General features: G+C 45.0%; 2 protein-coding genes across 3 annotated transcripts; one reads left to right on the forward strand and one right to left on the reverse strand.

Annotated features, from left to right (window-relative positions):
- Positions 1 to 580: 580 nt before the first annotated feature.
- On the reverse strand, positions 581 to 60,939 carry UHRF1BP1 (UHRF1 binding protein 1). The gene is made up of 21 exons (XM_033919225.1): positions 60,695 to 60,939; positions 41,371 to 41,533; positions 38,040 to 38,078; positions 35,270 to 35,361; positions 34,470 to 34,659; positions 33,452 to 33,592; positions 31,082 to 31,252; positions 28,388 to 28,565; positions 27,219 to 27,305; positions 26,011 to 26,178; positions 24,611 to 24,750; positions 23,587 to 23,728; positions 22,957 to 23,147; positions 21,173 to 22,629; positions 17,472 to 17,671; positions 13,546 to 13,718; positions 11,353 to 11,506; positions 10,911 to 11,173; positions 9,376 to 9,484; positions 7,771 to 7,892; positions 581 to 3,812 (listed from the first exon to the last, which is right to left on the reverse strand). Exons 1-21 carry the CDS (start codon positions 60,736 to 60,738, stop codon positions 3,684 to 3,686), a joined length of 4,353 nt encoding a protein of 1,450 aa, XP_033775116.1. The 5' UTR covers positions 60,739 to 60,939; the 3' UTR covers positions 581 to 3,683.
- Positions 60,940 to 61,230: 291 nt separating this feature from the next.
- On the forward strand, positions 61,231 to 97,631 carry RNPEP (arginyl aminopeptidase). 2 transcript variants are annotated; one of them, XM_033919227.1, is made up of 11 exons: positions 61,231 to 61,370; positions 67,205 to 67,345; positions 70,403 to 70,548; positions 76,907 to 77,023; positions 77,206 to 77,441; positions 82,217 to 82,330; positions 83,945 to 84,057; positions 85,998 to 86,106; positions 90,296 to 90,520; positions 92,442 to 92,584; positions 97,209 to 97,631. In XM_033919227.1, the coding sequence occupies exons 3-11, from the start codon at positions 70,427 to 70,429 to the stop codon at positions 97,371 to 97,373; spliced, it is 1,344 nt and encodes a 447-aa protein (XP_033775118.1). In that variant the 5' UTR covers positions 61,231 to 61,370; positions 67,205 to 67,345; positions 70,403 to 70,426; the 3' UTR covers positions 97,374 to 97,631. The 2 variants fall into 2 exon arrangements, with proteins under 2 accessions (XP_033775118.1, XP_033775117.1); XM_033919226.1 differs by lacking the exon at positions 61,231 to 61,370 and adding an exon at positions 61,951 to 62,360.
- The last annotated feature ends 29,055 nt before the right edge of the window (positions 97,632 to 126,686 follow it).

Consider the following 126,686-nt stretch of genomic DNA (forward strand, 5'->3'; position numbering starts at 1 on the left):
CATTTCCAAAACTATCGGTACTGAAAACAGGCCTAGATTCTGAAGGTACCAGTTAGACAGTTTATTATAAACAGAGCTGGAATATCAGTTTCAGCTTAAGTATCCCAGAATATCATGAGAACAGAAACTCTTACGAACATTTTCAAGAATTTTCATGGTTATAATTCCTGCTTCAGTTTCTCTTAAAACGCTCTGGAAAATCTACAGATAACATTTTTAATGAATTTTGGAGCCCTTTTACAAAAGCTATCTCCACATACTATTTTATACCCATGAACTATGTGAATTTACCACACACTAATGTCTGCTAGCACTTACTAAACCTTTAGTAAAAGTATCCCTTAGTGCAGGGGTCCCCAAGTCCCTTCTTGAGGGCCGAATCCAGTCGGGTTTTCAGGATTTCCCCAATGAATATGCATTGAAAGCAGTGCATGCACATAGATCTCATGCATATTCATTGGGGAAATCCTGAAAACCCAACTGGATTCAGCCCTCAAGGAGGGACTTTGGGGACCCCTGCCTTAGTGACTAGGGGGTCCTTCAACTAATGAGGTTAAGTACTTAAAAAAATAGGCAGACCAGAAGTTTGATGTCTTTTTATTAAAGATTCTTTACAAAAAAAAGAATGGTTCACAGAACCAAATGGTAACACGCTAGCAGAAATAATATAATTATATCATAATGTGAAAACAAATGCAATACTGCAGTGGAGTCTAATTGAATTCTAAGGTATAGTCCTCTAAAGCTCTTCTCTGACCCAAGATGCCATTTCATTCTGACATCATATTTCAGGTCTTCCAACTCCAGATTTTCACTGACATAGGTCATGGCATTGCCATTCTGTGCACTGCTGACTTTACTATGCTGAGGTTCGACCCCTTTATGCTCAATGACTTTGTCCCTGATGCTCAAGCACTGCAGCCTTATAAAGCCTGAGACTTCAAGCTCCAGAGACACAAGCCTAGGGCTTACGTTTTTACTGACACAAAATTATTTTTAGGAAAATATTTTGTTTTATTTTGTGACACCTGCTCCAAGAAAATGCAGTACTTTGCTGTAATTTGCAAGGAGGGTGTTGCTACATTACCAGTCCCCTGTAACTGTGATTCTGATTTGTTCCTGCATATTACATTGCTTGGGTGCATGGATTGTGCTCTTTTGAAGGGCATGTTCTAATGATCCTACAAACACCCCCAGGCTATATTAATGCTATAACAACCCTAATTGGGATTTAGAAAGGAAAGCAAGCAAGTTACATCCTTAGGACCCAAACATAGCATAGTCTTATGTATTAGCTATTTCAACAACTCTGTCAGTTCTGGCTCCCAAGCCCACGCAGTGATCATATTGGCAATGCCTTTGATTGCATCTATCAGTCAGTGCCTGAGTTAGTCTAATACTGAAATTCTAATCTATGTCAAAAGTCAAACCTGCATCTTATATTCTATGAGATGATTTATTACAACTTCTCACCCACTCTGCCATCTAATTCAAGTATCCCCACTTGTAAAAAGATTGTGTGATGTAACAGAACTTCCCAGACCTAGATTTTGACCCAGTCTGGCGTTAGTACTGTGCTAAGAAAAAGAACTTAACACTTGATATGCAAACAGCAATTGCTCCAGCCACTTCTGGGTGGACTTGTAGTTCATGTACAGGAATCAGTTACCTGTCCTGGCTTGCAAGCACCTCCCACCACAAGAAGTGGAGGATCCTGTCAGACTGTGTCTTTAATTAGCCTTTGGATTAGCATTAAATACATACATTTCTAATAAATATCATTCAGACAGGACTAGCAGTTCAAAATGTAAAATTAGTTCATCCTGTGGAGTTATGCCATGAGACACTAGGCCATAAAGAAAAAATACCACATTTACAGAATGAAATTATCTTTCTACAGGAAGCTACAGACACACTACTAAAAGTCATGACCCTCTGTGCGACCCTCTTAATGAAATAAGACAGTTGGAAGTCAGAGTAATCTAAGTGGCTGGTGCATTAAGAGTAATTTATAATAAAAATCTTGCTTTCCTCCTCTCCCTTCCAGTTAGAAGAACTTGCCAGTACTGTCTTTGGGTAAAGGAGAGCAGTCTCTTCACCTTACAGTTATACAAAAAGAGGAACACAACTACTGTCTGCTGCTCCAAAGGTAAGGAAGGGCCACGGGTCAAGATTGCTGCTCAGTAACCCACCTGTCTAATCCAGATATTATTTCTGGAAATAAGACAGCTTGTTATTTGTAAATCTTTTTAGTAGAGTAGTTTGAATCGTTTATGGAGTCAATATTTGGGGTATTGTTAAATACAGGAGCCATCAAAATAGCAATTTTCAGATTGCGATGCCGGAGTCGGGGTTGAAGTGAAGCTGGTTTAAATCTGGCTCCATGTCACTTATTTGAGCTTATAGCATGGGATGTGTTCGACAGCTGCGCTGTCCTTTGGCAGCATTAGCAATGAGCTGAGCCCAAGACATACACATGAAGAGGTATTGCTGCTTTGTCGTAGAGTTCTTCCTTATGTGCATCACTCTCTACTTTGAGGCGACAGAAGTCAAAACCTCTGGCAGAAAATGCAATTTCCAAAGGAAGTACATGTTGCAGTGTGCCTACTACTTGTTGGATGGAGAAGGGCCCCTTGTACTGGTGATTCTTATAAATCTTAGCGATTCTCTTGAGTCTGGGCCTGCAGCTCAGACTACTTGCATCACTGTACGCTTTATTAATAGCTGTGAATGGATGAGTGAGCACACTGGTTTCAAACCCCCCATCCCCAACATCGCAGTCTTCCCCCATTGCAAGGTGCAACATCGTTCCATTAGAAATGTTATCATTTCTCCAAACTTATGACACACAGATTTACTCATTTTCTTCCACAACTGCAGGAGATGCCACAGCTGCCTCTATTCTACTAATCGAAGAGATGTGCACGGCAAACCTCCCCCCTCCCAGAACCTCCACCTAATTTCTTCTGTTGTACCATAGGACAAGTCTTCAGACCTTAAACATCGTTCATGCTGGTATGTGCTATTACTGCTAAAAGGCAAGTCTTTGTTCTTTTCGCCACTAACTGCACTTTCTAGCCCAGAGAAGTCTGCAAATCTTTACCACCTCACATATTATCTCATGCAGAGTGCTCCATCTACTCTTCATGACTCAAGAGCACTACAGACTTCACCAGTAAGACTTACAGCTCCTACAATACATTCTTCTATGTTCCTCTGCCTTCTGAAAACATACAACTGCCAAAATCACTTAGGCCTGATTGTACCCCATCAAGTTCATTCAAGGTGCTTAATATAGGAGGTGGGCATCTGTCTATAGATGCTCCCTTCTAACATGAGGCTAATATTATATCAGTGGTGAGATAAATCACAACCCAACTGCTAGAGGTACTGGTATGTCCATGCAGATCTTCATTAAAAGCGAATGCCTGTTTTTGTTCTGTGACAACAGTAAAACAGCATGTTATCTCAGTACCAAGATGTGCAACTTAACAAAAGACACCCCCCCTCTGCTAACTTTCCAAACTAGAGAAAACCTAATGAAAATTCTGCAGCCTGCACTTCTCCCTTTGTTCTCACTCTGCAGTGCCATTTTCTATGGCTACTGTCATGACCGCTGCTTGTCCTCCTTTGAGGATCTTTGCTGCCCTCTGGACAGCTTAGGTCTGGGCTACATTCCGCCATCAGAGCTGAAATAAAGGATTGTACTTCCAGATCTCCTCCAGCAGGCGCTTTTTGTCCAGGTTCATTCGTGCCAATTCCACCTTTACTGCATCAAGTTCCTGCTGTAATCTCGCATCACCTACTGCTGCCTAATACATAAGATACAAAATTTTTTTTAAAAAAAGATAACCATTAGTGTTTAATGCCTTTTACATATAAATTCTTAAGAGTTAGTTTTTTCACAGCAAAACACAAATCTTTTTTTAGGTTTAGTTTACAAGGTGCTCTTTAACTTGAATATAAAAAAGCTGGTACACTTCCTGCAGCTGTAAAAGGTATAGCAAAAGCAGCCGAGCTGGGCAGGCGTTGTTGCTACGACAGTGCGTCAGATGGAAGTTAGCTCCCTTAAGGTAGTGCAATGCTAAAGTTTTAGACCATTTTAAAAAAGTAAGAACCCTAACCATCTCAATGGCATTATGTGCACTAGAGAATGACACGGTGACAAAATTCATCACCGTTCACGTCCCCGCGGGAAACCATCTTCCTGTCATTCTTTAAGGAGAGAGGGAAGAATCAGAGTATGAATGGCCACAACCACTGACCCGCAAGCTTTGCTTTGAAGAATGCTGGTGTAGAAGGACTGAGGTTGAGAATGACAGTCTCTGGTATCCAGAGCAGATATTGTGATGTCATAATGCCTCATTCCACCAGTGCCTAAGAGCCAATCACATCAGTGATGTCACAATGGCTTCATTATCCTTGGCTCCCATAAGAATCGGTGTATGAATGGCCACAGCCACTGACCCGCAAGCTTTGCTTTGAAGAATGCTGGTGTAGAAGGACCGAGGTTGAAATAGACACTAGAAAATGACATGGGATTATTTCCCGCGGTTATCCGCGGGGACAGGAACGGTGATGAATTTTGTCACCGTGTCATTCTCTAGTGTGCACCACCATACAGAAGGAACTGTGTTTGACTCCAAGATCAGAGCTGAGCTAGTAAGAGCGAGACCCCATCATTGTACGATGGTGACAGTGTGTGGCTGGATGTAGGGCCCATGATTGCAGGGTTAGAGAGGAGCCCTGGTTCAGAGCTGTTGCTTGAAGGGGAAGGGGTTAAGAGAGAAAAAATATGGAAGAAAAATTAACCACGGTAAACATGAATGAAGGCTCATGGTACCAGATTCCAGCCCTTGCTGTACACTGTGGCAGAAAACTGACAAAATCAAAAACTACTACTACTACTATTAATAATTATTTCTATAGTGCTACCAGACGTGAGCAGTGCTGTACAGACTCACAAAGAAGACAGTCCCTGCTCAAAAGAGCTTACAATCTAAACAGACAAGTCAAACAAGATGTCATGGATACAGTTAAGGGGAATGGTTAATCTGCTGGCTGGGTTAGTAGGCAGTGGGGAGTAAGGTTATGGATTGAAGGCTATATCAAAAAAAGGTGGGTTTTCAGTCTGCTTTTAAGCAAGGGAAGGGGCATGGCAGACAAACTCAGGCAATTTATTCCAGGCACAGGGGGGGAGCTAGATGAAAGGAACGAAGTCTGGAATTGGCAGTGGAGGAAAAGGGTATAGCTAAGAGCGGCTTATCTGAAGAACGGAGTTCTCTGGGAGATGTATAAGGAGAGAGAAGAGAGGAGAGATATTGTAGGTCAATAATAGGAGTTTGAACTGTATGCAAAGGTGGATAGGAAGCCAGTGAAGTGATTTAAGGAGAGGGAAGACATGAGAAAAGGTTAGATGAGTTGCTGCTGAACCAGAACGTACGCAGGTAAGGCTAGACTCAAATAGGGCACTGGTCTTTGACCTAAGGGCCGCCGCGCAAGCGGACTGCTGGGCACGATGGACCACTGGTCTGACCCAGCAGCAGCAATTCTTATGTTCTTATGAGTGTAGCGAGGTTGGTAGAAGATGAGTCGTGCAGCACAGATTGCAAAGGGGAGAGGCAGCATTGCAGTTAGAAGGAAAGAGTGCAGTAATCTAAGCATGAGGTTATGAGAGTGTGGACAAGGGCTCTGAGAGACAGGGGGTAATTTTGGTGATGCTGTAGAGATGGAAGCGACCGGCCTTAGCAGTTTGTTGGATGGGTGAAAGTTAAAATCCCCAAGAATGAGGGAGGGAGAAGATGAATCAAGGAAGCCTGATGGTAGACGCAACACTGAAGGCATCGGTGCAATGCGCCACAGCCTCTAGGAAAGCAAACAGAATGCTGGGTATCATTAAGAAGGGTATTACGACCAGGACGAAGGAAGTTATCATGCCGCTGTATCGTGCAATGGTACGGCCGCATCTGGAGTACTGTGTCCAGTACTGGTCGCCGTACCTCAAGAAAGACATGGCGGTACTTGAGGGAGTACAAAGAAGAGCAACCAAACTGATAAAGGGAATGGAAAATCTCCCATATACCGACAGATTGAAGCAGTTGGGACTTTTCTCCCTGGAGAAGCGAAGACTTAGAGGAGACATGATAGAAACCTTCAAGATCCTGAAGGGCATAGAAAAAGTAGACAGGGACAGATTCTTCAAATTAAGGGGCACCACAAGCACAAGGGGGCATTGGGGGAAATTGAAAGGGGACAGGTTTAGAACAAACGCTAGGAAGTACTTTTTCACTCAGAGGGTGGTAGATACATGGAACGCGCTTCCAGAGGCTGTTGTAGACAAGAAAACACTAAATGGTTTCAAAGAAGGTTTGGATAGATTCCTAGAAGAAAAAGGGATTGGGGGGTATAGATAGGTATAGACCATTGCTCAGGCAGTGGGCCTGATGGGCCGCCGCGGGAGCGGACCGCTGAGCAGGATGGACCTATGGTCTGCCTCAGCGGAGGCAACTTCTTATGTTCTTAAGCCTGAAAGACAGGAGTTAAATTAAGTGAGAAAGGAGGAAGGGGACTTTGTTGAGGGGATGATAAATGACTGCTATTCGCAGAGGTAGAGAAGTGAATAGGCTGCCATGTGATCAAGTACCATAACATACCACTCCGTTTGTATACCACAAACACCTTGCAGTTCTATGCGGTTAACAAAAAGAGAACTGTGCATTACAGAGAATTACAAAATAACAATGGAAATATGCATTATATCCACATTATTCCTCCCCCCCCACACAAAAAAAAATTGCCTATAATAACCATAAAATACAGATGCAGGGCCTAGTTTTCTCTCCCAACTAGCAGCCTGAAAGCCAACATATTTTCCATATATTTCAATTTAAAGCAGTCCCTTACAGCAGGAAACATAAAAAGCAAACAAACAGAAAAACATGAAGGGCGCCTCAATATATTGAAAGCAAATTTATCAATCAGATAACATAGCAATAGACATAAAGCACCTTATAACAAAAACAGCCAAATTTTAAAACTACCCTGGCCTCTATTGGAAGCCAGTCTAGTTTACGAAAATAAGGAGTAATGTGATCCATTTTTTTCCAAATTAAAAATCAATTGTACTGCAAAGTTCTGAATGAATTGATTCATTGCCAGTAATCAGCTCAAAGAAAGATGTTTATTTCAAATCTGACTTTCCTGATCAATAATTTCTTCCCTTTGACAACCAATTTTCATCAAATTTCTTGAAATTCCAAAAGTGCTTATTTTTTCAAAATCAGCAATATTTAGCCGGTGCAATTAGCCACATCTGGACAGCAGCACTGAGTTTCAGAGCTGGCTAATCCATTTGGTTACGTGCAATATTCAGCACTTAACTGGCTATGGGTTACCATATAAAGATGAGATTGATGGTTTATGCAACTCAATTTATGTGGTTAACCTTGCAGGTTAAGGTCTGAATATCAGCTCCTAATCGGCCAAGTGCTGACTCCACACCAGAATATACCCTAAAATAGCCAGTTTTGAATTTGGCGCTAATTGGTTATTTTCAGCGGCAATTTAACTAACTAGGCACCATTTCTGGCCAGTTAAATTGTGATAAATATTGACCTCTAAGTGTTCAGTATAATGAGCTTTTAAACATTTATGTACAGCAGTCCACACCAACTATGCTCTTTGGAGCAAGAACCTCCCTTAATCTCCTGTACCTCTGTGATTTATGTTATTTCAACACATTTACATACTGAAGATCAAACAGAAAAATACCTTTTGTGAAAATGCAGCTTTTCTTGGCTTTCTTGCCACAGCAGTGATTTCTTGTGGGATCTTTTTGTCATGCACAGCTTGTTCAGACCTTTTGAATAATGCCTGATCTTCCGCTTGTACAGCTGAAAGAGAACAGGGATCCAACATGTTTCAAGTTTCAAGTTTATTGGGGTTTTAATATACCGACTATCAAGCTAATATCTAGCCGGTTTACATAAAATTTAAAAAAAAAAAAGAAATTTAAAGAGGTACAAGTAAAATAAAATATTAAATAAATTAGAGTGTGTAGTGAACATTCAAGACTTTAACATAACAGACTAGATAGTGGGGGCAAAAGGGGAAAGGGTAGGTAAAGTTACATTGTAGAGAGAAAAAGGAGATAGAGGGGTAGGGGTTATAACATATAGGGTGGGGAAAAAGGAATGTGATGTAGAGTAGTATATGAAATATGAAATTAAAGAGAAGTTTAGACTGAAGAAAATGCGTCATGAAATAGGAATGTTTTTAAGCTTTTCTTGAATTTATCGAGATTTTGTTCTTCTCGGAGTGGTTGTGGGAGAGAGTTCCACAGTGTCGGGGCAGATACCGCAAAATTTATTTTTCGTGTGTAATAAAATTCTTTTATAGAAGGAATTAGTAGGAAATTTTGATTTGTAGATCTAAGAGTTCGAGAGGAGTACTGAGGAATGAGAAGTTGGTGTAGAAATAATGGTCAAATCTGCAGAGGTCTACAGCTTTTTAAGGAGTCTTGTTAAAGAAGCTCATAGCCTACTACAATTGTTGTGTCATGGAAGTACATATAACTTGAACACTAACTGGGAGAGGAGAGAACACAATCTATAATAATAAAATGCTAGCCACGCATGCGCACTCTCGCCGCATGTTCCCTGAGATCGGATCTGTCATGCTAGGTGAGAGTGCGCATGCGCGGAGTACGTCACCAGCCGACGATCGCCTCTACAAGCCTGCTCCCAGCCAGCCGACGATCGCCTTCACAAGCCGGGACTGGGGCACAAAGAGCGCCTCCTGCCCCCCCCCCTCCCCCCTCCACTGGGACGAACTGCAAAAACGGAGCCCAGCAACTTTCCGACCCGGCTCTTGCGATGACCCCGCCGCCCGGACCCGAGTCCTTTCCTGCCGCCCCACCCTTCCCTTCCCTTCCCATGGACCCGACTATGAACCTGGCGATTCCAGCAGCGTGTGAAGACTGCTGCACACGCTGCTGGAATCGCCAGGTTCGTAGTCAGGACCACGGGAAGGGAAAGGGGGGTAGAGGAAACGCTAACACTAATGCTGCTGCACAGGGAAGTGGTGTGGGGGGAGGGAAATGGAGGGGGAGGGAATGCTGCTTTAGACAGACAGACAGACAGAGGGAGGAACGGAGACAGTAAAAAAGAAGACACAGGGGCAGGGAGATACACAGAAAGACAGACAGACAAAGGGGGCCAGGGACAAAGATAGACAGAAAGACAGCAGGAGGGAGAGAGAGACAGAAATAAAGACAGACAGACAGACATATATTCTAGCACCCGTTAATGTAACGGGCTAAAATACTAGTAGAGAAAATAAATGAGGTTTTATTTACTGGTAAGTTAAAATGCTTACCTGTGATATAAAAGACTCCATCATCCTTGCGCTGGACTAGAATGTGATCTATAGCTAGGGTTATTGGGATAGGGCCCAGAGAAGAGGGATATACCTGGGGACTGTCATCCTGAAGAGGAAAGAAGAGCAAGGTTGGATAGAAGAAGGTAACTTATTAAAAAAAATTTTTGCAATAGGACAAAATTTAAGAAGCAGAGGTTTTACTTTTGCAGTGCCTATGCAATAAAAATAATTACCAAAAGAAAAAAAAAATTGATCATGTGACTCCCCTCTTAAAGGAAAAGCACTGGTTACCTGTAAATCATAGAATTACATATAAAATAGCATTTCTAGAAAGGCTTCTAATCCCTTATATTCCTACAAAATCTTTAAGATCTGAAGAAAAATCTCTCCTCTTAGCCCCTTCACTAAGACTCATTTATTCAAGGAGGGACACGATCTTTTCTGTCACGGCCCCTCAAATCTGGAATTTGCTCCCAATCAATATAAGGGAAGAAAAATTACTTAGTAAGTTTAAAAGTCTTCTGAAAAGCTGGCTTTTTAAGGATGCATTTAACGGAGTTATTTGAATTCTATATAATGTAATGTAATGTAATGTAATTTATTTCTTATATACCGCTACATCCGTTAGGTTCTAAGCGGTTTACAGAAAATATACATTAAGATTAGAAATAAGAAAGGTACTTGAAAAATTCCCTTACTGTCCCGAAGGCTCACAATCTAACTAAAGTACCTGGAGGGTAATAGAGAAGTGAAAAGTAGAGTTAGAGGAAAAATAAAAATAAAATAAACATTTTAACAAGACAGCATTGATCTAAATACTTTGGAAGGTAGAAGAGAGGAGAGAAAGGAATAGAAGCAGAATGGGTCAGCGTCAGTGATGAAGTGGAGCAAGTAAGTTTAGGAGGAGCGATTGACGTTTCCAGAAAGGGCTTCTTCAGGGAAGAGACTTGGCCGACAGTCCCAGGATGCCTATGTCTCCTCCCCTGCGATGTTCTCCCATCCATGCATTCCCTCCAGACACACTGCCCGTGCCCCAGCCGCTCCAAGGAGGCTGCCCCAGATGAGGTCCACGGTGAATGCAGGATTCTCTCCTCTGCGGGAAAGCCGCCCGGAGCCGACAGTCGATCTTCTTAGCGGATTGCAGGGGGGGAAGAGTTCACACTCTTGGTAGGATCGGGTCTGTGTGCTCTCGGTGGTTGTGGCTGGTCTCATTGCTGCTTAGGTGTAAATAATCAGGATACTCTACAGCAGACTAATAGTGCTGTTAAGTGAAAATTGAGCGAGTAACCTTTTCCCATCCTATTGTTTTATATTTGTTTATGAATTGTATTTGATCCTTTTTTTTTTTTTCCTCTTGGTCTGTTTTGTCAAAAGTTGTATTAATTGTCTGGTTTAATCAATGTGTTTTTCTTTCTCTTACCCTGATTTTATTGTTATTTGCAAATCGCACTGGATTATGATTTTGCGATCAAATCAAATTTTTAAATAAACTTAAACTTGATAGGAATCACAAGACATGTCCATGCCCTTACCTTTAGCGTAATCTTAGTGTCTGCCACTTCTATCTTCATTGGTATCACCTCAGGGACCAGTTCATCTTCTAGGAAGGGTCCCAGATGGGTGAGGGATGACATCATCAGTTCCGTGCTATAATTGCTGATCAGGAGGTGAAGGAATCCATTCTGGACAGCTAATGGAGAAAATACTGCAGCACTAGGTCCAGCTTCAAAACGCAAACATACTTCAGGCTGGGTACGACTGGGCTCTCTTCCTAATTTTTCCACACCTACATCACCTTAGAGAGGAAAATATGTTAACAGATAGAGAAGGTGCATTCTTCTTTCAAGCAAATGGTATGCATTTCAGATCTATGTATGAAAATTGTTGTGTCCATCTAGTGATTAATAAGGTCAGGTCCTGACCCCTTGGCTTTAGCTGGATTATATTACAAGCCTCTGCCAAATCATGGCTTACCCATAACTGGATCACGGTGTAGGAATTGTCGCAGGCTGATATTCTTCAACTGCTCTAGAACCACCTCAGCAGCCTGCACAGCGACAGTCAGATCATCACCTCTAGTCTCTATTGCACAGTTGATGTTGCCCATCTTCAGGTTCAAGATGGACACCTGGAACAGGAAAATCCAAACACTAATTTATTGACACCCCTCTCTGATATGGAAGAGAACTAGCTCTATAGAGTGTCTGAGCGTACACTTCTACATGCTGGGTCTAATTAGTGCATTGCAGTGCGAGTGGGACCAAAGTGAGAGTTTGCAATGAAGCTTGATGTTTTTGAATGGTGTAAAATTTGGTGGAATGCTCGTACAGCATCCTTTTATTCAATGATGCAACAATTAGCATACATAATCCTGCACAAGGCAAATTGGATGTCATACAAACTCTCCTAGTTTAGTACAGCTATTAGCAATCACCATTGGTCATGTCAAAATCCAACTGGGCCATCTTGCTACCAATTCTTCTTAATAATAGCTTAAGGTATCTCAATACCAGAGTAGTCACAGAGTCCTATAAAGAATTGACCCATATAAAATGAGTTCTTAATGAGGTCCGAAAGGGGTATCAGACAGCCCAACAAACAGTTTAGTTTGAAGGGAATAAACTCTTCATTTGCCCCACGGTACCTCCTCCTCCGTGTTAATTCTTTTTCTTTCTCCCCCGGAAATGTCGTCATACAGGTGGGGTATTTAAGTCCAGAGTCTTTATGCCGCGGCTTGTCTTTTGATAAGTCTTGTGGCGGTATGCAGTGTATGTTCACCATAGTAGGTAAGCAACTAATGTTGAAGCAGTGGGAGGGTTAAGCTTTCCGCAGTAAAATATTTTTACTGCTGTTTATATTTGATAGTGCTAATCATGATGTTTCTTGGGTTTCAGCTTTCCCCATGTCGCCTTGACAAAGAACCCAAAACGCGTTGGCGTTCAGGGGAATGATTTCAAGGCTGAAAGCTAAGTATTCAGAATTGATATTCACGAGTAATCGTATGAAATAATAAGATATAAGCACTAGAAATGACTAAAAGTGATAGCAATAATTGAAAAAAAAAAAAAAGAATTAACACAGAGGAGGAGGAGGTACCGTGGGGCAAATGAAGAGTTTATTCCCTTCAAACTAAACTGTTTGTTGGGCTGTCTGATACCTCTTTCGGACCTCATTAAGAACTCATTTTATATGGGTCAATTCTTTATAGGACTCTGTGACTACTCTGGTATTGAGGAAATCCAACTGGAACATATGAACATGTTTTATGTTCTTGTCCTTAAATTCAGTCTATCTGGAGGTTTGTGTGAAATAAAATCATACAGCTATTGCCCTTCACTGGAGGATTTCGGTTATCATATTTTGATTTGGAAATTGGCGAGTCTGGAAAGTTTACTACTGAAGGATCAGGTTACGCTGCTGGACTTTTTCATGGCTGTTACCCTTCAGCTGGTTGTGATCAACTATCAAATGTCTGTGGAGGAAGACTGTATGTCTATATCATAGATATAAAAAGGAGGCAGAGGACAGGACTGTCATGAGTAGAAGTAAGAACCGTAAATGGGAACTGACAGATAACGTATTATTGTCCAGACATAAAACTGTTAAGATTGTATCACGGTGCTTGGTTGTTCTATGAGTATTATTGCTTAGCTGGTCTGTAATTTTCTTGAAAATCAATTAAAAAAATAGAAGTGAACTCAAAATCACTAAATTCTTCTACCTTCAACTTACAGTAAATATTAAACTGTAAACTCTGGGCTAGAGTTACAAACCTGCATTTCTGTGTTAATGTGCATTCATTTTACTGCAAACCCTATTCTGTATAATGGGGCCTATTTATTAAATACATGCATCAGTCTGGACTGATCTAGCAAGATGAACAAGAAAAAGCAAAATTATTGGCTTTCTGTTCAGTGCCCAAGTGGTCAAGAATCCACAGCAAGCATTATAGAAATATTTATTGGTACGATCAATGGTGCCAGATCAGGAGTGGGAGGATTGCATGAAGATCAATGGTGGGCCTAAATAATCAGGAAAACCCAGTTTGAAATAAGACGGAAAATAATCCTGTCACTTGTCATAAGAAGATATAACCTTTCTAAGTCGAAGCTGAGGCAACTAACTTCAAAGAATCTGTTAAAAACACCAAGAAAAGATACAACCAACCATAGGCAAGTCAACATCATCCACGCTCTGAGAGACTGAGCTATTCAGATCAGATGAAGCTCTCCTGTCATGCTCTGTGCCATATATTCCATCAGCAGGATCTGTTGGGCTATCTCTTGTGCCGGTGTGATTGGAGAGCAGCTGTTCAGATAATCCGGGCTCAATGCTGGACTCTGTAAGGAAAAAAAAACCCCAAATAACTCATTCCAACTTGAAGCACGAAGAAGTTCATTTTAAGATGACTCTTATCTTGGATTATAGGCGCATGCTGTAATGGAGCTGAAATCTCTTAAGATAAACAAGGATTTCTAGCAGGCCGTTGTTAAGGAGATCTCAAAATATCCGCAGCAGAAGCTTCCAGATATGGCGCTGAGATTTCTCATCACCCACTACAATGGAATGTACATGTACCGTATTTTCGCGGATATAACGCGCGCGCTATACGCGTTTTTACCTACCGCGCATACCCCTCGCGCGTTATATGCCTGAGCGCGGTATACAAAAGTTTTTAAACATAGTTCCCACCCCGCCCGACGCCCGATTCACCCCCCAGCAGGACCGCTCGCACGCGCTCCCACCCGCACCCGCATCCACGATCGGAGCAAGAGGGAGCCCAAGCCCTCTTGCCCGGCCGACTCCCCGACGTCCGATACATCCCCCCCCCCCGGCAGGACCACTCGCACCCCCACCCCGAAGGACCGCCGACTTCCCGACAATATCGGGCAAGAAGGGAGCCCAAACCCTCCTGGCCACGGCGACCCCCTAACCCCACCCCGCACTACATTACGGGCAGGAGGGATCCCAGGCCCTCCTGCCCTCGACGCAAACCCCCCCCCCCCCCCCAACGACCGCCCCCCCCCAAGAACCTCCGACCGCCCCCCCCAGCCGACCCACGACCCCCCTGGCCGACCCCCACGACCCCCCCCACCCCCCTTCCCCGTACCTTTGGTAGTTGGCCGGACAGACGGGAGCCAAACCCGCCTGTCCGGCAGGCAGCCAACGAAGGAATGAGGCCGGATTGGCCCATCCGTCCTAAAGCTCCGCCTACTGGTGGGGCCTAAGGCGCGTGGGCCAATCAGAATAGGCCCTGGAGCCTTAGGTCCCACCTGGGGGCGCGGCCTGAGGCACATGGGCCCAACCCGACCATGTGTCTCAGGCCGCGCCCCCAGGTGAGACCTAAGGCTCCAGGGCCTATTCTGATTGGCCCACGCGCCTTAGGCCCCACCAGTAGGCGGAGCTTTAAGAACATAAGAACATAAGAACTGCCATCTCCGGATCAGACCTTTGGTCCATCAAGTCCGGCGATCCGCGCACGCGGAGGCCCTGCCAGGTGTACCCTGACGTAATTTATAGTCCATCATATCTTTATATGCCTCTCTTAAGGAGATATGCATCTAGTTTGCTCTTGAAGCCTAGGACGGTCGATTCCGCAATAATCTCCTCTGGGAGGGCATTCCAGGCGTCAACCACTCTCTGAGTGAAGCAGAACTTCCTGACATTAGTCCTGAACCTGTCCCCCCTTAGCTTCATTTCATGTCCTCTAGTCCGTGTCAAATTGGACAATGTAAATAATCTTCTCTGCTCTATTTTGTCGATTCCTTTCAGTATTTTGAAGGTCTCGATCATATCCCCACGCAGTCTCCTTTTCTCTAGGGAGAACAATCCTAGTGTTATAAGTCTATCCTCGTATTCCAGTTTCTCCATACCCTTCACCAGTTTTGTTGCTCGTCTCTGCACCCTCTCCAGCAGTTTTATATCCTTCTTTAGGTAGGGAGACCAATGTTGGACGCAGTATTCCAAGTGTGGTCTGACCATTGCCCTATAAAGCGGCATTATAACTTTCTCCGATCTACTCGAGATTCCTTTCTTTATCATGCCCAACATTCTATTTGCCTTTAGGACGGATGGGCCAATCCGGCCTCATTCCTTCGTTGGCTGCCTGCCGGACAGGCGGGTTTGGCTCCCGTCTGTCCGGCCAACTACCAAAGGTACGGGGAAGGGGGGTCGTGGGGGTCGGCCAGGGGGGTCGCGGGTCGGCTGGGGGGGCGGTCGGAGGTTCTTGGGGGGGGCGGTCGTGGAGGGGAGGGGGGGTTTGCGTCGAGGGCCTGGGATCCCTCCTGCCCGTAATGTAGTGCGGGGTGGGGTTAGGGGGTCGCCGTGGCCAGGAGGGTTTGGGCTCCCTTCTGGCCCAACTACACAAAGGTACGGGGAAGGCGGGTGGGGGTGTCGTGGGGGTCGGCCAGGGGGGTCGCGGGTCGGCTGGGGGACGGGCGGAGGTTCTTGGGGGGGGCGGTTGTTGGGGGGAGGGGGTTTGCGTCGAGGGCAGGAGGGCCTGGGATCCCTCCTGCCCGTAATGTAGTGCGGGGTGGGGTTAGGGGGTCGCCGTGGCCAGGAGGGTTTGGGCTCCCTCCTGACCCGATATTGTTGGGGAGTCGGCGGTCCTTCGGGGTGAGGGGGCGAGTGGTCCTGCCGGGGGGGGGGGATGTATCGGACGTCGGGGGGAGCATCAGGCTTTCAGGATGGGGACAGACCTTCAAGGGGGGACAGGACTTCAAGGGAGGACAGTGCACGGAAAGTCAGGGGGGGTGAACGGAGAGTCGGGACAGCGCACGGAAAGTCAGGGCAGTGCACGGAAGTCAGGGGGGGTGAACTGAGAGTCGGGACAGCGCACGGAAAGTCAGGGCAGTGCACGGAAGTCAGGGGGGGTGAACGGAGAGTCGGGACAGCGCACGGAAAGTCAGGGCGGGCGAAAGGAGCGTCGGGCATCATGCGCGGTATACCCGTGAGCGCGGTATACAAAAGTTTTTGTACATGTCATCGTGATTTCTGCGCGCTATACCCGTGTGCGCGTTTTACACGGGTGCGCGTTATATCCGCGAAAATACGGTACTTCAAACATCTAAGGATCCACAACGGAGGCAAGCAGGTGTGATGCCGGGCTATATCAAGATTAGTACAAGGTATATGGGATCTAAACATTCAGATTAGAGAATGACACAGCAACAAATTTGTCCCCATCCCCACAGGAACTCAATTTCCCCACCCCGTCCCACAAGTTTTGTTGCTGTCCCTGCCCATTCCTGTAAGCTCTGCCTTAACCGTACAAGCCTCGAACACTTATGATTTTAAAGTGTTTGAGGCTTGTGCAGATGAGGACGGAGCTTAGGCATTGGTGGAATGAGGCATTATGACATCACAATCTGAGCTCTAGAATGTTGCTACTTAGGATTTTAAAGTGTTTGTGGCTTGTGCAGATGAGGACGGAGTTTAGGCATTGGTGGAATGAGGCATTATGACATCACAATCTGAGCTCTAGAATGTTGCTACTTAGGATTTTAAAGTGTTTGAGGCTTGTGCAGATGAGGACGGAGTTTAGGCATTAGTGGAATGAGGCATTATGACATCACAATCTGAGCTCTAGAATGTTGCTACTTATGATTTGAAAGTGTTTGAGGCTTGTGCAAATGAGGACAGAGCTGCAGGAATGGGGCAGGGACAGGAAAAGAACTCGCGGGAATGGGAAAAATTTGTCCCCGTGTCATTCGCTAATTCAGATTCCTTTCCACACATAATCAAATCCACCTATAAACCTCATCACCTATTGATATTAAAATTTCCTAAGGAAACTCTTTTAAGAGTTTGTTGCTTGAAAGCTGCTCAGCCATTCATAATCCAAACATAAGTACAGCAAAGCAAATATGAGGTACCGTCTCCAATTTAAGTAGAATTTAGATGAAAAATGTGGACATAAATAACTAGGGTTGAAAACTTGATGGCCATCACTGCTGTTCACAAGTTCCAAATTCCTACCAGCTGAATCCTTTTTGCTTCTTTTTGCTCACAGCTCATATCAAAGGAGGAGAGAAAATACATTTTTGTGATCACTGAAAGCTAAGTGAGAACGTAATGGTAGCCACGCCTACTACCTGAATCCATGAGCATCACAAAGCCTTCGCTGCCATCGCTGTCTATGGAGAATCTGTCCTCCAGCCCGCTGACATTCCCATCCAGAGAGGCGCTGTCGAAAGACTGTTGGGAAATGGTTCTTTTCATGTTGAAGAACCGCAGCCTGCTGCCGCTGCTAAGTGGCGTTACAACCCCATCTTCAGCTTTAGATGCCGTCTCTCTAAAAAGAAACATTCAAAAGAAAGAAGCAAAGGCAGAATAATCAAAGAATGGAAAAAAAATAATTACCCCCCCAAAAAAAATCTCAATAAATAGGATCTGATAAAGATTAGCAATAGGCAATTTCACCAAGGGAATACACGTCTAGGAGGACAAAATTCCCTGTTGAGTTTTACAACAGCTTAGAGCCATGCAGATTATTTTTTAAGTGCTCATTTCAACCAGGGTTTAACAGGAAGGATTAAATACCATGTTTCCCCGAAAATAAGACAGTCTTATTTAAATTTGGGGCCCAAAAAAGGCACTATGTCTTATTTTTTTTCATGTACAATGATTATCTCTCCCTTCCTCTCCTCCACCCCAATTCTTCCTATTTCCTTTCTCTCCCCCACATGTGCAGCACGGATCGGAGAAAGTTATAATGACGCTTTATAGGGCAATGGCTAGACCACATTTGGAATACTGTGTCCAACATTGGTCTCCCAACCTAAAGAGGGATATAAAACTGCTGGAGAGGGTGCAGAGATGAGCAACGAAGCTAATAAAAGGTATGGAGAACTTGGATTACGAGGAACGACTTAAGAGACTGGGATTGTTCTCCCTTGAGAAAAGGAGACTGCGAGGGGATATGATCGAGACTTTCAAAATACTGAAAGGAATGACAAAATAGAGCAGGAAAAAAAGTTATTTACAATGTCCAATATGGCAGGGACAAGAGGACATGGACTGAAGCTAAGGGGGGACAAGTCCAGGACAAATATCAGGAAGTTCTGCTTCACGCAACGAGTGGTGGACACCTGGAATGCTCTCCCAGAGGAGGTTATTGCGGAATCCACCGTTCTAGGATTTAAAAGCAAACTAGATGCACATCTCCTTACGAGAAGCATAGAGGGATATGGGTAACTAAAATTACGCCAAATGTACACCTGGCTGGGCCTCCGCGTGTGCGGATCGCCGGACTTGATGGACCGAAGGTCTGATCCGGAGATGGCGGTTTTTGTTATCTTTCCTCCCCTCTCACCCATCCCCTTGTGCAGTATCTCTCTCCCATCCCCCTGAGCAGCAGAACCCTTGCAACTTCTATCCTTCCCTTTCTCCCATACCCCTGTGTAGCATCTTTCTACCCCCCACCGCCGCGCACCCCCACCCCCGCCGACCCATCTCTCCCTCCCATCTGAACCACGAGACAGGAATACCTTATAACAGCGTTGGCAGCAATCTACACAGGCTGCTTCGCGGCCTTCTATCTCCCGGGCGTTACTCTGCCATGTTGCTAATGACATGTTTAGTGGTTCAGATGGGAGAGATGTGTCAGCAGGGGGGGTGCTGCGGGCAGGGGGGAATGCTGCTGCTGCTGCCGGTGACTAGGGCTTATTTTCAGGGGCAGGGCTTATATTCAGGGAAACACAGTAAATCATTCTTCTTAATTTCCCATGGTTTGTTCCTACCTCCAAACTGAAACCAAATTAAAATGTGACTTCACTATTTAATTGGAGGCTTTTACACATGTAATTTTGTACACATGTGGAAGCAGCACTACTTTCACATGGAAGCTACCAGCTGCCAGGTTTATGTCATTCATTTCAAAAATTTAAATTTTTATGTAATGTTTCTTCAAAAAGACAACACTACTTACAATAAAACATAATTCCATACAAATCCAATTTACCCTGCTCTATTCATCACTGACTCTCCCGATCTCCAACCCAAACCGAGTCCTTGCCAACTACCACAAACCAGTGTCCTGAAACATAGAAACATAGAAATAGACGGCAGATAAGGGCCAAGGCCCATCAAGTCTGCCCACCCCAGTGATCCTCACTATCCATCTTTGCGGATAGATCCCACATGTCTATCCCATCTGGCCTTAAAATCCGCCACACTGGTGGCCTCAATAACCCGAAGTGGAAGACTATTCCAGCGATCAACCACCCTTTCAGTGAAGAAGAACTTCCTAGTGTCACTGTGCAGTTTCCCGCCCCTGATTTTCCACGAATGCCCCCTTGTTGCCGCGGGACCCTTGAAGAAGAAGATGTCTTCTTCCACCTTGATGCGGCCCGTGAGATATTTGAATGTCTCGATCATGTCTCCCCTCTCTCGACGCTCCTCGAGTGAGTAGAGCTGCAAATTCCCCAACCGCTCCTCGTATGGGAGCTCCCTGAGTCCCGAGACCATCCTGGTGGCCATTCTCTGGACCGACTCCAGTCTCAGCACATCCTTGCGGTAATGCGGCCTCCAAACCTTTTAAAGCCTTGGCACACTAAACTCGAGGTCATGGCTGGAGGGCATCCGGATATGCAACGACCATGCATGAACAGAGGCCTTCCACACAGAGCCCTGAGCTTGCAATTATTACGCCGGTGAGGGGTGCTGGAGGAGGCGAGGCGCCGGTGCTGGCTGACTGCCTACAGGACGTCTCTCTCGCTGTGAGAGGCGTGTCCTGTAAGCAGTTCGCCGGCGCCTCTCCTCCTCGCCCTAGTGTGCCGCGACACACTGCCATAGACCGACTAAATTAACCAGGCCTACAAAATGGCTGCGCGCACACACATTTATGCAGGTATTTTAGAAAACACTGCTGGAATTGAGCATATGCAATCCTGAATGTCTCAATGTGATTTGGACTTATTCATTGCGATTTGCACATATATGATTATGGAAATTGCTGGAACACGCAGGGATTGAGTCATGAGTGGAGATTGATTCACATGGACTTTTAAGTATTGAATAAGAAAGAGACAATTTATTTATTGCCTTTGCATTTCACTACTATTTATTCTTATTTTGGCACTTTAGCATTTTGCACTTTACACTTTTTATTTGATATCTCATCCGAGGGGTGGGGCTTTTTGAGTCGCTATTTCCCTATATTTTTCCCTCTCAGGTTTTTTCACCATACACTTTAAATTATATAAGAGACTAATGATTTATGCGGCAAAGCTTATTTAGGTTTTTTCTAAAAAAAAAACTTAGTGCTGGTCTCCTATGAGCTTTTGTCCAGGGCCGGGAAAGGTTATCGATATTGTGATTGAACCCATACTGGAGTGTCTCCTATTTATTTAATGCTTTGTAATTTCAATTGATTTTGCGTATTTTTGGTTGCTGGTAAACACCCTTTGAGCGTTTTATAGAGGGTTCTGCCATTATTTAGTTTTGCCATATAGTGCCTTCTTTCAGCTCTCTACTTACGTCTAGTGCATTGTGCATGCATGTTTGTATTTCAGAAGGAACAGACTAAAGCTAAGTTTGGGACAGATCACAGAGTGTACAGAAATTTTCAGATCACTGGAAAAAAGAACATACTGTGACACCTAGAAAACCATGAACACCAATCAACACGATCACAGCCATTCAGATTCAAGTGTCTCTTGCCTTTTCCAGGCCAAAATCAAGCACTAAACTAAGAATGGGAGGCGCTGTTACAGAATAAGGAAAGAGCAGAACATTAGTGAAAACAGAAATAAAGAGGAGTGCTGAAGAGCAGACTTAAGACCTGGTCACTTACTTGACAGGGGGCAGAGCAAGCATTCTCTGCATGGTAGAGGCCATCTTGTCCTTGCTGTGGCTGAGGGCATCTTTGGTGAGGGACACCGCCTCTTTGGTGAGATCCATGGTCATGTGCAATGCACTAGTCAGCTCCTCCAGGCTCTTCAGGGGAAGCAGATCTCCTTGCTCACTGAATGAGGCATCTCCACTGTAGAGTGTCTGTTGAGTTAACGAGGGACTAGAAGGAAGACTGGAAGTGTTGCTTTGATCTTTGTTACCCAAGGTCTTTGCAGCTTCAGGCGCTTCATCTAATGGGCCTCTCTTGATCCTATCACCTCGAAGACTTGCAACCTCTGCCTCATCCAATGTCCTTTCACTCTGGGATTGTGGTAGAATATCTACACTGCCCTCCAGGTTCTTCAGTGGAGTGCTGGTTCCCTGATCTGAGTTGACATCTGACTTAAATTCCTTCTCTTCAATCACTAGAGCTTCCCTGCTACCTGAAGGCGAAAGCTCCGAATCCAGCAAGCTGGTGCTATCTGAGGCTATGGACTGGGGTTCCAAGTTGGGGTTAGGCACTGGGGGAAACAGCAGGGCTAATTCAGCACTGTTGAACAAAACACCAACGCAAGATGTCATGTATGGCACTGGGGAGCCGATCAGTTGCTGCGTATCTTCAGCCAGCTGCTCCTGCAACAACTGCAATGTTTCTTTCATCCTCAACAGCACCAGGTACTGATAGTGGCTCAATTGTATCTTTACAGGTGCTGTGGAATGAACTAGGATATGAATATCGGCTAGTGCTTCCTTCTCCTTACTGTCAGTTTTACCTGCTGCTGAATCACTGTCACTCCCACCAGGCTCAGGGGTCTTGGAAAACCCTCGATCATCCTGCTCTAATTTTGACTTCTGGCAGCACCGACATTTACCATCCATGCCAGGATGCCTGACATCTCTGCCAAAGCTAGTGGAAGGTTTAGTTTTTACTTCTGAGGGTGTAACTGGTGAACATGCTTTGGAATCCTGGACTTGCTTGAATCTCCTAGGGAGGCAGACCCATACAGAGAGTGGAAATGGTTCAATAAAGTGAACGGGTTTACCTTTAGAGCTTTCTGCCCCATCAAAATTCAGAGAAATAAGAGTAAAATAAATAGACCACAGGTCTTCAGATGAAGATGGCTTCAGGGTAGCAGGTGTTAAGCTTATTCCAAGCTCTGTCACAGGGTCCACCTTGTATGCGTGCTGAAGGAAAAGGTTGTGAAGGAGCCCAAAATTGTCCTTAGACTTTGGGAACTGAGTGTAGCTAGAATGAAAGAACTCGGAGGCTGCAAAACTTCGGAAAATATTCTGCAGGTCAAGGCACTGGCAGTGTGTGGCATGGCGTGTGTTGGTGGCTGTCATGGCAGTTGTGTGTATGGAGAGACTTTGAGGTCGGTCATGGTGTTCTGATACTTTCTTCTCTACGGGGATGTTCAGCTGCAAAAAATGAGAACACAAGATGAACAACTTCATAAGGTAAACTAATTTTAGTGATGCAACAGCCTGCAAGAGCCAAACCTCTTTCCCTTCCCTATTCCAGACCCCCAATTAGTATTATATCATTTACAAAGCAAACCTGACAGATCTGCACATAACACAATAGACAAGACAATTTATTTCTACATTATAAGGCAGTGGTCTCCAACCCTATCCTGGAGGACCATTACCTTGGGATTCTTTAATATTCATCTGATTCTGCTACTGAACTGAAATACAAAATTGATGTTCTAAAAAGCCTGGAATAGGGGCAAAGAGAGGCCATACCTTAAGCCCAAAGCTGTCCAGTCTCACATCAACATGTTCATCCCGCTTGGAGTCCTCCAATTTGTAGATGGCTTTGAATTGTTGCAGGCTACGATACAGATCCAGGCAAAAGAGATTGATCCAAAGCAAGCTAATGGGGTCCAGCGTGAGACTCAGATCATGTAGCTGCATGTAGAGGTTGGAGCTTGGAACTAGATGATACAAAACAGAAAAGAGAACGACAAGAGTGAAACAGAAGAATAGCCATATTTGGTCCTACTTTCAACAGTAGCCAACCCAGGTCACAGCTCACTGCAAATTTTCTAGCCTGGGCAATTTTGCAAAAGCTCAAATTTCACCCAAACCATAAATTAAGCATCTGGCAAAATTCTGTACAAAAGATATTTGAAAATGGCAAAAGATATATAGAATCTGGGTTTGATTTCTGGTTTGGGCGTTTGCTCAGACCATTATATCCCTGACCAAACAGACATCCTGTTCAGATTAAAGACAGCCATTCGATCTCTACTACTACTCGTATTTATTATTTCTAATGTGCTGAAAAGAGTACTCAGTGCTGTACACCCAGGTTCTACTGTAGACAATCTAAAAATCCACCTCTGCTCTTTTATATTCGATATAAGGCTTTACCTGGGAATTCAGGGCTGTCGGGGAAGTAATACTCTGTGAACTCAATATGAATAGCAGAGGGTCTCTCAGGAAGGCTGCAAGACTTTTTGATACAGGAAAGCAGGGTTGAGGGCTTCTTGCTGCTCTTACTAGCTGTAGAAACCTGAAGAAGAGGGAGTCAGGAGTCGATTTGCTCAGCAAAATACCTGTAGCTATATGTGCACATGCATTGTGAACACCTTCTATCCACATATATACACCAATGCCTCTTGTGTATATTAACTTCAGCTGCTTGCACAGAAATAAGCACTCTATATGCACTAGATTTTCAAAGTACAATAAAACCTTGGATTGCAAGTAACTTGGTTTGCAAGTGTTTTGCAAGACAAACAAAACATTTGATTAAATTTTAACTTGATATCCAAGCAACGTCTTGCAATACAAGTATACAACTGAGCCGATGGTTCTTCTCTCTCTGATACTGCAGGAGTGTAGTGACTGTTCTAAATGAGCGAGGTCTTACAATACAAGTACGTATAGTATTTTGTATTAAAGTTTTTGGGTTGTGGAACGAATCGTCTGAGTTTCCATTATTTCCTATGGGGAAATTTGTTTTGACATACAAGTACTTTGGATTACAAGCATGCTTCTGGAATGAATTATGCTCGCAAACCAAGGTTTGACTGTAGTTGGAATATCCACAAAGTCTTTATGATTTTTTTCCTGATTAAACATGAAGCCAATAATTTTTTTTCAGGCTTTTCCAGTCCACTTGTCTTCAAAAACAAAAATAATCATCATCAAAGATATGTTCCTCCATGGGAGAAGCTGGATAATTATCTATACATTACCCAATGAGAAGATTTCTGTTTATATATCTGTTATTGTAGCCCATTTAATGTAATAGGTTCTTGTTTTGTAATTTGTTAATGCTCAGTTAAAAAGATTTACACACAGAGAAGTGTACTTCAAACACTAAAGTGTACTTCAGAACACTAAAGCAGTTATGAGAAGATAAGTCTTGCCCCAACATCTCAGCTCTCACCTGATGAATGTCAAGATCATCAACTCTGACCACTACACAGCTGGACCGCAGTCTGTTCCATGCTGGATGCCACAGTTGCATAGAATGAAGGGGATCAGGGTTCCTGCCATGTTTGCCTTTCTCATGAGTGAAAAGTGTTTCTTAAGAGACAAAATAAAGCACAATATAGTTGTTTAAGGTTAGTCATCTAGAAGAACACAGCTATCCTCTGAGATAAAATAACATGAAAAGCACCTCAAGCAAAAGATCAAAGTTGAAAAATATGTGAGTTGCTGTGGGCTGAGAACAATGGAAAAACAGAATTTGAAATCTAGTTTTCATTGATGCTCCTTTTGACCTTGGCCAGGTCACCTCATTATCCACTGACTCAGGCTTTTCAAGACCTTAGGCTCTAACAGCCTTACTCACTGTGACCTTTTCTGGATATGTGTTGCACCTGCCTCAGCTCCAAAAGTAGCTGGATCTGGTAGAAGAAATCACTGTCTGAAATGGACCACTCCTTCAATGCTGAATCTTCGAGCTGCCAGTTGGATCAGAGTCTGACTGAGCCTCTAACCCCCGCAGACCTGCGAAAGGGAGGAGGCGAAACGCAGCTGGCACCCTGCGGAGGCCCCTGCGACCCACTAGGTGAGCAAAGCTTCTAAGGGATCGGACCCCGAGCTCCATGAAAGTTTTTACAGGCTGGCTAACAAGTACCACAGAGGGATTGGCCTGTCAGCTGCAGACCTCAGTCTACTTCTCCTCTAAGCAGGCAGAACTTGACCCTCAAAGTGGGAAGCTCTGAGCACCGAAAGCTGCCAAAACCACTAAAGAAGACCTAAAAATAAAAAATATATACAGAGTAGATCAGAAAGACTCCTTCTGGCTTGCGTGCAGAAGGAAAAACTGAAGGGGGCAACAGAGCCTTTTGAAACGGAGACACCGGAATCTCGAAATACAATGCAGTCTCCGTTTCAACAATTTCTTCAAGCCATTCAGACCTAAAAGCTGTTGTAGCTCTCTTGCGTTTTACACTTTCCACCATTCGCAGTTTAAACATTTTAAGAGTTATATCTGGTTGCAATTTAATAAACGAATACAGTTATACAACTGCAGTACCATGCTGCATACTACAATTCCACGAAATAAACAATATGGCGGAACTTCAGGAAATCAAAGAATTGGAAGTGTTTCATATCCTGTGGGCCATAGGCTATGGCCCTAGGGGGCACGTGACGTGTCAAGTTCAACAGTACGCCAAAGTCTCGCGCGCTTTTGTCCCATCACCCAATGAAAATGCTTAAAGTTTCTAGCAGATCTACTGTCCATCTTATCTCTTCCAAAGTTATGCGTTATATATAAAGGAAAATAAAAAAGGTGAGTGACTGAATGCCATTTCTCTCACAGCTTGTCTTCAATACCTGGCCTCTTTCGCAGTGGGGATTCTCTCGCTGGGATTCTGGAGGCAGATCCCATTGCTTCTAACAGCGCCTCCATTTTGTTCTGAAATTCATTCATCAACTCGGTGGCCCAATGTGCCCGGGTCTCCATGGCCTGGCTGTGCCGCACCCAGTGCTTACAGTTGTCTCCTGCAATACATGGGAGGAGACAGTAACTCACAGTCCTGCCAGCGATCCGGTACTATTTCCTGGTCATGCTAAATGGCTCTCCCCTACTAAATGTTCTGTTATGGCACTAGCAAAGAGACTAACAGCTCCAGTGACTTCCCAGCAAAAACACACATGCAATGTTCATCCAGCAATGCAGACTGGCATGCATATTCTAGGGATGATATTATAAAGCATATTTTACCTGTAGAAAATGGCAGTTATGAAATTGCAAAATTATACATGCATGTAAGTATGAATGCTGACAACAGCCTGTGCACCTTCACGCAATCTGCATATCAGCATCCAAGGGGCAGGGTCGAGGCTTAGTTGTAATGTATGAACATATTTGCATCTTCTTCAGAGAAGGTATTTGTGCATACTGGGGAGCTACTTGGGGTCACTGTAAGATCCTATTTTATAAAAGGCACATAAGTGCCCATAGTGACTTTAAAAAAATAAACACCTTTCTTTGATATGTCAGACGCCCTGCTAAGATACTGCTCTTAACAAGTACAGAGACAACCACTCATTGCAGAAAGAGATGTTTCCTCAGGGTAGGGTGATGGATGGGTGTAGGCTCTGTCGGGCATGAAATGTTTATTTTTATAGGAAAATCATGAATTTCATTCTACTACTCTGCGAAAGTTTCATCGTAGGCATACATAATTTTGGGGTATTGAGCCCATTAGCTGCTTTAGATGGACCAAGTTGATTCTGTTTAAATCTTTTACCGGTGTAATATTTCTTGTTTTGCGCACATTAAATACCTCGATAATACCTGAATAAATTAATGTAAACCGTTCTGAGCTCCCTTGGGAGAAGGGTACAGAAATCTGAATGAATATATAGAATAAATAAATTGCACTTGGAACATCTCTCACAGCACTGCTGTGCCGTCTCTGTTCAGGTTCCACCTGCTCTGGATCTTCCCTCCTTCCTTCTCTAATCGCCAAACCCCTTTCACCTCCAATGTTTCTCTCTTTCACATTCTTTTCCAAATAACTAAGAGACTCCCACACCTGCACAATGGAAAGGATAATAATCAAATGCCATCTTCCTAAAAGTCAACTGCATGGCTCCTCCAGTCACCCCATGTTGTGCACCACCTAAAACAAAGAAAGAAAGAAAAAAACAATCCTTGAAGAAAAAATAATCAGTAGAGGAAGGAATGTACCTATAACAGCATATCACAGGGTTTGTGGTTTTGGTTTGTTTGTTTTTTTTTTTTAAATATACACAAAGGAGCTACAGAGTGAGTCAATATACTGGTTAATCTATCCTCAACTCAGCGTCAACCAAAATCCTGAATCATGATCATGGAGTCTGAGCTTTGCAACAATTTTCTAACTGAGTTATCAATAAACGGGTTTACATCCAGAGATTGGCAACTTGATATAGTTTTTGACTGTATTTGTCACAGAAAACCCTTTTTCACACATTTAGATATATTCAAAGATTTTACTGAAGGAAGTATCTTCTGAAACTTGTACCATATAAAAGAAAGTGATCTCACTTATCTACAAGTTCTCTGATGTCAACAACCTCATGGGATGGCACACAGGGATCTCGTGATCTATGTCTTCTGCACTGGAGGAACACAGAGAACTTTCCAGAAAAAGCTTCTGAGAATGTACAAGATTAGGTTGGGTGGGGGGAGGTAATGATCTGTATGAATCTTGTAAAGATATAAGTGATATCTAAAGTTGTTCTATTCCTTTTTTCTTGACCTTCTCTGTACCTATTCTAAGTCCACTATATCTTATTTTGAGATATGGCGACCAGAATTGCACACAGTATTCGAGGTGCTGCCATACCATAGAGCGATCCAAAGGCATTATAACATTTTCATCTTTGTTTTCCATTCCTTTCCTGATAATTCCTAACATTCTATTTAGCCACCACAGCACACTGAGCTGAGAGTTTCAACATATCCTCAACGATGACACCTAGATCCTGTTCCTAGGCAGTAACTCCTAAAGTGGAACCCTGCATCACGTAGCTATAGTTTGGGTTCCTCGTTCCCATACGAATCACTTTGCACTTGCTCACATTAAACGTCATCTGTCATTTTGATGCCCAGTCTCCCACAATCACAAGGTCCTCTCGCGATTTAACAACTTTGTGTCAGCAGCAAATTTAATTATTTCACTAGTTATTTCCATCTTTAGAACATTGATATCCCATGTACCTGGCTCCCGGGTCTGGCTGTCATCACATATGTGCAAATCCAGCCGTGAGATGAGCAGGTGGTAGGATGGCTCTTTCATGTCATATTTCTCAAAGTACTGGCCAATGCTACTGGTGCTCTGGCTGCCTGAGAACGCCTGGGACCAGGACTGATGGCCACTGGACGCAGATGGGGTAATCTACAAGAGACAGACCAGATGAGAATTTCTGTAGATCTATCAGTGTAGAAAATAAAGGTAGAGAATCATTTGTGTGTCTTTTATACTGTAATTCTCAAACAGAAACTTAACCTTCTTAACAAGGTTCCCTATTGTCCCTTTCTTTCATTGTCTCTACTTTCTTATTCACTGTTTTACTGCTTGACCTTTGCCCAGGGATCCCCATTCTTCACTCTTGCTCATTTCTGCAGAGAATAGGAGTGTGTTCTGAACTGATCTGGAGGGATCCTTAAGATCTGCTCCACCTTCTACACAGATTGTTGTTTTCTTGATAACTACAGATACCTTTGGGAGCTGTAAAAACTCCCTCTCTGCCACCAGAAATTGGCACAGCCTTGGCATGGATCTTTTGATCCCCATATCTAGGCTGTCCCATTCTGCTGCTATAATTTCCTTGACTGCCCAGTGTAGCAAGGTCTTGACTGGCATTTTAATATCTTTTAAAAGCAGATTTTCATCCTTTGCATTTTCCACTATTTACTTCTCAGAAACTTTTAAGGGCAGTTAAGCAATTAAGTAAGGCATTCCCTTTTTTTCTATGGAAGGGGGCGCATTGATTATGTATTACTCCTACCGGGTTATATAATAGTTGGTCTTTTCTTTATATTCTCGTTCTGGATTGTACCTCCTATTCAGTCTGTGCTTGTTTGAATTGCAGATGTTAATTCTATTTTATGTATAAAATCAATAAACATTAGTGAACTTAAAAAAAGGCAACTCCCCTTACAAATAACTACTATTGTGGTATCCTCTCCTTCGGCAACTATCGGGATCCATGGAATCATCTGACCCCAGTGATCAAACCTTATCCCAGACATCTTCTGAACTGAGCCTTGATTTTATCACCCCAGAGGGCCCTGCCAAAGATTGCAGAGTACTTTCTTAGGTTCTGGCAGACCCTCCACCAAGCCATTCAGAACACAAACAGCACAAACTCCGGGCTAAAAACTTGGCCCACTAGTAGCTCCAAAAGTGCAGTCCCTGGGCCCAGACACCCTCTACAAACTCTATCCTGCTCATTACTAGAGGCACCTCCTTAACCAAGTCTTCTGCCATTGATCTCAACATGGCATTGTTTCCCATCAAAATTGGGTCTTCTGAGAAGTTTTACAGCCCAAAAAACATCAACCACCGACAGCCTCCTCCAGATGTGGGTCCATTTTGACAGAAGCACCGGTTCTGCTTACCGAGCTAATTACTCCGATGCAGTCATCCAAACAAGCGCAACAAGTTCCACCTGCGGTCAACCCCATTCGGTAGTATCTAAACACTGCACAGTTGCATTCTCCCTATGCAGCCATGATAAATTTGCTCTGACAGCCTGACTACTTGCTAGGAAGCCTGAAGATTAGAAGCCTTCCATCTCCTTCCCCTCACTCCTGCATTGAGAGTGAACTGCCCTGGCTGCTGCAATGGACAGACTGAAGGCAGAAACATTTATTTCAATGCTCTTTATTTTTTATTATTTTAAAACCAGCTAGCTGCCTCTAGTGTGCCACCCAAGGTTCCCCTCCCAGGAGTAGGAGAAAGGGCTGAGAATAGTTGGGTTTAGACACCTCAAGGATTTTCTACAGTGGCTCAGCCAACCCCAACCTCTAGCAACTGCAGCCCTACCTCTCGTGGCCTTCTCTTCTCTCTTTTAACCCCCTTAGGAGACCCCATCAAGACCTGGCCTAACAGACCAAACATTCAAGTTACACTGGATGCTCCTCACCATCTGCTGGAGACTGAGAATTACTGACTGTCTACTGGTTGCATAGGATACTTATATAGTGATGTTATTGAGCTACTCATTCTCCATTTGATGGCAGGAGAACATAAACCCAAGCATCTGGATTGGTCTAAAGGTACATTAAGGAAATGATTAGATTTTTTAACACGTGACTACACTTCTCCCTCTGAATTCGCGGTTTCAGCATTCACGATTTCGATTATTCAAGGTTTTTAGCTTGCTGGCTCCTCCCCCCAAATTACATCAGTTTGCATAGAGAAATTGCTGATTCCAAGTGTTTACAGAAAAAATCGCTAATTCTCAACACTTTCTTCACCGTGTTTTGCCTCTCCTTCAGGAACAGGCCAGGTGTTATTCGCGGTTTCACCATGGTTTTTAATAGAAAACAGCGAATAACATATGAAAAAGTTATTTGTGGTTTTTCTGTATTTGCGGTTCTGTTAATCCCCTATCACAGCGAATACGGAGGGAGAAGTGTATTCTGTTCTTCTACTTAACTGCTCACATACGTAATATGTGCAAAGAACATAAGCAACTTTCATACACATTTTATGGCTGTTAATTTTCAAATGTATTACAACATAGGCTTTTCCAAAATTGCTTATCCCAGCTCCTGACTATAATGAAGACAGACCATGGAATGTTTCGTTTTCAGCAAAATTTAGACACCAATGTGGCTTATTACATTAAATATGATTGATGAAATCATTAACTACAGCCAGAACTACTGTCACCTGCTATTTACCTGCAAAGGCTCAGGTGCCATGCTCTTCCTTTGCTGTGCTGATTTCTCCATGACTTCACTTAAAGACTTAGCATATTTCATCATGGCTTTGAGCTGCGAGTCAGTCAGGACCCATAACAGGTCATCAAGAAGAAACATCAGCTTTGATGCCACCACATTGCAGTCCTTTGTCTAAAATAATAAAACAAAAATAACCCCCTCCAAAATAGTGCAAACTGCCATGAGAATTTTTTCATTCCATCTCAGGATAAAGCCTAGTTACTTACCGTTAACAGGTGTTATCCAGGGACAGCAGGCAAATATTCTCACATGTAGGTGACATCATCCACGGAACCCGGTAGGAATAGTGGTAAACGTGAACTGTCACTAAGTTTTAAGAAACTTCGCCAAGTGCCTTCCCGCCCAACGCAGACTCGTAGTGCTTCAGTTCCGTAAGCCAAGCCATACTTACAGTCCAAAGTGTGTAGAGCTGTTTCTCCAGGATGAGAATGAGGCTTTGGGAAAATAAAACTAGAAGCACAATGGATTGATTCAGGTGAAATTCTGTGACTACTTTTGGGAGGAATTGAAGATGGGTCCTGAGAGCCATCTTGTCATAATGAAATACTGTTTATGGTAGGTCAGAAACCAATGCTTGAAGCTCACTCACTTGACAGGCAGAAGTGACAGAAATCAAGAAGACCACTTACCAAGTGAGAAACTTAAGATGAGTAGATACCATTGGTTCAAATGGTGGTTTCAACAAACTAGCTAGGACTACATTAAGGTCCCAGACAACCGGAGGCAGACTGAGCGGAGGTTTGGAGTTGAAAAGTTCTTTCATAAACCAGGAAACAAGTGGATGAGTGAGCCAGAGGTTTATCGTTGACAGGAACATGAAAAGCAAAGCAGTCTTAAGTCAAAGTCCAGAAAAAAAAGCATTTCTTCGCTCCGTGGAAAACAAAGAACTGAGGAACTGCAAGCCTACTTCGAGCAGGAAGGCACTTGTGCGTGTGCGGTGCAGGCAGTCGCAAAGTTTCTTAAAACTTAAAGTGACAGTTCACTTTAAACACTCTCCATACCGGGCTCCGTGGTTGACGTCACCCACAAGTGAGAGTATGCTGCCTGCTTGTCCTAGGAAAATTTATAATATTTGATTGTTTCTATTGCTACGAGTGAGTGTTTGCTACTTAGAAGTGTGATGTCAGGTAGACTAAATGAATATTAAAATGAAATGAAAATGTGAATAGCTGTCTTTTTGAGGTAGTTGTTCATGAGTAAGCTACAGTGAGGAAAACGCACAAAAGTCTGGAAAACAACAGAGTAACAAGATGTAGAGAGGCTTGCAAGTGGAGAACGTAAAAGCAGGGGAGGAAGATGAAAACCAAGGACTGAAGTGAGCCTGGAGTGATTTTCTGGATACAGGGAAAAGCTAAAAGACCACGATCATCCATTATATCACTCAACTGCTAGTGAGCAATCAGCCAACACAGATTTATCTAATTCCACAGATCTCCCAAACAAATTCATTACATTACATTAGTGATTTCTATTCTGCCGTTACCTTGTGGTTCAAGGCGGATTACAAAAAAGATCTATCTGGCCATTTCCAGAGGAATTATAAAATAGTTAGGGAGTAGTCAACTTGGTTCAAAGAGATGAGGTGGTTCTTGTGGTGTTAGGTTGTTTTAGAGAGTGGGGAGGCATTAGGTTGATTTCGATTGTTGGGTATTAGGGATTTTTTAAATAGTATGGTTTTTATTTATTTTCTAAATGTTCTGTAGTCAGTGGTCGTTATCAGCAAAGTAGAGAGTTGGCGGTCTAATCTCGCTGCTACAGGCAATAAGATATCCCCAATAGGGATTCACCCATAGAGCGAGTGAAAAATACCTTAACTACTGTTTCCCTCAAGGCCATAGCTATTGGAATATCACTTGGGGGAGTGTGTGGCATAGTGGTTAGAGCTAGTCTCAGCACCCTGAGGTTGTGGGTTCAAAACCCATGCTGCTCCTTCTGATCCTAGGCAAGTCACTTAATCCCCCATTGCCCCAGGTACATTAGATAGAGTGTGAGCCTGCCAGGACAGATAGGAAAAAATGCTTGAGGACCTGAATGTACACCACTTAGGTTATAAGTGGTATATAAATGCTAAAAATAAATAAATAAATACCTTCTTACTAACTTGTGGAGGTTAATTTGTGCTACCAGCTGCATGATTCAACACCTCAATGCAGCATAAGCACCCGTAAAACCACTCCTTTAGTAAAACAAAACAAAACAAAAAAACACACAATTGAGGAAAAGTAACTTTTGGTTGGAATCAAATGGTACCAGGCTGCAAAGAAAGCTATTACTCTGTGTATTAACAGATCCAGAAGAGAATACACTTACCCTCCTTTTTAGAGATATTTGGATCCTGCCCTGATTGGTAATTAGTCTCAGAGGGGTGCTTATTGGATCCTGATCGCCACTGTCTGTGGCATCAGCCTCAATGCGAAGGGTCTGCCAAGTCAACTCCTTGAATGTTAAAACCTTCCAAGGGAAACAAAGAAAGAACTTCAGTGAAAGGGAATTCACGGGGCGCCGCCCCCTTCAAAAAATGATGCCATAGTGGCTGAAAACTTAGATCTGGTGGAGACTGCATCCCCTATTTTGTATTTCCAGGCCCCTCCCGCACACGTAACACCTACCTGTTTGCCTTCCCCTCCTTGAAGGGCTGTATCTACAAGAGATTCCTTGATAGAACACTGTCATTCCAAGCTGGCAGGTGGAATAAATGTCTAACCACCCTCATTTCTAACACATCCTCCTACCAAGCCTTCAGGAAATCAATCAAAACCTTTCTCTTTGACAAATTTCTCTGATTCCTCTCTGCCTTGTTGTATCTCTGACATACTTATTGCATTTCTGACTACTCTACCAATGTAATTGACAATATTCTCTGTAACATCACTGTCTGTGTAGTCTCTTCCTATGTAAACCACTCTGAACTGCTTCTGGTATTGCGGTATACAAAATAAAGTTATTATTATTATCTGGGCACTGAATTGAGTACCAGATAACTGTGAAATGTAGCAGTTTTTCAGATTTACCAGAAGGTTTATGTGAATTTTCAATGTAATAAAATGAATATTCCTAGACACAGAGTATGGGTGGCTTTTTTTGTGTTCGTGCATCATGGCCAAGTGGCTTGCCAGAGTTTATAATTTTAATAGTTTACTATACCAGTCAAACTGACTAGCAGAGCACAGAGGTGTACAATCTAAAATGCAATAGAAAAACATACAATAACAATCGAAAAATAAGTCCAATTAAGATAGAACAACAGGAGAAAAGAGGAACAAGTGAAAGAAAAGGAAAAGCAGAGCCCCTTTCATCTGTGTATGTAAATCGCAGTGCAAGTACATACCTCACCTCTCTGGCGATCCGTTACACGAGTGAACCTCAAGTCACTCTGCTGCCAGTTGGGGTTCACACTGTATCCTTGAAGCTGCCACAGCTCGAAGGAGGCATGGAAGGCCCTGGCATGTACCTTTATTGTGATAGAATTCACAACTATATACATTCCCTCCACCACCTTCTCTGCAAAACCATACTCACTGTAAGGAGAGAAGAAACAGGATTAATAAGGGGGGGTAGGATCCACTACAAACACAAGAATGCTACTATATTTTTATATCATTTTTATATTTTTATATCATTTTTATTAAAGAGGCAACCAGAGAAACAGACAGTATACAGTATACAATAATTGGCAGTAACATTGCAAACTGAACCATAAGGCAAAGCAAATGCGGCGGAAAACAGAGAAGTTGCTAGAAAGAGGGACCTCACAAAACCCACCAATGTGGCGCCAAAATAAGGAGCCAAAGCTGCCAAGGCATCAATTGTGAGCGGAAGCAATAAATCAGTTCAAGGAACAAGATCTCTCTCCCAGTCCAGCCGCATGGCCAATCTGTTTTCCCCGTCAGCCCCATAATTTTTGAAAGCCCAATCCCCCAGGACAAAGACAACAAGCACACCATACTACTCAAAACACTCACACCACAAACATACCTCAGGCGTACTCCCCAGTCAAACTCCCCCCCTCCCCTCCCCTGTTTAGCAGCAGAATGAAATGATGTGAAGAGTAAGACAGCAATCATACATCATAGGGCAACGCATAATGCCTAAACTCAGACAGATAGAGAAGAATGAACAACAAATTACCTCTGCCCTGCAGCAAGGGCTATGGGAGACTGTCCATTGGGTGGCCGGGGCTCTTCACATGTTCTCATCTCTACCTCCACCTTATCCAGGTACTGTGAATACAGCAGGGATGGTAATGAAGTCACATGCAGCTCAGAGGCTACTGACTGGCAGAGCATGGGGGCTCATAGAAAGAACAGAAAGCCAAGTATTTATGAATGCATATACCAGTTGTGTTCAATGTGAGGCCAGTGAGTCAATGGTGGCCCTCCAAAGACCTTTTGGGAACCCTGTCCCTCCAACCTGGTGGGATCAAATACCCGTTCCCAGTGCTGCACTCTTTCCGCAGATAATGTGAGTGATGTAAACATGCTATCTTCGGCGGCAGAAGGAAAGCTTCTGGGGCTGCCAAAGACAGCGTGTTGATGTCACTGCAAGGTTGGGGAGAATCAGGGGTGGGGGTGGAGAGATAGTACAGAGATGCCAGACTGTGGGAATGGAAGAGAAGAAGGGGAGAAAGAAAAGCGCCAGACTGCGGAGAGAGAGAGACAGAGAGACGCCAGACCAGGGAAGGAGGAGAGAGAAAGAAGCCAGACTAAGGTAGGGGGGAAGGGAAGGACGTTCAGTGAGTTACCGGCACCACTTTTTGATATGCAGGAGCAGTTAAGTGATATGCAGAACGCAGTGAGTACTATTTCTTTTTAATGTTTTAACAACTATTGCATTTTTACAGCACAAGTAATTGCACTTTTTTTTCTTTGTAGTTTTCAAAAAAAGTCCCCCGACGAAGCCAAATTTCGGCGAAACGGGTCCCGTCGGGCTCTTATCACCATAAAAGATAAGTGCATTAAATGTTATAACTGATCGTTTTGAAAAGTGATAAAGTGTTAAGTGCATAGTTCACTGAATTTAAAAATTTTTTGTCGATCAGTTTAAAGAGGTTTTTGACCGATAATAGAAATCCTGTCCCTGCTATTTACCACCTTTGAGTTCATATTCTTCGGTGGTGCAGGTGTCTGAGGTCATTTCCTCTTATTAATAATTATTCACATAGTTGTGCATAGGAAACCTGTTTCTTCATTTTTGTTATTCCAACATTTGAGGTTTCGATCCATTCCAGTTTTCGGATATTAATATACCTCTGTTCCTTTTGATATTGAAGCCCCATATTACAGACAAACAAGATCCAGTATAGGAAAAGTTTGCAAAAACTCTACAAGATCAACTTGTTCTTCAGTATTCTCCCATTCTTTTTTTTTTAAATATCTTTATTCATTTTCAAACTTTCATCAAGTGTACAGACATCAAAAACAACAACATTAAAATACAACACTTGCGATTCTTTCTAATGCATCTTATAATACATATAATTATAATTATCCCTCTTCCCTCCCAACCTTCCCATTACTATTTTCTAAAATGAACAATAAAATGTAAACCCTCCCCCCTCCCCACTTTAGATGGTGTATATTTCAATAGAAAATGGCATTTAATAATTACAATTTATAATTATATGTATTATAAGATGCATTAGAAAGAATCGCAAGTGTTGTATTTTAATGTTGTTATACACCATCTAAAGTGGGGAGGGGGGAGGGTTTACATTTTATTGTTCATTTTAGAAAATAGTAATGGGAAGGTTGGGAGGGAAGAGGGATAAAAGCTGTTAATGGCTCCCATATTTTAATAAAATTCTTATAATTACCATATTGTATAGCTAATGACCTTTCCATTTTATATATGTGACATAATAAATTCCACCAAAACTTATAACTGAGTCTACTATGATCTTTCCAATTATTAGTGATACATTGAATGGCGACTCCAGTCATGATCAATAAAAGCTTATTATTATATGAAGATATTTGGCTCTTTTTCCTCATAGACATTCCAAATATTATTGTATCATAAGATAATGCCACATGATTTTCCAATAAACAATTTACTTGATTCCAGATTGAATTCCAAAAGGCTAAAATATAGGGACAATGAAACAAAAGATGATCTAAAGTCCCTATTTCAAGGTTACAATGCCAGCATCTATTAGACTTTGAACTATTTAACTTCTGTAATCTAACCGGGGTCCAAAATACTCTATGCAAAAGAAAAAATCATGTTTGTCTCATAGATGCAGACAATGTACATCTCATCCTCCAAGACCAAATTTGTGGCCATTGAGAAGCTGTAAACTGATGCTTAATCTCAATGCTCCAAATATCCCTAAGACCATTTTTAGGCTTTTTTTAACAGATTCATTAATAATTTTATACCACTGTGCGGCCTGGTGTCCCAGAAAGTTCGCCTGAAAGCATAAAAGTTCCAAACTGTATTGGGTACTAAAACCTCTCCATTCAGGGAACCCCACCTGAATGGCCTGCTTCAATTGCAACCACCTAAAACTTTGTGATTTATTTAAACCAAATTTATGTTGCAACTGTGTAAAATCAAGCAGTTTACCATTTGAAATAATATCATTTAAAGTCCGTATTCCTGCAATCATCCAATGCTTCCAGATTATCTTAAATCCGCCAATTTGAATCTTGGGGTTTAGCCAAATGGTTTGATTTATTGATTTACTATTAGGAATTCTAATAGAATGTTCTTTTTAATGATGCCAAACAATCACGTAACCCTAACCCTCCTCGTCACCCAAGGACTAAGTACAACCCGAGGAGTAGTGAAAGCAGTACAAAGGAAATAAAAAGTTGTTTTTGGAGAGGACTATTGCCAGAATATTGAAGATTGTGTAAGGCAGAAAAAAAAAAACAAAATGCACAAAAGGGAACATTACCAAGCAAATGGGATGAGTCTTCAACTTTGTCCACTGAATCTGTAAACAGAGGCAGACATAATTGAGATATTAAACAAGCTTTATCTGCATTGCTGCAAATCCCACATTAGCATATTTTACTCGCAAGGTATGCACCAAAGCAGGTGCCTAAGGCCCCTCCCCCCTGGGAGAGGCTTTAGGTGCCTGAGCCATTCAGGGTATTTGACCCCTCCCAGTGCATCCCACGATGCACCGAGAATGTCCATCATTTTGAAGAGGCGGGCATGCCAGCAGGAATAAGTAGACATCCCTCCTGCCAAACTTCAATTAAAAGGTACGGGGGGGGGGAGGTGGTGGCAGCCTCTTTTGGAGGGGGCTCAGTGGGGATGTGGGACCTTGGGGGCAGGGAAGGGGGCACCTTTTTTTTTATGCTCTCCCTGCCGGCCGATCAGTTGAGCCAGCGGCTTTGGGGTTTCCCCTGCCACTCAGCTGTTTGGGGCTTCCCTTGTTGGTTCAGCGGTGGGAAGCCCAAACAGCTGAGCAGCAGGGGAAACCCCAAAGTCGCGACAGCTTTAGGAAGTCCTGCCGACAATGATTGGCGGGGGTAAGGAGAGCAGCAAAAAAATTTGCCAGGAGGGACAGAGAGGAGCTGTGCCTAGCGATTATTCTTCTGAGCAGGCACAGTTCCTCCCCCTTTTACCGTCACTGCTCTGCACAAATAGTGTGCATATAATTTGCATGCTAGTCGTGCTGAGCATCAGTAGTTGGGGAAAAATTGCTCCTGTCATGGTAATTTTTACCGTGGCGTCAAAGCATTGTGCATCTGGACCTATGTGTGTTGTTACATACCCAGCCCTCTCCTTCCTTCTCCTCCTCCACTCCAGAATAGAGGTCTGCACGGGAACGGGGATCGTGGGAATCCTGCGGGTCCCTACGGGAATCCCCCCCTAACCCACGGGACTCCCACGGGGACCCCCCTCTGGCCAACGGGACTCCCACAGTGATGGAAGGATTTTGGAAGCAGGGTTCGTCCATATAATATAATGGACACGTCAGCCTTAGTAAAAGAGGGGGTTTATAAGTTAATTACCTGAACAGAAAACAAAAAAAGGGTTCCACCAAAGAGATTCCACAAGGAAAACAGCAAAAGAAACTGTGGAATTGATGATCCTGTCAGAAGTAATTGCTGCTTTTTATTGGGACTGGCGGGGATGGAGGTAATTCCTTGCAGGGATGGGTAGGGACGGAGAGGATCCTGGTGGGGACGGGTGGGGACAGAAAGGATCCTGGCAGGTACAGGTGGGGACGGAGAGGATCCTGACGGGGATGGATAGGGACGGAGAGCATCCTGGCAGGGATGGGTGGGGACGGAGAGGATCCTGGCGGGGATGGGTGGGGACGGAGAGGAGCCTGGCGGGGACGGGTGGGGACGGAGAGGATCCTGGCGGGGACGGATGGGATTTCTGTCCCCACGCAACTCTCTACTCCAGAACACTATCTGCAAAGTGCATAATACAGATGATTTTCATCACATTAACCCCCTCTTTTACTAAGGCGCTAACTGATTTAGTGTGCCTACACTGATTTCGCATGCACTAAATGTTAACGCGTCCACAGAATAAAATGGGCGTGTTAGCATTTAGCGCACGCTAAATCAGTGTACGCGCGCTACATCAGTTAGCGTGCCTTAGTAAAAGGACCCTTAAAGGATGGGCAAAAACAAAACAAAGCTTTTATCACCCTCTAAATGAAGAGTTATTTTAAATAACTCCTTCCCCTACTGCTTGGGACCACAGAAACATTGCAGGTGTGAAACAATATGATGGCTAAACAAATTTCCATCTTTTTTTTTTTTTTTTGAGATATTGCGTAGTGACACTCTTCAATCAGCCCCCAAGAGTGGCTGCATTTTTTTAATGCTTGGATCCGTAAAACGCAAAAAACAAAAGGAATTGACCCCAAAATATCCACAAAGAAGAAAATCCAGAGAAAACCAACAAAAACTCTGTGGAGTGACGATGTTCCTAAATGGACTTTATTTGAAAGTGTCAAAAGTTCCAAAGGTACACTGAAATCATCCACATAAAATAATTCCATCCACATAAAAATAAATCATCCACATAAGAGCCTTAAAGGATCTAGTCCGCTAGGGATACAGGACCCAACATGGTCCGCGTTTCGACAAAAAGTATTCTTCAGGGGGTCCCTGGGGGTCCTATAAAGGTGTGTACGTGGGAAACAATTGTGTGGTGAGCCGGAAGTGAGACACTGCTTGTGTTTGCAACATTCTAGAGCTCAGACTGTGATGTCATAATGCCTCATTCCACCAATGCCTAAGCTCCGTCCTCATCCGTACAAGCCTCAAACACTTTAAAATCCTAAGAAGCAAAAAACAAAAGGAACTGACCCCAAAATATCCACAAAGAAGAAAATCCAGAGAAAACCAACAAAAACTCTGTGGAGTGACGATGTTCCTAAATGGACTTTATTTGAAAGCGTCAAAGTTCCAAAGGTACACTGAAATCACCCACATAAAATAATTCCATCCACATAAAAATAAATCATCCACATAAGAGCCTTAAAGGACCTAGTCTGCTAGGGATACAGGACCCAACACGGTCCACGTTTCGACAAAAGTCTCACTTCTGGCTCACCACACAATTATTTCCCAATGTTTATATGACACCCAGGGACCCCTGAAGGACACTTTTTGTCGAAACACGGACCGTGTTGGGTCCTGTATCCCTAGCGGACTAGGTCCTTTAAGGCTCTTATGTGGATGATTTACTTTTATGTGGATGATTTTAGTGTATCTTTGGAACTTTAAGACTTTCAAATAAAGTCCATTTAGGAACATCGTCACTCCACAGAGGTTTTCTCTGGATCCGAAAAACACCTTGAGAGCACGTGTAGATGCAAATTTTACTGTGGCTGGGGACAATCACTGCCTGAAGCTGCTAACAGATTGACTGCCATTATTTTGCTTATGTAATACCTTTCTCACCAATCCCCACCCAAGCAACAATCAAGAACCAGCAAGTTTTGGTGTCTTAATTCCTGCTTTGTATAGAAAGGCAATAAGACACTTGCTTTTAAATGATTCATTTAATCACTTCTCAAGAAGATCAAATTATTTGGCTGCTGAGGCTCAGGGTCATTTTTTTTCAGCCTTCAGCTCTCCACAGCATGTCCTGGAAGCTACATGATACCTCAGTACCAGTGAAGATGTCGCCAATAGCTGGAAGAAAAGGGCCAGCTTTCAGAGCAGGGTTTAAATTGCATCCCTGTGGCAGATGACCTAAGCTTTCTTTTTCACTCTTTTAGGCTTTGCCTCTGCCCCCATTTCACTTACACGGATGGCAGCCTTGTTGCAGAATACCCGTGTGATGGCCAACCAGGTGGGCAGCTCCAGCACATTCTGTAGCACCTCTTCATCCAGTTCTAGGTTGGTTAGCTGGCCTTCGCCTTTCAGAGTACTCAGATTGATCTTGTCTGGGGAAAGGTTCTTGGTAAACCTGGTGAAGTGGAAGCAAAAAGAAAGTATATCAGCATCAAAACTCAGTCATGAGAAAAGTACCTAGATTTCTGCGATTCTTTGCCTAAAGAAACCGCATACTTTCAAATATTTTTTGGGGGGGGTAAATAATTTTTTATTAATTTGTTGTTTAGAAATACATACAACACAACAGCAAACTTTAGGAACATAGCAGAACCAGTAAGGCCTTCCGTGTTATTCCTTCACGAAGACCTACAGAAACCAAATCCCTCACCAAAGGACCCCACTGAGCGGCGCGGGACCAGACAGGAAGCGCAAAGGTCACACTCCTGCATTGCACCGCTCTACTACCAAAGCCAGCAGGACAGCACGCTGGACCACCGCAACTTTTAAAAAAGGTACCCGGGGGGGGGGGGGGGGGGGGGAAGGTATAGTCGCTCCACAATAATAATAATAACTTTATTCTTCTATACCGCCATAGTCAGGTGACTTCTAAGCGGTTCACATTGAAGAGGGCTGGACAATCAGCAAATTACAGGATGCAAAAAGAGAGGGTACAAACATTTTTGCATAAGAAATGGACATATTACAGCATTTTGCATAAGAAATGGACATGAGGGAGATATGGGTCTCAAGTATACATTATGAGCTCATACCACAAAAAATGCCATAAAGTCTGAGAAGGCCTCCAGCTCCTGGGGTGCAGAATCACCCTGAGATAACTGAAGCATGCAGTCTTAGGCTGTGGAGGGTCCGCAGCCGTACACATAGAACCATTAGCCGTGCACCAAAAACAAAACAGGCTGCCCCACTGGACTAGCCGAGCATTTAGTCACCTGCTTAATCAGGGGAGAGGCTAAGCTTTGCACTGCTACCACTTCCGGCTGTGCCATGTGGTGCAACAACACTCCAAAGTCACCTAAATTTGCGCAATCCTGGCAAGATGTCACACTAGGAGAACCCAATGACCCCATCCCAGCAAGTTTTAAGGCAAAAATTGCAGTTGGAGAAGCAGGGAGCTTTTGAAAAAAGGATTGCTAAAAATCCAAGATGACCACCGCTAATAAATCGCAATATTTTCCATATATAGTAAACAACAAAATCGATGATTTTAGGATTTTTCAGGTGGGGGAACACAGGGGGACATGCAGAAACCTTCAAAACTGTGAAATTCAGAACTCTCCCCCATTCACCTCACAAGCTGCGACAGCCTTTACTCACTGTGACCTATGCTGGAAATGTGCTGCAGCCTGCCACAGCTCTCTTACAGTAGTTGAAATCAAAGAACCACTGCCCATGCTAGAAATGCCTTCTTGATACTGATCTTCGGGCTGCCAGTCAGACTCCGTGCCTCATTGCATCTCCACCCCTGCAGACCGACAGACATGCTCAGGAATTGGCAGATGTGCGGAAAGCAGCCTGCGCCGAACTTTGGCAGTAAAAGAAACGGAGACGGCCTGAACTCCTTAGAAGCAGATGCAGGCTGGCTGACAGATACCACCAGGGATTGGCCTGTCAGCTACAGACTAAACTCTATGTGTTCTCCATACAGGCAGAGCTAAAGAATTGCTCCGAGCACAAGAAATCCCAAAAAATACTGAATAAAATAATAAAAAGGAGGGAGCAGAACAAACACACTCCTGCTAGCACGCATGCAGAAGGGAAAAACTGCAGGTGGAGCTAGAGACAACACTCAAATAGGGCAGAGTCACAGAAAAAATCTGGATCAGATTCCTTCTGTACATGGCACGCAGCCATTGGGACACAACCCACTTGTCTAGAATGTCTCACATAATGCACTGGAACTGGCTTTACCATTCCACAGTTAGCCTCTGAACTGGTTCCATGTCCTGGAGACAAATGTTTCCTTTAGCTTTTTTTTTTTTTTGTGCTCTCTCTCTAAAATCCCCGAGTTGGACTTTTGTAAAAAGTACATAATGAACTGAGTGAGCCAAGATAAACACATCTCCTGAACTGTCTGTAGGAAGAAGGCATCAAACTCTGTAATAACATGGCAAGTCCAGGCCAATGAAGTACTCTTAAGAACATAAGAATTGCCATACTGGGACAGACCAAAGGACCATCAAGCCCAGTATCCCATTTCCAACAGTGGCCAACCCAGGTCCCAAGTACCGTATTCCTCCCCTCCCCAAGTAAAAGACCTACCCCGAAAATAAGCCCTAGTTAGATTGCCCCCGAAGTCCCCGACACTCCCCGACTCCATTCCTGGATTTGCTGGCAGCAGCGCTTCCTCCACCCCCACCTTTGCCGCACCCCCTTATCCCTGATGATGTCATCAGCGACACGACACAGGGAAGGCCCGACGGGAGAAGGCCGCAAAGCAGCCTGTTTAGAGTGCTGCTGACACTGCTGTTTGGAGGGAGGTATGTCGGTATTGCGGTGGGGATATATGTGTGATACATGTGTGGTTCTGCTGCGTGGGGAGATAAGAGAGAGGGAGGTTATAGAAAGATGCTGCTCAAAGGTTCTGCTGCACAGGGGGATGGGAGGGAGGGATAGAAAGATGTTGCGCAAGGGTTCTGCTGCACCGGGGGGGGGGGGGGGGGGTAGGAGGGATAGAAAAATGCTGCAGAGGGAAGACACAAGGGGATGAGTGAGAGGGGAGGAAAGATGCTGCACATGTGAGGGAAAAAGGAAAGAGGAAGAATTGGGGTGGAGGAGAGGAAGGGAGAGATGATCATTGTATATGAAAAAAAATAAGATCCCTTCCAAAAATAAGCCCTGGTGCATTTTTTGGACCCAAAATTAATATAAGACACTGTCTTATTTTCGGGGATACATGGTAGTAAAACAGATTTGATGCTGCTTATCCTAGGAATAAGCAGTGGATTATCAAAGACTCTTAGGACATTTAAAGCTTCACAAACTTCCCCCCTTCTACCTAAACATATTGAAGATGTAAAATCTCATTACATCAAAAGCCAAGTGTTATTTTTATTTAACACTTCCTTAAAAAAAAAAAAAAAAAGGAGCTTAATATCTTCTAAACCTGATTCCAGGAGACTAGGGGTCTAGGCTTCGTTCGTCGGAAGCAAAAATAATCATAGAACATTTGATATTACTCTTACTGGAATCTCATCTCCTTGACTTCACATTCACCTAGGCACTGCTCCTGCTCACCCACTCACCTGGCCACTGCTACCCTGCAGACCTGTAAAGCACTCTACACAGAGAACTTAAACAATGCCTTAAACAATAAAACTTTTTTTTAAAATAACGAAAAGAAAAGCACAGCGATGCGGTAATAAAAAATTAAAACAGAAACCGCACTGAAGAGAAGGCACGAAGCGAACTAAGTTCAGCGCAGAGCGTCAAAGACAGACTTCTCGGCTCCGTGGAAAACTGAGAACTGAGGAGACGCGCCCTGTGCTGGGAGGGAAGGCACTCGCGCATGAGCGGTGCGGCAGACTCGAAACTTCTGAGTTTCTACAAGCAAGTCTGCTTGCGAGGCTGTCCGCATCCGGGCTCCGTGGTTGTCGTCACCCACAAGTGAGAATAGCTGGCTTTAATATACCTCACATATAAAAGTACTCAAGGCAGTCAGTCATCTCACAGGCTCATATTCACTCTCTCAAACATTTCTACACGCACACTCAACCAGACAAAGTAGCTCAATAATGCACTGGAGGACAGGTTTTTTTTTCCCTGTCATTTTTAATGGGCGATTCCACTAAATCATCAGTTTTCATAACCACAAAAAAAAACTATGCTGATGCCACTGACTACAGTACAAAAAAAAAAAGTCACAAGGCTGGCCTTATAACTGAGTGATGGAACAAGCCACTTTGATCATGTGAGCTAAGGTTTAACTCCCAGCTCTGATCTTCCTCTCCCCTCACTAGCCAGAGCCAGGAGATGAAGGGAGGGAGTCTCAGCCATTAGGCAATGGTGGCATTTGGTGAATGGATTTAATGTCCTTTTGCAGGGCCCTGACTGTAGACGTCACTGCAATATCTAAGAAAGATGATATAAAATAAAAGGGGAAAAAATTATTGAGTAGGTGAAAAATGGCTCATAGTACCAGATCCCCATGATTTCCACCTGAGTTGGAAATAAATAGAAGACTATCATCCTCCCAACTCCCCCCACCAAAAAAAAAAATAGTGCCTTGCTTTTATGGGCTTCTGGAGAGTTTTTCAGAAAAATTTAAAAAAAAAAAAATTTTTCCCCCTGAAGGCAATCAACACAAGAAATGGTTGAAGAATTCTACAGATAATAATAATAACTTTATTTTTGTATACCCAGAAAGTTCTAGGCGGTTCACAGCAATTAATTAAGATTACAGACAATGAAAAACATTGGAATTAACATATTTTGGAGTGTACAGGTCACTGGAGTTGACAGGAATATACAAGAGTGTACAACAGGAAGGTAAAAATTTATTTACAGGAAAAAAAAAAAAACGGTCATTGAGACACTTGAGGTCTGGTTTTAGCAGTACAAGCAATGGATGAGGAGGAAGAAGTGAAATGAAACTGTTGCTCTAAACAGTTCTTGTTAGTTGAATAACTGAGTCAGCTGAATGGTTATGCTCAATTTTTCTTTGCTAATCCTGCTCCTAAAGGGTCATGAATTTGACATATACTGCCTTTCTGTAGTACAGTACAAGCAAAGCCGTTTGCTCCCTGATGCAAGAAGGACTGGTGTGGGAAAATCAGTTCAAAACCACAGCGCTAAAGAAGACCATAGAGCAGTGGTCTCAAACTCAAACCCTTTGCAGGGCCACATTTTGGATTTGTAGGTACTTGGAGGGCCTCAGAAAAAAAGAGTTAATGTCTTATTAAAGGAATGACAATTTTGCATGAGGTAAAACTCTTTCATAGCTCATAAATCTTTCCTTTTGGCTAAGTCTTCACAATAATATTGTCATTTATAGCTAAAGAATGATCAAGAAACTCTTATTTTACTTTTGTGATTATGAAAAACATAACGAGGGCCTCAAAATAGTATCTGGTGGGCCGCATGTGACTCCCAGGCCGCGAGTTTGAGACCACTGCCATAGAGCAGTGGTCTCAAACTCAAACGCTTTGCAGGGCCACATTTTGGATTTGTAGGTACTTGGAGGGCCTCAGAAAAAAAAAATAGTTAATGTCTTATTAAAGAAATGACAATTTTGCATGAGGTAAAACTCTTTATTTTATTTAATTCAATTTCTATCCCATCCTCCCAGTAGCTCAGAATGGGTTACAAGGTTTATAGTTTATAAATTTTTCCTTTTGGCTAAGTCCTAATAATAATATAGCACAGTTACTTACCGTAACAGGTGTTATCCAGGGACAGCAGGCATATATTCTCACACATGGGTGACGTCATCTACGGAGCCCCAGCGCGGACAGCTTTTTCAGCAAACTTGCTAGAAGTTTCAAGTTTGCACACTGCACCACGCATGTGCTAGCCTTCTCGCCACTAGAGGGCGCATCCCCACCTCGTGGTCCTCAGTTCCATATTCCAGTAAAGAAAAGCCATCCCCGGGGAGGTGGGCGGGTTGTGAGAATATATGCCTGCTGTCCCTGGATAACACCTGTTACGGTAAGTAACTGTGCTTTATCCCAGGACAAGCAGGCATGATATTCTCACACATGGGTGACCTCCAAGCCAACCAGACAAAGGGCAGGTGGGAAGATGGCAATTTAAGAAAACAAGTTACGTAACACCGACTGGCCAAACCGGCCGTCACTCCTGGACAAGGAGTCCAAACAGTAGTGGGAGGTGAACGTATGAACCGAAGACCAGGTGGCAGCCTTACATATGTCCTCCATAGGAGTAGAACGGAGGAAAGCAACCGAAGCTGCCATCGCCCGGACCTTATGACCCGTGACTCGACCCGAGAGCGGGAGACCAGCCTGAGCGTAGCAAAAAGAGATACAAGCAGCTAACCAATTGGACAAGGTACGCTTGGAAACCGGATGTCCTAACCGATTAGGATCAAAGGACAAAAATAATTGAGGAACCTTCCGATGAGACTTAGTACGTTGGAGATAAAAAGCCAACGCCCTCTTACAGTCAAGCGTGTGAAGCGCCGATTCACCATGATGAGAATGGGGCTTTGGAAAAAATACCGGAAGAACAATGGACTGATTGAGGTGGAAATCAGACACAACCTTAGGTAAAAATTTAGGATGGGTGCGAAGAACCACCTTGTCATGATGAAACACCGTGAAAGGAGGGTCCGCCACCAAAGCCTGCAGTTCGCTAATCCGACGAGCGGACGTGAGCGCAATCAAAAAGACTACTTTCCAAGTGAGAAATTTAAGAAGAGCTTTATCAATAGGCTCAAAAGGAGGTTTCATCAGTTGAGCCAAGACCACATTAAGATCCCATACCACAGGGGGAGGCTTGAGAGGGGGATGAACATTCACAAGACCTCTCATGAAACGAGAAACCAGAGGATGTAAGGAGAGGGAACGACCCTCTAGATGATGATGAAATGCAGCAATTGCACTAAGATGCACTCGAATAGAAGTCGTCTTCAGACCAGAATTCGCCAGATGCAACAGATATTCCAGTACCGAAGACACAGGGACTGAATCCGGATCCAGGTGGTTGGTGGAACACCAAGAAGAAAATCTGGTCCACTTCTGGGAATAACAAAGCCTAGTCGAGACCTTGCGAGAGGCCTCTAAGATCTCCCGCACTGAGTGAGACACCGGAATCGAAGTCAAGTGGAAAGGAACCAAGCGGTCAGATGTAACGACTGAAGATTTGGATGTAACAGCGAACCCCGACTCTGAGATAGCAGAGAGGGAAAGACAGGTAGAAGCAGAGGTTCCCTGACACTGAGTTGAAGGAGCAGGGAGAACCAGTGTTGTCTTGGCCAACGAGGCGCAATGAGAATCATAGTGGCTCTGGTCGATTTTAGATGAACCAGCGTTCTCAAAATCAGAGGAAAAGGAGGGAATGCATAAAGGAACCTCCCCTCCCAGTCGAGAAGAAAAGCATCGGCCTCGAGACGGTCCTGGGAGTACATCCGAGAGCAGTAGAGGGGTAGCTTGCAAGTCTCGGGTGAAGCAAACAGATCCACCTGAGGAGTCCCCCATCGGTCGAAGACCTCGCGTAGAACTCGGGAGTTCAGAGACCACTCGTGCGGCTGGAGGAGACGACTGAGCTTGTCTGCCAGACAATTCAGCTCCCCCTGAATGTAAACCGCCCGCAAGAAAATGTTCTGAGAGACGGCCCACGTCCAAAGCCGAATGGCTTCCTGGCACAGAGGCCAAGAGCCCGTCCCGCCTTGCTTGTTGACGTAATACATGGCCACCTGGTTGTCCGTTCGAACGAGAACTACTCGATCGTGCAGGAGGTGACTGAAGGTCCGAGCGGCCAGATAAATGGCACGAAGTTCCAATACGTTGATGTGACACAGACGATCTGTGGCCGACCATAGGCCCTGCGTTCGTAAACCGTCCAGATGAGCCCCCCACGCATACTCCGAAGAGTCCGTGGTTAGGACCTTGCAATGCGGAGGGACGCGAAAGAGCAAACCCCCGGACAGATTGGTAGAGCTGGTCCACCAACGGAGCGAGCGTCTGAAAGACGGAGTCACAGTCAAGCGTCGAGACAGCGGGTCGCGGTCCTGACGCCATTGGGAAGCCAGGGTCCACTGAGGGATCCTCAGGTGCAACCGAGCAAAGGGGGTCACCTGGACCGTCGACGCCATGTGCCCCAAAAGCACCATCATGCGTCGAGCCGAAACTACCTTCAGTTGCGAAACCTGTCGGCCCAGGCGAATCAGGGCCTCCAGTCGCGGGGAAGGAAGGAAAGCCCGGAGGAGAACCGTGTCCAGCACGGCCCCTATGAACTGTAGGGATTGGGTCGGCTGCAAGTGAGACTTGGGAAAGTTCACCTCGAACCCCAGACCCTGAAGAATCGTGATAGTCTGTTGGGTCGCTGAAATAACCCCCTCCCTTGTCGGGGCCTTGATCAACCAATCGTCCAGATAGGGAAAGACCTGCAACCCCCGGGAGCGCAGAGCAGCCGCGACTACCACCATGCATTTCGTGAATACCCGAGGGGACGAAGCCAGACCGAAGGGTAGTACACGGTATTGAAGGTGCAAATCCCCGACCTGAAATCTCAAAAACTTCCGAAAGGCGGGATGCACCGGAACATGGGTGTACGCTTCTTTCAAATCGAGGGAGCACATCCAGTCCCCCTCGTCCAACAGGGTATATAGGATCGGAAGCGACAGCATACGGAACTTCTCCCGGACCAGGAACTTGTTGAGCTTCCGAAGGTCCAAAATGGGGCGCAGGTCCCCGGTCTTTTTGGGGACCAAAAAGTAACGGGAATAAAATCCCCTGCCTCGCTGGTCGGGAGGCACCCGTTCGACCGCCCGAAGGCTCAACAAGGCCCCGGCTTCCTCTCGAAGAAGGGTCAACTGGCTTCGATTGGACGGGCACGCCCCGGGGGGCCTGTCTGTAGGCTGTTTGGAGAAGTTTAACGAATAGCCCTCTGAGACGGTCCGGAGCACCCATGCGTCTGACGTAATCCCAGACCAAGTCTCGGCAAAAGCCGTGAGCCGACCCCCGATGGGCAGGGGGTTGAGCGACCTCGCGGCGGGGGCCAGCCCCCGGCCGCTCATCCCGTCAAAAAGACGGCGCCGGTTTGGACACCCCCTGCGCAGCTGCTTTGGCGGGTCCCCCTCTACCCTGTTGGGTAGGGCGCCGGGGTGGAGGCCTGGAAAAGGCCGGTGTAGATTTTTGCGGGTACCGCCTAGGCGGCTGTTTAAAAGGCCTCTGAGCCGGCGGCTTAGGCTTTGGACGAACCAGAGACGCCAGAGAGCGTTCCTGCTCCGAAAGCTTCTTGGTGGCCGCATCCAGGGAGTCGTCAAATAACTCCGACCCGATGCAGGGTAAATTGGCTAAGCGCTCCTGCAAGTTGGGGTCCATCTCGAGGGTCCGTAGCCAAGCCAGCCGGCGCATGGCTACCGCACAAGCCGAGACCCTCGAGGCAAGCTCAAAAGCGTCATAGACCGCATGGAACAGATAGAATCTGAGTTGGGACAGGTTTGACGCAAAGGCGGCAAATTTAACCTTGTGCGACTCCGGAATCACCCCCTGAAAATCCGGCAGATCCTTGATCATGGACCTGAGGTAGGAAGAGTAGGCGAAAGCATAATTGAGGACCCTTGTGGCCATCTGGGAATTCGCGTACAGCCGACGGCCGAATTTATCAAGGGTCCGACCCTCTCTCCCCGGGGGGACAGCAGCCGAGACTCTAGAAGGCTGCGTGCGCTTAAGAGCCGACTCCACCAAGAGCGACTGATGGGAGAGCTGCCCCTTGTCAAACCCCTTAGGGGGAAGGGTCCGGTATTTGGATTCCATCTTAGTGGGCACTACCGCCACTGTAAGAGGGGTCTCAAGGTTCCGCAGTAAGGTATGAAGGAGGACCTTGTGAAGTGGAAGGCGGGGAGATTCCCGTTGAGGGACAGGAGAATCTTGTTCCTCCAAAAAGTCTGAGGTATAGTGCGACCCTGCCGTCAGGTCCACCCCCAAAGCCTTCGCCATGTCATGGACAAACTTGGAAAAAGAAGATGTCCGTGCAGGCGGGGAGGGTGACCGAGACTTCTCAACCGAGCCGAAAGGAGAGGCCTGGCGAGAATACCCGACCTGACCCCCGGACCCCGAACCCCAAGAGGCACGATCCCGTGACCTCGAAGGAGTCGGGGACACCGTCCGGCGAAGAGACCCCCGTGGGGAACCCCCCGGGGTACGGGGTATAGAGGCCCGTCCCTTCCGCCTCGGTGAGGAGGCACGGGAACTCTCCCTGATCGGGGACCGTAAAAGATCTGGGTTGTCGAGGCGGAGTTCCTCGACCCGCAAGGCTCCGGTCTCGGGCGGAGTCGAGTGACGACTCCTCCGAGACGAGGCTCGAGACCGCTTCGACCGTTTAAGACGGTGCTTCGCCCGAGGCTTACTCGAGGGCGAGGATCCCCGTGACGACCTCGGGGACGAGGAAGAGGAGATCCGGCGTACCCGGCGCTGCTTGTCTCGGGATCGCACACTGACCTCGGGCTGACTCACCCGGATCGGGTCCGAGGGAAGGGTCGAGGCCGAGGCCGAGGGGGCTTCGGCCGCAGAGAGGCCGGTGCCCGAGGCCGAGGTCACCACCTGCGGGGCCCCCGAGACCGAAGACGAGGCCGAAGCCTGTTGTAAGGTCTCAATGGCTCCGGAAAGCTCCGAGGAGATCAAAGCGCGAAGCAACTCCTGGAACGCCGGGACGGTGAGACCCTGAGGTAACACCTGGGGACGCTCCGCAGAGGGCGACCTCGGTATCGAGTATTCCCTCGGGGCTAACCCCTTCGACATCTTGGGCTGGGTCGAGGTCGACGGTCCCGCCGACGACGAGCCCGAGGATGGCTTCCTGGCAGATGAAACTGAGGAAGGAAGTGGAGACTTACCCGGGGCTTGCTTCTGCGAGGCAACCGGCTTCGCGGGAGCCGAGGGTTCCGACGTCGAGGCCGAGGTCGAGGCCGGGGCCGAAGCCGAGGCCGAGCTCGAGGCCTTCCCCGTCGGGGTATCGACGGCAAAGAGATCCGCCATGCGGCCTTTGCGCCGAGTAAGGGCCCGTTTCTGGAAGGTGGCACACTTAGGGCACGATGCTGTAGGGTGATGGGGCCCCAAACACCGAATACAGCACCTGTGAGGGTCAGTGATGGACAAAAGCCTCTCACACTTACCACACTTCTTAAAACCCGTAACGGGTCGGGACATGGGCCCAAAACAAGGCCGGGAACAAACGAGGTTCCTCGGCCACGGCTACCGGGAGCCCCCGGAGCGAACGAAAAAAGATTAATTTTTTTTTTTTTTTTTTTTTTTAAAAACAGGTAAATAAAGAAAGAAAATAACTTTAGCGCAGCGACCGCGTCGAAATTCCGAACACAGCCGCGGCGACAGAAGGCAAAAATAGCACAATTTTATCCACAGGGCTTCTGGCTCCGCGGATGAAAAAGAACTGAGGACCACGAGGTGGGGATGCGCCCTCTAGTGGCGAGAAGGCTAGCACATGCGTGGTGCAGTGTGCAAACTTGAAACTTCTAGCAAGTTTGCTGAAAAAGCTGTCCGCGCTGGGGCTCCGTAGATGACGTCACCCATGTGTGAGAATATCATGCCTGCTTGTCCTGGGATAATGTAATTTATAACTAGAGACATAGGATCAAGAAACTTTTATTTTGCTTTTGTGATTATGATAAACATACTGAGGGCCTCAAAATAGTACCTGGCGGGGCGTATGTGGCCCCCGGGCCGCGAGTTTGAGACCACTGCCATAGAGGGTATGCAAATTGATCAATTAAGAATTGCTCCCTGATGCAAAATCTAGCACTGTTTAATAATCTTTGCATCAGCTCAAACTCGTGTTTAATATGAAGTGCTGCACTTCACCTGAGATCACTGAAGTGGCACCTATACCCCACCACTCTGATTCTTCAAGTGTGACGGTACCACTAGAACCCCCCCACACACACATGATCTCCACAAATAACTTTAGCAGTAGAGAATGACACGGTGACAAAATTCATCACCGTCCCCGTCCCCGTGGATAACCGCGGGAAACCATCTTCATGTCATTCTTTAAGGAGAGAGGGAAGAATCAGAGTATGAATGACCACAACCACTGACCCGCAAGGTTTGCTTTGAAGAATGCTGGGATAGAAGGACTGAGGTTGAGATAGACACTAAAGAATGACAGTCTCTGGTATCCAGAGCAGATATTGTGATGTCATAATGCCTCATTCCATTAGTGCCTAAGAGCCAATCACATCAGTGATGTCACAATGGCTTCATTATCCTTGGCTCACATAAGAATCAGAGTATGAATGGCCACAACCACTGACCCGCAAGCTTTGCTTTGAAGAATGCTGGTGTAGAAGGACTGAGGTTGAGATAGACACTACAGAATGACAGTCTCTGGTATCCAGAGCAGATATTGTGATGTCATAATGCCTCATTCCACCAGTGCCTAAGAGCCAATCACATCAGTGATGTCACAATGGCTTCATTATCCTTGGCTCCCATAAGAATCAGAGTATGAATGGCCACAGCCACTGACCTGCAAGCTTTGCTTTGAAGAATGCTGGTATAGAAGGACCGAGCTTGAAATAGACACTAGAAAATGACATGGGATTATTTCCCGCGGTTATCCGCGGGGACGGGAAATGTGATGAATTTTGTCACCGTGTCATTCTCTATTTAGCAGTTTAGTGGATCTCCTCCCTTCTCACAATTAATATGGGAGCCAGAAAATATGCCCACTTGCCATCTTTAAAAAACGGAGGCACCTTACCATGTACAGTGCATCCCGGGGTTAGTTTGCCAAATAAGATTTGGCAAAGATCACCCAATAAGCAATAATTTGCTTATTTAGCAGGCTAACCCCACACGGGGTCAGATGCTGCCATTTTTCAAATGGCAACGTGAAGGAAGAAGAAGGGGGGCATTGCTCCTTCCTCCCATCTTAAAGGTACTCGTGTGGATGACCACTAGATTACTAGGGTCATTTGTGAAACTCAAGAGGGTGCAACTGCCATCTGTGGGGTCAGGGGGATCCACAAGGGAGAGGGGTATTCGCTAGACCACCAGTGATCATTTTGGTGCATTACAGAAAAGAGGGGACAAAGAGTCTGGCAGGTTTAAAAAAAACAGTAGTGTGAATCCGAACTTGATCCGTTCCAGAACCCCGTTCAAGTTCCAAGACAATTTTTCCCATTGGAAATAATAGAAACTGAGGACAAGTTTTGGGAGAGATGCCTCTCAGGTTCAGTATTGTCCAAGTGCAGATCTAGGTGAAGGTGAACACAAATACGGGAGAAAAAAATGTATGTTGCCACCCTCCCCCCTGTGCAACTGAAAAATGCAGCTTTAAAGGAGAACATTCGTCAAACAGAAAAGGTAGTGAAATAACCTTTGTTCTATGGTATGTCCACTCTTCCATCATTAAACAACATGAAAACTCCCTGCAATAGCTTCCAGGCTCAATTCACCTGCCAATTCTCAAACAGGTTAGTGTTCTCAGTTCTGACAAACCTTTAGCATAGTACGTTTTAGTCTGAGAGACCAAATAAGATTATATATCACAAAATGGAAGTTAAAGGTTCGAGAGAAATGTTTCAGCAGAAAAGATGTCAAAATAAGTCAACCAGTTCATTGATAGACTTAATTAGAGAATTGCGCGGGGACAGAAATCCCACCCATCCTCGCCCGTCCCCACCAGGATCCTCTCCGTCTCCACCCGTCCCCGCCAGGATCCTCTCCATCCCCTTCAGGATCCTTTCCGTCCCCACCCATCCCCGCATGGAATTACCTCCATCCCCATAAAAAGCAGCAACTACTTCTGACAGGATCATCAATTCCACAGTTTTTTTCGTGTTTGCGCTGCTGTTTTCCTTGTGGAATCTCTTTGGTGGAACCTTTTTTTTGTTTTCTGTTCAGGTAATTAACTTATAAACCCCCTCTTTTACTAAGGCTGACGTGTGGCGCAGTGGTTGAAGCGACAGCCTCGGCACTCTGGGGTTGTGGGTTCAAACCCCACGCTGCTCCTTGTGATCCTGGGCAAGTCATTTAATCCTCCATAGCCCCAGGTACGTTAGATAGATTGTGAGCCCACCGGGACAGATAGGAAAAATGCCTGAGTACCTGATTGTAAAACCGCTTAGATAACCTTGATAGGCAGTATATAAAATCCTAATAAAACTTAAACTTATTATATGGACGAGCCCTGCTTCGAAAGCCTTCCATCCCCGTGGGAGTCCCATTGGCTAGAGGGGGGTCCCCGTGGGAGTCCCGTGATCCCCGTTCCCGTGCAGACCTCTACTCTTAATTCCTTATAGTCCTTCTAAATCGCTTCGTTCAATGTCACAGAATCTCCTTGTCATAACTAAAATCAATCAACGCGCTGAGATCTAATAATTTTACTGTCACTGCACCTTCTCTCTAGAATTCGCTGCCTAACCATTTACGCATCAAATCCGTATTATATCAATTTAAATCAAAATTAAAAACATTTTTGTTCCAGGATGCTTTTGGACAATAACTGTCCTTTTAAGGACCAAAACAAAGCTTTATAGCTTTTTACCCTAACCTATTGTTTTTCCCTCTTACTGTACCCTTTTCTTTAAAGATTGTAGTTCTTGCCCTTTCCCCCCCCCCCATTTGTGTGAAGTAAGTTTATATGCCTTGTTATGTGGCTTATTAACCTACCCTGGTCTTGTTTAGTATTTCTAATTTTAATTTGTATTTATGGAATTTATTTACTTTGTACACCACTTAGAAATTTGATTAAGCGGTATAAAAATTTTTAATAAACTTCAAACTTGAAGTTGTCAAAATGAGAGTCTGATTTCTCATTTGCCAGCACACATTAAAAGGAAGCTCGATAATGACGGTTTCCCAATTGACTGGTGATATCAGTCACAGAAATGATGCATCCTGAACACAAATGCTGTGCATTACTCCACAGGGACTGATGAGCAAAAACGTGACTATAGACAACATTCTGTCCGAGTTCTAGACAGTGCTTTTAAATTCAGTTTTCCTACTCAGCCTGCAGGTTTCATCGGGTGTCCTAGCGTCATGACTGGAAGAATCCATTTTGTCCTCCAGCAGAGCAGCTAGCAAGGTCAACATGCTCCCGCTTCCATTTGACAGTAATTTGGAGGTTCTTCTGGTGCAAACAACTACACCTGGTCTGATTCTTTTCCTCTACAGTGGGCCATCATAAAATCTCCATAGAAATAGAGCTCCCCTTTCCCCCAGCCATAAAAGGATCCAAGAGCTCATGTCATTCACAAAGGACAAAAAATGAAAACCTCTAAGCAGCGCTATTTCAGTGAGCCAGCAGTTTCCTCCTGCTCCTTTACGGTCCTAACTCCATAGGAGCCAATCTGTATGCAATTCTGGATCCTACATGTTCAAGAAGATAAAAATCAGATGGTCAATGGTCTGTCTTAAAACATATGTGAAAGATAAAGACCTAAAACATGCATACCCTGGAGAATAGACAAAATAGAAAATATTTAATACCCATGCATACCCTAAAACATACCCTGGAGAATAGACAGAATAGAAAATATTTAATAAAGAAAAATGCACATGAATGGGCCTTTCAGTGAAAAGAAGACTGTAGAACAAGACATCACAAAATGAGAGCAAGCCAGGTAGACTCGGGGTATTCTAAGGAAATATTTTTATAGGAAGGGTGGTAGATGCAGTGAATAGCCTCCCAGTGAGGTGGTGAAAACAAAGGCAGAAAATTCAAGAAAACATGGAACAAGCATAGGGGATCTTTGCAGGAGGGAAAGGGATTGTAGAAGTCGAGCAATTGGTGTGGATGGACAGACAAGTTGGTCCATATGGTGTTAGGTGCTATCATTTCCTATTTCTACCAATACTGGCTTATAGGGGGGGTCATCAGTGAGTGATGACTGAGACGCCCTCCTCCACAGAGTCTGTGAACACTGCTATCTCTGCAGCCAGAGTCTGCCCAGCGAGCTGAAGTCAGGTCTGGAAATCAAACTCAGGCCTTTTGCATGACAGTATTTGCCACTTGAGCCTATGGGCTGGTCTAAAATCATTATATTTAATATAAAGCACTCGGGTAATATTTCAACCAATCTGTTTCTCATTTTAATTCATTCCATATCTTAAGTACCGTAAGTGCTTTCTCAGCTAAAGCAAATTCAACCTTTGAATAAGTAAATCACGGTGCTACTTCTACTAGGGTTACTTCAATGATATCTAATACATTAATTCACATCAAAACAGCTGAAGAATGGCCTCAGGGGAGGCGGTTTAAAAAAATTGTTGGGTGGAAGCACAGAGGGAAGTACCATAAGAAGAGATGGTCACCCTTACACCCAACACTACATTAAAACTTTAGGAAACACAGAATAAATAAGAAAGAAGAAAATAATTTAAAGAGTAACAATAAAGAGCAGACAGTCTACTATTTTCTGAGAAATACGGGAAATGCCAATGGCTAAAGATCTTCAAGTAAGCAATGTTTAGAAACATAGAAAAAAGCAGCAGAAAAGGGCTATAGCCCACCAAGTCTGCCCATTCTAAGTATCCCTCCCCCCTGGATTTACTCCCTTAAAGATCCCACGTGAGTATCCCATTTTCTCTTAAAATCCGTCACGCTGCTGGCCTTTATCACCTGGAGTGGGAGTCTGTTCCAATGATCCACTACTCTTTCGGTGAAGAAGTACTTCCTGGAGTCGCCATGAAACTTCCCTCCCCTGACTTTCAGCGGATGCCCTCTGGTGGTCGAGGGTCCCATGAGCCAGAAGATATCATCTTCTGACTCGATGCGTCCCGTGATGTACTTGTACGTTTCAATCCTATCTCCCAGTTCTCTTCTTTCCTCTAGTGCACAGGTGTCGAAGTCGGTCCTCGAGGGCCGCAATCCAGTCGGGTTTTCAGAATTTCCCCAATGAATATGCATTGAAAGCAGTGCATGCACATAGATCTCATGCATATTCATTGGGGAAATCTTGAAAACCCGACTGGATTGCGGCCCTCGAGGACCGACTTCGATACCCCTGCTCTAGTGAGTACAGCCGCAATTTCTTTAGTCTTTCTTCATACGTGAGATCCTTGAGCCCCATGACCATCCTGGTGGCCTTTCGCTGAACCGACTCGATCCTCAGCACGTCCTTTCGGTAGTGTGGGCTCCAAAACTGAACACAGTACTCTGTGAGGCCTCACCATGGCTCTGTACAACGGCATCACAACTTCAGGTCTTCTGCTGACGAAACCTCTGCGGATACACCCCATCATTTGTCTTGCCCTGGAGGGGGCAAGACAAATGATGGGGTGTATCCGCAGAGGTTTCGTCAGACTTGATGTAACCACCAAATTCTGAAAACAGGTCAAGGCAGCTTACACAATCAAAATCACAAGGAACGCCAATAAAAACAGGGCAATGACTAAAATAGCAGAAGAAATTGCTCTGGTGCCTAGAGTTGGTTGACCTTAGTAGAGAAATAGCCAAAGGCATTGCTATAGGAAATGTATTACAACCTGGATAATGACAGGTGCAAGACTATACCAAATAGTTTTCTAGCTGTGCATTTTGATTGAGTGATAAGTTTTTTCGGTCGTAGCTACTTTCACATAATGGTTTATGAGCCGAGACTTGATTTGCGAGCATGCAAAAGATCATTTGTTTTAAGCTTGCGCCAAAACCAAACGGCTTTACATGTCTGACACTGAAGTAGGCAGAGGCCTTGAGGGTACTATGGTCTTTTCCAGGAGGAAGTAGGGCAGGAGACAATACCATTAATTTGAGAGGACAGACATTCACGAAACATGTCTAACCAACACGAAACCTGAGTCATTCAGAGATATTTGCTGGAAAAACACAAGAAAGGGACAGCAGGAATGATATATCCCAGGGGTAGACGAAGCCAGGTCAGGTTTTCAGGATATCCACAATGAATAGGTATGAGATGGATCTGCATGCACTGCCTCCTTGAGATGCAAATCTATCTCATGCATATTTATTGTGGATATCCTGAAAACCTGACCTGGCTCCGGCTCTTGAGGACTGGAATTGCCTACCCCTGATATATCCCATGGTGGACTGGAGCTCTGACTGCTAAGTGAGGATAGATTGGAATGCATAGAAAACAGGAGACAAAGTTGTGATCAGTCCATGATAGTGGGTGAGGAACCAGTAAGTTGGTAGGAAAAAGAGGCTGCGGTGATAACCAAAGCTAAACAACACCCAGCCAAATACTTGTAGGAAAATTAACCAGTTGTTGAAAATTCTAATCCAGAAGAAAAGTCAGAAAAGATTTAGAATGTGGAGGAATACTGAAATCCCCAAGAATCTGGATATTTTGAAACTGAATAAAAACTTCTGCAGGAACTGCTGGAGCAGTGTCCGGTCAGAAGATATAGTAGGAGGGACTTATGAAAAGCTGTAAATCCCGTGGTAGACTTTGATAAGATTCCTCACCCACCCACAGCCAAGTCTCAGTAAGACAAAGAAGGTTATAGGCGAGTCACTTTGATATAAGTTTGAGACCACTGTCCTCTGCAGCACAATCTCTGAAGGAATTTCCAGTCATTTGTAGTGGGTGTCAAAAGTCCCTCCTCGAGGGCCGCAATCCAGTCAGGTTTTCAGGATTTCCCCAATGAATATGCATGAGATCTATTAGCATACAATGAAAGCAGTGCATGCAACTAGATCTCATGCATATTCGTGGGGGAAATCCTGAAAACCCGATTGGATTGCGGCTCTCGAGGAGGGACTTTGACACCCCTAGAGGAGCTGTCAAGACTCACAAAGGCAGCTGGATTGAAATCCCTTAACAGGGGTGTCAAAGTCCCTCCCCTAGGGCCGCAATTCAGTCGGGTTTTCAGGATTTCCCCCGTGAATATGCATGAGATCTATTAGCATACAATGAAAGCAGTGCATGCAACTAGATCTCATGCATATTCATGGGGGAAATCCTGAAAACCCGACTGGATTGCGGCTCTCGAGGAGGGACTCTGATACCTCTAGAGGAGCTGTCAAGACTCACAAAGGCAGCTGGTTTGAAATCCCTTACGACAGGGGTATCAAAGTCCTTCCCCGAGGGCCTCAATCGAGTCGGGTTTTCAGGATTTCCCCCGTGAATATGCATGAGATCTATTAGCATACAATGAAAGCAGTGCATGCAACTAGATCTCATGTATATTCATGGAGGAAATCCTGAAAACCCGACTGGATTGCGGCCCTCCAGGAGGGACTTTGACACCCCTGCCTTAAGAGAAAAGGCCACGTCTTTCCTCTCAAACCTTTCCACGTGGGAGACGGCCTTAAAGAGAAAGCGACCGTGGCGTGGGCTTTAACTCCCGAGGACTTCACCCATCCCGCCTACAGGACTGGTCTTTCCTCTGGGTTTCTATTTCTTCCCCGGGAGGGGGGGGGGAGTCAGTCTCGCCCCTCACCTTCTGTAGCCTGGGGGGGGAATCAGTGCCCCCCCCCCCTAAAGCTGTACGAATGTAGAAAAGCAGCGGGCTGAGAACCAGGGAAGCCCGGTTCAAATCGCACCGCGGCTCCTTAGTACGAACTTCGTTCCCCGGAGTCCCCGCGTCCGCCTCGAACTCCCGAAGAATAAGGCGCGCTCACCCTCCCCCAGGCGCGTTAACCTCCGCGCACCGCGTCCCCCGTCTCTCACCTGGACAGGTGCTTGAGGATCTGTTTCTTGATCAGACCCGCCATTCCGGGAGCCGGTGCCGGGGTCCCAGCTCGCCGCCGGCCGCCTCATTGACTCCGAGAGTGCCAGCGTCCACGTCCCTCCCGCCCAGGCCACGGCAGCCCGGACCTCCACCTTCCCGGCAGCCAGCGCGCGCGGAAGAGCAGGACCGGCCGCGCGCTCCGTCTCCCGGCAACCTCGCCGCGTCCGGAGAGAAAGGGCGCCCCCTGCCGACGTGGAGGCCGCTCCCCGAGGCGCCCTTTAATCGAGTGGTTCTCTCTTGCTGTTCGAAAAAAAGGGGCTGAAAATCATCAGTGTTGTGCCTGAATCGATATTCTGCTGGTCAGAAAATCGATTAGGGCTCTTTTACTAAGGGGGGGGGGGGGGATTAAGCACTTAAAAGACCTCTGGAACGTTGATTGTATTGAGATCCTGGTAAAAAAAAAAAAAAAAAAAAAACCCAAAAAAACCTGCAGGATTTTCCAATTTAACAGAGAATAAATGTCCAAGTGGGCAGGATGCCACGAAAGACCACTAAATGGAGAAAATGCATGGCGACAGGCACAATTCACGATGCAGTTTGAACATGAAATCTCTGCGTGCTTGATGATTACCCGAAATTGGAAGAACTATATGATCGTTTACATTTTCCTTTCTGGTGAGCAAATCTTTGCTCCAGCTATAGATATGAAAGGATGAACTTTGGGGCATGATAATATTTTTAAAATTGGTTTGGGGCCCGTTGACATCTTATATTACCTCACTATAGTAGGTCTTTGAGTGATTCGGTTTTTATTTTCGTACACATCCAGAGAGGGGTGTGTGTGTGTGGGGGGGGTATTTCTGTCATAAGTTGATCTTTGAATATTTATACTTGGGAGGGGAGGATGGAAGGATATGACTAATTTAAATAGGGTAAGGTTAATAGGGGAAATCTATGTTTCTGTATTTTATTAAATAATCATTGGGTGGGAGAAAATGGTTGCTTATGTATATTTGTAAGTTAAATGTGCTTATATTGCTTATTATATGTGATATAGTTGTGTATTGCACTGTTGAAGTTTGGAAACTCAATAAAGAATTAAAAAAAAAAAATCTCTGCGTGCCGGTTAGGTATATGACTGGGGGGAAGCAGCAGCCTAGTGACGTCATCAAAACGTACCCGAGAGAACGCCGTGTTCGCGTCGGCCATTTTTCTTGTGGTCCGGCTTTGTCGCGCCAGTGACGTCAGCTCCTTCTGAAACTGGTTTCGCTTTGGGGGCAGCAGCAGCGGCGCGAGGACATGGCGGGTGCCCGGGAGCCCGCGGTGGACGTGGCTTCGGCCTCCAGCTACCGTCACTTCGAGCCCACGCATTTCCACCTGGAGCTGGAGGTGGACTTCGAGCGGCGGCGGCTGCGGGGCACCGAGACGCTGGAGCTGCGCTGCCTGCGGGGAGCCGATCGCCTGGTGCTGGACGTGCACCCGAGCCTCAGCTTCCAGAGCGTGGGCTGCAGGGCGGGGGACGCCCCGGAGCTGGTGCCCGTGCGCTACGAGACGGAGCCCTTCGCCCACTATGGCTCGGCGCTGGCTCTTTCCTTCGCCCAGCCGTGGAAGGTGGGCGACGACTTCCAGGTGCAGATCGCGTATGAAGCAGGGGCGGGCCCCGGGGTAAGTGCTCGGCGTGCATTTACCGGGGGAAGGGGGTAAAAGGCGGATCGTCGCTGCACGTCCTTAAAAATCTGAGGTCTATGTCACTTTTAGGCTCGGCTTAACTCTAAGGATCCCAATGCTTTTCCCCCGCCCTAAGCTGAGACTAAAAGTGGCAAAACTTTTGCCCTGAGGTCTGTGCCACTTTTAGTCTCGGCATAGGGTGGGGGGGGGGGGAAAGCATTAGGATCCGTCAGAGCTAAAGTGCCATAGAGGTCTAATTTATGCCGAGCCTAAAAGTGGCACGGACCTCAGATTTTTAGGGCGTGCAGTTAAGATCCCTGTTTTACTCCTTCCCCATTTATTGATAGCTTGATTGTATTTATAGCCTAAGAGAGAAAATGCTTGAATACCTGAATGTAAACCAGTCTGTCCTGGTGGGCTCCCAATCTTTCTAATGTACCTGGGGCAAAGGGAGATTAAGTGACTTGCCCAGGGTCACAAGGAGCAGTGTCTTAACCTGTTGCATTGATAGTGTCGTGGGTCCTATTTGACTTCGACTCCCCAGTTCTGAGAAGCTACTTGGGGGCAAGGCTAAGCTATGTAAACCGCTTTAGTTGTACCATAAAAAGGGGGTACCATATTTCAAGGCCGTGACCCTTTACCTTTTAAGAGGCATGGGGGAGTTGGGATCTCTGTCCAGAATAGCTATTAGGCTTGGGAGGCTATTTTCAAACTGTCAGCGTTGGGGCAAAGACCACGCATAGTTTTTAAGCTGTGGAGTTTGCGTGCTTTAAAAGCAATGAAAAAGAAAACCCTTAATGCGTTATCTTTTGTTTTATAACTCGTTAAGTCATTGAAGGAAGTAGAGAATGACACGGTGATAAGATTCATCACCGTCCCCGCGGATAACCGCGGGAAATAATCCCATGTCATTTTCTAGTGTCTATTTCAACCTCGGTCCTTCTACACCAGCATTCTTCAAAGCAAAGCTTGAGGGTCAGTGGTTGTGGCCATTCATACTCTGATTCTTCCCTCTCTCCTTACAGAATGACATGAAGATGGTTTCCCGCGGTTATCCGCGGGGACGGGAACGGTGATGAATTTTGTCACCGTGTCATTCTCTAGAAGGAAGTGAATTTTCAGGCAGGTGATTGCTAGCTTTGTACGTTGTCCTCTATTAGTACAATATGTATAGAAAATAAATCTGCCTTGCAGATTTTTAAGGGGGAAACATAGTGCTAGTGGGTGCTACAGGCTTATTAGTATCTGACTCCTGGAGACGTTGTAGCAGGTACAACGTCTAAGCGCAGAGGCATAGGACTTTCAAAAATAAAATCCTTATGCATTGTTGATTAGCTGTGTACATATTCACTTTAATTTGTGGGGAGTGTGGGTGGATTTTCAGTCCTCTGTGAACTGTTTTGAAAATTATTTACTAAATTATCTGGAGGGTGTTTGGATACCCCTTTCAGAAGCCACATGTGGGGATAATGCTGAGGTAAAGGATCTTAACCTCTCGGGAAAGTGCGTTAGTTAAAGAACTAAGGTGACCTTATACCAAGAATATGCCAGCAAAAAAAGACTAAACTATGTGATATAAGGTGGTCCTCAATAATCACAACTCAAAGAAACTATCATAGAGTTGGAAGCTTGATAACCCAAATGGGTTTAATAAGCGTGATACATCCTTGGACCCGATTATGGTGTGACGTGCAAAATAAATCAATGCAAAAATAACACACCTAACTAAACTTTACCCTGTGGTTAATCGCAAAATAATTAACCACGGGGCAAAGTTTAGTTAGGCGAGTTATTTTGTATTGATTTATTTTGCACATCACACCATAATCGGGTCCAAGGATGTATCACGCTTATTAAACCCATTTGGGTTATCAAGCTTCCAACTCTTCCATTCTTTCAGGTTTGCCGCGGCTTACCGCAGGAAACAGTCACTGTGTCATTCTCTACTCCAAAGCTTCCTGTTACTTTTGGTTCATAATAAATGTGCTTCAATAAAGATTCCTTCTGTACCCTGTGTCAGGCAGCTCTGCTAACTTTTCTTTAAAAGCCTCTGTCTTTTAACAGGGGTCTGGAAGTGCCTCTTTTAAAAGGCATTTGTAACTGAATAGCTCTGCATGAGCTGTAAAAATGAAAGCCAGTAGCACTTCTCTCTCATTCTGGTTCACAACACTGCTAACAATTAAAACCTCTGTCTTTTAGCTAAAAGGGTATAAAAAAAAAACAACAACCGGCATTTATTTTCTGTTAGATGTTTTACTTGCTTCTGGACACATTATTTCCAGGGAGGAATAGACAAAAATCTGTTTCCGCTAACATCATCAGAAAGTGCATTTCCAGCGCGTCGGTCACCCTGCTTCCATTGTTGTCTTGAGAGAGTGCATTTCCAGTGGTTTAGACACTCCCTGCTTCCGGTGAAGCCATTAGAAACTGCATTTCCGGTGATGTAGGGGGGCGGACAGTGGGTGGGACTTGGGCGGAACTACCACCATTCATTCCTGTGGAGTGGAAGGGGCAATGGGTAGGGTCTGGGTGAGTATAAGCAGAGAGGGTGAGCTTGGATAGGGTGTGGAGTAGGCGTGGTTTAACCCGGAAGTGAACACTGGTAGATCCTTATCTCGCCTGTCAATCAGTTTGACATGAGGTGTACCCATTATTTTACTCCTATCTGATCAGTCATAGGAGAAAGCGACTGATACGAGCACAGAATAGCTATGTCACAGGGGCGCATAAGCATCATTGGTGCACATCATAAGAGGGAGAAGGTGGAGAACTAACAACAAACCATGCAACCACTGCTTCAATGAGACATATGGAATTGACAACCCCAGACTAGCTAGTATACGCTTTTAATGGGCACGCATGACACGTGCCTTTAACACATGCACATGAGACATGCTCTTTACACATGCATATATTACATGGTCCCCAATCTCATAAAAAGTATTTTTATTAACTTATACATGCAATCAGCGGCCCAGACCTGCCAGTTTACGCTTCTAACACATACATTTCAATGCTATCGGCACCTCCTGACCTTTTGTTAAATTTGGATCGTTAAAAACCAGCACTTCATTTTGTGCATCATGTCGACATCAATTGGAATGCTCATTTTATTACTGATGAGCTTGTTGTAATACATTATCGAAGCCTGCAATTAGCCATTTTGGGCATTGATAGTTGAAATACTTCAATGCTAACTAAACTGGTTTAGCGGTGATGGTTAAAGGCAGGGTGAGTTTTGAGCATATGGACCTGAGACAGGTTTTTGCTTCAGAAGTCAAATAAAAAATGACTAGTAATCCTCGGGAGTTTAACAATGAACACTATGTCTGTTCAGCACCAGGATCTGGACAGCTCCTGTGACAGACAGACCACCACTTTTAAACCCCTAATTCTTACCATTTAGAAATGTTAAGAAAAGGAACAAGTCTGTTAAAAGACAGATTTGTTCATGTTGCCAAGTAGAGGAGTCTGAGCAGAGAAAGGGAGAAGCAGCAATTAAGCCAGGAGGAGGAGAAGCTGAAAGGAACAGAAAAGGAGGAGAGGAAAAAAGATTAAAAGTCAAAAGAAAAACGGGGAGCTGCTGAAAAAAAAGGTGAGGAGAAAATGCACCTGAGGAGAAAAATGGCTTGGATCAGATCAAATGGGAAGCCGTTTTCCTCTGCATGTGCGTTTTCTCCTCAACTTTTTTTTAACACAATATTTGGGAATGCTGTCTTGAGTCTTTGATTTTTGCAATCATCGCTTCTCGTGTGCCTTATCAAAGGCTTCCTTCACAACATGCAAGAGATTTTAGCTCATTTTTTCCTGTTCAGTTTTGTTGTCATGCTCCCTAGGATTTATGTGTTAGATCATTTTTATATTTATTTATTTATTTCATATATTTCTGTATCTGCTATAATAAAACCCTTAGCGCACATGCACAGTTGAAACTGCAGCGGTTTTGTTCTCAGGCACATAAGTAGCAATGGCTTCCCCTCTCCCACACCCCAGCCTGCGCCTTGACGAACGGCAAATGTCCAGGCCTCTAGGGGTTAAGGCACCGCTGCCAGGCGCACAGACAGTGTGTGGGAACATGACCGCAGCTCTTTGTCATTGTGAAGGGGCTGGCGGTAAAAGGGAGAAGAGCTTGCCTGAGAGAGACAGGGGGGAGGTAAAAGTAAGGGAGAAGGGCTACTGCTGGACAGAGGGAGCAGGGAAGGGGTGCTGCTGGATAGGGGGAGGTAAAAGGAAGGGAGAAGGGCTACTGCTGGACAGGGGGAGCAGGGAAGGGGTGCTGCTGGACAGGGGTGAGGTAAAAGGAAGGGAGAAGGGCTACTGCTGGACAGGGGGAGTAGGGAAGGGGTGCTGCTGGACAGGGGGGAGAGACAGAAAGAAAGGAAGACAGACAGCGGGCAGGGAGAGAGACAGAAAGAAAGAGAAAGAAATGCCTAAGTCTACACATCTATTCTAGTACCCGTTAATGTAAAGGGCTAAAAAACTAGTTAGTAATATTTTTATCTTTGTTTTTATGTAGATTGTGGTTGGGCTCCTGACAGAGGTGACACACCAAAACACGACCCGTGTTGAGTCCTCTTTTATTTGTTTCCTAAGTGTATTAATAAAGGCACTTGAAGAACAGTTGGTTGCCCGCTAGTCACTGACCATCGCTGCTGTTGTTTTTTTTGGCTTGAGCCTTGCAAACAGTCCAAAAGGAGAGGCCATTCCTTTATACCTCTGGCTTCCCTGTTCTTAACATATCCTGCTTCTTTGGTTTCTTCATTCCTTTGATAAGGAGTGCCTTCTTTGCTAGAGTGCAGGTAAAGTTCACTGATACTATCACACTGTTTCTCTGCCATTAGGTGTCCTGGCTGAATCCGGAACAGACGGCAGGGAAGAAGAAGCCTTATGTCTACACCCAAGGCCAGGCTGTTCTCAATAGGTCTTTTTTCCCCTGCTTTGACACTCCTGCCATAAAGAGCAAATATTCAGCCACGATTAAGGTGAGATTAGTTTTAGAAAGCATTATAACATGATGTACTGAGTAAGTTAGCTGACTTTATACGAAACCTAATTTACCAACAAACTTCAATCCATAACCCTACTCCCCCCCCCCACCAACGTAGCTAGCAGATTAACCGTTCCCGTAACTGTATCCAAAACATCCTGTCTGTCTTGTCTGTTTAGATTGTAAGTTCTTTTGAGCAGGGACTGTCTTCTTTGTGACTCTGTATAGCGCTGCGTATGTCTGATAACGCTATAGAAATAATTAATAGTATACACTTCCCCCTCCTCATTCGCGGTTTCGGCAATCGCGATTTCACATATTCGTGATTTTTTGGGGAGGGGGAAAAAAGAAACCCCCCCCCACACAGTTTAGCCTTCCCCCCAGCGTCCCAGCCTTACCTGGTGGTCTAGCGGGCTTTCGGGGCAGGAGCGATCTTCCTACACTCCTGCCCCATGTAGATCGCCAATAGGAAATGGCTGTGGGGGAGTTCCCGTTGTAGTCTCAAGAGACTACGGGAACTCACGGCAGCTATTTCCTATTGGCGATCTGCACGGGGCAGGAGTGTAGGAAGATCGCTCCTGCCCCGAAAGCCCTCTAGACCACCAGGTATGGCCGGGATGCCGGGGGGAAGGCAGGAGGGAGGCGGGGGTGGGTCAGAGCCGGACCAGAAGATATTTGCGGTATTTCACCATTCGCGGTCCGGCTCTGCCCCTATTCCCCGCAAATCCGGAGGGAGAAGTGTAGTATATTTTTAGACGGCCAGGCAGTGGTTGCATCCTTAAGGGAATGTTCATCTCTCAAAATCATGGTGGTTTAATGCTCTTGTCAGGTTAAAATAGACTGCACCAAAGCTAGACTGCACCAAAGCTAGACTGCACCAAAGAGAATGCTTTCTGTTGTAGCAGATGCCTCTTACTCACAGCAAAGAGTTTGCTGGGGATCACTGCTCTGCTTATGGTAGCAGCCTACAAAACCTACCAAAAAGAAACAAAAACCCTACTCCTCAAAAAATTAATAAAACCAATATAACACAACCAAACAGGTTCCGAAACCTCCTGCAATTACCAACTACTCCTTAGCAAAATAGAAAAGGTTCTAAAGTACTTCTTAATATCTTAACAATAGAAACATGGAAATAGACGGCAGATAAGGGCCACGGCCCATCTAGTCTGCCCACCCCAATGACCCTCCCCTACCTTTCTCTGTGAATAGATCCCACGTGTCTATCCCATTTGTCCTTAAAATCAGGCACGCTGCTGGCCTCAATCACCTGAAGTGGAAGACTATTCCAGCGATCAACCACCCTTTCAGTGAAAAATAATTTCCTGGTGTCCCCGTGCAGTTTCCCACCCCTGATTTTCCACAGATGCCCCCTTGTTGCCGCGGGACCCTTGAAAAAGAAGATATCTTCTTCCACCTCGATGCGGCCTGTGAGATACTTGAATGTCTCGATCATGTCACCCCTCTCTCTGCGTTCCTCGAGTGAGTACAGTTGCAACTTATCCAGCCGTTCCTCGTAGGGGAGATCCTTGAGTCCCGAGACCATCCGGTCTTCTTATTATCATAACAATTCTTATGTAATCTGCCTTAAACCGCAAGGTAAAGGTGGAATAGAAATCACTAATGTAATGTAACGTAATAAATTGGATGCTTCAGGTTGCAGTAGGTACTCCTCTTCCAGGTCTTTATATACTTAACTGTAAACCATATTGCCCTGCTGGAGTGCCTCCCCTACCCCTGAATTATTATATAACTGTTAGATTTCTAAGGATAGGCATTCTCCAGCTCTTCTGCACCCATTTCCTGCAATTATTTTCCTCTAACTAAGGTCCCCTATTATCAAATTGTGCTAGGGTTTTTTGTCGCGAGTCACTGCACTCATATGAGCGTCGGAGTTTTTACCGCAGCGACCTGCAATAAAAAATCCCCCTAATGCAGCTTGATAAAAAGGGGGCCTATGTTATGCTAACATGCACCAAACACAATTTAAAATGGATCATGGCAGAATGTGCTCGGGTGTCGTGCTGATCCATGTGCTAAAAAATTTTTCTATTGCGGAGAGGCAGACATATCAAAGGGTAGAAAGTAGGTGATCAAAAAAAAATCATCCATTTTATGGCTGCGATAAAAACAACCTTAGCATGTGGAGAAAACCCCACGTGAGGGTGTAGCAAGGCCATTTTTTTTTTTTTTTTGCTACAACTTAGGGCCTGTTTTACAAAGCCATGCGGCAACAGCCCCGAAGCCCTTTAAATCTCTTTGGGCTTTGGGGCCGTTACCGTGCTGCAGCCGCTAGCGTGGTTTTGTAAAACAGGCCCTTAGTAAAAGGACTCTTCAGTGAACATCCTATATGCAAATAATGGATGTAGGTCCCTTACATATATTTCTATAAAAATAAAACATAAAAGAAATAGTGTTTAAAAATGCTTTGACTACACCCATCTTTAAAAGTAACTTTGCAAGTACAGCAGTATTTAATGCACAGATAACAAGGTTAGGAAGGAGTTTGCACTTACGCGCTTAAGTTAAATTAATGCAGAAAAATTGTGCATGGTCAAAAGTAAGTAGAAAAATTGTTGCATAAATTCTGTGGGGTAATTTCTAAATCGGACACACATGCATACTTGTGTCTTGAAAATTCACCATATCAGCACAAGCAGAAGTCCTGTTATATGTATGTGCTACGTTTTATAAATTGAACTCATCAGTCTATGAATATCATAATGATCTCCCAGACGAGATCTTATTTCAGCAAAGTTCTAAATGCAACCTCCTGCTGTTTTACAGGGTTGCAGATCTGGAAAGAATGGAGATTCTTTGGGAGACTTATTTAAATAACAAACGGATGTATTTTTTTTTCCAAGCTGATCTATAGTAATTTTCATGTATGGTAAAGTTTCACTACTTTGTCTACTGTGGAGTCAGCTTTCTCTTAAAACTTGGGTGTAACTTCTTTTGTTCTTTAGTCTAGAAGAGGCATATCCCTTGTTCATTGTCCTAAGGTCGCTTTTGCCTCCCTAGAAGCTTCTTGCAAAATTTCTTCTGTTTATAGGTACCCGAAGGCTTCACAGCTGTGATGAGTGCCACCACATGGGAAGAAAGAGAGAACACATTTATCTTCAAAATGTATCAACCTATCCCAGCCTACCTGGTAGCTTTGGCCGTTGGGGACATTGTTTCTGCTGAAGTTGGACCTAGGTAAGAGATAGTGCTTCTTTTTTTTTTTTTTAAACCCTGTAAACGACATCCCAAGCCACAGCCTGTTCAAAGCAATTCACGATAAAAGCACATAAAGGTTGAAAAGGTGACTGCGAATGTCGGAAGGCTGCTAGGGTACATAGGAAAAGATATGGCCAATAGGAGAAAGGAGGTATTGATGCTCTTTTATAAGACTCTGGCTTCCTATTTCCCACCGAATTAATTTTAAGATTCTATTTTTAGTATTTAAAGTACTAATCTTTAACGAACCACAATTTATGACAAGAATGATTATTCCATACAATGCCCCACGTTCTCTACGATCATCTTCTTCAAACTTACTAACAATTCCCTCTCTGAAAATCGTTGGCACAAGAAGAAATGATATGTTTTCTGTTATGGCTCCTAAATTGTGGAATTCACTGCCAAATTATATTCGAAATGAAAAAGATCTTTCATCTTTTAAAAAATTATTAAAAACTTTTTTTGTTTCAAGACGCCTTTGATGTGTAATACGGCCTATCTTGGACCCCTCACATTTTGCTACGAATATCAAACTCATTAACCCCTTTCCCTCCCTATTGTTTTTTTCCTTTTATGTAATTTCCAATAGAGAATGAAATTGTAACTTTTTCCTCCTTTCCTTCTTCAATCATGTCTGTCTTTAATATGATTGCAAAAATGTTAACTGATTTATTTAGTTTGTATGGTGTTTAGTTTGTCCAATTGTATGTGAGACCACTATCTAGTGGTTTTTTTAAATTGTACATCGCTTAGAAAATTTGTATAAGCGATTCATCAAATGGTAATAAAACTTGAAACTTGAATATTGTGTTCAATTCTGGAGACCACACCTTCAAAAAGATATAAAATGGATGGAGTCGGCCTAGGGGAAGGCTACTAAAATGATGTGTGGTCTTCATCATAAGGCATATGGGGACAGACTTAAAGATCTCAATATGTATACTTTAGAGGAAAGGCGGGAGAGGGGAAATATGATAAAGACGTTTAAATACCTACATGGCATAAATGTGCATGAGTCAAGTCTCTTTCATTTAAAAGGAAGCTCTGGAATGAGAGGGCATAGGATGGAGTGAAGAGGTGATAGGCTTAGTAATCTAAGGAAATACTTTTTTTTACAGAAAGGGTGGTAAAGTCGGGCCTCACCAATCAGGAGCTGCTTTGACCAATCAGGAGCTCCTGATTGGTGAGGCCCGACTTGAGTGCAGGAAGAGGCGGTCGGAGCATACAGCGAATGATTTCCCTCACTCGCCGGCGCTCCGGTTGCTCTCTCCCGCTGCCCTCTCCAGTCTCCCCCATGAAAAAATGTATTCACGTTTTTTCAAGATTCGCGGGGGTTCCTGGAACGGAACCCCTACGAATATCGGGGGAGTACTGTATATGGCTTCACAATGGATTCCATATAAGCTTTTATGTCTTTTAGTGTTTTCAGAGTATTTTATGTGCGAGATAAAGTGCATCGAGGTCAGTGGGTTGTATAAATGGGTTCATAGACAACGGCGCGAAAGACAAAGGCGCGCGCCGACAACTGAGCGCAAGACGGAGGCGCGCGCCGAAGAAAATTACAGTTTTTAGGGGCTCCGACGGGGGGTTTTGTTGGGGAACCCCCCCCACTTTACTTAATAGACATCGCGCCGGCGTTATGGGGGGTTTGGGGGGTTGTAACCCTCCACATTTTACTGTAAACTTAACTTTTTCCCTAAAAACAGGGGAAAAGTTAAGTTTTCAGTAAAATGGGGGGGGTTACAATCCCCCACACCCCCCACAATGCCCCCACAACGTGGCGCGATATCTATTAAGTAAAGTGGGGGGTTCCCCCACACACACACCCCCCGTCGGAGCCCTAAAAACAGTAATTTTGAGCGGCGCGCACCTCCGCGCTGCGCTCAATTGTCTGGGCGCGCCTTTGTCCCGGCGCACTTTTGACCTGACACCGTTTAAATGGCTGCAGATCCTCTCCAGGGGATGTGCAAGTGTGGAGTTGGGCTGAGTCTTTTTGGTACAACTTGTTTCTTCTGCAGAATTCGGACAGAGGTAAGAGTACGAACAAGGGTTGTGGAGCCTCCAAAATATATTGCAGTCCTACAGGCCACAATATTGAAAAGCATTAAAATGACTACGCATGCACCATCATCTCTTCTTTGACATTTACTAAGGCCTATCAATTTTATAAAATGCCTTGTAATGTTTTAATTTTTTCAGTTGACAAGACATTTAGACATTCCGTAGGAAAATTATCAGCTGAAGTTATAGGTGTTGGATACAGTAAGAAATAAGTGAAGTCTGGACCGGTGTCAGGTCAAAAGCGCGCCAGGACAAAGGCACGCCCAGACAATTGAGCGCAGCGCGGAGGTGCGCGCCGCTCAAAATTACTGTTTTTAGGGCTCCGATGGGGGGGTGTTGGGGGGGGGGGGAACTCCCCACTTTACTTAATAGACATCGCGCCACGTTGTGGGGGCGTTGTGGGAGGTTTGGGGGGTTGTAACCCCCCACATTTTACTGAAAACTTCACCTTTTCCCTGTTTTTAGGGAAAAAGTTAAGTTTACAGTAAAATGTGGAGGGTTACAGCCCCTCAAACCCCCCATAACGCCAGCGCGATGTCTATTAAGTAAAGTGGGGGGGGGGTTCCCCAACAAAATCCCCCGTCGGAGCCCCTAAAAACAGTAATTTTGAGCGGCACGCGCCTCTGCGCTGCGCTCAATTGTCCGGGTGCGCCTTTGTCTTTCGCGCTGTTGTCTATGAACCGTCTGGACCAGTACTGGTGTCTTTCTACATTGCTCTGGGGCACCAGAGTTTGAAATCCCAAAACATAGTTTCTTCCAGCCCAAGTTCTTTGTTGCATGAGTCTCCAGCTGTGTTCCGGGATAAGAGCATAGCCATTCTGAAAAGAACTGGAACAGGGTATTCTCAGTTTAAGAAGCCTCCCTGGAGTCTCGGCAGTTGTTCATTCAGAATTCTTTTCTGCGCCCAATGAAATTCATTACTGCTTATTGTAGTACTAATTAACCCTTTATCCTCCAGTGAACTACATTTGAATGTATTTTTCAGCAGCAGACATTAAAAACTTTGCTAACTTCAAAATCACAGCGTTTTAAAGAATCTAGTTCTTAATTAAAAGAAAAATATCCTTACAGGTGCATGCAGTACAAGGCAAAGGTTTGCAGTAGATCACTGCTCAGTTTTTAGGTGCAGCTAATTAAACACAGATTAGGAACTGGAATGGCCTAGACCGCTGTGAAGTGGGAAGACTTCAGATATTTCCTGTTAACTAATAAGCTGCTTTCGCTGCAAAGCTTATTTGCGGAGGCCTGGGCAGCATGAGTGATTTACGGTACTTTCTGGCTAAGCTAGCAGTGTCTTATCTCTACGATAAGTCTGCAATGCTCTTTGCCTTGCTTTTCCCCATTCTACTTTTCTAGAAGTTGGCACTGACAAGGATAAGAAAGTATGCAGAGTTAGAGCTTAGAGTTTCCCCCTTTAACATGATAAAACAGCTAGAGCTCTGAATGGTAAGAAATAATCCCTCTTTTTTTTTTAAATAGAAATATGAAGACATTTTTGGGAACAGGTCCTATTCTCCTGATTCTATGAAAAATTATATATATTTTTTTTGACCCAGCAATTTCCCCTTCTTTAGACTCTGGCACCACAATTGTCCAGGGATTTTCCCTCTATTCTTATGTCCTTCCCCCCCCCCCAACCAAAACAACCTAGTCTGGTCAATATTGTGACAGTCCTGGGCTAATGGCCATGCACTAGGGCTCTTTCCAGAACCCTGGAATCATGGGAACTAGCTGTAACCAATAGGTGGCAGTCTTAAGTAATGACCCTTCTCTCTAAAGACCTCCACAGCACCCTAAGCCCCAGTTAACCATGGGAATGTAAGGCATGATTCAGGGATCAAAGTGGGGACTTTTCACATGGCCGAGGACATAGAAACAACTTTGATGAACCAGTAATCATGCTGGAAATCATTCGATTTTGCTGCAAGGTAGTGGCATTAAAGTTTTTTTGCATCCTTTTTTGGGGTTTCATGGAAGCTAGGGGGTTGAACAATGAGCTGAAAGGCTTCTCTAATTCTGGAAATACAAAATTGAAGCTGCGTTTCGAGCTGTGTAGCAGCTGTTTCAGGAAAGTTACTGAAATGAAATCCAGAATGGCTTTTAATGCATTTCAATCCTGTATTTTCTTTAATGTTTGTTTATCATTTATAGACTGCATTTTGCTTTAACGCCAATGCGGTTTACATAAAAACAATAAGCAAAGGAACACCATTTCATTTAAAAGAAAAGATAAAAGGACAAAAAAAAAAGTCTTAAGAGTGGCTGCCTAAAAATATTTCTAAGGAAAAGCTAAATTAAAAAGATAAGTTTTCAGAAGACCTCTAAATTTAGTGTAAGATAATTCAGAACGAATTTCAAGTGCAAGGGAGTTCCATAAGAAAGGGACTGAAGCAAAAAAGGCAGAATTACGAGTAGATGTTAACCAAATGCACAGAAGGCAATGACAGTTGTTGAGATTGGATGATCTCAGATTCTCTACTGGACGATACGGGACCAAAGGTTTTGACAAGTAACAAGGTCAGTCTGAACTTATAGCCTTATGGATCAGTTTACGTTTAATTGGAAGCCAATGATATTCCTTAAATAGGGGAGTAATATGGTCATTAGTAAATTTGTAATTTTTTAATTACCGCCGCTGAAATCACATTAGGTGATGGCTCCATGCTAGGCATCCTTTTTTTTAATTTATAACGATTTTTATCGATAACTCCATACAAAAGACTACAATAAAGAAAACATAACAATACAACTCATTCCTGCGACCTGCATGTCATTTGCAATTTGATTTTATATGTAAGTATGTAATTTAGTATAGTGTGTTTATGTATTGATTTATATGGCAAATGTTAATGTCTTATTTTGTATGTTAATATGTAACTCGCCCTGGATAAGGGCAAGTGAGAAATAAACAAACAAACTATGGAAACACTGGGTACTTCATTTAAAGTGTGATATTAAAGAGGATTAACTAACTTGTCCATTTTTTCTTGTTCTCCCCCTCCCCTAGTATCCCTCAAGAGCTCCCTCCCCCCTCCCCATAGAACAAGAAACCAAACTATATAGGTCTGAAAAAATACAGTGGAACCTTGGTTTACGAACATAATTCGTTCCAGAAGCATGCTCGTAAACCATATTGCTCGTATATCAAAGCAAGTTTCCCCATAGGAAGTAAGGGAAATTCGCTTTGATTGGTTCCACCTCCTCCCCCCCCCCCCCGAGGCTACCGACGCTGCTCCATTTCCCCCCCCCTTGAGGCCACCGACGCTGCTCCATACCTCTCCCCATGATCCAGCATCCCCCCCTGCGAACCGGCATCCTCCCCCCGCTTGTGTTGCCCCCCCTCCACCGCGATCCTACTTCCCCCCCCCCCCCCGAGCACAGCAATGACATCCCTTACCTCGACTGGGCACCAGTGCCAGTGCCCGAAGATCCTCCCTCTTCTGGCGCAGCCTGGGATGGGCAGTGCGTCGGAGATCCTCCCTCTTCTGGGCTGGGCCAGGCTGGACTGGCTTTGAGCATGCGCAAATGCTCAAAGCCAGTCCAGCCCAGCCCAGGAGAGGGAGGATCTCCGACGCACCGCCCAGCCCAGGCCGCACCAGAAGAGAGAGGATCTTCGGGTACCGGCACTGGTGCCCAATCGGGGTAAGGGATGTCATTGCCGTGCTTGGGGGGGAAGTAGGATCGAGGGGGGGGATGCCGAATCGCTGGGGGGGATGCCGGATCGCAGGGGAGGGAGGGCGCTCGTACAGCGAGGCAAGCTCCGTTTACGAGGCACCAAGTTTGTAAATGTTTTGCTCATCTTGCAAAACACTCGCAAACCGGTGCACTCGTAAACCGAGGTACCACTGTACCTACTATCTCTCCTGCCCCCATTATAGGGTTCTATCCCTTAACTTTCAAACAATGTTAAGAATGACCATGGCAAACAGTACCATCAGAAAGAGCAATGTACAAACCAAGGAACACAGAACACAACAAAGCGAAGAACAACAGCATGACCATAGCAAACTGGGTAGCATCAGTTGATACAAAAACAAAGAGGGTTAGCAGCTCTTTCCCATCGCACAGAAACCAGTTGGTAAAGAAAAGAGAATGTATTCCAAGACCCTTATGAGCCCTGGAAAGCCTATCGGACAGGTACTACACAGCCATTTGTATTGTAGCTAAAAGTATCCTACGACCAAGATATGAAAACATGACATTACAAGTCATCCATTGTTTGGTGTAGTGTTGACATCCTTCGTTTTAAACCTGGATTATGTCTATTTTTCAGGAGCCGTGTGTGGGCTGAGCCTTGTCTCATTGAGGCTGCAAAGCAGGAGTTTGATGGTGTGATTGAGGAGTTCCTAATCACCGGAGAGAAGCTCTTTGGCCCTTATGTCTGGGAAAGGTATAGTCTTCCACTCGTTGGCATCCGTCGATTTCTAATGACTGTAGCATAACAACCGTTTGTTCAATACAGTACTCGAGGAAGAGCAAATGGATGCCAGTAAGAACCCCGGCCTCCCCTTTCCAAAACAAGTGAAGACTAGTTTTCAAGCTATCTCACCTCTGACCATTCTTCCTTCCCAGATACGATGTGCTGTTCATGCCCCCGTCTTTTCCTTACGGTGGTATGGAGAACCCTTGCATCACATTTGTGACACCGTGCCTCTTGGCTGGCGACCGCTCTCTGGCCGACGTCATCATCCACGAAATCTCTCACAGCTGGTTCGGGAATCTGGTCACTAACGCCAACTGGGGGGAGTTTTGGCTAAATGAGGGCTTCACTATGTATGCTCAGCGAAGAATTACCACAACTCTCTATGGTAAGGTTTTATTTTATCTTTTGGTATTGGTCGAGTGTGGAGCCATAGCTTGGGGAGAATGCGGCTTTCCCAGCATTGGCTTTTCCATGTTGCAGTGGGCTTTGGACATTAGGGATGAAACCAGAAATAGGCAGGTGCAATTCGGCAGAGTAGATGGAGGCAGTACAGTACTCCCCCGAAATTCGCGGGGGTTCTGTTCCAGGAGCACCCGTGAATTTCGAAAAACTGTGAATGCGGTTTAGGAGCAGATCAGAGGCAGGAGAGGGCTGCAGGGGTGGCGGTGGGTGCTGACAAAAAAGGATGATGTCCTGCGGGATTGTTCTTAGTATTTTCTGACCGCCTCTTCCAGGAACTAAAGTCTGGCTACACCAATCAGGAGCTGCTTTGACACGCTATCTGGCACGTCAAAGCAGCTCCTGATTGGTATAGCCTGACTTTAGTTCCTGGAAGAGGCGGTCGGAAAATACCGTGAATGACTGAGTCGGCGAACCGCGAATTCGCGGGGGTTTACTGTAATCCTTTTCTGCCGACATCGACATTCCTAAATTGAAACTGATAACAGTAGTTTTAACGGGGAACAAGGCAGCTATAAATTAATATTCAATTTCTTTTCTTAGACTAATTTGCCTCAGGGTACCAAAAATGACATAACATAATACTTTATTTGTAGACTGCACAATGCTTTTCGGTTCTAGGCGGTTAGAGAAGGAATACAGTAAAGACGGAATTTAACAATGACAGAAAACAGAATAGAAAAAATAGTTAGCATTAAAATAGATATTGCATAGATATTCCTAACTTTATAGACAAGAACGCAATCTATTCAAATAACATCTAAATGAATTATAAGTAAAATGTGCGTACAATTGATGAAAGAGAGGAGCCGTTAAACAATAGAATTCCAAGAAATTCAAATAATAGAAATAAAAGAATAGGGATGAAAAATAAAGGAATAAATGTAAAATAAACAATTCATAAACTGGAATAATTGAAAACCAAAAATGAGCTGTGATGTCGAGCACAGGTAAAGTTGCTTTGCCATTGGTCTTTATGGTGGCGTATATAACATCTCAAAGCTGCCGCAGAGTACATGATAAATGACCAGTAAGCTGAAATTTTTAAACCTGCTTCTAATGTCATGGTTAGCTATGGATTGCTTCAGTAGACCATCACAGACCTCATCCTTGAACACTTTACTTAGGTCGTGAAACTTGAATGGGACCTAGGGGAAATGTGTGTGCTGTGTACAAAAGAGCACGATAGAAATTCTGTGCATCTTATTTATATTCAAATATAGCTAGAAGAAGATTGTCTGTCTTTCATACTGAGATTGAAATGTGCACCTAACGAGCAAAAGTGCTTTGTATCGGTTTTAAAAATAACTGATAGTTCATTGTTTTTGCTTTTGAAATGATTCAAGATGAAGCCTTCGCTTCAAAAAAGAGTGTTCCCTCCATGTCACAAATCCTATGTTTGGAAAGGTTCCTCATAATTTCATACTGTGTGTAAATCAGTTTTGGTGCCACAATTCAAATGTACCAAGAGGGTGACAGCCTGAGGGATATTTTTAAAGCATCTGATACTATAAAAAGCCCGTCTGTCATGCTCTAGGAAGCTCTAAGTGGGAATTCCAGTGCATTAGCTGTTGCAGGACAAATTCAGTCTGTTCAGGATTTCCAGGCAGTAGCAGGGCCATTTGCAAGCCAGGAGAGGCAGATGTGCCGTACTATGTCTCCTGTGTACACAGTAGAGAATGACACGGTGGCTCACTGCAGGCACGGGGACAAGGCCATCCACCACCCCGTGGAGCAGTGAATGGCCTTGTCCTCACAGTTAAGGGAGGGAAGGTGCGCGGTCACCTCCCTCCGGCCAAATCTATCTCCCTCCCTTCCTCCCCCTTACCTTCGCGGTGCTTTAGTATAGAAACTTACTGAAGCCGGCAAAGCCTGCCTGTGCCTGCAGTCGCGTGTGTGTGGGCGGAAGCTTCTCCTCTGACGCAACTTCCGGTTGCAGGTACAGGCATGTAGTCTCCGCCGGCTTCAGTAAGTTTCTTTATTAACGAAGGTAAGGGGGAGGGAGGGAGATTCTCGGGCTGCTGAAGGGCGGTGAGGTGGCGGGAGGGAAGGGTAGATGCTACGGGGTCGGGGCGGTGAAGGAGATGGCAGGGACGGGACGGTGAAGGGGATGGTGGTCCGGTGACGGGAGGGCAGATTTTTTCCCCGTGTCGTTCTCTAGTGCACAGCTCAAAGCATTAGCAGAGGTAGTGACAGTGGAAGGGCTGAAGTTCAGTGGCTTACTAAATAGTTTGGAGGTGGGTCATGCAGATCACAAGATCAGCGGCAGCCTGTGTAGCAAGTATGGAAGTTCAGCAGGGGTGGCGGCAGCAGTCAGCGCAGAAAAGGGGATCACTAGTGATTGCCGCAAGAAGGTGCGGGGAGACATATTATTATTATTATTATATGGAGGACTCTTAGGAGGAGAAAAAGAACAGTTGGGGAGGCAGTGCAGGACGGTGAATGGCGAGAAAGGGCTGGGAGTTAGAGGCAGAAAGTGCTTAGGAGTGCGACGGTGCTATGTAGGCGAGCGGCAGAGAGAGCAGCGGAGTTGGGCAAGGAGAGAATGATGGATTGGGGCTGGGCGTAGGAGAGAGACAGTCCGGAGAGGGAATTAGAGAGAGAAACAGACTTGCAAGGAGAGGAGACCAAGTTTGTGCGGTAAGGTCCATCTTCGGGGGATGAGAAAGTATGTGTGGGAGGGGCTTAGAGATGAGTGTAGTGGCCTGTTAAAAATCTCTGCATTGGGGAACCCAAGTGTTCGTCGTTTGGTGCTTCAGAGATAATGGCAGAGGAGTAGACGTTTGTGATAGTGGGTGAGTAGTACTGTGCGACAGGGCAGAGTACAGCCTCTAGAAATGTGGTCGGTGCGGCTATAGTAGACCCCTGCATGCACTCGTCCGTCGTATACTACATCGGCCCTGCACATTGTAAATAGACTGGTTCTCTCCTCCAAGTTACTGTCATTTTGGTACCCCATTGTTATAGCGGTATTCAGAGAAGAGCGACTAAGACGGTTAACCCTTTCAGGACCATAAGGATCGTAGGCCAATTTTTGTGGTTTTGACGACATTTTTATGGTAAAAAGGGCTTGCAGATGCCAAAAATTTGATTTTTTTTGTGAAATATCATTATTTTTTTTAAAAAAATCACACTTCTGGCTTATGGACAGTGTGGCAAGTGAATCTTCTCGTCAATCTGGCAACGACGCTAATGAATGAATGTCGGAACCAGTTTGTTTACATAAAGGCAGTATCATATGGAATCCGTACATATCAAATTTAGAACTGTAGACTATCCCAATCAAAATTTATAGGATTTTAAAGTTATGGGACAAATATGTCCCTTGGTCCTGAAAGGGTTAAGGGGTTGGAGGAGCTGCCGTACAGCGAAAGATTAGAGAAACGGAGCCTCTTCTCCCTCGAACAGAGGAGATTGAGAGGGGACATGATCGAAACATTCAAGGTACTGCAGGGGATAGACTTAGGGGGAGTGTGGTGCAGTGGTTAAAGCTACAGCCTCAGCACCCTGAGGTTGTGGGTTCAAACCCACACTGCTCCTTGTGACCCTGGGCAAGTCACTTAATCCCTCCCCCCCCCCCATTGCCCTAGGTACGTTAGATAGATTGTGAACCCACCGGGACAGAGAGGGAAAACTGCTTGAGTACCTGAATAAATGCATGTAAACCGTTCTGAGCTGCCCTGGGAAAAGGGTATAGAAAATTGAATAAAATAAATAAATAAAGTAGATAAGGACAGGTTGTTCCCCCTCTCCAAGGTAGGGAGAACGAGAGGGCACTCTCTAAAGTTGAAAGGGGACAGATTCCGTACGAACGTAAGGAAGTTCTTCTTCACCCAGAGAGTGGTGGAAAACTGGAACGCTCTTCCGGAGTCTGTTGTAGGGGAAAACACCCTCCAGGGATTCAAGACAAAGTAGATAAAGACAGGTAGGGAGAACGAGAGGGCACTCTCTAAAGTTGAAAGGGGACAGATTCCGTACGAACGTAAGGAAGTTCTTCTTCACCCAGAGAGTGGTAGAAAACTGGAACGCTCTTCCGGAGTCTGTTGTAGGGGAAAACACCCACCAGGGATTCAAGACAAAGTTAGACAAGTTCCTGCTAGACCAGAACGTACATAGGTAAGGCTAGACTCAGGGTACTGGTCTTTGACCTAAGGGCCGCCATGTGAGCGGACTGCTGGGCACGACGGACCACTGGTCTGACCCAACAGCGGCAGTTCTTATGTTCTTATGACTGTAACAGTCATTGACTTCCATATTTGCTCAAGCCCGGAACTCTGTGCATTTAGGGGGGCAATCCTCTACTTAGGCACCCTGAGGAAACGTGGTGAGAGCCCATTTTAGGATGGCCCCTAGGTGCCCAGATTCAGTTAGAATACTCGTGTAGCCCAGTAGCTGTGCACCTTGCAGTAAAACCAGCCCTAGGCTTTCTATACCTGCAATCACACAAATGCAGCAGGAATGTGTTCATGGCACCCCTGTACGTGATGCACCCATTCTTACACTGCCCCTTGTGATTACCCGCTCGTACAGAATAGTCCGTAAGTGCCCTGCTTGCAGTTTCACAGGTAAGCGTTCACTCGTGCGTAAGTGCTAATATGCTGTAATATTATGCACACAAGGGGTGTTGAATGTCACTCTCTCTGATCTGCAGAATTGGATCCTTTCTTTCTTATACTGAGTGTAACTTTGCTGCTTTTTCAGGTCCTTCCTTTACTTGCCTTGAAGCTGCTACCGGGAGAGCTCTGCTCCGGCAGCATATGGACACAACGGGGGAGGAGCACCCGCTAAACAAACTGAGAGTGAAAATCGAGCCAGGTGTGTGCTAGCTTCTTTCATTACAGCACTACTTAGTAGAGAATGACATGTGGAAAAAATGTATCGCCGTCCCTGCCCTGTCCCCGCGAGCTCGGTCCCCATCCCCACCCTGCAAACTGTCAGATCCCATCCGCACGAGCCTCGAATAGTTATGATTTTATACTGAACTTATTTTATTAAAGTATAAATAGAGACAATATTCTGTACAGTTGTCATTTTATAAACACAAATAATACAGAGCAAGGATCAACAAAACCCCTGCCCTCCCCTCCCTTTCACAAATATCCCCTCCACTATTGTGAAAATGAATAAACCAAATTACTACAGAATGCTACATAGAAAAATCAAGCTAACGGAATACTTCAGTCCCACATGGCAGGAATAGTGTTAGGGGAGAGCAACTAGGGCAATTGCCCCCTGGTCAGAGAGAGAGCCCTAAGCCAGCTGGAAGCCAAAGAAGCACAGCCTGGACTTTGCGGTTCCCAGTTATGTCTAATACCAGCTCTAGCAGGATACATATTTCAAATCTGAAATATTCTAATCACAAAATATAAAATAAATTTATTTTTTTCTACCTTTTGTTTGGTAATTTTATTCTTCAAATCACATTGGTCTCAGGCTTTGGTTTTGGGTTCCTTCTGTCTTCATCGTGGCTGGGGAGGAGATGCCATGTCCAACATGGGTGCAATTTTGTTACCACAGGAGCAAGATTTTTCACCACTCCCATGGGGCAGTGAAAGGTCTTGTCTCCATTCCTGCGATAAACCAGTTGCAAATGTCTCCATTCCTGCAGATTTACTGTGGTGACCTCAGTTTACTGTGGTAAACAGTCCCGGTGTCATCCACTGCCTAGCTTACTTGCAAGAACATCTTTGGAGAAGGCCATCAAGGTGTGAATAAGTTACTTTATCTTTGGGGATCTCTTTTGGGAGCAAAGCCCCAGTTGCCTTCTAAACCCCCAGTGAGCTGATAAGCAATCTGTAGCAAAAGCAACATTTGGGAGGGGGCTGAAGTCTTTCCAGAGAAGCAGAAAATTATCTTGGAGTGCCCCAAATTGTAGAAAAAATTCTTATTAAAATCATTTTGGGTGCTGTCTATTAGCACCTCCATGGGGACAATTTTCTGACTTGCTGCCAGCTCGCACATACCTTTCCTTTGAAAAGTACATTCCTTCCCTTTTGAAAATTATCCTGCAGACTTTTGTATCTGTGTTTTTTGTCTTCTGCTCTTTCAACAGAAAATAATGATTGTAGCTGAGGAAGTACAACTTACAAAACATTTTCCTATCTCATCCTATGGGAACACTGTGTCAATCTGACTAAAAATTTATGAGAGAGCAGTTTACCTGGCTAAATAACTCTGTGCGTCCATAAGTGATTTGAAAATTGCCCTTCTCTTCTTAAAGGGGCAGGTTAGCTTGTCCAGTTAAAAGCCTATTCTTGGTGACTCTACATTCACTTTCTGAAGGTCAGCTTCAATTGGAACTAAATATGCAAATAAAATCAGCCTTGGGGATATGAGCACTAACATGAAATGCAAATGCTTATTAAGAAGTCGTATTGCCGGAAGCTCGTTATGTTTTGAGGCTTGTCCTGTATATTTTTATCTCCTTAGGAGTCGATCCCGATGACACGTACAATGAAACGCCTTACGAGAAGGGGTATTGCTTTGTATCCTATCTCGCCCACCTTGTAGGAGATCAGAATAAATTTGATGCTTTCCTGCAGGTACAATTTTTTTTTTTTTTTTTTTTTGGGGGGGGGAAGGGGAGAGGTTGCCTTTTTAGCCATAATTTCAGAACTACTGTTTTATGATTTTCTGATGGTTTCTTTCCTGGAAGTCAGGAATTTTGCAAATTGATCCCTGTTTATTAGAGTCTAAATGGGCTTAATCTTTGTTTTCAAGTCTGATCTGCCAAATTGGTTGATTTTCCATTGGAGGCCTTGTGAGTTGCTGGCATATGAGAATGTGGATGTGGTAACAACGATTAGCCTATCTGGGTTGAAAAAAGGTTTTGACAATTCCTGGAGGAAAGGTCCATTGTCTGCAGTTGAAATAGACGTGGGAAAGCCACTGCTTGCCCTGGGATCGTTGACAAGGAATGTTGCTCCTATTTGGGTTTCTGCCAGGTACTTGTGACCTGGATTGGTCACTGTTCGAAACAAGACACTGGACTAGATGGACCATTAATCTGACCTAGTGCGGCTATTCTTATGAGAAACTTTGAGTGCACTCTAAAAATTCTTGTAGTTTGTAACATAGTAACATAGTAGATGACGGCAGATAAAGACCCGAATGGTCCATCCAGTCTGCCCAATCTGATTCAATTTAAATTATTTTTATTTTTTATATTTTTTCTTCTTAGCTATTTCTAGCTAACGCCTTGATTTTCTTGTTTTCAGTGACATTTTGGGCACTTTTTTCAGTTTCTCACATCATGTGTCAGGCCCACACAATGAACACAGAAATCAGATGTGCCTGTTTCACTGTGTTTTTCACAAGCTGGACATCTTTAAAGCCCAGTTTCTTCTCTATAACGATTACCATGTTAGTTAACTTGAGCTCCATTTTGATGCTGAAAGTTACATAAGAACATAAGAATTGCCGCCGCTGGGTCAGACCAGTGGTCCGTCGTGCCCAGCGACTGCTCATGCGGCGGCCCCCAGGTCAATGACCAGTGCTCTAAATGAGTCCAGCCTCACCTGCGTACGTTCCAGTTGAGCGGGAACTTGTCCAACTTTGTCTTGAAATCGCTGTGACGGAAAAGAAACTAACTCGGTGGGACTGCAGCGAGAGAACGCCACAGCGAGCTCAAGCATTTTCCAGAGGGTTCTGAGCTGTGGGACAGGAGCCTGGCTTGGTTCCGTCGCCTATCTGCGGTGGTTGTGAGCTTGCTCATCCATGAAGAAAACCTATACTGTAACTGAATGTGATTCACCTAGAACTACTACTGAAAATGTGAACGCTAAATCCATAAATTCCATGTCTCCAAAGCGGTGTCAGGTCAAAAGCGCGCCGGGACAATTGAGCGCAGCCCGCGCCGCTCTAAATTACTGTTTTTAGTGCTCGGGCGGGGGGGAACCCCCCCCACTTTATTTAATAGACATCGCGCCGCGTTGTGGGGGGTTGTGACCCCCCACATTTTACTGAAAACTTCACTTTTTCCCTGTTTTTAGGGAAAAAGTTCAGTTTACAGTAAAATGTGGAGGGTTACAACCCTCCAAACCCCCCATAACGCCGGCGCGATGTCTATTAAGTAAACTGGGGGGAGTTCCCCAACAAAAACCCCCGTCGGAACCCCTAAAAACTGTAATTTAGAGCGGCGCGGCGGCACGCGCTGCGCTTAATTATCAGCACGCACTTTTGTCTTTCGCGCCGTTGTCTATGAACCCTCCAAAGCCACATCTTTCCTATGACCGAGAGCTAGCAGGTCATCATCTCACGTTGACCTGACGGCGCCCCTCGTCATGATTGCCAAATATGCCTTATAATGCAATTTTAATTATTACAGCAAAACATGCAAACACGTTGCCTCTTTAACTTTCAAGGTTAAAAACTTGTGAAAAGCTGTGAAATATACGATTTCAGCCTACCATGTTAATTCCATCGCAGACTAACCATTCTTTTGGTAAAAACCTTTTTTAAAAGTAAAACCCTTCCATTACAGGCTTATGTGAACCAATTTAAGTTTCAAAGTATAATGGCAGAAGATATGCTGGAATTTTACTTGGATTATTTCACGGAACTGAAGAAGGAAGGTGTGGAAAAGAAACCAGGTTAGTGTTCTGCTTAATGTCTTACCGGAAATTTGGAATCCCCAGGTACTGATGATCAGATAGCATTAAGAAAAGATAAGGTCAAGGCGTCTAATTTTCTAAAATTCATTTGACAGTACACTTCTCCCTCGTTTTTCGCGGGGGATAGGGGCAGAGCCGGATTGCGAATGGTGAAAAACCGTGATTATCTGGCTCTGACCCGCCTCCTTTCCGCCTTCCCCTGGCATCCTGGCCTTACCTGGTGGTCTAGCTGGTTTTTGGGGCAGAAGCGATCTTCCTACGCTCCTGCCCCATGCAGATAGCCATTAAGAAATGGCTATGGGGAATTTCCGTTGTTTCTCGAGAAACTACGGGAACTCCCCACAGCCATTTCCTAATGGCTAATTCTGCACAGGGCAGGAGCGTAGGAAGATCGCTCCTGCCCCGAAAACCAGCTAGATCACCAGGTAAGGCTGGGATGCCGGGGGGAAGACAAAAATATGGGGGGGGGGTTCCCTCCTCCCCCCCCCCAAAAAAAAATTGCGATTATGTGAAATTGCGATTAGGGAAACCGCGAATGGGGAGGGAGAAGTGTAGGTGCTGCCAGAATCACTGGCAACAACCATCCTCTCTGTGCCTTTTTGGGCTTCTAGTTGAAACAGCCTGTCATGGGCTAGGATACTGTGACCAGGATATTTTGGGCCTCTTTTATAAAGCCACGTGGCAACAGCCCCGAAGCCCATAGAGCAGGGGTGTTAAAAGTCCCTCCTCGAGGGCTGCAATCCAGTCGGGTTTTCAGGATTTCCCCAATGAATATGCCATGAGATCTGTTTGCATGCACTGCTTTCATTGTATGCTAATAGCTCTCATACATATTCATGGAGGAATTCCTGAAAACCTGACTGGATTGCGGCCCTCGAGGAGAGACTTTGACGCTCCTGCCATAGAGATTTAAAGGGCTTCAGGGCTGTTGCCACGCAGCGGCCACTAGCGTGGCTTTGTAAAAGAGGCCCTTTATGTTTGCCAGCCTTGTAGGAGAAAGGCAGTCACCCTCCTGTACCTGTTATTTTCTCAAATTAACAATCAAAGAGCCTTCCCACCATCTCATTCAATTTCTTTGTGCTGCTAGAGGGTGGAACTTATGGTCACATTATTGCATCACACCTCTAGATAATCTTCTGTTTCATATGAGGGGTGCAAGAGCCCCCTGAGGGCTCTGTTGGCAAGGAAAATCACTTGCATGTGTGGTGGACCTGCCTGAGAATAGTACCCCTCTGGAGACTGGTGTGCACATAGATCAGAGGGAGACTGGCAGGTCACTGTTACCCCCTCGTCTTTGTTTGTTGGGGTATTAGCATCTTTGAGGGTTGTGAATCTGCCCATAGAAGACTGAGTGCATACAGCAAGATATATAATTGCTACGTTCTGAAAGAAAACATCTAAATTGTGTTGGATTGCCATTCTATCTTTTCTTGACTTAACTCTTTCATTTTTTGTTTTCTGTCCTGTCAGATTTTGACTTATTTTTCCTCCATCTCTGTTTAATTAGACTGCAAACTGCCTAGAAGGCCCTCCCAAATTAACAGTATAGCAAATTATAAATAAACCAAATTTTCCCCTTTTGAGTTTCATTTTCATATGACAAAACCTAGGACAAGTATTGCAAGACATGAAGAGTGTGTGTAATAGGCATTAACACATGAGAACCTGTTATGAGTGCAAGAGAGAGATTGCTATGTAGAAATCCTCGTGGGTGGCGATAATGTCTTGTATACGTTGTAAATGGAAGATGTGTGTTGCCCGTCAAGTTAAGTAATAGTTTAAAAAAATCTTTCCCACGTTCCTGTTTTTTTTGAGCTTGCTTATCCATCCTGTATCGGTGTTAAAAGTAAAAAGAAAAATCTGGCACCTGATTGGGTAAAAATATTAGAAATAAGAATTGTGATCTCTTAAATCAAGTATCTTGAGTTCATAGAAAAAACGAACATCTTGCATCCAAACCAAACAGGTTTTAGACAATATCACTCTACGGAACATTCTTTGATTGGCATGTCCACGTCCATACTTTGCTTCTTGGACCATCATACATCTGTCCTTTTGATCTCTATCGATCTCTCATCGGCGTTTGACACAATTGACCACAACCTTCTTATAGACAGATTACAGTCGATAGGTATTACAGATCAGGTTCTTCTTTGGTTTAAATCCTACTTTGAAAATCATTCTTCCGAAAGTTTTTCAGAAACATACGGTATTCCAAAAGGGTCCATTCTTTCACCACTTTTGTTCAATATTTTTCTTGCACCGCTTATGACTCTCTGCCAAGCCATTGGCTTTACGGTATTCGCTTACGCAGATACATCCACTTGATCCTACTAACTCTCTTGAAACAATAGCAATCAGTGTTAAACTTGAGAAGATTCACCAGTGGCTCGATGCTAATAGATTAGCTCGTAATGTTAACAAAACAAACGTTATGTTCTTTCCCTGGTAAGACAGTTCTAAACTTGTTTTTCCAATCTCTATTAAGAGTACCACTTTACAGTTGATAAGTAACATCAAGATTTTAGGGGTTATCTTTGATGATAAACTAACCTATCACATTAGTAGTATTGTTAAATCCACTTTTTATAGACTTCGTCAAATCCGTTCAGAATCTAAATTTCTATGTCCAAAATCTCTTAACATTCTAATTCACTCTTTGGTTATCTCAAATATTGATTATTGCAATGCCCTATTCAAGGGAATAGCCCCAAATGAAATTAGACGTCTACAGATCATTCAAAATGCTTCAATAAAACTAAGAATGGAAGCTAAGAAATTTGATCACGTCACTCCCCTTCTTAAGAAAGCGCACTGGCTCCCAGTTGCGCATCGTATACAGTATAAACTACCGTATTTTCACGGTCCCACCCTTTCTCTGACGTCAGAGAAAGGGCAGGACCGCCGGAAGAGGAAGCAGCAGGACAACAGTAGGAGCTTCTCCATGATGGGGGGGAGGTGGGGAGGCTGTGGGGGTGCGAGCGGTCCTTCGGGGTGGGGGTGCGAGTGCGAGTTGAGCGGTCCTTCGGGGTGCGGGTGTGAGTTGAGCGGTCCTTCGGGGTGGGGGTGCGAGCGGTCCTGCGGGGAGGTGAATCGGACTTCGGGGGGGGGCATCAGGCTTTCAGGGTGGGGACAGGACTTCAAGGGGGAGAGGAGAGGAGAGTCGGGGTGGGCAAAAGGAGAGTCGGGGCGGCCAGAGGAGAGTCGGGGCAGGCGAAAGGAGAGTCAGGGCGGCCAGAGGAGAGTCGGGGCGGGCGAAAGGAGAGTCGGGCGGCGACGGGAGAGTTGGGGCGGCATGCGCGGTATACGGGTGTGCGCGGTATATAAAAATTTCTTTACATAAATTACAGTTTCCCGCGCGCTATATCCGTGTGCGCGTTTTACACGGGTGCGCGGTATATGAGTGAAAATTTGGTAAGCCTACTTACCTTTAAGTCTCTGTTATATAAAACTCCGGCTTTCATCTAGAAATCATTGATTCCCTCTACACCAACCAGATTACTGAGGTCTATTGATCAACATTTATTAGTTATCCCTTCACTTAAAATTATTAATACACGGCGGCATTTTATTTTTTTCTGTTACAGCTCCGCAAACATGGAACTCCCTCCCTATTTCCTTAAGAGAAGAAAACAAACAACTTAGATAAATTTAAGAGCAAACTGAAAAGCTTTCTTTTCAAGGATGCTTTTGATACCTAAAAAAGCTTGATTGAGAGTTTCATTTCATCTTCATAACCTTTTTAAGGTTCACTGTTTGTTCCCTCCCTATTGTTTTTTTTTACCATAATTGTCTTCTTTTCTACTAGCGATATGTATTTCTTACTTATCCTCTCCTCTCGTTTTAACATATTTGTACTGTTAGTTCTTATCATGTTACGTATGTTTAGTCTGTTTGTTTTGCTGCCCTCTTAATTGTATATAATTTTAATGATTTGTTCATCGCTTAGAAATTTGAGTAAGCGATCAATCAGATATATAATAAACTTGAAACTTGATCATTTTTGGGGGGGTCCCCTTCTATTCTTATTGTACATAGGGATATCCTGATTTTATTTACTAATAGAGGAACATGCTGTACAGACGGAAATATTTAATGGCATAATTCTATGTGTCTGTATGTTTATATAAATCAGGATAACCTGAGATGGAACGGTTTTCTTCTGCAGGCTTTGAATTTGACAGATGGCTGAATACACCCGGGTGGCCCCCATATCTTCCTGACCTTTCTCCTGGAGACTTCCTCATGGAGCCAGCTGACGAACTGGCTGAACTCTGGGCAGCGGGCAGCCTGAATATGGAGGCAATCAAAACTATTGACATCTCTACATGGAGAACCTACCAACTGGTCTATTTCCTTGATAGAGTCCTGGTGAAATCACCTTTAGCTGAGGGTATGCTGCTAATTAATAATGTTTTTCTCTCTTTCCTAACTTTCCTCAGAAAGAAAGCCAGGCTCTATTGTACTGCACTGGGACTGAAATTGGTCATTCTGGATGGGCTTTTACAATCTTTATCTGCTGTCGTATTCTGTTTCTGTATTTTCATGTGCGGCTCAATCACTGCTTTGCTCATTAGCATTATGGCACTTGACAAATCAGACTGCTTACTGACTCATCTACCACGATTTCAGTTCTCATAATTTTTTTAAATAAAACTTGATCTACTATTCTTCTAGTAATGAATCAGTGGGTTACAGAAAGGGAGCCCAAAGAGGCCTCAACGACGAGACATTAGAGGCTCAACAGCAAAGGAGTTGTGAGGATGAGCTGTTGATAATTCAGCCATGGGTGTAAAGTTCAAAGTTCACTTTATTGATGGTAGCACTGCGAAGATTCGAAGGCTGGTAGTTCTATCGCATAAATAGAACATTCGATACAGGTCAAATTCACTTTGGACACCAGATAATTTCCTGCTCGCGTCTAAATTTGACCTGTATTGAATGCTCTTTATGTTGCCCGTGATAAAAAAAAAAAAAATGGTAGGTGGAAGTGAAAGATACACATAGAAGGGCTACTGCTGGACAGGGGGAGCAGGGAAGGGGTGCTGCTGGACATTGGGGAGGTAAAAGGAAGGGAGAAGGGCTGCTGCTGGACAGGGGGAGCAGGGAAGGGGTGCTGCTGGACAGTGGAGAGGTAAAAGGAAGGGAGAAGGGCTGCTGCTGGTCAGGGGGAGCAGGAAAGGGGTGCTGCTGGACAGGGGGGAGGTAAAAGTAAGGGAGAAGGGCTGCTGCTGGACAGGGGGAGCAGGGAAGGGGTGCTGCTGGACAGTGGAGAGGTAAAAAGAAGGGAGAAGGGCTGCTGCTGGACAGGGGGAGCAGGGAAGGGGTGCTGCTGGACAGGGGGGAGGTAAAAGGAAGGGAGAAGGGCTACTGCTGGACAGGAGGAGCAGGCAAGGGGTGGTGGTGGATAGCCGAGGAGAGAGACAGACAGACGGACAGTGGCCAAGGAGAGAGACAGAAAGAAAGACAGACAGAAAGCGGCCATGGAGAGAGAAAGAAAGAAAGAGAGACAGACACATCTGTTCTAGCATCCATTAATGTAACGGGCTTAAAGACTAGTATTACCATAATTTGCATATACGCCTTACAATCATTTTCATTTTAAGCTATATTGGTTTCCTTGTTTTTATTTTTCTTTGTATGTATGTATCATTGCATTTACATATGTATATTTTATATTTGTCCATAGGTATTAGTGTTTTCAATGCTGTTTATTTTTTTATTATATTTTTCAGCATAGGGCCTCGCATTACAAGGGGGTCTCATCATTATTTTTATTTTGCATTACTTAATACCTAATAAAAATGCTTGCATGTAATACACTTCTCCCTCCACATTCGCTGTGATAGGGGATTAACAGAACTGCAAATACAGAAAAACCGTGAATAACTTTTTCATTTGTCATGCGCGGTTTTCTATTAAAAACCATCGTGAATATGGTGAAACCGTGAATTACATGGGAGGCCTGGCCTGTTCCAGAAGGAGAGGCAAAACACGGTGAAGAAAGTGCTGGGAATCGGCGATTTTCTCTGTAAACACTTGGAATCAGCGATTTCTCTATGCAAGCTGATGTAATTTGGGGGGAGGAGCCAGCAAGCTAAAAACTGTGAATAATAGAAACCGCGATTGCTGAAGCCGCGAATACAGAGGGAGAAGTGTATAGCATTTTATGCAAACTCTTTCAGAAACATGGAAAACTAACTTCCTGCTCAATTAAGGGGATTCTCTTGCCTCTTAGGGGCCACAAAACCCATAAATTGGCCCTGTCAGTACCCAATACTCGCTCTCATTTAGGGTCTTGCTTTATGTTAAAGGAAGCGTAAAGAAGATGAGCAGCATGTATCCAAAGATATCGAAAGCCAGCAATGCTGAGCTGAAACTCCGTTGGTGTCAGCTGGTCATAAAAAACAACTACGAGACGGACTTTTCCACCGTGAAGGACTTCCTTCTTAGCCAGGTTTGTACTTGCTGCAGTGGCCCAGCGCACTTTGCGGTGCAAGGAGAGTCACTTGCATGGGTTGGAATGGAAGCGGCAGGGTTGGTTTTGAAGATGTGCTGTAGATACCCCTGCTTTGGAGGGACATATTGTACCATATTACTACTGCTATTATTTCTATAGCGCTACCAGACGCACGCAATGCTGTACAGAGTTACAAAGAGTAAGAAACTGTCCCTGCTCAAAAAAGCTTCCAATCTAAACAGGCAAACAGGATGTCATGGATACAGTTAAGGGGAACGGTTAATCTGTTGGCTGGGTTGGAGGGCAGAGGGGAGAACAGGACAATCAAGCCATTGTGATATCACTGATGAGGTTGGCTCTTATTGGTGGAATGAGGCGTTATGATATCACAATCTCAGCTCAGCTTCCCAAAGACAAACAGGATGTCATGGATACAGTTAAGGGGAACGGTTAATCTGTTGGCTGGGTTGGAGGGCAGAGGGGAGAACAGGACAATCAAGCCATTGTGATATCACTGATGAGGTTGGCTCTTATTGGTGGAATGAGGCGTTATGATATCACAATCTCAGCTCAGCTTCCCAAAGACAAACAGGATGTCATGGATACAGTTAAGGGGAACGGTTAATCTGTTGGCTGGGTTGGAGGGCAGAGGGGAGAACAGGACAATCAAGCCATTGTGATATCACTGATGAGGTTGGCTCTTATTGGTGGAATGAGGCGTTATGATATCACAATCTCAGCTCAGCTTCCCAAAGACAAACAGGATGTCATGGACACAGTTAAGGAGAATGGTTAATTTGTTGGCTGGGTTGGAGGACAGAGGGGAGAACAGGACAATCAAGCCATTGTGATATCACTGATGAGGTTGGCTCTTATTGGTGGAATGAGGCGTTATGATATCACAATCTCAGCTCAGCTTCCCAAAGACAAACAGGATGTCATGGATACAGTTAAGGAGAATGGTTAATTTGTTGGCTGGGTTGGAGGGCAGAGGGGAGAACAGGACAATCAAGCCATTGTGATATCACTGATGAGGTTGGCTCTTATTGGTGGAATGAGGCGTTATGATATCACAATCTCAGCTCAGCTTCCCAAAGACAAACAGGATGTCATGGATACAGTTAAGGGGAAGGGTTAATCTGCTGACTGGGTTGGAGGGCAGAGGGGAGAACAGGACAATCAAGCCATTGTGACATCACTGATGAGGTTGGCTCTTATTGGTGGAATGAGGCATTATGATATCACAATCTCAGCTCAGCTTCCCAAAGACAAACAGGATGTCATGGATACAGTTAAGGGGAAGGGTTAATCTGCTGACTGGGTTGGAGGGCAGAGGGGAGAACAGGACAAGCAAGCCATTGTGACATCACTGATGAGGTTGGCTCTTATGTTTTTTGTTTCTCTCCGGTGTGTTACAATCATAGCAGCATTGGGAGATTTTTCCAACACCAGAGGAAAGAGTGTCTCTAATTGGTTTGGTTTGTGAATATCTTTTTGGTGGTTCTATATCATTTTTAGATATTCAGCTTGTATATATTTATTTTTGTCAATGAGGATATACTGTACCATTTCCAGAAATAGGTCAAAGTGGTTTAGCTACAAACAAATGGAAAGAGCACCAAGAGAAATAGGACAGATAACCTCATTCATTTTGAGGGTAATAAAAGTTTAGCCCTATTCTATCTCTAATTAGTTGACTTTGTTTTATATATTTGAAGTGGTTTCTGAATGTTATTTATGAATGAATTTGGGAGCCTTTTTGAGTAACCATTTAGGGTTGAATTGGGTGGAATGATGAGAACATTAAATGATGAGAACATTAAAATAAAAATACAAACATTAATACATTAACATATGCAAAAAGCAAAAGAATTGTTTTTTATTATATTGCCTTTCCAATTGATTATGTCACTTTTACTTTCAATCGGACTGAATTTTTGCTCTGTATTGGGCCCCCTTGTGGGGACAGAAAGGAAGTATTAGAATCCTACCACAGAAATAGCCAGCAGAAATGGAATCACTTCGGACAAAATGTGACGAGAAATTCAAGGTGAAAGGTTATATAACCTAAAGAAAAATATCTCTTACGGTGTGACTGAAAGCTCTCGGTACCAGATCGAGTTCCGGGAGCAGGAGGAAACTGCAAGCTCAACCCTGACCCCCTCCACCACCAAATTCCCCATGTGTGTGCAATCAGGACAAATGCTGGTCCACACTTGGTTTTGCCATTCTGGAGATTTTCTGGCGATGTCTACAAAAGTTCAGAGTTGGCACTCGTACATGTAATACTGCGGCTGCTGTTCTTTGGTGTTGCAATCAGATCTTTGCATGGGAAGGAAGGCAGTATCCATTTGTCAAAATAACCCGGAGCTTAGTAATAGAATAGCTTGCAACTTATGTTGGGTAATAGAGAGTATTGCCATGTGGGAAGTACATGTGTCCACTTATACATATGCCAAAAACAATGTTGCTGCTATACCATCGATACACTCGTATAACAGTTGTTTAGATCGTCACCATCATACCAAAGGTTGGCTATTGGTATTAGAGAATGACACGGTGACAAAATTCATCACCGTTCCTGTCCCCGCGGATAACCGCGGGAAATAATCCCATGTGATTTTCTAGTGTCTATTTCAACCTCGGTCCTTCTACACCAGCATTCTTCAAAGCAAAGCTTGCGGGTCATTGGTTGTGGCCATTGATACTCTGATTCTTATGGGAGCCAAGGATAATGAAGCCATTGTGACATCACTGATGTGATTGGCTCTTAGGCACTGGTGGAATGAGGCATTATGACATCACAATATCTGCTCTGGATACCAGAGACTGTCATTCTTTAGTGTATATCTCAACCTCAGTCCTTCTACACCAGCATTCTTCAAAGCAAAGCTTGCGGGTCAGTGGTTCTGGCCATTCATACTCTGATTCTTCCCTCTCTCCTTAAAGAATGACATGAAGATGGTGTCCCGCGGTTATCCACGGGGACGGGAACAGTGATGAATTTTGTCACCGTGTCATTCTCTAATTGGTATCTCATCTCCTTCCTACTATGTCTTCATTATTAATGCTTTATTCTAGCAAATGTTTAGTTTTTTTCTAATTATTAGCACGTATACATATGACGCCTGTTAAAGCCCCACACAAAGGGCTAGATGTACTAAAGTCAGCGATCGTCGCTAAACCTGTTTTCACCGCTTTTTGTTTCCCCCAGAAATTTGTAATTTTATTGTTTTGTACATCGCTTAGAATTTTGAATAAGTGATTAATCAAATTTATAATAAACTTGAAACTTGGTTCCTTTTACCGACCCGATTCACAAAACGGCCCACTGGCATGTTTTTCCCCTCGATTGCCCATTTTCTGATCCGGCCATGCAAATTAGCTAAAACCCCATGCAAAGTAGCCAAGCGATTGATGCACTAGCATCGCTTGGTTATTCCCCCCCCCCAAAAAAAAAAAAAGGGGGTTTTAGCGATCAGAAAAACCAACAGCTTCCTGTCTATCTTTGTTACTGACAGATCTGCCTGGTTTTGGGTGTTTTTTCATTTTTTTTCAATTACGTGAAAAAAAGTCCTCCACCGTCGATGAGGCCCTCCCTCACGACCCCCAACAAACACGACATGAGAGAAAATTAAGCAGCAGGGATGCCCACTCCCTCCTGCCACGCAGAACACCCCCGTGCCATGGCCACCTCCCTGCACCAGGTACCCCTGAGCCACTGTTCCCCACTCCCCAAAACTCCCAGAAAATGGCAGGAGGGATACCCACTGCCTCCTGCCACACAGACCACCCCCCCCCCCAAACTCCAAAAAAAAAATGGCAGGAGGGATGCCCACTCCCTCTTGCCATCAGACGCCCCACCCCTGAATCTCTCCTATACCTTTTTAAAAAGTTGGATGCAATAAGCCCACTCTGAGAGGTTCCTGCTTCATGCCCACCAGTCCTTAATGACGGGCCTTCCCCTCCCCAGTGCATCATGTGATGCACAGGGAGGGGCCAAAGACACTAATTGGTTCAGTCGTCTAAGGCCCCTACTCTCTATCGAATGATTACTACCTCATAGTATACTGATGACTTTATATTCTGTTGTTGTAACCGCTAGTGTAGTGTGGAAAGGCATATTGCCCCAGGCGCCATCTTTGCGGGGGGTGGGGAGGGGCGCGCGCCTGTGCCGGTTCCTCTCTGCCTCCCCACATACCTCTTTAAATGTTTGCTGGCACAAGCAACATCTTCCACTTGCAGCTTGAGCTGGTGTTGGCTCCCTTCTGACGTCACTTCCTGTTTGCAGGACCCAGGACATGTCGTCAAAAGGGAGCAGACGCTAGCGCAAGCCGCAAGTAGAAGATGCTTCTTGCACCGACAAAACATTTCATGAGGTATGCGGTGGGCAGGGGGCACCCAAGCAGCGAGGAAGAGTGGGGGGTACGCATGGCATGGCCACTGCCCCGGGTGCCAACCTCCGCTACGCCATTGGTAGTAACTCTTAAATGTAATGTAAACTTCTTGATTTGTAAGTTGCCTTGAACCTAAATAGGCATAGAGCGACCCAGAAACTGAAGATTAGATCAGGTAACAAACCTGTTATCTGTACACATTGTGTTTTGTTTTTTTTATGCAGGGGAAACAAAAGTACACAGTTCCAGTCTATCGTGCCTTGTGGGGCGGTAGTGAAGCAGCCAAAACCCTGGCAATGGAAACCTTTGCAAAAGCTGAACCCCAGCTGCATTTTAATGTGCAGAAATGTGTGAAGAAGATCCTGACTTCGAAGGCTGCCACGGCTTAAAAAACGTCAGGGAGAAGCAGGGTCCAGTAGCGATCGGATATCAACTTTTATTTTCACTTCCTCAGAATGAATTCACGGTGGGCATCTTGAACAGAATATCAATCAAATCATTTTTTTCTGACCTTTGATTTCTTTATCATTAAAGAATATAACGTTGATCTTTTTATTTTTGTTTAAGGTAACAAAATATGTCTCGGTTCAGAGACCTGCGATTTGATTACTGTATATGTTCTATGCAATAAACCAGCTTCTTCTTAACTTGTGTTGGTGTTTGCTCGGTGGCTAGTTGAATGGTAAATTTGTCTAGGACCTCTTCCAGTGACTAGGAGTGAATTGTTTTTTTTGGGGGGGGGAATTCAAGCTAAAAGTATAGTAAATAAGTCTGTTTACAGACACAGCTGGATTCAGGTAATGCATGCATGGCATGCAGGTGTTGCAGCTGACATACGTTGTAGGGATGTTTTACTTAAATACTATTTACAGTAATGACATTTATTTGGATACAGATGTGTTCAGCTACATAGTTTTCAAACTAATAATAATAACAACTTTATTTTTGTATACCGCAGTACCAGAATAGTTCAGAGCGGTTTACATGACAAGAGACTGTACATCTACAGCGAAATTTACAAATAAGTCAATCAATCAATATAACTTAGCGAGTCGGGAGCAGGCAAGAAGGAGATAGAGAGGTTATAAACAAGTCAATCGGCGTGGCTTAGGAAGTCGGGTGCAGGTAGGGAGAAGGCAGGAAGGTGGGAGGTACAAGGCATAGTTAAAAGTAGAGTTACAAGGAGGGCGGGAGTCAGAGATATTTGTCAAAGAGATAAGTTTTGATTGACTTCCTGAAAGTTTGGTAGGAGGGAGAATTAGAAATGAGAGTGGACAGACATTTGTTCCATTTGCATGCCAACTAATGTGTGTGTCATGGTTCTATAGAGAATGACATGGGGACAGATTTATCTCCATCCCCGCAGGAACTCAATATTCCCTTCCCGTCCCTGTGAGTTTTGTTGCTGTCTCTGTCCCTGCCCCATTCCTGTAAGCTCTGCCTTAACCGCACAAGCCTCAAACTCATGATTTTAATGTGTTTGAGGCTTGTGCAGATGAAGACGGAGCTTGCAGGGATGGGACGGGAAAATGAGTTCCCGCGGGGACGGGCAAAAATGTGTCCCCGTGCCATTCTCTACTACTGATGTGTATTGAAAGGATTCTGTAAAATTGTTATCTAATAGCTGGGTAGGTTGAGAATGAATGGGTGAAGTAGAGTAGCGGACACTTGGCATGCATGAAATAAGGGGCCGGGCAGAGGCAAGGAAAATGTGATGTTGCCTTTCTTCAGATGGTAAAAGAACAATAAAAATGGGGATTTACTAATTCCATACAAAATCTCGCTTACACATGCACAGTTAGTTGGTTTTCAACACTTGCTTTCAATGGCTTACATGTAATTAAATAAGGCTTGTTTTATCCAACCAGTTCTTAGGCCCTGGGACAGCGGTCTCCAATATGTGGCTACCAAAGTCCTCCATTGTGGCCCTCAAACAGTTGGCTGAAGTCTAATCTAATCTTCCATTTGTAAGTCACACAAACGTATACAAGCTCAAGGCGACAGATCAAAGAGGGAAGACGGCTCGGAGAGCAAGGGGAGGGGCCTAGGAGGAGGGGATGATATACAGAAGCAGGAAGTTAGTTGTCAAAGAGGTGAGTCTTCAGGTGTTTCCCGAATGCGGAATAATTTGTCTCCCTCCTGATTGTTTCTGGGAGGCCATTCCAGGTTTTTACCCCCAGACAAGTTAGCATAGAGTGGAAGATTTGTTTGTAGTGGAGGTATATTTTGTGTGGTAAATGTGTTCATTTCAGCCTTGCCTACTTGATTCTGGTAACTGCAAACTTATCTCTTAAGTGTGTTTATTCAGGAGTCTCATTTAAGTGTTTGCTACTGTTGACAGTCCAAAATAAAGTGAGCTTTTAAAATATTTCCTTGACATGTTGTAGAATCAATATTAGTATTAATATTTAATGTTTAATATCCAGTCTGAACAAGAAGATCAAGGCAGTTTACCAAATTAGTAGTATATTTAAGCATGAACTCTTTTGGCGGTCTTCAAAATTTTTCCGTATTCACACTGTGGTCTTTTACGTTAAAATGGTTGGAGAATGCTGCCCTGGGATATCTCTTTCACTTGGAGGGTTGGGGTGGGGGGGAACATTCGTTATAGTCCATAGTAAGGTAGCAAGATCTGCTAGGAATTTTGTCTTTTCTTTCCAGGTCCCTGTTTAATGTGTTTTGTATTGTGGCTTGTTTATATTATGTATTTTTCTGTAATTGTAAATCTGAGAACTGAGTTTCCTGATCAGCAACAAATTTCCTTACTAATTAGAAAAGTTATGAACTTTGACTCTAGCTGAGAATGAAACGGATACTCCTTCATGTATTTGTCATAAGAACAGGGAAGACCAGTTTGGGAAGTCTAGTTCCAGGAAAGTCCCCATACACATTCTCTAATCTCTGTATAACCGTGCACAAACAGCACTGTCGGCTGTATTATCAAAAAACTATTCCTACCAATTAGAGAATGACATGGTGGTTGTTACCCGTGGCTAGCCACAGGTAACCTGCCGAAACGGTGACAAAAAAAAAGGTCACCGCGAGTACAGGGACAAGGCCATTCACCGCCCCGCTGGGAAATGGGGAAGAGAGAGTGAGGAGAAGACACTGGAAGGGAAATGGGGAAGAGAGAGTGGGGAGAAGACACTGGAAGGGAAATGGGGAAGAGAGAGTGGGGAGAAGACGCTGGAAGGGAAATGGAGAAGACAAGAGTGGGCAGAAGACAGAGATGCCAGACTATGGGGGGAGTGGAGGGAAGAAGATGGGTGCCAGACCAATTGGGGGTGGGGGTGAAGGGAGAGGCACAGTAACAGAGCAAATGGAAGATGCTGAGAGAAGACAGACAGTGGATGGAAGGAATTAAATGAGAAGATGAGGAAAGCAGAAACCAGACAGCAAAGGTAGAAAAAAAAATTCTATTTATTTCCTTCCTTTTTTTTTTTGCTTAAGGATAAGGTAGTATATTAGTTATGTTGATAAAAATTTATAAACAAAGCCCTGCCAGCTGAACATCTCTTTCTCTAGTTCAGCAGCCAGAACTTTGATTTATAAGGAAGGAATAAGTTAAATATTGCATGTATGGATGCTGCGGGGATGGGGCGCTGAAGGGGACAGGGATGGGACAGTGAAGGGGATGGCGGGGACGGGGCGGTGAAGGGGATGACGGGGACGGGGCGGTGAAGGGGATGGAGGTCTGGGGACGGGGCATTGACGTCCCAACTTTGAGATGACAATGCCAGCATCTATTAGACTTGGAACTATCTAATTTCTGTAATCGAACAGGGGTCCAAAATGCTCTATGTAATAAGAAAAACCATGTTTGTCTCATAAATGCGTTCCAAACTCCGGAATCCCGGGTAACTTGGTCCTAATAGCGGGAGGTAGAGAATTCCACAAGAAAGAAGGAACAAAAAAAGAAAGCACAGTGTCTGGTAGATTCCAGTTTTGCATGCTTTGGGTCAAGTATGACTAGGCAATGGTCATCTTTCGAGAGCAGGCTAGGAAATATGAGATTGTAAGAGATGATAAATAGAGAAGACCACCCATCGTAACAGCTTGAAAAGTAAGTGTAAGGGGTTATTTTAGATCAAAATCTCGCAACAAATTCAAATGTTTCTATATGTTGTGGAAACTACGGACTATTAGACTATATGTAGATGTTTCTTCTTTTAGACTGTTGGTACAGTCATTCATTCTAAGTATTTTGGATTACTGTAATATAGTTTACTTAACGAGTTATCAGAAAAATCTTCATAGACTTCGCCTCATCCAAAACACGGCAGTCCGATTCATTTTCAATTTGAAAAAAATCAGATCACGTCGCACCTTATTACCAAAGACCACATCGGGTTACCAGTCGAGGCCAGAGTCGGACTTAAGTTTGGTTGTATATGCTAGAAAGTCTTACATGGTTTAGCGCCTGACTATCTTGTGGATCATTTTTTTATTCATTAATTCACAACGCCCAAGACGTAATTGTAATTTGTTTGCTTTTCCATCGGTAAAGGGTTGTTTATACAAGAGCTGTTTTCAACGACTCCTATCTTTTCAGGCAGCTTCTTGTGATAAAGAGTTTATAGATCTGTTAGCTCTGTCTCTTAGCAGCAGTTTAGGAAATTATTGAAAACCTACTTATTTAAGAAACTTTTGTCATTTCTAGGCCATCTGTTTTTATTGTCACTGTTTCAGTTTTCTTTTAGAAATTGCTTAGAGCTCCTAAGGTAATGCAGTGCACTTCCCCCTCCGTATTCGCGGGGGTTAGAGGCAGAGCCGGCTCGCGAATATGGAAAAACCACGAATAATATTTGGGCCGATTCTGCCCTTATCCCCCGCTATTTTTAGCCCTGTAAGCCCCCCCTTAAGCCTTACCTGGTGGTCTAGTGGGTTTTCAGGCAGGAGCGATCTTCCCACGCAGATCGCTCACAGGAAATGGCTGCCTTGAGCTCCCGTAGTCTCTCGAGCCATTTCCTGTGAGTGATCTGCATGGGGCAGGAGCGTGGGAAGATCGCTCCTGCCTGAAAACCCGCTAGACCGCCAGGTAAGGCTTAAGGGGGGTGGGGGGCTTACAGGGCTAAAAATAGCCCGAAAAATGAAATATTTTTTTTCTGGTCAAAAATCGCTAATAACCAAATCCGTAGATACGGAATTGGCGAATACGGAGGGGATAGTGTATATAAATAAAATTTTATGTTATGTTATGTTTTAAAGATTAAGGGCTCAAGAGGAGGCGGTAGCGGCTAGCGCGCGCAGCATTTTAGCGTGCGCTGTTCCGTGCGTTAAGGTCCTAACGCGCCTTCGTAAGTGCTGTTCTCCTGGAAGACGGTGGAGCCTTTGGAGTAAAGGAGAGACATAGTAACATACCCCCTATTCTGCGAAACCGCGCTAGCGTTTTTTTAGCGCAAAGAGCTATGCTGAATGGCCCGATGAGCGTCGGGAGCAGCACGGGCCATTCAGCGTGGCTCTCTGCGCTAAAAACCGCTAGCGCGGTTTCGTAGAAGAGGGGGATAGTAAATAACAGCAGATAAAGTCCGCCCAATAGTCACACTCATTATACAGTCATGGTTAAATCGTCTTTTTTCTTTGATATTTCTGGGACATAGACTGTAGGATTCCACCCGGTACTGTCTTTAGGTTCCAATTACCGGAGTTGTTGTCAAAGATCATTCCAGCCTATCCTAACCATCTTGTCATTTGCGGGATACCGTAAAAGTCTGCCCAGCACTACACACTCCCAGGGGAGTGTGTGGTGCAGTGGTTAAAAGCTACAGCCTCAGCACCCTGGGGCTGTGGGTTCAAACCCACGCTGCTCCTTGTGACCCTGGGCAAGTCACTTAATCCCCCCCCCCCCATTGCCCCAGGTACATTAGGGAGATTGTGAGCCCGCCGGGACAGACAGGGAGAAATGCTTGAGTACCTGAATAAATTCATGTAAACCGTTCGGAGCTCCCTTGGGAGAATGGTATAGAAAATTAGAGCGGTATAGAAAATTGTCCTCGCATCCCAAATTACAGGAGTTTTCTGTTGAAGCCCAGCCCATCCTAAACCAAATTGCCATATACGGGACACAGACCATGCAAGTTTGCCCAGTACTGGCCTTAGTTGTTCAGTTTATACTTTTCTATCTAGAGATCCTCTATGTTCATCCCACACTTTTTTGAATTTTTGTCACCGATTTCCCTCGGGAGGGCATTCCAGGCATCCACCACCCTCTCTGTGAAAAGGAATTTTCTAACATTACAGTCTGTACTTTGAAGGGATTGTAAGTTTTTAGGCGATAAGTTGGACAAAACAGCATTTCTTTTAGATGAGAACATGGACAACTCTAACTATATTGCAGTAGTCTAGTTTGGTCATAAAGAAAGAACGAGGGAATGAAAAGTAGAGTGATCGAAGTAACTGAACGCAATTGGAGAAGGATGTAGAAAAAAAAAATTATAGTTCTTTTCTTTGTTATTTTTAGATTGTAAACCACTATGCTCTGTTTCTATACAGTTAATAGCAGTGTGGGAATCATCATCGACTCTACACTGTCCTTCAACGATCACCTCAACTCCTTAGTAAAAAAAATGCTTTTTCAACCTTCACATGCTAAGGAAAGTCAGATCCTGCTTCCACCAACAACACTTCGCTGTCCTCGTTCAATCCATTATTCTATCTAGACTGGATTACTGCAACTCCATCTACTTAAGCCTAACAAAGAAAAGTCTTCTCAGACTCCAGCGGATTCAGAACACCGCGGCTAAATTAATTTTCGCAAAAAGCAAATTCGACCACGTCTCCCCGCTTCTGTCTAAGCTTCACTGGCTCCCAGTTCTCCTCAGGGTTCACTACAAATGCGCCTGCCTAACCTTCAAGTCTCTACACGGCATCCTTCCTCCCCTGTTTCCACTATCTTGGCTCTCCTCGAATCCTAACTCCACCAGATCCACTCAAAAATTCATACTATCATTCCCCTCTTTAAAAGGGCATATCCCATACAGGAAAACTTGGAACATCCCTCCTCTTCAAGTTCACTGAGCTGTGGAACAGCTTATCTGCCCCTCTTCGGAGTGCGACCTCCCTCCAACGCTTCAGAAAACATTTGAAAACTTGGCTTTTCTCTAAAATGTAACCACTCCCTCCCTCTCCTCTTTACTTAGTCCCCTCTTTCTTTCCTTTTTACCAAGCCCTTCTTCTTCCCATTGGAGTTCCTTTCTTTAGTAATTCCTGTAAACCGTGTCGAGCTCTACTTCTGTGGAGATGATGCGGTATATAAACTTAAGGTTTAGTTTAGTTTAGTTTAGAACAGTGTGAGCGAAGGAGAAGCAAGGGGGAGAGAAGGAGAAGCGAGAAAGAGAGAAGGAGAGGCAGGGGAGAGACAAGGAAGCAGGAGCAGGTGAAAATACTGTCGGGGCAGCGGCGAGAGTAGCTCCGCCCACCCCCACCGCGTCATCGAAGATCGACCGGGCTCCTCCATAACAGGAGTCGAGTCAGCGGCAGAGAACAGTGTGAGCGAAGGAGAAGCAAGGGGGAGAGAAGGAGAAGCGAGAAAGAGAGAAGGAGAGGCAGGGGAGAGACAAGGAAGCAGGAGCAGGTGAAAATACTGTCGGGGCAGCGGCGAGAGTAGCTCCGCCCACCCCCACCGCGTCATCGAAGATCGACCGGGCTCCTCCATAACAGGAGTCGAGTCAGCGGCAGAGAACAGTGTGAGCGAAGGAGAAGCAAGGGGGAGAGAAGGAGAAGCGAGAAAGAGAGAAGGAGAGGCAGGGGAGAGACAAGGAAGCAGGAGCAGGTGAAAATACTGTCGGGGAAGCGGCGAGAGTAGCTCCGCCCACCCCCACCGCGTCATCGAAGATCGACCGGGCTCCTCCATAACAGGAGTCGAGTCAGCGGCAGAGAACAGTGTGAGCGAAGGAGAAGCAAGGGGGAGAGAAGGAGAAGCGAGAAAGAGAGAAGGAGAGGCAGGGGAGAGACAAGGAAGCAGGAGCAGGTGAAAATACTGTCGGGGCAGCGGCGAGAGTAGCTCCGCCCACCCCCACCGCGTCATCGAAGATCGACCGGGCTCCTCCATAACAGGAGTCGAGTCAGCGGCAGAGAACAGTGTGAGCGAAGGAGAAGCAAGGGGGAGAGAAGGAGAAGCGAGAAAGAGAGAAGGAGAGGCAGGGGAGAGACAAGGAAGCAGGAGCAGGTGAAAATACTGTCGGGGCAGCGGCGAGAGTAGCTCCGCCCACCCCCACCGCGTCATCGAAGATCGACCGGGCTCCTCCATAACAGGAGTCGAGTCAGCGGCAGAGAACAGTGTGAGCGAAGGAGAAGCAAGGGGGAGAGAAGGAGAAGCGAGAAAGAGAGAAGGAGAGGCAGGGGAGAGACAAGGAAGCAGGAGCAGGTGAAAATACTGTCGGGGCAGCGGCGAGAGTAGCTCCGCCCACCCCCACCGCGTCATCGAAGATCGACCGGGCTCCTCCATAACAGGAGTCGAGTCAGCGGCAGAGAACAGTGTGAGCGAAGGAGAAGCAAGGGGGAGAGAAGGAGAAGCGAGAAAGAGAGAAGGAGAGGCAGGGGAGAGACAAGGAAGCAGGAGCAGGTGAAAATACTGTCGGGGCAGCGGCGAGAGTAGCTCCGCCCACCCCCACCGCGTCATCGAAGATCGACCGGGCTCCTCCATAACAGGAGTCGAGTCAGCGGCAGAGAACAGTGTGAGCGAAGGAGAAGCAAGGGGGAGAGAAGGAGAAGCGAGAAAGAGAGAAGGAGAGGCAGGGGAGAGACAAGGAAGCAGGAGCAGGTGAAAATACTGTCGGGGCAGCGGCGAGAGTAGCTCCGCCCACCCCCACCGCGTCATCGAAGATCGACCGGGCTCCTCCATAACAGGAGTCGAGTCAGCGGCAGAGAACAGTGTGAGCGAAGGAGAAGCAAGGGGGAGAGAAGGAGAAGCGAGAAAGAGAGAAGGAGAGGCAGGGGAGAGACAAGGAAGCAGGAGCAGGTGAAAATACTGTCGGGGCAGCGGCGAGAGTAGCTCCGCCCACCCCCACCGCGTCATCGAAGATCGACCGGGCTCCTCCATAACAGGAGTCGAGTCAGCGGCAGAGAACAGTGTGAGCGAAGGAGAAGCAAGGGGGAGAGAAGGAGAAGCGAGAAAGAGAGAAGGAGAGGCAGGGGAGAGACAAGGAAGCAGGAGCAGGTGAAAATACTGTCGGGGCAGCGGCGAGAGTAGCTCCGCCCACCCCCACCGCGTCATCGAAGATCGACCGGGCTCCTCCATAACAGGAGTCGAGTCAGCGGCAGAGAACAGTGTGAGCGAAGGAGAAGCAAGGGGGAGAGAAGGAGAAGCGAGAAAGAGAGAAGGAGAGGCAGGGGAGAGACAAGGAAGCAGGAGCAGGTGAAAATACTGTCGGGGCAGCGGCGAGAGTAGCTCCGCCCACCCCCACCGCGTCATCGAAGATCGACCGGGCTCCTCCATAACAGGAGTCGAGTCAACGGCGCACAGCCGTTCGGCGCGCGGCGAAGGCGAGCGGCAAAGGCGCTCGCCTTAGCGAGCGCCTTTGCGAAGGGCCTCAAGAAGGGCCAAGTCTTTCACACAAGGTTACTGAGGAGGCATCAAGCAGGCAGAGAGAGAGAGTGGACTCCAGCAGTAGGCAGAGAGAGCAAGAGAAGACACCAGCAACAAGTAGAGAAAGAGAGACAGAGGACACCAGCAGCAGGCAGAGAGAGAGAGGACACCAGCAACAGGTAGAGAGAGAGAGAGGACACCAATGGAAGCAGAGGGAAACCAGAAGATGAGCTTTCCAGTGTTCTGCACGGACTGTCATATGTATGACTACCTCCCCTCGGGGAGACAGTCATATGTATGCGGTCGGTGTCAGGAGCTGAAAAGCTTGAAGAAGGAAGTCAAGAGACTGGAGGACAAGATACAGGAACTAGAAGGACTTTACACCATGGAGGACCCAATCAAGACAGCTGAAGTCTTCACGAGAGAGAGACACATTGAGGAGGAAGTCAGGGAACTAGAGAAATTCATTGAGGAAGCATACAGGAAGAGGGTGGAAGAGAACGAACTTCGTATGAAAGAAGAAGTCACCCCGACACCAACATGGAAGGGGGAGCAAGAAGCAGGTGACCACATAGAAGACACCCACAGAAGAATACCGCACGAGGGGGAAGAATTGGCTAGTCGATGCCCAGAAGAAGAGAGAGTGAAGCACGCTGAGGACATTGACCTGAGACCGAAAAGAAAATTGAAGAAGGGAAAGTCAACGATCCTGGTGGGAGACTCGATACTGAGGCATGTGGACAGCCACATAGCAGGTGGGAGAGAGGATCGACTGGTGACCTGTCTCCCAGGAGCGAGAACCAAGGACATCGTGGACAAAATTGGGATGATCCTGGATGGAGCGGAGACGGAAGAGACCGCAGTAATGATCCACATTGGGACGAATGATGTCAGCAGGAGAGACTACAGAAGAGGCACGCTGATAGAACAGTTCAAGATTCTGGGAAGGAAGCTGAAGATGAGGGCCCAGAAGATAGTATTCTCAGAGATCCTACCGGTACCGAGGGCAGATGTGAAAAGGCAGGAAGAACTACAATCAATAAATGCGTGGATGAGGAGATGGTGTGAGGAAGAAGGATTCCTTTTCGTAAGAAACTGGACAACGTTCTGGGGCAAGAGCAAGCTCTACAGGAGAGATGGACTACACCTGAGCACGGCGGGAACAAGACTTCTAGCAAATAACGTCAAGAGAGGAATAGAACAGGCTTTAAACTAAGAGAAAGGGGAAAGCCGACAGTCGACCTAGCGTCGATGATTCGGAAGAAGGTATCCCGTGAAGATACTGAGGGGAAAAAAGACAGGGAAGAAACAAGAGACAAATTACAGGAGTCAACTAACCCAGAAGAGGAGGTTAGAAAGATTGTAGCAAAAGAGAAGACACCAAAGACTGAAGCACAGGGAAAAGAAATGAAGACAACAAAATGCCAGGATCTAAACTGCTTATATACTAATGCAAGGAGTTTAAGTAACAAAATAGGGGAACTAGAAGCCATGGCCAATGCAGAGGACATAGACATCATTGGAATCTCTGAAACGTGGTGGAATGAGGAAAACAAATGGGATACAGCACTGCCGGGGTACAAGCTCTATCGCCGGGATAGGTCAGGTCAGAAAGGAGGAGGAATAGCCCTATACGTAAAAGAAAGCATACAATCGACAAGAATGGACACAGCGGAGATGATCAACAAACTGGAATCGCTATGGGTTAAAATACCGGGTAGGAAAGGGCATGAAATAAAGATGGGCCTATACTATCGTCCACCCGGGCAAACCGGAGATAGCGATAAAGAAATGGATGCCGAGATGAAGCGAGAATGCAAAAGCGGTTACACAGTTGTTATGGGAGACTTCAACTATCCTGGGATAGACTGGAGTCTTGGAAGCTCAAGATGCGCTAGGGAGACAGAATTCCTGGAGGCTATACAAGATTGCTTCATGGAGCAGCTTGTTAGAGAACCGACGAGAGGAAATGCCACTCTGGATTTAATCCTAAATGGACTAAGGGGACCTGCAAAGGAAGTGAAAGTAGTGGGACCGTTGGGAAACAGTGATCATAATATGATCAAGTTCAAGGTTGAAGTAGGCATACCGAACGGAAAGAGAACCATAGCGACATCTTTCAACTTCAGGAAAGGAAACTATGAAGCAATGAGGGAAATGGTAAGGAAGAAACTTAGGAACACTTCCAAAAAATGGCAAACAGTAGAACATGCCTGGTCTTTTTTCAAAGACACGGTGAGCGAGGCACAAAATCTGCACATCCCCAGATTCAGAAAGGGGTGCAAAAAGGGTCGAACAAAAGACCCAGTATGGATGACTAAAATAGTGAAGGAAGCGATAGGCAATAAGAAAAATTCATTCAGGAAATGGAAAAAGGACAAAACTGAAGGGAACCATAAGGAGCACAGGAAGTATCAAAAAGAATGTCACCGTGTGGTTCGAAAAGCCAAAAGAGAGTATGAAGAGAGGCTAGCCAGGGAGGCACGAAATTTCAAACCGTTCTTCAGATATGTTAAAGGGAAACAGCCAGCTAGGGAGGAGGTGGGACCGCTGGACGAAGGAGACAAGAAGGGAGCGGTGAAGGAGGAGAAAGAAGTCGCAGAAAGACTCAACATGTTCTTCTCGTCTGTATTTACAAACGAAGACACAACCTACATACCGGAACCTGAACAAATCTTCAATGGAAATCAAGCAGAAAAATTAACATCCATGGAAGTGAGCCTTGATGATGTACATAGGCAGATAGAAAAACTTAAAACTGACAAATCCCCGGGTCCGGACGGAATCCATCCCAGGGTTCTGAAGGAATTAAAGGAGGAGATAGCGAAACTACTGCAGCAAATTTGCAACCTATCCTTGAAAACAGGCATGATCCCGGAGGATTGGAAGATAGCCAATGTCACGCCCATCTTTAAAAAGGGATCAAGAGGTGACCCGGGAAACTACAGACCAGTGAGTTTGACCTCGGTTCCGGGGAAACTGGCGGAAACACTGATTAAAGAACACATCGATGAACATCTGGAAAGAAACGAACTTTTGAAAACAACCCAACATGGTTTCTGCAGGGGGAGATCGTGCCTAACGAACTTATTGCACTTCTTCGAAGGTATTAACAAACGGATGGACAGAGGAGACCCCATAGACATTATATACCTTGATTTCCAAAAAGCCTTTGACAAGGTGCCTCACGAACGTCTACTCCGGAAACTGAAGAACCATGGAGTGGACGGAGACGTACATAGATGGATCAGAAACTGGTTGGCGGGTAGGAAACAGAGGGTAGGGGTGAAAGGCCACTACTCGGACTGGATGAGGGTCACGAGTGGTGTTCCGCAGGGCTCAGTGCTCGGGCCGCTGTTATTTAATATATTCATAAATGATCTAGAAACAGGCACGAAGTGTGAGATAATAAAATTTGCGGACGATACAAAACTATTTAGTGGAGCTGGGACTAAAGAGGAATGTGAAGAATTGCAAAGGGACTTGAACAAATTGGGGGAATGGGCGGCGAGATGGCAGATGAAGTTCAACGTTGAGAAATGTAAAGTATTGCATGTTGGAAACAGAAACCCGAGGTACAACTATACGATGGGAGGGATATTATTGAATGAGAGCAACCAAGAAAGGGACTTGGGGGTAATGGTGGACATGACAATGAAGCCGACGGCACAGTGCGCAACAGCCGCTAAGAAAGCAAATAGAATGCTAGGCATAATCAAGAAGGGTATTACAACAAGGACAAAAGAAGTTATCCTGCCATTGTATCGGGCGATGGTGCGCCCGCATCTGGAATACTGCGTCCAATATTGGTCTCCGTACCTTAGGAAGGATATGGCGTTACTCGAGAGGGTTCAGAGGAGAGCGACACGCTTGATAAAGGGGATGGAAAACCTCTCATACGCTGAGAGATTGGAGAAACTGGGTCTCTTTTCCCTGGAGAAGAGGAGACTTAGAGGGGATATGATAGAGACTTATAAGATCATGAAGGGCATAGAGAGAGTAGAGAAGGACAGATTCTTCAAACTTTCGAAAAATAAAAGAACAAGAGGACACTTGGAAAAGTTGAAAGGGGACAGATTTAAAACGAATGCTAGGAAGTTCTTCTTTACCCAACGAGTGGTGGACACCTGGAATGCGCTTCCAGAGGGCGTAATAGGGCAGAGTACAGTACAGGGGTTTAAGAAAGGATTGGACATTTTCCTGCTGGAAAAGGGGATAGAAGGGTATAGATAGAGGATTACTGCACAGGTCCTGGACCTGTTGGGCCACCGCGTGTGCGGACTGCTGGGCACGATGGACCTCTGGTCTGACCCAGCAGAGGCATTGCTTATGTTCTTATGTGTGGTAAGTCCAAAATAAATGAATAAATCTGTCTTGCATTGATGAGATATTTGTGATGAAAAGAAAGTTGGAAATCAAGGGTGATTCAGTTTCCATCAGTTGGGTGGGAGGATTTACGCCAGGATTGAGTTGGGCATGGGAATCCACACTAAGTGTTACTCTATGGACTAAGCTGCAACCTTTATAGAGTCGGGGCTTTAGTGCGGAATCTTAATGATGCCTACCTTTGCTGCAATTTACTGAATCTGGCCCACTCTATAACAGGGTAATTGCTATAGGCATTGTTTATAGTGTCTGTTCCATAAATGTAGGCACCTACATTTTTTTTTTGGGGGGGAGGGGGGAATGTTAGTGGAAGTGGCAGAGAAAGCCTTAGCGCAATCACTTGTACCAGCCCTACAGAAGTATAAGTGAATACCCACAAATTATAATCATTTCTAACTTAATGCATATAGGTAGGTGCGAGCCCAGGGGTTTGAAACATTAAAACATGGTGTGTACTTTTCTGCCATTTATGTAATGGTAGGTAGCCATGCCTGTATGAAATACATAAGTAGCATGTGCAGCCTTGTCACCTGAAACTATGCAGAACCTTATAGCTTTACCCCTTGATTGCAGGATTCCAGGAATTCTGCCGCTTGGTCCACATTGAAGGACTGTATCGAATCGTAGGGAGTGGAGCAGGGTAACATAGTATACGACAGTAGATAAAGACCTGAACGGTCCATCCAGTCTGCCCTTAAGTTATACCTATTAAAAAATACATGATTAGATTAACTTGTCTCTTTTTTGACATTTCTGGGCCATAGATTGTAAAATCTGGTATTGTCCTAGGTTCCAAATGTCCTAGGTTGTCATCTAATCAAGCCATTGTGACAACACTGCTGAGGCTGGCTCTTGGGCATTGGTGGAATGAGGCATTATGACATCACAATCTAAGCTGTGGAATGTTGCTAGTCTTTGGGTTTCTGCCAGGTAACATAGTAAATGACGGCAGATAAAGACCTGAATGGTCCATCCAGTCTGCCCATTAGTTATACCCATTAAAAATACATGATTAATTTAACTTGTCTCTTCTTTGATATTTCTGGGTCATAGACTGTAAAGTCTGGTATTGTCCTAGGTTCCAAATGCTGAAGTTGCCGTCCAAGCTCATTCCAGCCTATCCTACCATCCCGTTGTTTGCAGGACATCTACCGTAAAGTCTGGCCAGCAATATTCTCATGTTCCAAATTAGTGGAGTTCCTATTGATGCCCACCCCTGCCCATCCTACACCAAATCAACTTATATGGGACATAGACCATGCAGGTCTGTCCAATACCCGCCTGAGTTCTTTAATTTACATCCTTCGTTTTTTAATTAGAGATCCTCTATTTTTATCCCACGCTTTTTTGAATTCCATCACTGTTTTCCTCTCCACCACTTCCCTCGGGAGGGAATTCCAGGTATGTCACTAGGTTCATGTTGTAACTTACGTTCCAGAAGAATCCCAAAGCTTCTTGAGTGTTTGGTTCAATAGCACCTCAGGCCGTGTGCAATCACCACCCCAGTGTCAGCTGTACCATTTTTTTTGCTCTCAACCATGGAGAGGGATGAAATTCCCTTCTCTTTTAGAAAGAACTGAAGGTGCATCTATGAGAGGTTGCAGCTGGTGTCCATCCTGGACCTAGGGATGAAAAACTGACTACACAAAGAATAGTAACGACTTAATGTGGCGGATCTACAATAATTTTAAGGTCATGCTCATGGCAGGTATTGTATGACATGTATAATAGTACTGGGCTTAGGCAGTAAATCAGCTTTTATTTTATTTATGGACCTTGCAGTTCTCTATTCCTGTTCTCTTCGGGGCCTTGCCTAGGGTATTTTCCCTCTATTTTAGTCTTCCTCCTCCCCCACCTTTCCCGAACTTGCTCAGTAGGGTCATTGCAGCAACTGTCCTGGCACAGCCTGTCTTCCTTGGGAATGCTACCACTGACAGCTGACTGTTACTCCCGTACAAGGAACAGAGCCCCTGCCCGGGAATGGTAAAGGGTGCTGAATTGCAGACCTGGGAAGCAAACTGGAAGCAGCCTGCACACTTATACTTATCAAGCCAGTGTCTGTGAATCGGCCTAAACAGTGCTTGATCCAATCACAAATCCCTCGCACTTGGTACAATTGATATATCTACTAGCTGATTACCTGGTGTTGCCTGGATATTTATTTATCCCAATCATCTGTTGTGTTCGATAATTTTTACATGTCACCCCCACAGTGTTTTGTCCCAGATAGTAAGTCGTATGTATACCAAGTTTGGTTGAAATCTCTCCAAGTGTTTCCGAGGAACTAAAAGTGCAACTATTTTGTTTTTGCCCTTCCAGTGGTTGCTTTTTGGTAAATGTCATGATTAATTCACGATGATCTACTACGCTATATTGTTTGTACAGAACCGCGAGGTCGTTGCAGTATATAAGAATCTATGTTATGTTATTGAGGATTTATTTTCACCGAGTACAACGCTGTCTCAAGATGCATTCATGGTTGGCTGCGTGAGCCGTAAAATCAAAATCTGAGTCGCAAGGCGAGTTATCTATTTAGAACAAAATAAGAGGGACATGATGTTTCTGAGTTGCTCTGAACTGAGCTGGACGAGTTGCTCCCTTCCCAGACGTTTGCCACCTAAACCAAGTCTTTCCTGACAAGCCGACCCAATTCTGGGTTTGCTCTATTGCATCTTTGAATTGGTCGTGTTGTCTTTCCTGGAGCCATCAAAACTACAGATCCATAACCGCAAAGATGGAAACCCCAGAACTTAAGTCGACATTCCTACCATGAGCACACAGACATTTTACGGTCAGTTTGGATGATAGGTGGAGTGAAGTGGACGTCCAGTATTATTATTCTAGACTGAAAACTAGGTTGTATAATGCACAGATTCAGTAGATTAGCAAACTCTTGCTGACTAATTCTATTTGAAGAGTCGCATGCATGACAAGTTGCTCAGGGTTAGAGAGCTAAATTTAGAAGGAATTTCCTGGTACTACTACCCGTAATAGGACTGGGTGCCGGAAGTCCTAGGACAGGGATACATTTTCTTATCCCTCATCCTTTTTCTAATGGTCTCTACTCCCAGGCCATCCTTTGGGAACACCCCAGTCAGTCTAATTTTCATGGTAATATAGTACCTGATTGCAGATAAAAACCATCTGCCCAGTTATTCTGGTCCTCGCATATATCCCAGCTGTCAGCTGTAGGAACTTAACTATTCGCAGAATTATTACTTCTGTCATTTGACCTTTATCCGCAGTCATGCTTCTAAGTATATTCATCTAACTCAGTGTCTCTCAAACTGTGTGCCATGGCACAAGTGTGCCCAAAGAGATTCCAGGTGTGCCACAAGAAATTCCAGAATTGTACTTTTATTTTTAAAAATTCCCTTCATAAGTGTGCATTGGAACAGATGACTTGTACGTTGTGTACGCAAGAGTCTGTCCATGTTATGAGCGTCTGTACGCATAAGGGATACAACTGCCCAGACCAGCATCATTCATTGATGTGATTGGTCCTTGAAAACTAATGGCAAAGTTATCCTAACTTGAGCAACAAAGCAATCAAGACTTTGTTGCTGTTTGGATCTTCTTATCTTTTCCAAACTTGGATTTTCAGCTCCGACAGAAATTAAATTTAAAAAAAGAGATAGACTGCAGATGGTGGATGATGAAATGCGCGATTGCTTTTCATAAGAACAGCTTTACTGGGTGAGACCAAAGGTCCATCAAGCCCAGTAGCCCATTCTCACGGTGGCCAATCCAGGCCAAAACCCAACATTCAGGGCAAGCAGTGGCTTTCCCCTTGTCTGTCTCAGTAACAGACTATGGACTTTTCCTCCAGGAAATTGTCCAAGCCCTTCTTAAAACCAGCTACGCTATCCGTTCTGGCAATGCGTTCCAGAACTTAACTATTCTCCGATTGAAAAAAATATTTCCTCCATTTTAGTCTTTCCTCATACAAGAGGAGTTCCATCCCCTTTGAACCTTTTCTAGTGCTGCTATATCTTTCTTGAGATAAGGAGACCAGATTTGAACGCAATACTCCAGGTGAGGTCGCACCATGGAGTGATAAAGGGGCATTATAACATTCTTAGTCTTGTTAACCATCCCTTTTTTAATAATTCCTAGCATCTTGTTTGCTTTTTTGGCTGCCGCCACACATTGGGCGGAAGGTTTCATCGTATTGTCTACAATGACACCCAGATCCTTTTCTTGGGCGCTATCCCCCAAGGTGGACCCTAACATCCGGTAAATGTGATTCGGGTATATTCTTCCCCATGTGCATCACTTTGCATTTGTCCACATTAAATTTCATCTGCTACTTGGACGCCCAGTCTTCCAATTCCCTAAGGTCAGCCTGCAATTTTTCACAATTTGCATGCGTTTTAACAACTTTGAACAGTTTAGTGTGATCTGCAAATTTAATCACCTCACTCGTCGTTTCAATTTCCAGATCATTTATAAATAAGTTAAATAGCACCGGTTCCAGGACAGATCCCTGCGGCACTCCTCTGTTTACTCTCCTCTATTGAGAAAAATGACCATTTAACCCTACCCTCTGTTTTTTATCCGATAACCAATTCCTAATCCACAACTGAACTTTGCCACCTATCCCATGACTCTAATTTTCTCAGGAGCCTCATGAGGAACTTTGTCAAAAGCTTTCTGAAAATCTAGATACTCTACATCTGTGTTTTTCAACCTTTTTACACCTATGGACCGGCAAAAATAAAAGAATTGTTCTGTGGACCGGCATCGGTCCGTGGACCGGTGGTTGAAGAACACTGGGCTAACTCGTGGGCCAATCTCCACCCCAGACCCTGCCCCCATAATAGTACTAATTGCACCTTGCACGTCCCGTGCCTCATCTGGAAGCTTTCCCTCTGACGTTGCAACGTCAGAGAGAAGGCTTCCGGTTCAGGCGCAGGATGCCTGTAGGAGCCACTGCCCGTGGCTTTGTGCACTGAATCAGGAAGAGGGAGATGGCTCGAAGATAACGCTGCATCGATCGCACCATGGACCGGCGGTTGAAGAACACTGTTTTGGGCCTGATGCACGTGCTGGCCCTGTGGACCGGCAGGAAATTTCTGTGGACCGGCACTGGTCCATGGACTGGTGGTTGAAGAACACTGCTCTACATCAACCTGCTCACCTTCATCCACATGTTAATTCACACCTTCAAGGAAGTCAAGCAAATTGGTGAGGCAAGATCTCCCTTGGCTGAACCCATTAAATCATGTTTGCCTACGTGTTCCACAATTTTATTTTTTTATAATTGTTTCCACTATTTTGCCCAGCACTGAAGTCAGGCTAACTGGTTTTTAATTTCCCAGATCTTCCCTGGAAACCTTTTTAAATATTGGCGTAACATTGGCTACCCTCCAATCTTCATGTGCTACAGATGAAAGTTGTAGTCTCCTCTATTTGTCAACTTCATAACATGAAGAAAGACCTAGTGAAGCTTGAAGAATGGTCTGAAATTTGGCACCTAAAATTTAATGCTAAGGCATGTACGGTCATGCATTTGGGCTACAAAAACCTGAGGGAATGGTACAGTTTAGGGGGTGAAGAACTTATGTGCATGTCAGAAGAGCGGGACTTGGGTGTTATAATATGTGATGATCTTAAGGTGGCCAAACAGGTTGAAAAGGTGATGGCAAAAGCTAGAAGGATGCTAGGATGCATAGGGAGAGCTATGACCAGTGGAAAAAAGGAGGTTTGATGCCCCTGTATAAGACTCTGGTGAGACCTCTTTTAGAATATTGTGTACAATTCTGGAGGCCACACCTTCAAAAAGATATAAAAAGGATGGATTCGGCCCAGAGGAAGGCTTCATCATAAGGCGTATGGGGACAGACTGGAAGAGACCACAGTAGGAGGACGGTTGCAAGGATGCTGTTGGGCGGGGGAACCAATGCAATGCAAATATACGGGGTGTCTTCAGAAGCCTCTCCATCCTGGCTCCTCACAGAGGAAGCTCCTTGATGGAAAGCACATATGCACTGCAACACTTTCCAACAGGCAAACATTGCTTTACAGCAGGGGTGTCAAAGTCCCTCCTCGAGGGCCGCAATCCGGTCGGGTTTTCAGAATTCCCCCCAATGAATATGCATGAGATCTATTTGCATGCACTGCTTTCATTGTATGCTAATAGATCTCATGCATAGTCATGGGGGAAATCCTGAAAATCTGACTGGATTGCGGCCCTCGGGGAGGGACTTTGACACCCCTGTCTTAAGGGATTTCAAACCAGCTGCCTTTGTGAGTCTTGACAGCTCCTCTAGGGGTGTCAAAGTCCCTCCTCGAGAGCCGTAATCCAGTTGGGTTTTCAGGATTTCCCCCATGAATATGCATGAGATCTAGTTGCATGCACTGCTTTCATTGTATGCTAATAGATCTCATGCATATTCATAGGGGAAATCCTGAAAACCCGACTGGATTGCGGCCTTCGAGGAGGGACGTTGACACCCCTGCTTTACAGTAAGCATGTGCTATCTGTGAAAAAATATATCCTCCTTAACAAATCTCATAAGATTTAATATGGTCATTTTAATATTTTCCTTTGACCAGCTCAAGCTCTTTTTTCCTTCTTATCTTTTTTGTTGTGGACAGCAGTTGCATCATGTGTTCACTTTTGCTTTTTGTACCCGCACTGCGAAGGAGCTTACCCGGTCTGTTTAGTTGGAACTTGGAACATCCCTCCCCTTTAGAACCACAGAACTCTGGAACAACCTCTCATCCCCGCTCAGAAATTCAAGCTCCTTCCAATCCTTCCGCAAACACTTGAAAACTTGGCTCTTTTCAAAAATCTAATCACCTCCCGTTCTCCAATATCCTGTCCCTCTCTATCTCCTTAGTCTCTCTCCTATATCCCCCTCGTTGTAGTTCCTTTCCTCTTAACTCTGTAAACCGTACCGAGCTCTGCGCTGCAGAGATGGCGCGGTATACAAACCCAAGGTTTAGTTTAGTTTAATTGAGTTGTTGACAACATCGCTGTTTCCAGTTGTTATCCATGAGGTTCCCCAGTGTATGATACCTGTTTGGACCCCTGAGGAAGGAGTGTTTCTTCGAAACACAGACTGTGTCGGGTCCGGGTTCCCCAACCTTTTTGGACACAAACTGTTTTATGTTCATATTAATATTTGTTTATTAAAGACTTGCCGTCTTTTACACCATTCCTGCAGTTTTTTTTTCTTTTGTCCCTTGTTCGACAAACACTTCAGCTCTTTTGGATTTTTCATTTGTGTTTGCCTTGTGTTCATGTTTCGTGTGTTTCCTTGAAATGTAAGAATGCAGCTTCTGCCCCTGAAGGCCTCATCACGACCTTGAACAAGTGCATTCCAAGAAACCAGCTTTTGCCTCCATTCAGCGGCTATTTCACTGCATTCCAAGAACCATTTCTTGTTCTTTTTCTTACTAGTTGAGTGAATACGGCTGAGGGGGAAAGGGGGGTAGTTTAGGTGACAGGAGCTGGGGAGTTAGATTTACCTACTTACTCTGGGTCATCATTGTAGGATACACATAGGACCAGAGCCCAAAGGACCATCAGACATGAAGAAAAATATGGTACCCTGAACACTGGGAACTTGAAAGCACAGCACCGTTTAAGTAGCACTCTGATCCGTGATTTATGGGAGCTCTGTATATTTGGTTCATAGACAACAACGCGGAAGACAAAGGCGCGCGCCGACAACTGAGCGCAAGATGGAGGCGCGCGCCGAAGAAAATTACTGTTTTTAGGGGCTCCGACAGGGGTTTTTGTTGGGAAGCACCCCCAGTTTACTTAATACAAATCGCGCCGGCATTGTGGGGGGTTTGGGGGGTTGTAACCCCCCACATTTTACTGTAAACTTAACTTTTTCCCTAAAAACAGGGAAAAAGTGAAGTTTTCAGTAAAATTTGGGGGGTTACAACCCCCCAAGCCCCCCACAACGCGGCGCGATTTGTATTAAGTAAAGTGGGGGGGTTCCCCCCACACACCCCTGGTCGGAGCCCTAAAAACAGTAATTTTCTTCGGCGCGCGCCTCCACACTGCGCTCAATTGTCTGCTCGCGCCTTTGTCCCGGCGCGCTTTTGACCTGACACCGTATATTTTGTATTAGGACAATCAGAAGCCAATATGTGTGTACAGGGGCAGTAATGGTTTTTTTTTTTGGTTTTTTTTTAAGTAAGACCCCGATTCTATATAAGTCACCTAAAAATTTGACACCAACAAGTGTGGTGCTAAGCGTGATTCTATAAAACTTAAGCGTTCTGTATAAAATCATGCTTTGTGCTGCCTAAGTGGCGTTAGACATCGCTAGGCATGCTAACTTCAGGTGTGTCGTATTTATGCCAGGGTTTTCTTGGCCTAAATGTGTGGGCCTAAGTGAAAACCAGGCCCCTAACTCAAAAACACACCTAGACCCCACACCTACTACTTATCACTTATATAGCGCCGAAAGGTGTATGCAGCGCTGTACATTTTGACATTTATAGACGGTCCCTGCTCAGAAGAGCTTACAATCTAACTTGGACAGACAAGACAAGACATAGAGGGTAGGGGATGCGGAACCCAAGGTGAGAGGAGTTAGGAGCTGAAAGGCTGATGTAGCGCTGTACATTTTGACATTTATAGACGGTCCCTGCTCAGAAGAGCTGACAATCTAACATGGACAGACAAGACAAGACATAGAGGGTAGGGGATGCAGAACCCAAGGTGAGAGGAGTGAGGTAGGCACTTTGGACTAAGTGTCTACTTTTTATAGAATCACATTTTTCAAGTTAGATGCCCAACTTTCAATTAAGTTGAATAAATGCCAATCTGTGCTGATTAAGCCTATTAGCCTAAATTGGCTAAGCACACTGATATATTTGCACTTTAAAAGTTTCAAGTTTATTAAGCATTTGATATCCCGTCTATCAATACGGCGGTTTCCATAAGGTTAAAAATTGTTACAAACATAGGGGGGGCTAGAAAAAAAATAATATTACGGAATTTGGGGACAAGTGAAGTTTGAATGCTTCTGAAAGCTATATGAATGGACAATTGCTAGAGTAGGAATGTTTGCAGAAACTTTTTTTTGGGGGGGCGGGGGAGGGGAACAATACACAGAATAGCAGGAATGTCCAAACACAATAGAAATAGTCACAAAGACCCAGATTCTCTTACTGGCACTGTGGTTGGCGGTTGCCTTAAAAGCGGCCACCGATCCCGTGTCCATTACACAACAGCGATGGGAGCAAAGAAGAGCGGCCAAGATGATAAAGGGGACGGAACTCCTCTTGTATCAGGAAAGAATAAAAAAAATCCTGAGTGGAGAAGAACGGGTACAAGTGGATCGATTTTTCACTTACAAAGACTTGGGGACGCTCGATGAAGTTACAGGGAAGTACTCTTAAAACCAATAGGAGGAAAAGCACAGCTACTTACCGTAACAGGTGTTATCCAGGGACAGCAGGCAGAATATTCTCACGAATGGGTGACGTCACCGACGGAGCCCCGGTACCGCTTTAAAAGTGCATCGCCACTTTAAATCTTGAAAAAGTCCGCGCTAGCCCAAACCGCGCACGCGTGAGTGCCTTCCCACCCGACGTAGGGCGCTCGGTCCCTCAGTTTTCGCGGTTTCGATTATTCGCTATTTTTAGCTTGCTGGTTTCTTCCCCTCCCCCCCCCCCAAATTACATCAGCTTGCATAGAGAAATCGCCGATTCCCAGAACTTTCATCACCGTGTTTTGCCTCTCCTTCATGAACAGGCCGGGTCTCCCGCCATGTTATTCGTGGTTTCACCATATTCACGATGGTTTTTAATAGAAAACAGCGAATAACATGAAAAAGTTATTCGTGGGTCCGTTAATCCCCTATCACAGCGAATACGGAGGGAGAAGTGTACAGTGTTCAGTCACCTTAGCCAGACAAAATGATACCATTCTGCTTACTCAATCTCATTCAAGTACATGATGGCACATCTTAAGCACATAAGCATTGCCTCTGCCGAGTCAGACCATAGGTCCATCATGCTCCCGCGGCAGCCCCCCAAGTCAATGACCTGAAGTGATCTATTACTCTACTACTCTATTACTTTACAGCCTTTTGTACTGAATAGTAACCCTCTAGTTATACCCCTGGATCCCCTTTTCCTTCAGGAACTCGTCCAATCCCCTTTTGAACTCCAAAGTCTACCACCTCCTCTGGAAGCGCATTCCAGGTGTCCATCACCCTCTGTGTAAAGAAGAACTTCCTAGCATCTTCCCATCAATGCAATCAGCTGCTCATTTAAATGGTAAAGCTCAGTTAGTAATTGCAACCGATCCTAGAACATGTTTCATCCAGAGCACATTAATGTAATGTTCATGCCCAGTACACACACGTGTACCCCAAAAGACACACGATAAACTTGTGTTCACTCACCGGCTGCTTGCCAATGGGACTAGAGCTTGTAACAGAACTAGGGTTTCAAGGCAAGAAACGGATTTAAATATGACCACATTTAAATATGAATATGAATTGGGGCGTTACTGGAGTATAGTGACAGTCCACAGACCAGGAGATACTAAGAAGTACTGGTGGGCTATGAGGAGAAGCACGTACTTAAAACACAATCGTCCTCCGATATACATTTTTTTAAAATTGACTAGTAGTTTTAGCTTGCTCTGGAGCAGGGATCTCAAAGTCCCTCCTTGAGGGCCGCAATCCAGTCGGGTTTTCAGGATTTCCCCAATGAATATGCATTGAAAGCAGTGCATGCACATAGATCTCATGCATATTCATCGGGGAAATCCTGAAAACCTGACTGGATTGCGGCCCTCAAGGAGGGACTTTGAGACCCCTGCTCTGGAGGGACTAAGAGCAGCACGTGAAAGCTAGGGTAGCTGGTCAAACCCTGGTGCTAATTCAGCCCTGTGGGTTACTGTTCCATTTTAATTCTCTCTCTGCTTTCATTCTCTATTTGACCACCAGAGGGTGCAAGAGTCCACGGTTTGTTTAGGGGGGGTTTCAAACTGATGAAATGAGGGCCAGAGATTCACAGCAGCTCCACACTGCACCGGCAGCAATATTGTTGGCAGTATAACAAAATCATTGTCTCATCCCTACCCCATTTCAGTCTTTTCCCTTCTTCTAAACCTCTAAAGGGTTTTTCTTTTTGTCTTTTATTCAGTTATTCTCTCCATTAGAAATTGAAATGCAAGGAAAGTCTTACTCTGTTTATCGTCATCTGTATTTGTAAGACATGTCAGTGGGAGGCCGACAGCGAATTGTAATCCAAACCGGGGAGGGGGATCAAGTTATCTAAAGATCATCCCTCTTTAGTATAAGCATCATTACATTTTTACTACCTAAATGGGCCACTTTTTTCTGACGAGGTTTAATCCTCCCAGTTGGGCCAGAGTCCAAACAGTTTTATGTTCCATCTTTACATAATTTTCATGCCCACACAGCTGAATGATGTGTCTTGAGTTTTATGTGAAACTCGCTCCATTAAATTCAGGGATGATCTCTAAGGCAAGGAAGGAACTAGTGTATCTAAGGGAAACACATGATAAAGCAGAAACCTGAACTTGCTCCTTCGAAATAAGCACACTTGCGTCTCTTTCCACCACAGACATTCCAAAGGCCAAGGGCTCCTTTTCCTACGCTGCTAAACGCGGCTTTAGCACACGCGACTTTTAATCACACGCTAACCCCCCGCGCTAGCCGAAAAACTACCGCCTGCTCAAGAGGAGGCGGTAGCGGTTAGCGCGGCCGGCGGTTTAACGCGTGCTATTACGTGCGTTAAACCGCTAACGCGGCTTCGTAAAAGGAGCCCCAAGTTCTTTCCCACCGTAAACTCACAAATGGACTCCCACCCCCATCCTAAACACAGGAGCCCCTTCTCACCACAAACACAAAAGCTTTTGATTTCCTTTCTTAGGACATTCACACAAAACCTGACTCCTCCCACACACTTTTGCTAAAATAAAAATAATAATAATATAAAAAAATCATTCTTTATCCAATAGCAAAATCTTCTGCAAACATCTTAAAACTTGGCTTTTCACCAAATTGTAAATTTTTCTCTTCATTATTCTCTTCTTTAATATCATTTACTGTCAACCAAGTCGAGCTTTTCCCCCTACAAACCCAAAACAATCTCTTAGGCAATCCCAACCCCCTCTCACATCCCCTCCACTCTCAACCCCGCTTACATTCCCTCCCCCTCCCCTTTTCTTCTGCAACATTCCCTTCACACATTTGTAATTCGCTGAATGTCCAGCCTTCTTCTTTCGATGTGAACCGCCTAGACGTCGTCTGACTACGGCGGTATAGAAAAATAAAGTTATTATTATTATAAAGATGGCACGGCCTATAAATTCAAGTTTTACTTTAGTTTAAAATAGATAATTAAGCAGGAAGTTGAAAGAAACACGTACAGATTTATTTCTTTAAAAGAAAAGTATGCCTAATTTTAGAAAGTTTCTTCTTCAAGTTCTTACTCCCCATTTCTTGGAAAGGAAAGTACCTCTGTATTAATCTTCATTAGATCCCATGTAGACGTCAGGTTGGTACATGTAAAGCAGGAATACAGCATGGATAGCTGAGGACTGGCTCTTCATCAGAGACCCATATGTAAAGCATGAATACAGCACAAACAACCAAAGACTAGATCTCTATCAGAATCTCATATAGGTGTTGCACTGATACACAAGTGGGGACAATTATCACAACTCTAGATATGCACAATGGCACTTCTGAGGGGGTGTTGAAAAGTTCTCAGCCCAAGAAGAGAATGACCTGGATATGGTTCAATCATTGATCCGAAACAATGTAAAAAAAACAAAAAAACACAGAATTTTGTTTCTGCAAATTGGCACTTAACAAAATAAGATAACACTTTTTTCAGCTACAGTGGCAAAATAATGCTCAGAATGTAGGAAGTTGGTTGGTTGGGCTGAGAACTTTTCAGCATCCCCTTGTATGTAATAAAAGTGTGCCAAGTATAGGACAATCAAGCCACTATTACATCACTGATGAGTTTGGCTCTTATTGGTGGAATGAGGCATTAGAAACATAGAAACATAGAAAGATGACGGCAGATAAGGGCTACAGCCCATCGAGTCTGCCCACCCCATTGACCCACCCTTTTAAGTCTACTGGCCCCCTTAAGTCAGATCATACTGCCACTCTACTGACCCGCTCTATTAAGTCTATACCCTAGTGACCCTATTCATTGGTATGACCCTCGCAGGGATCCCACATAGGTATCCCATTTATTCTTGAAGTCTGGGATGCTGCGGGCCTCGATCACCTGTACTGGAAGCTTGTTCCAATGCTCTATCACTCGTTCCGTGAAGAAGTACTTCCTGACATCTCCACGAAACTTCCCTCCCCTGAGTTTGAGCGGATGTCCTCTTGTGTTTGAGGGTCCTTTGAGAAGAAAGATATCATCTTCCACCTCGACCCGTCCCGTGATGTACTTAAATGTCTCAATCATGTCTCCCCTCTCCCTACGCTCCTCGAGAGTGTAGAGCTGCAATTTGTTCAGTCTTTCTTCGTACGAGAGACCCTTTAGCCCCGAAGACATCCTGGTGGCCATCCGCTGAACCGACTCAATTCTGAGCACATCTTTACGGTCATGTGGCCTCCAGAGTTGCACACAGTATTCCAGATGAGGTCTCACCATGGCTCTGTACAATGGCATCATGACTTCAGGCTTCCTGATGACATCACAATTTCAGCTCTGGAATGTTGCTATGAGAGGGTGCTGAAAGGTCCTCAGCTCAACCAAGAAGTCAATGATACGAAACAATGTCAAAACAGAGAATTTTGTTTCTGCAAATTGCCACTTAACAAAATAAGATAACACTTTTTTCAGCTACAGTGGCAAAATAATGCTCTAAATTCAGGAAGTTGGTTGGTTGGGCTGAGAACTTTTCGGCACCCCCCCCCCCCCCCTTTGTACAGATCAAGCACACACAACAGACGTCTCTTAATCAGAATCTCAGGTACAGGGCCAGTCTAATCATTAACCCTTTCAGGACCAAGGGACATATTTGTCCCATAACTTTAAAATCCTATAAATTTTGATTTTGGGATAGTCTACAGTTCTAAATTTGATATGTACGGATTCCATATGATACTGCCTTTATGTAAACAAACTGGTTCCGACATTCATTCATTAGCGTCGTTGCTAGATTGACGAGAAGATTCACTTGCCACACTGTCCATAAGCCAGAAGTGTGATTTTTTTAAATAAAAATAATGATATTTCACAAAAAAAAATCAATTTTTTGGCATCTGCAAGCCCTTTTTACCATAAAAATGTCGTCAAAACCACAAAAATTGGCCTACGATCCTTATGGTCCTGAAAGGGTTAAGCGAGACTCCAGGACAGCAGGTTGAAGGGGGCAGCTGCAATCAAAACAAAGCAATAGTCTTGACCAGAGATGCCAAGTTGTCCAGTTCCAGGCTGGAGACTTATGGGCAGTCCTGGTTTTGAACTTACATCACAAAGCTGTGTGGGATTTATAGTTCCTGACTCTGCCCATTGAAATCAATGTTGCCAGTCCCATAATGCACTAGGGTGAGGTGTTCAGAAATCCAGGACGGCCCCAAAATCTCCAGCCTGGACCTGGGTAGCTTGGCACCTCTGGTCCTGACAGCCCCCAAAATTCCTCAAGCAACCATCAGCCTGGACTTTTAGACACAGGGAGAGTGAGAATTTTCAAATAGTCTGTTTACCCAGGTTAATGGCTTTTGGAAATTGCCCTCGTTAGGTATATAGTAATTATAGTTTAACTAGTCTTTAAGCCCGTTACATTAACGGGTGCTAGAAAGCCGCCCCCTTTCCCTCTCCCCCTCCAGTGCCTCCCTGTCTCTCCGTAGCCCCCCTTCTGTCTTCCCCCCCTAAGCAAAATGATCTGCCTCCCAGCACACCCCTCCCCCCGAAGCAGCTCCCTTTCCCTCTACCCCTCCAATTCCTCCCTGACAGTGTCTCCGTGGTCCCCCTTCTGTCTCCCCTCCCAAGCAAAGCTGTCTGCCTCCCAGCACACCCCTCCCCCCAAAGCAGACCCCTTTCCCTCTATCCCTCCAATTCCTCCCTGACTGTCTCTCCGTGGCCCCCCATTTTTTCTCCCCCCCAAGCAAAGCTATCTACCTCCCAGCGCACCCCTCCCCCAAAGCAGACCCCTTTCCCTCTGGCCCTCCAGTTCCTCCCTGACTGTGTCTCGGTGGCCCCCCTTCTGTCTCCCCCCCCAAGCAAAGCTGTCTGCCTCCAAGCACACCCCTCCCCCAAAGCAGGCCCCTTTCCCTTTCCCTCTCCCGCTCCAGTTCCTCCCTGTCTCTCTGTGGTCCCCCTTCTGTCTCCCCCCCAAGCAAAGCTGTCTGCCTCCAAGCGTCATCAGAGAAACGGAAGAGCAAATGAAGGCAGTAGAGGCCGCGAAGCAGCGTGTTTACAGTGCTGCTTGCTGGAGGCAAGAGTTTTGTCGACCGCGGGAAGGGAAGGGAAGGGAAGGGGGTGGCGGCGGCGGCAAAGTACTAAGGTAGCCGGCCAGACCGCGAGAAGGGTGGGCTGAGAGGAACCCGGGACCGTGGCAGAGGCTCGTTGCACAGTGTAAATACAGTTGCTCAGTGTGAGGCTTCCTTCTCTCTTCCGGGTCTGCATTCCGACTCCTCAACGCGCCAGCCTGAGCCGGCATAGGCGGTTGAGGGTGGAAGGTTGTGGTCGGAGTTGCTAGGCTGCAGCGGATGTGTGAGTTGCGAGTGTGGGGCCTGCAGCGGCGTGAGGTGGAGACGGGAGAGCAGGCTGTGGTGACGTTGTAGGCGCGCATGCGCACTCGTATTTT

Source organism: Geotrypetes seraphini, chromosome 13 (genome assembly GCF_902459505.1).
Source record: "Geotrypetes seraphini chromosome 13, aGeoSer1.1, whole genome shotgun sequence".
Taxonomy (NCBI): domain Eukaryota; kingdom Metazoa; phylum Chordata; class Amphibia; order Gymnophiona; family Dermophiidae; genus Geotrypetes; species Geotrypetes seraphini.

Excerpts from the sequence above, each read along its gene's own strand:
- UHRF1BP1 (XM_033919225.1), bottom strand. The coding sequence starts at position 60,738 with ATGGCGGGTCTGATCAAGAAACAGATCCTCAAGCACCTGTCCAG. Across the intron at positions 23,729-24,610 it reads ATGATCTTGACATTCATCAG|GTTTCTACAGCTAGTAAGAG; the intron begins GTGAGAGCTGAG and ends CCTCTTCTTCAG. Across the intron at positions 11,507-13,545 it reads ATGATGTTGACTTGCCTATG|GTGTCCATCTTGAACCTGAA; the intron begins GTTGGTTGTATC and ends TTCCTGTTCCAG.
- RNPEP (XM_033919226.1), top strand. The coding sequence starts at position 61,995 with ATGGCGGGTGCCCGGGAGCCCGCGGTGGACGTGGCTTCGGCCTCCAGC. Across the intron at positions 77,442-82,216 it reads AATTACCACAACTCTCTATG|GTCCTTCCTTTACTTGCCTT; the intron begins GTAAGGTTTTAT and ends CTGCTTTTTCAG. Across the intron at positions 92,585-97,208 it reads AGGACTTCCTTCTTAGCCAG|GGGAAACAAAAGTACACAGT; the intron begins GTTTGTACTTGC and ends TTTTTTATGCAG.